This window comes from Malania oleifera, chromosome 3 (genome assembly GCF_029873635.1).
Source record: "Malania oleifera isolate guangnan ecotype guangnan chromosome 3, ASM2987363v1, whole genome shotgun sequence".
In the NCBI taxonomy this organism is placed as follows: Eukaryota; Viridiplantae; Streptophyta; class Magnoliopsida; order Santalales; family Ximeniaceae; genus Malania; species Malania oleifera.
The window spans coordinates 105,560,385-105,704,563 of NC_080419.1; the positions used below are offsets into that span (position 1 = coordinate 105,560,385).

Consider the following 144,179-nt stretch of genomic DNA (forward strand, 5'->3'; position numbering starts at 1 on the left):
TGTTTTCATGAAAAACATTTTTACTTAAAATGCTAAACTTACATAAAAGGTTTGAAATGGTTTTGAACTTAGCAAAAGGCAAAACTCAAATTTTCTTAAGGGTCAGTTGATCGGCATCATAGGCCCAGTCAACTGGAGTGTGCACTTGGCCAAAGCGTATTTTTACGAAGGACCCAATCGACCGGCCTTCCAAGCCTAGTCGACCGGATTGTGCAAAATGGTCAATTTACAAAGGCCCGACAGACTGAACTCTTGAAAGCCACTAAATCCTAGTCGATCAACCATCATACACTTGAAGCCTTGTCAACTGGATCATAGTGCTCGATAGACCGAAGTGTGATAAAATGGAAAATCACCTTGGGTTAGTCGACTGAATCCCTCGGGATTTTGAATTTTAGGGCATATAACGGTCAGATTTTTGAAAATTAAATAATATTATATTGCCCAACGGTCATATAACGATCATATTTTGTTTTTGCCTATATATATCAACCCTAAACACTTAGAGATGGTTGGGAAGAATATTGGGAGCATACTAGCTTATATTTTTTATTCTCATTTATTCTTCAAACCCTTTTTGTGTATCAAATGTTTATTTATCCTCTACTCCTCTTTTGACAAATATTTTTGGAGAAAATTTTTAGGGGTTTCTTGAAAGAGGCTTGAGCTTATATCATCTTTCATATATATAGCTTGAAAAGCCTTCTTATTGTTTTGAAGATCAAATTCTTATTTCTCCTATTTTTTTTGAAGATCGTTTTTTTGGATAAAACCTTTTTGGGGGTTTAATTTGAAAATGCTTGAGCTTGAGCTTATATCTTCCATATATATTGCTTGAAGGTCTTTTCTTTTATTTTTGTTGTATTTTTCAAAAGATCAAATTTCTCCTACACTCCTATTTTGAAAAATCTTTTTGGAGAAATCTTTTGAATAATTCAAAAAGGCTTGAGCATATATTTATTCTCATATCTATGTTACTTGAGAGCCTTCTTGTTATAAAGGTCAATCTTGAAGAAATATTTTTCTCCTACTCTTTATTTTGAAAAATCTTTGGAGAAAATATTTTGAGTTTTACAAGAAAACTTTGAGCATATATTTCACTCATATATAATTGCTTGAAAGGCTCCTTTTTCTTGAAAGTTTGAGTATAATTACACTCATATTTATTACATCAAAGCATTCTTTTCTAAGGTCAAATATTAAGAAAAATCATTTTTCATACTCTCAGTTTTTACTTGAAAAATATTTTGAGAGGAAAACCTATACTCTACCGAACTTTAATTTATAAATAATTTGAGAGTGCATTTAGATTTTTAAAGTGTACAAATCAGCTTTCATTAAAGCATTTTAATTGTACAAAAAATTATTTTTCGAAACAGTCCTTCACGGTTCATATTGTGAATTATGACCAAGTGAGGGTACATCACTTGAAAAGGTGGCTCAACCTAGAAGGAGTGGGTTGCGATGTGATCCGCACTGAGCGAGGGTACATCGCTCAGAGAGGTTAGTCTGCCTAGAAGGACTAGTGACTAAGCATGGGGTATAGTTTAGAGAGGGGGGCTCCACCTTATTTGAAGGAGTGTTGTAAATGGGGGGTTCCACCCTGTAAGGAGTGTAAACGGTTTGGGTCCGCCCGGATAAGGGAGCTGGTTAGTGAAATCCTTGGAGGGTTCACCCAAGGTGAGAACGTAAGCGGGTATAGCCGAATCTCGTTAAAATCTTTGTATCTCTCTCTCTCTCTCTCTCTCTTACTCTTAATATTTCCACACTTTAATTTCGGCACGGGTATGCCTATCATTTATGATTGTGATTATTTTGCACGCACATCTTTAATTTTAATTAGGATATGATTTGGTGAATCGGAAAATTTAATTAGTAAAAGTTTTAAAAGCTAATTCATCCCTCTTTTACACCATTCCTACAAAAGCATTTTATAGATGCTAATGAAATCAAAATATTTCTTTATAAGGTATGTGCAAAATTCATAATTACTAAATACTAATGTAAAGTACAATAAAATGTTTAGGTTAAAGAATAAACTAAAAAAAATACATTTAGCCATTAAGGAAATAAATCAAAGACAAAATTTTAGGCTCAAGTAAAATAATTAGCTAAGCAATTAACTGCAGAAGATTAAACTAGATCAATATTTAATGGCAGAACATGAGTCAAATCGAAAAACGGGTGTCCTTTTCCTTTACTTTGGGTGCGATCCAAAATATGGGATGATCAAAAAACTTGAGCCAGCTCGGATTATTGGATCCGAAATCCAACGCGTCCACATAGTTGCTCCAAGGGCTACCTAAGTAATAAATGCAATTTCCCTTGCATGGTCCTGTTGAACCCGCAAGTGAAACGGATACGGACTCGCTCCGATGACCCAAAAACAGAGCTTCATCCCCCAAACTCGTCACCCTGTCCCATGCACCATTCCCCAAATCCAACCTAAACACTTCAAAATCACGTTTCGCCGGCGTCGCCAGCACCAGCATGAAGTCGCCGGACGACGACTCTACCAAATACTTTTCGTCAAAGTGGAAATCCGGCGGGTCTGCAATATGGATAACGTCCGGATCACTCGACCCAAGCTGGAGCTTGAAGATGAAGACATTACCTTTGGCATCGACGAGATAAAATTGGCCCTTGTAGAACACGACGTCGCTGAACGGAAATTCAGGCGGAAAATAGACTCTCGTCCACCGATCATCCGCCGGATGACAAAACGCCAGGCAGCCCTGCCCAAGTAAATGTGAAAAAGTTACCAAAATCACGCAATTGGGGTCCGCCGGGGACGACGAGAAGGCGAATCTCTCGATTTTGGGCTCGAGTTCCGGCCGAAGCAGATTTTTTGGCGAAGGGAGGACGACGACGGATTTCGAGAAAGGATTAAAGAGTTGAACGTCGGAGCAGCGCCGCCAGTGATCGGTGCTGAGTAACCAACCGCCGGAGGAACAGCACAGCCAGCGTTGCCAGGTCTCACGGAGACACATTGGGTGTCGATTTTGGGATGAAAAATCTAAAATTTCGCTGGGAGAACGGTTGGCGCCATGAATCAAAAGCAGAGGAGGAAAAGTGGGGAGTAACTTGAGATGCGCTGCCGTTGCCGAAAAAAACCATGAAACGCAGACGGTTTTGCAGCGGCAAACGTCGACGAAACTCAGGTGGCTGAAGATGAGCTCGAGGAGCTCCGGCGGCAGGAAGGCCCAAGAAATAGCCGCCATAAGGGGAGAACTGGAGAAAAAGAAAACAGAGTGGAAGGAGCGAGGGGCTGTACCTCTTATAAAACCCTGGAATTTTAAATTTCTTTTGAATTATAAGTTACTAAACATTTTGTTATTTTTTAAAAATTAAAATAATATTTTTTGTGAATTTAAAACACAGCCGTTTAGAACGATTTATGGAAATCAATTTTTGAAAGAAAAAAAAATATTGAATTTGATTTGTAATTATAATAAATATTGAATTATAAAAATATTACAGGTACAACAATAACAATAATAAAAGGTGAATCAAATATAATAATAATTTTATATCAATTTATCTGATTAAGTGCATTTTCATTGACTAGTTTAAGAGCTATTAAATTTTTCTTGACTATTTTTTTTTTATTTTTTATTTTTAGGAGTAGAGAAATATGCTATGAGATTGATTACTTCTATCAACTTTGTAAGGACCTAATATTATCTAGGCCTTATAAATTTTGAATTTTAAATTTTAAAATTTTGAATTTTTAAAATAATTTTAAGAGGTTTTTCAAAATTTGTCAAATTTTTAATCAATGAACTTTTCCTTCATTTTTTGATATTTGGTAAAAATCAAAGCTGAAATTGGGATGCCCTCTAAGGCCTTCACCCTCTCACCTAGTCCTCTAATATTCCAACCTCCTTGGCTGAAAAATAAATTATATTTTTGCACCATATTACAAAAATTCAAAAGAAATTCAATTCAATACATTAACATTTCTCAAAAAAAGACAAAAAATGAAAATTTGAAAAAAGAAGAAGAAGATATATATATATATATATGCAAGAATTGAACAGAAATTACAACACTCCATTAATATTATATATTAATTGCTAATAAAGGAAATAACCTGAGCCGACTTCGCCCGCATTGAAGCGTTGCTGAGCATTCGACATTTTCGTTTCTTCTCTAGATAGTGATGTTAAACAGGAATTTGGATGGATAGGACTTCTTGAATACTAAATCGCTTGATTGAATTTGGGTAATGGTATGATGTGGGATTGCAGTGTGTGCGTATATATATTTTGGACATCGTCCGGATGTCCCCAGCCGACATCTACTAGATTACCCTGGGATGCATCACAGCTGAGACTAATCCCCAGACACGTGTCTGAGAGATATGGTGTGTGTGCATGTGTCAAGTTGGTGAAGGTGTTGAAAGTATGCATTCTTGCAGAAGACGAGGGCATTGTACTGATCCGAACATTATGCATCTTCAAGCGTCTAATTCATTTAAGTGATTATTCTTTACATATAAATTATATTTGAAGTTGACAACCTTTTTATGATAAAATATAGATTAAAAATTAAATAAATGTGTATATTATAAATATATATATCACTGCAAAGTTATACTCATATGCACTGCTACCGTTCTTGACACTCTCCATATTAAACACCCATACCTATATCTTGCGAAATTATATAGTGGATCCCCTCCACGTGTCTGTGTATCTATTTCTTTAATTATATACTTATTAAAAATGTGTCATCTATGATATTAATGAATGTAGGATCAATTTGTCTTATGTCTAACATTAAGGAAATAAGCATACAAACACGTGGAGGGATGGAGGCAGAGATCCCCTGTACAATTTCTCCAATATCTCTACATCTCTTTGTTCTCTTCCAATTACTCTCTCTCTCTCTCTCTCATCAGAAAACAAAAATGCATGCCAAAAAAAACCTTCTTTTTTTTTTTTCCCTTTAAAACCCTTATTTCATCTTGGGAACAAAGATTTTGTGTTTTAGATTTGGAATTGCGTAGATTCAAGTTCAACATTATTTTATATTATATTTTATCTAAAATAAAATAAACCCAAATCCATGGTTCAAATTCCAAGCTTCAAAACATGTATTAATCTAAAGAAATTGTTCTAATGGTTAGTGTCAGAGAGAGAGAGAGAGAGAGAGAGAGAGAGAGATCTTCTGGACCAAATGGCTGAGCCGGGGACTTGAAAAAAACAACATGCCTTGAAAACTGCAAGAAAAGAAGAAATAATAAACTTAGTTGCTGCAAAGCAACGACTATGTTATGAAGGATAATAATAAGAAATAACGCAAAAGCTACTAAATGAATATAGATCAGATGCAAAAAAAATAAAAACAAAAACAAAAGCAAAACAAAAAACATAAATTGAGGAAATTCCTTGAAAACAGCAAGAAATATATGACTAATAAAATCTGTCGTTGCAAAGCAATGGCAAAGTTTGAAGGATAATAATGGGAAATTTCACAAAAGCTACTAAACGAATATTGATGAGATGAAAAAACATAATAAATTGTGAAGATGATTTGGAAGCTGATGGGTGACACTGCAGGAGAGCATCATCCCTAAATAGATAAATGATCAACTACAGACCTACAAACTGTCAGCTATTTAAACAAACATTCAAACAGCAGTGCTATGTCAGAAGTTTGTAGGATATATATTCCAAAGGATATGTCCCACATGAATGATATGAGTTTCACATGAAGGATACATGTCCTGTATGATAAAGAATATTGAATGATTATTGATGAGTTAACTAAAAACTTAACTTAGAAATAAATAAGATTTTTATGACCGAAAGTTTGAAGGGTATTCCTATATTATATTAATTAGCAACTGTTATGGGGAGTAACTGTAAGGGCAAGCAAACATCAAGTTAAGTTAAGGATAAGAGAGGAAAAAAAAAAGTTAAACTCATAAGCTTTAAGGGTTAGCTGAATGGCGATGTTAGCTGCAAGGTAAAGGAAAGGAAAGAAGGAAGGCATATAGGAATAGTCATCTCGCTGCCTCTGCTCTCTAATCATCAGTCAATCCCATAAATCTGGTGAAGGAAAGAAAGAAATCGAGAAAAAGTAGGAGAAACGATTTCTACGGCTTCTTTGGATGTTCTTCTCGACCGATTTAATATGACTGATTTCGGTATGTAAAGCGAATGTTATGGTTTATTTATTTATTTTCCGCATTAAGGTAAATGATGTGAAGTTCATGATAGTTAAAGATAAATCATGTGAAATTCATAATAGTTGAAGATCTTGTTGGTTACAGAATATAAAATTTTCTTACATGTGGTATCAAAGCCACTACAAAAAATAAGGTTTTTAGTAAAAAATTTGAAATAGTCGTCATAACTGCGGTTACTAATTATTAGTGACGAATTTTAAAAATATCACTAATAATAGAGTATTAGTGACGGATCATGTCCGTCACTATAAATTCTACATTGGCACCACTCAAAATCGTCACTAATGCTTAAGTAGTAGTGACGATTTTCAAAACCGTCACTACTAGAAACTATTAGTGACGAATTTCAAACGCGTCACTAATAGTAGAGTAATAGTGACGAATTTATAAACCGTCACTAATAATAGGTTATTAGTGACGGTTTTGAAACTGTCACTAATAATTTAAAATTATTATTATTATTTTAATCATTAATTCCTGTAAAAATCTATAATTATATTTTTGCATACATAACATTAAATCATAATTACAAAAAAAAATTCATAAATTATTAAAAATTCTAATTCAATTTCAAAATTTAAATACAAATACAAATACATTATAAAAATTCAATTAAAATATAGAAATTCCATCTATTCAGATAATAAAAAAAAATTAAAAATCAAATTCAAATACGAATACATTATACAAATTATAAAATACAGAAATTCCTTCTGTTCAGATAACAAAAAAAATAAAATAAAATAAAAACTGCATCCGACTGTAGTGCATTATATCGTGCTGATATTATGACACCCGCAAACTCTACAAATTAATAATTATAAAAAGAAAAATAAGTTTACGATTTTTTAACATATATGTATACATACAATAAGTATCAATGATTTGATAACAAAATAATCAAACATTCAGGCATAGTTAAAAAAAGGATACAATTTTAAATAGTTAAGTTTTATCAATTTAGAAAAATTTTGGCAGCATTTCATCTATAAATAGGATATTTTCCATAGAGATATGTTCCAAACCTGGGTGTTTGTAATAAACAGTTCATAATAATCCAACTAGTAATGAATTTTATGAGTGCACCAGAACTTCATATAATAAGCATTAAATAATGTAATGTATTCATGCATCCCACAAAAAATCTGTATCAGAATATAGTTTTATGAAAAAATAGAATGTGATGTTCATGATTTACATGACTTCCTTAGGATATTTGTGTTTCTTGTCTTTCTTTTTTTATCCTTTATATACAGATCTTGGAATAATTGTTTGTGTGAGGGGTGGGAGAGCTTTAGGTTTATGAAGAGGTTGACATCTTTAAAGTTGGCCTTAAACAGATGGAATAGGGATTCCTTTGGTGATGTGTACATTTGAAAGTCTAATACCCAAAGAGAGACTTGAGGATATTGATAATGCAAAAGACGTGGGTAAATATCTCGATAGATTTAGTTAGTAGGATATTTTCTTTTAAGAATAATTTTAAGGCTTTGCTAATGAAGGAAGAGATAAGTTGGAAATAAACAATTGGCGTTCAACACAAACATGTATTCCAGTAGTTCAATCTACAATTCATATAACATAATACCATCCATCAAAAAGATTTAGTCATTCGGTGTATTATGGATAGTAATTTGCAATGATGTTCACATAAAGGACGAAGTTTAATATTCGTTTAACTTTCATTCATCCTTTCAAAAATATTTTAACATTCATTTTATCATAATTATTTTTATACATGGTTTTATTTTTGGAAAAATCTTAACAAAATTTTGGTAGTATGCCGTCTGTAAATTAGACATTTTCCCATAAAACCAGTACCTAAAACTTGGTTGTTTTCAGCAAATAAATCATTTCAAGCATGCAACAACCTAAATCCACTACCAGCATGCAATTCACAATATATTGCATCAATCATGCAGTTGGCGTTCAACATAAGCATGTATTCTAGTAATTGAATTTACAATTCATATAGCATAATACCATCAATCAAAAAGACTTAGTCCTTTAGTGCATTATGGATAGTAATTTGCAATGCTGTTGATATAAAGGATGAAGTTTAATATTCATTTAACTTTTACTTGTGGTGGTTTCCGATCGTTGAATCGAGCTAAATCTGAGCCAGATTTGTAAAAAATAGGTGGTAGGACCGAACCCTAGAGAGAGAACGAGAGGAGAAAGAAATTTCACAGAAGAAATGATCTAGGGTCACTTTATAACCTGGCCTTCGTTGACGAGTTTAAAAGGCTCATCGACAAAGCTAAGAAGAACATTCGTCGACGAAGTGTTTAAAAATCTAAATTTTCCCTGCTCTCAGTAATTTCTCGTCGACGAGACATGTGTACTCGTCGACGAAACCCAGAATGACCTTCATCCATGAGGAGATCAAATTCGACAATGAGTCTCTGCTTGATGCCCTTTTTAAATTTCTTTTCCCTTTCTTTTATTTTCCCTTTTCCCTTTTATTTATTTTCTTTTATTTTTCTAAGTTCGAGTTATTACATTGTGATAATTTTTCTATGTCTTATTATTGACTATGTTTTTTTAAGATCAATTTTTATGAAAATAAGTTTGAAACTATTGGATTGAAAAACTTCATGTAAAAATTGATAAGATCTTATAGTTTGCCAATTTGACATTGTTATCTTGTTAAGTTAATTATGTCACTAAATAATAAGGTTGATAATAATATCATGTTTATTTATTTGTAGTGTGTCTTTTGAGCTTATGTTTGTTTTATTTTTATTTTTTTAGTTTGTAAGGCAACCAGAAACTACTATCATAAATGAATTAAGTTTATATTGGTAGTTTCTAATGAATAATTTTTTCTTATACTATTTTGAACTTTTTAAAGCATTATTTATTAATTTAACATAATATACTAATTTTATTACCTAATTACTTATTTGTAGAGTCTTCATCGATACATGTGCTCAATGGTAGTGTGGTAAAATAGAGACTTATTGATGAACTCTTTATTTTATTTTTTTTATATTGTTTAATTAATACGTTTTTAATTCTTAAGGTTGTGGATATATTTGATTATGAAATTACATTATACTTGTTTATATGTATGTTTTTAGATGAATAAAGAAACATAAGAAGTATGGTTGTGAAAATTATAAATTTTATACAAAATTTTATAGGTACCTAGCTCTAAACTTCCGAAAAAAAAAAAAAAGAAACTAAAAGCTTATTAGTGACCCATGTCAAACTATCACAAATAACAGATATTAGGTCTAGCGATTAGTGATTCTTGGAATTTGTGACTAATAGTTAGTATTAGTGATGATATGCTTCCCTTTAAATCCCAGATAATTGTTTATCCATCACTAATGATGACTAATAGTGACAAATTTTGAAAATTGTCACAAATTAATTATTAATGACGTGTTTATTAGTGATCATTTTTTATGGACCAAAAATCATACCTAATAATTATTAGTAATAGATGTGTTTTATTTTATTTTTTTCTGAGATGAAGATAGATATATATATATATATATATATATATATTAGCACAAAAGGAGAAATGCAAAAGTGACAACACAAATAAAATGCCAAAAAAAAACTAAACTGTATAGAGAGCTTCCATGGAGTTTATGATTAACATTCAATAGAATTTTGTTTACTACCATTTGTACATTTATATTCTCTTTACCGTATAAAATATCATTTTGAACATTAATAAAATATATTGCAACATTCTAAAGAAATTTAATATTCAATCTTATAGAACATAGTGAGTGAAGATAATTTCTAATCCCAACTTGAGCCTATCCTCCAAGAAATTATTCCACAGCAAACGGGCGGAATATTAGACCTTATCCCATAATTTTAACTTTTCTAAAGTATTCAATCTACAAAGAACTGCAAGCACCAAGCGGTTTAATTAATTTAATTATTTATTATTATTTTATTTGTTTATTTATGTCCTTATTTGACATTATAATTCTATACATAGACATAAATTGGATTTTTTTTTTAGTCATACAAGGATAAAACTTCTTATGCGTTTCTAGGGGAGTATTGCTCACCGATCCCAATAAGTTGTCTATCAAATTATAGCAATTGATGTTCAATCCTGAATTTAAACTAGAGCATTTTGCACTAGCTCATCTCTTATTCCAAGTTGAATTAAAAGTAGAATTTTATTTAGAAGAAATCAGTCCTAGAATAGTGTCTTCTCTGTCAAAATTTGGGGTGTAAGAAATCAAGTTTTCTTTAGAAGAAATTTGCCAAAGAATAGGAGTGTCTTTTCTATCAGAGTTTGGTGTGTAGGAAATCAAGTTCTTGAAACTTTCAACCCTACTTGATGTTGAAAATTAAACTTGACTGGTTGCGGATGTGATGGTCGGCAGCCCACCTCTGTTGAATTTGTGCTGGAGTCAACAACAACCTCACCTACCAGCCCACCTCCATTGAAGTTAATTCTCACCCACTGTTCTAACAATTGCTACAAATAGATGTGTATGTGTGTAATGTAATATGTGTTGGAGAGAGGATGAATAACTCCAGTGAATGAGAGAAATTGTATTTTTGAGAAGTTCTCTATATTTTATTTTCATATTGAAATCAATCTAGTATTTTGTGTGCAAATTGTGTGTAATCCTCACTACGTTCAATCACAACCAGTGATTGAGTGAGTCCCCTTCACCCATCAGTAGTATCAGAGCGCCCAAGTTCGCTGAAATTCGCCAAACAGAGGCGAACAGAAAAAAATTCAAATTTTCTCTCAGATTTGAAGTTGTTCAAAATTAATTTTTGAGCATACCATTTTGAAATTCGCGTCGAGATGAGTCCACAGGTGGAAACCACATTTCCAATGGAGTCCGGATGACTATACATGTGCTCACACGCGCCACTAGCCAAATTTATGTCATCGGCACGTGTTGCACGCGCCAGCAAGGGTACTAACCGACGATGTCACACGCCTCACGCTCCCAAATGAGTTATCTACCCCCGACTGACGAGATTCGACTCGGAAACCCAATCCGCAACCCGGCTCAGTAACCAACAACCCGAATCTAGACCCGCGAGCACAACCCGACCTAGCTAACCGACCCACGTCCAGTCGCCAACACGTGGCACGCCTAGAAGCCTCCACGTGGCCTAATGGTAATCACTGTCTCCATTAATCTCCGTTAAGTCAAACCGACCTAGTCAAACCGGTCCATAATTGTTTTTTTAGTCGGTTTGGTGTTATTTTTACGGGTTCTTTAAAACCCAAAACCGATTCCTAAAGTTTTTCGACCTTTTAAACTCATTGGTGGCATCAGATTTGATAAAATCTATCCCCATCACTCTGTTTTTTTATATATTAAATTTGATGGTTAACGGTACTACACAAGCAGTTATTCTAAAGTTGACAAAGAAGAATTACGACAACTAGTGTATTCAAATAAGAGCCCTACTAGGTGCTCAGAATGTCATGGACATCATGGAAGATGCGTATAGAGAAGCCCCATCAAAAGAAACAGAAGCACCTATGCCTAATGCTCAAAGAACGATCTTGCGAGCTAATCAAAAGAACGATTGCAATGCGAAGTCCATAATCTACCAAGGCTTTGATGAGGCCACGTTCGAAATCATCGCCTCTGCCAAGACATCCAAAGAAGTTTAGGACTCTCTCCATCGAACACACAAAGGTGCAGACAAAGTGAAGAAAATTCGTCTTTAAACATTGTGAGGTGACTTCAAATCTTTAAGAATGAAATCTATATAATCTATTGCTGATTACCATACATGGGTTATGGTAGTATCAAATCAATTGAGAAGAAATGGAAAGACTCTCAAAGACGAGAGGATTTGTGAGAAAATTTTGTGATCTTTGGATCCAAAATTTGATTATATAGTTATGACCATGGAAGATACAAAAGATCTGGAAACCATGTCCATAGAAGAACTTGTGGGCTTACTCCAAGCCCATAAGCAAAAAGTCAACAGAAGAAGTGATGATAAAGCACTGGAGCAAGCCCTCCAAATGAAGTTGTCCCTCATTACAAATAGAAACGATAAAGGGGGGATGTCACAACGAGGAAGAGGACGAGGTTGAGGATCTTGTGGAAGAAATTCTGGAAATTTTGAATCTAGAGAAGGCGAAAGAGGTCCTGCTAGAGGAGGATGCAATCAACAAAATTATATCCCATGAGGCAGAGGACAAGGAAGAAGAGGGGGATACAATACCGCCCGAACGTAGACAAAAGAAATGTTCAGTGCTACAACTACCACAAGTACAAACACAATAACAACGAGTGTTGGGGGCGACAACAAGAAAATGTTAGCGAGGAGGCTAATATTGCTGAAGATGTAGCTAGAGAATCGTTGATGCTAATGACACACAGCTCAACCCAGGACCAAAGTGTTTCGTGCCTCAATTCTAGAGTCAGCAACCATATGACTAGCAGAAAGAATCTATTTATTGAACTTGATGAGAAAGTTCAGGGGGAGATCTTTTTTATGACAACTCTAAAGTCCCAGTCTGAGGGAGAGGAGATGTTCTAACCAAGAAGAAGTCCGAAGATCATGCTTACATCTCCAACGTCTATTATGTGTTAGACATGAAGACTAACATCTTGAGTCTCAAACAGCTTGTGGAGAAAAGCTACCGAATTAGCCTTAAAGATAAGCAGATGGTGATAATAGATGTTCGAGGTAAACTCGTTACTCGAATAAAAATGGCAAAGAATCGAACTTTTCCCCTTGCCATTCAACATGATACACCAAGGTGTTTAAGCACAATCATCAAAGACAAAGACTAGCTATGGCATCTCAAGTATGGACATCTGAACTTTGAAAGTTTGAAACAATTGGGAAGCAAGAAGATAATGAAAGACTTACCTAACATCCATCACTCAATTATGGTATGTGAAAGTTGTGTTCTGAGCAAGCAACACAAAAACAGCTTTGGAAAGCAAGTCGACTGGAGATCTACTATGCCGCTCCAGCTAGTACACACAGACGTGTGTGATCCATTGAGATCATTTTCAAATGGAGAGAATCGATACTTCCTCACTTTCATTGACGATTACAGCAGGAAGACTTAGGTTTACTTCCTGAAAAGGAAGTTAAAAGTGTTCGACAAGTTCAAAGAGTTCAAAACTCTTGTGGAGAAATAGAGTGGCTATCGCATCTAGTCACTCCGATCCGACCAAGGAGGAGAGTACAAGGACAAAGCTTTCCTGAAATTCCTTAGACAACAAGGGATTCAAAAATAATTCACACCATCATACACTCCCCAGTTGAACCGTGTAGTTGAGAGGAAGAACCGCACTATCCTTGACATGGTCAGGAGCATGTTAAAGGATAAGAATGTGCTTAAGAGTTTTTGGGCAGAAGCAGTGTCATGTGCAGTCTATCTGCTCAACCGGTGTCCTACGAAGAGTATTGATACAAAGACACCACATGAAGCCTGGAGTACTCACAAGCCCACTGTGAGTCATCTTAGAGTGTTTGACTCTATAGCCTACACAAGGATCCCAGAGGCGAGAAGGATAAAGTTGGAAGATAAAGGAGAGAAGTGTAACTTGTGTTTGACTCTATAGCCTACACAAGGATCCCAGAGGCGAGAAGGACAAAGTTGAAAGATAAAGGAGAGAAGTGTAACCTTATTGGATACGGCGACAGCACCATAGGATATCAACTCTACAATTTCATCAACAAGAAAATTATTCACAGTTGGGATGTCATTTTTAAAGAAAATGAATCCTAGAAGTGGGACCATACTGAATCTTCCAAAGATGCAGAATTAACACTTGAAGGAGAAGAACTCACACAGACAAGAGAAGTGGTTATTGAGTCACAAGTTCTCGAGCTGCAAACACCTCCACACGGTTTATCACAGAGGAATGAAGCTTCGTCACCAATTGAGCATGAAATCTCAGACATGAGGCCTAAAGAAGCCCGTAATCTAGCTGATTTGTATAACTATAGGATCTATAGAAGAGTATGTTACTATATACTATCTGTTGTTGACCAGCGACCTGGTTAACTTTGAGGAGGCTAACGAAGAAGACAAGTGGAGAAAAGTGATGGATAAGGAAATTCAATCCATTAAGAGGAACAAGAATTGGGAGTTGACAAATCTCCCGAAGGGTCGCAAAACTATTTGTATGAAATGAATCTACAAGACCAAAAAGAACGCTCAAGGAGAAGTTCAGAGATACAAAATAAGACTTGTCGTTTAGGGCTACAAGCAGAAATAAGGGATTGATTACGGAGAAATCTTTTCCCTAGTTGTCAGGTTTGAAACTATCAGATTATTAATTTTACTATCAGCACAAAATGGATAGAAAATTTATCAGCAGGACGTGAAATTAGCATTTTTGAACAGTTTTTTTGGAAGAATAGATCTATATCGATCAGCCACTTGGATATGTGAAGGAGAGTAAAGAAGATAGAATGTACAAACTGAATAAAACACTCTACGGTTTGAAGTAGACACCTCCTGCATGGAACATGAAGATTGATGACTATTTCTAGTCCCTACGAGCATGTGCTATACATGAAGATGGAGACAAACGGAAGCATGTTGATTGCCTCCCTGTATGTTGATGATCTAATCTTCACGAAAAATAATCCAGAGATGTTTGCTGCTTTCAAGAGGAGCATAGTCAAAGAATTCGAAATGACGGATATTCGCCGGATGGCTCATTTCCTTGACATTGAAGTCGTGCAAAGAGAAAAGGGAATCTTCATCTCCCAGAGCCACTATGCAAAAAAAATATTGAAGAAGTTTGGGATGGACAACTGCAATCCTTTGACAACTCCGGTTGAAACGAGATTGGAGTTGATAAAGAATGAGTAAGGAAATGTTGACCCCACATATTTCAAAAGTCTAGTTGGAAGCTTGAGGTATTTGACGTGCATTAGACCAGACATCCTTTATGGAGTTGGACTTGTTAATAGGTACATAGAGACTCTTGACTAGTCTCATCTGAATGCAGTGAAAATGATACTCTGCTATGTCAAGAGTACCATCACTGATGGTATGTTTTATTCATCAAGAGGTGATTGCAAACTTATTGGTTATTCAGATAGCGATTGGGGAAGAGATCTTAATAAAAGAAAAGGCATGACTGGATTCACGTTCTTTGTGGGAGATACAACGTTTACATAGTCATCAAAGAAGCAACCCATCGTAACGTTGTCATCATATGAAACTGAGTATGTTATTACCAGTTAAATTGTTTGTCATGATATATGGATCAGGAATGTACTGAAATATTTGATATTTCTTCAAGATAATCCCACAGAAGTCTACATTGATAATCGATCAGCGATTGCACTTTCAAAGAATCTAATTTATCATGAAAAAAATAAACATATTGATACTCGGTATCATTTTATCAGGGAGCATGTTAAGAAGAAAAAAGTGGTGCTGATATCTTGCAAAACGTATGATCAAATTGTTGATATTTTCATGAAGTCACTTGGACATGATATTTTTGCAAGACTAAAGACAATGTTTGGGATGACAAATCTTGGAGAGTCAAATTGAAAGGGGATGCAAAAAATTAAACTTGACTAGTTGCAGAAGAGATGGTCGGCAGCCCACCACTGTTGAATTTGCACTGGAGTCAGCAGCAACCTCACCAACTCCAGCCACCAAATTTTCACCTATCGTCCATCCTTTGCTATATATAGATGTGTGTGTGTGTGTGTGTTTGTGTAAAATGTAATGTGTGGTGTAAACATGATGAATAACCAGTGAGAGAAATTGTATTTTGAGTTGTCAATAACTTTTCATTATTGAAAGTTCTATGTATTTTCAGATTGAAATCAATTGAGTGTAAATTGTGAAATTCCTCATTGAGTTCTTGAGTGAATCCCTTCCATCCATCAAACAAACCATTTTACATACAACCTCTATTCACAAATCATTCAAACCAAACAAATATCAACCCATCAACTATAGAACCCTAGCCATATAAGTTGAAGATTTGATAGAAAAATTCTTGACATGAATCATAATAATGCGAGTCACATGATACTTTAATAATACTTTAATAAGTTCAAATATTAATATAATATCGTTTAATTATTCTATTTTAATATCCCAACAATTATTTCCAAATAAATTCATTTGACACCAAAAAAACAAAAAAAGTTATGAGACATTGCAGGTATGCAGGTATAAAATCAAACTTCTTTTAAAAAAAGTAAACAATAAAAAATATATTTATCATAATTAGAGAGTTCTATCCTGCGAGGCTCAAAAGCCGGCTCCAAATTAGCATCCACTAAGCTCCCCCACCCCAAATTCAGCATACTTCAATTTGTTATTTTGGTTGAATTTAGAAGGGTGTATTTTATTTTGATGCAATGCAGCATCTGCTTTGAAAAATTCATGAGAAAATTTTTTTTCACCCATCAAAATCTATTGCACAATAAAAAGATAATGATCTTCCACCTCAAACCTTTTCTTCTCGAGTCATAACATGGTTGAAACCCGAAACCTGAAACCTCAAGCATATAAAAATCCAAACTCAGAACTGTCCCGAAAGAGTCTAAAAACGGATTATACAATGAAAATACATAAAACAGAATAAAAATTAAATAAAAATATTATGAATCCTATTCCATTTTTTAAGGGGAAGTCAACCAAAGCTATCAATAATCAGAAATTATTAACGCATTACAACCACCCCCAACCTATACAGTAACAAACAGCTTCAAAGTAGATTTTGCGATAATCAAGCCCGATAACAACCAAAACTGCCCTCTTTAATGCTCCGTTTATATATTTTCGTAGAATATTGTACTTGTATCTTACAGTGTTACTATTGAAGGTGGTGATACCACAGAAAGGGGGATGGACAATACTGCTTGATCGGTAAAAACTTGAAAAACAAAGGTCCGAAAACACATATCCACATCCCAGAAAGTGCTAGGCCGAGACATCATCCACCTTGTACGAAAACTTGTCAGAGAGGTTTGCTATGACAAATCCTGCAAAAACCTGGATCAAACTGAACCAGTTAGTGAAGTTAAGGACCAGCAGAGTCATTTTTTTAAAAAAACCCAGATTGCCTATGCCGGTAAATGATTACCATATCCGGCTATTGCACTAATAAACATACACATACTACAAGCCTAGTCAGCAAAACGGCCCATGGGATCGGTAAGGTAAGATATCACATGTTGCTTCTGACAAAAGAGGAAATTCCCTACCCTCACCCAACATCATTGTGATTTTCCATCAAATTGCAACTGGAGTAAGGGGAAGAGGGTAGTTTGTGTGCAAAGTGCATTAACAGAGTCGATGTTGCAAGATACACATTTATTTCATGTATTTTTTCATGGAATTGATTGGGATGCATGGAATTCAGTATAGATATTGAAATAAAATCCATCAGATTTAACATAATGCGAGGAATGAACATGCCTGAATGCATCCAAAGATGTAGATTGCAGAGAAATGGCGGCGGTGGATTACAATGTCAGCTAACATGGCAAGGGGAATTGTAAGGGACATGCCCAATGTTGCGATCAATGGGGTTGTCCAAACCACAGAAACTGCCCTGTTCACTCTTCGTGTTAATTACTACTACTGCGAAAAAAAAGGTCGAACGAAGGAAAGAAAATTGTGGCCATAGACACTAGCTGCAGTTTGCAATTTTTATAACTAATTTTTCTCACCATTGTGGTGGGCCTTTCTTTTGTGATGGGGGAGGGTGGGGGGGTACGGACCCATTTTAGAGGCCAGATTTGTATCAAAAAATTATATAAGAATGCAAAAAATTGACATGGATGCTGCTATATATACCAAAAATAATCAGACAGAACACTCCCTACAAATCCATTTAGCAAAAAACTGACATGGATGCTGCTATACATACCAAAAATAATCAGACAGAACACTCCCTACAAATCCATTTAGCAACACAACTTCACCAACGGATTTTGAATGTGGAAACTCAAACTGTGGCTCTACTCCTAAGGCATTTAGTGGCCACACTGCATGGAACATGTAAACTCTGCTGTCAAACATCAATGTATTATTAATCCAGGAAAATGAAGGGAAGAAAAGAGATGGATGAAGCACACATACAAAGAAGAAAAAGAGAGAAAAAGAAAAAGAACAGGAGAAAAAACTGTCATTAAATACAGAAGATTAGGGAACACAATTAACAACAATGAAAAAGAAATATGGCCCATGTAACATAGCTTGAAACCTATTTTAATCCAATAAGGAGATGGTAAAACATGATATTTGTACGCCCAAGCGGATATGCAAGTAATCCAACCATAAAAATCAACCTACATAAAACCGGGTATTTATCCAACCTATTTTTTCCCTTGACCAGTGCATTTGAAATGAATTTGTCATTTTTCATGATGCCCAAAGGGACGGATCACATTCAACATGTTGGCTTTTTGAGTCCAATCTCCGTTTTGATGTTGACAAACACAATCGATTCTTATGTGTGCTTTTAAGTGCGTGAACAGGTATTATTCAGGTCACACATAAGATCAAGAAAACATGGAAGCCAAAGGAAGTCTTAAAGCTCAAATCTAGCGTATTTCATGGAGTCAAAGAATAAGGAAGAAGAAAACATATTTTAGTTGTATATGCATTTATTTTTCTATATGGTCTGTAATATATTGCATATGCATGCATGATATGTTTGGATGCTCAGTAATGCCGTAGGCAGACCTTCGGGCTGACTTCAGTCGACCGATGCCAGATTTTTTAGGGTAAATTAAAATGCCTAAATCATAATCTGACCCTAGGACCCTTAGCCCTTTGCACAAAATGTCATGACTTAATTCACACATGATTGAATAGGTTCAAGAGACCAAATAGGACATATTTGAGAGGTTTCGGGCGACCGAACCCAGGCAAGCCAAATTGCCTCGGTCAACCGAACCGCTGACCAATCAAAAGTTTGACTTGGTTCGAGTGACCGAACCAAATTGAACTGAGCGTCCCCAAGCGACCGAACCTTAGAGCGGTCACTTTTCACCTTCCCCCAGCGCCCGAACTCCACGTTCAAAATACCCTTGGGCAATAGAACTTGAGACCAGGTGACCAAATCTCGGACATTTTGAGAATCGCCTAGTTCAGCCACACGAATCATTTTTTAGGCATGCAAACTTCAAAATTGACTTTTTCTATTGTGTCTATGGCTTGGTCGACCGAAACTCTTGGATTGCAATTTTTTAACTAGGGTAATTAGGGTTAAAAAATTAATTAAACTTTTTTAATAATACCCAGCGTGTCCCCAATAGTCAAGAATTTCCCTGAGTCTATATATACCCCTTTCATAACTTAAATTAGCAACTTTGATTAGCTAATTTTTCTGTCAAATCTTTTTCCTGATCAAAGTTCCCCCACATACTATTTTACTTGAAAAATCATTTTGGGGGCCAAATTTTTTACTCTCCTACTCTCTCTATTGCTATTTGGAAAATCTTTTATAAAAGAGTATTTATTTTGTTTGGGCATCTATTTTGATTGAGTTTATTGCAAAAACAATTTTTGAGCATAACTCTTAATTTCTCCAAACACTTTTTATTGCTAATCTTTGTTGAAAAAATACTTATTTTATTTTGATCTTTGAAGCATGTGCATATTTCTCTCAACATCAAAGATCACACATCTTTGTTTTTCCAAAAATATTATTAAGATCAAAAACCCTAAGTTCTCCCATATTATTATTGAAATATATTTTTTGGAGAAAATTTCTTATTAGGGTTTAAATATATTTAAGCACTTTTACTCTACTGAACATAAATCATATCATATTGGAGAGCATATATTTGAGCTTTATTGTGTACATTTCTGCTTATATGTTTTAGAAACATTTTCATGTACAAAAATGTTTTCTATGTACTGGTTGGGTTCAGCCCGTTAATTGAACTGGGTAGTCTCAGTCCCGTAAGTGAGACCGATTGGATTTAGCCCGGAATTGAACTGGGGAGTCTCATCCCCGTAAGTGAGACTAGTTCAGCTCAGCCTAGTAATTGAGTTGGAGTTTTCCTCGCCCTGTAAGGAGAGGATGTAAACGGCTTCTACTCCACACGGTTAAGTGAGCAGGTATAGTAGAATCCTTGGGGGGTATGCCCAAGGCAAGGACATAGGCTGGTTTGGCCAAACCTCGATAACAAATATCATGTGTCGCTCTCTTTCTCTCTCTCTATCTCATTTAATTTCCACACTTTAATTTCATATGTGTATGTCTTTTCATTTATAGCTATAATCATTTGCTTGCACATTTATTTTAAATGAGATACACGTGTATGTCTGCACTGATAACTTAACTGTTTTACATACACGTTTTCAATATTGAATGGGATATGAACGGCGAAATGTTTTAAATTAACCAAAAAGTTTTAAATGTCCAATTCACCCCCCCCCCCCTCTCTTAGGATCACACCAAAGTCAAAAATTGGTATTAGAGCCTGATTACAATAAGCTTAACCGTTATTTGCATAAAGATTGCAATGACTCATATTTCGGTATATCCTTATTTTGAGATTTAAGCCCTTGCAAATCCTCCACTGTTTTATTGCATAGATTTTACTGTGTTAAATTTGAAAATATTTTTGTAAAATCAAATGATTGGTGGATTTGGAAAGGGTCTGTCAAAGTTTTTCATATCCCATTGAAAATGATTTTAAAAAGCATTATTTCCCAAAATTTGAAAATAAATTGAATTTGCATGACATGAGTTTTAATGCATATCATTTGAGTGTCATGCATACTTTTACTTTACCTTAGCTACTAATATTATTGAAAAGTTCATGTCTTGTAGTAGCGCTAAGATTTTTGGGAATATCTGAAAAAGATAGAAAAACTGAGAGAGAGGAGAAAGCCACCATGAGCTTAAACGACTAAGGAGTAAATCAAAAGGGTAAATCTTCCTCCTTCTACGTTATTTGATGCTTGATTCACATGCTGCATGTTTTATGTTTATTCTTACTATGTGAATCATATGAAAATTCTGTGATTATAACATGTCATCTTATGAGAAGCTAAATAGGAATATTTTTTAAATACTCAAAAGATTTTAGAAATTGTTGTTAATAGGGTTAGAATATCTTAAATGCTTAAATAGTGTATAATACTTAAAATTTTAAACCTTAATATACACTATTGTTATACTAAGAAACCTAAGAAAATCTAGCCAACATGTGAGTTTTAATGATCTTATCCAATCTAAGCTTAATATATATATATATATATATATATATATATATATAAAAAATTATGATTGGTTAATACATGATAATTTTGCCTAGTGCATGCTTATATCATTATCAGTTTTTGAATTAAACCTCATATGCATGTTTAAATAAATCCCCTTCAAATGGACAATGGTTTTAATTTGTGAAATGATGCTATATGTGTTGTAGTACAAATATTTTTAAATATAGCATACTATTTTGTCCATTACTCAGCAATGGGGTTTAGGAAATTTATCATAGTACTGCATATTATACAACCCTGAACTCATAATGCTCTTAAATGTTTAAATTTGAGAAATCCATAGGCTCATCCCCATATTAGAAAATATTGGTTATGCCAAATACTACTGATTGAATATAAAACTCTTTAGGTTCATAACAAAGGGGGAGCAGAAAATTTAAAACTCGTCCAATAAGCAATAAACTGTATCATACTTATTATATTTATTGGATGATTTGTTGGTACTAAATGTCACTATCTATTTCTTGCCTAATGATTATATATTCATATGGATAGTTCATATTTTATTTGATATATTGATTAAACTACTCAATGCATGTCTGTGTTGAATGCTTCCTGCATGGCAGATGCAGTGATGTGAATTGCATGCTGGTAGTAGATATAGGTTCTCGCATGCTTAAACTGAATTTTGAATTGTTTGCTTGAACCTATCAGGTATTAGGTACATGGTAAAAATGGGAAAATGTCCAATCTATAGATAGCATGCTGCCAAAATTTCGATAGAATTTTTCCCATAAATGAAACCATGTATTAGGATAATAATTTAATGCATGCTAAATTATTTTTGAAAGGATGAGTGAATCGTAGAAAAATATTAATTTTTCATCCTTAGTAGAAGATGCATGCATATGAACATATAGGAAAATACTGCACTGGTCATATGATAAAATGCTTTAATTGTTAACTAGTGTAGTTGCATTAAAAGGAGTGTTTATACTGTCTGGTATAGAGATAATTGTTAAATAGTATAAGCAACACAGTTCCTTTCCTAGGATGCACAGTAATTGCATAGGTTAGCACATGTAAAATCCAAAACGCTAGATATTTTGAAGACATGTACACAATTTGTGTCTTAGGATGAACTAGTTCATGGACACCGTTTGGTCTAAAATCTTTTGGTTATGAGCTTCATGTTGGACCTAAATGGTTAATAATCACGTCATAAATTTCAAATCCATGTAACTAGGGAAATTGCACGACTTAGAGGGAGTGTTTATGGCACACACACTCATTGTGAATTTTGAGTTGTGTCACTTTTTTTTGAACCCCTATTGCATTACGTTTGAGTATAGTCTTGATTGACTATCATGTATTATATTGAAATGCAATATGTCATGCGTATGTGTTGAATGATCAATATTTGCTGCATGCTGAAATCCTTTGGAAATGATGAAAATATGAGGAATGCTTTTAAATGACTTTGAATTAAATTGCAAGTACACGTGCATGCAAATATACAAGGGGAGCTTAAGCCCCACTCATAATAAAGATAAATAAGTACTTAATGTCAATAATCTCTTGCATGCTAAGTAATATTAAGAAGGATGAACATGTAATGAATGTGCTTAAATGAAATTCATCCTTGAGTGTAAATGCACTTATGTATGTCCGAGACTATACCGAGGAGTTTAAGCCCCATCCTTGAAAAGGATTAGAATCACCTGACCCATGGACTTACATTATTTCTATTATTTCTACTTTTTGTGTCCGAAGCTTTTCTGAATACCTTGAACATCATATCCTGTCTCTACTGAATATCTTTGATATGGATTGTTCCGGGTACACATGAACACCATGCTTGACTTACTATTTGACTTTTAGCGAATGTGTGTTCAGAGACATTTTACTAGTGAGATTAATTGGTCTAACATATATCTACTAAATCTGAAACGAGTACTTATATTGTTTGAACTCTAGAACTTTAAAAATTTGGTTCAAGTATAAGTAGCTAAAAGAATCTAAGCACGTATTCAAATTGATAGGGGGAGCATCTAAAATTATTTTTCTATCTTGTTGTGCTCACAACATTTCTAGCTTAGATTTGGTTTTTGAATTCATTGTGGCTTATGCTTAATTGTAATGTCTACATTGAATATTATAAATGAAAATATTTTGTTCGCCACAGTATCTTAGATTTTGCCATATGATCCCTGGTCGTAAATTTTGTATCTTTGGGATCTATGTGGTTAGCTTTTTCTGGTCATATTATGGATTGTACTTAAATGTCAAACCATAAAAACATTTTGCTTGCTTGAGTTTGAATTAAGTTTCTTTTTCAACAAGCTTATGCCCCCAGTTCTTATTGAAAATTTTATGGGGAAATATTTTTATACATACATACATATATATATATATATATATATTTAAATATATACATTTATAAATGCAATAATTGAACTTATATAGAATATTTCTTATCTTGCTTGTATGCTTTATGCTTCATGACTTGTGCTATCTTATTTTAAAATTAATTGTCATGAAATTTCTTTTAAGGGTGTTGCATAACTAGTTCATGGATTATTCATGAATTGCTTGTGAACTAGTTAGACGACTTTTATGCTCAAACCTACATTTGATATCATATGCCGTGTGCTTTAAATTCAAAATTTTCACGGGTCTTTTAATACGATTTAAATTGCTATAGTTTGAGGATATTTCTGGTCTAATTCTACTAACATGTCATTTTAATATTTTAAATGACCAGTTATATTCTTTTAGTGTGCTTCATTGCTATAATATTTAAAATAGTTATAAAATTTTTATGTCCAACTGTTATATCACATAGGGGAGAGTTTTTTAAAAATGGGGAGTTCTCTTTGCTAAGTTTGTTTTTAAATGATCAAACTTTTCTACTTTACTTAGCCTTTTTTGCTGATGCCAAAAAGGGGAGAATTTTTTTAGCAAAATGATAATGATCAAACAAGGGGAAGTTTTTGTTTACGGCAAAAACATAGGGGCAACTATTATAGGGACAATTATCAAAGCTTGCGCTTTAATGCAAAAATTTAAATGCATGATTTTGTAAATGTCTTCTTTTGTGATATGCCTGTGTTGTATTGTTTATACTTTTACATTGTGCATATTGTTAGGAGGAACCTTTTCAGGTTGTACACATTTTACTCTTATGTGTTTGTCATCATCAAAAAGGGAGAGATTGTTGGCTTTTTGAGTCCGATCTCCGTTTTGATGTTGACAAACACAATCAGTTCTTGTGTGTGCTTTTAAGTGTGTGAACAGGTATTATTTAGGTCACACATAAAATCAAGAAAACATAGAAGTCAAGGGAGGTCTTAAAGCTCAAATCTAGCGTATTTTATGGAGTCAAAGAGCAAAGAAGGAAGAAGAAGACATATTTCAGTTGTATATGCATTTATTTTTCTATATGGTCTATAATATATTGCACATGCATGCATGATATGTTTGGATGCTCAGTAATGTCGTAGGCAGACCTTAGGGCTGACTTCGGTCAACCGATGCCAGGTTTTTTAGGGTAAATTAAAATGCCTAGATCATAATCTGACCCTAGGACCCTTAGCTCTTTGTACAAAATGTCATAAATTATTCACAAATGGTTGAATAGGTTCAAGAGACCAAATAGGACATATTTGAGAGGTTTCAAGCGACCGAACCCAAGCAAGCCAAATTGCCTCGGTCGACCGAACCGCTGATCAGTCAAAAGTGTGACTTGGTTCGGGGGACCAAACCAAATTGAACTGAGTGTCCCCGGGCGACCGAACCTTAGAGCGGTCACTTTTCACCTTCCCCGGGCGCCCGAACTCCACATTCAAAATACCCTCGGGCGACCGAACTTGAGACCGAGCGACCGAATCTCGAACATTTTGAAAATCGCCTAATTCAGCCACCCGAATCATTTTTCAAGCACCCAACTTCAAAATTGACTTTTTCTATTATGTCTATTCGGGTGACCGAGCCACCGAAACTCTTGAGTTGCAATTTTTTAATTGGGGTAATTAGGGTTAAAAAATTAATTAAACTTTTTTAATAATACCCAGTGTGTCCCCAACGGTCAAAAATTTTCTTGAGTCTATATATACCCCTTTCATAACTCAAATTAGAAACTTTGATTAGCTAATTTTTCTCTCAAATCTTTTTCTTAATCAAAGTTCCCCCACATACTATTTTACTTGAAAAATCATTTTGGGGGTCAAATTTTTTACTCTCCTACTCTCTTTATTGCTATTTGGAAAATCTTTTGTAAAAGAGTATTTATTTTTTTTGGGCATCTATTTTGATTTGAGTTTATTGCAAAAATAATTTTTGAGCATAACTCTTAATTTCTCCAAATACTTTTTATTGCTAATCTTTGTTAGAGAAATACTTATTTTATTTTGATCTTTGAAACATGTGCATATTTTTCTCAACATCAAAGATCACACATTTTCGTTTTTGCAAAAATATTATTAAGACCAAAAACCTTAGGTTCTTCCATATTATTATTGAAATATATTTTTTGGAGTATTAGGGTTTAAATATATTTAAGCACCCTTACTCTACTAGGCTTAAATCATATCATATTGGAGTGCATATATTTGAGCTTTATTGTGTACATTTCTGCTTGTATGTTTTAGAAGCATTTTCATGTACAAAAATGTTTTCCATGTCTTGGTTGGGTTCAACCCGTTAATTGAACTGAGGGTCTCAGCCCCGTAAGTGAGACAGGTGAGGTTCAGCCCGGAATTGAACTGAAGAGTATCAGCCCGTAAGTGAGACTAGTTCGGCTCAGCCAAGTAATTAAACTAGAGTTTTCCTCGCCCCGTAAGGAGAGGATATAAACGGCTTCTGCTCCGTCCGGTTAAGCCTAGTAATTGAGTTCGGGTTTTCCTCACCCCGTAAGGAGAGGATGTAAATAGCTTCTGCTCCGCCCGGTTAAGTGAGCAGGTATAGTAGAATCCTTGGGAGGTATGCCCATGGCGGGGACGTAGGCTAATTTGACCAAACCTCGATAACAAATATCGTGTCTCTCTCTCTCTCATTTAATTTCGGCACTTTAATTTTATATATGTATGTCTTTTCATTTATAGTTATAATCATTTGCATGCACATTTCTTTTAAATGAGATACGCGTGTATGTCTGCACTGATAACTTAATTGTTTTACATACACACTTTCAATATTGAATGGGATATGAACTGTGGTGAATCGACAAAATGTTTTAAACTAGCCGAAAAGTTTTAAATGTCCAATTCACCCCCCTCCCTCTCTCGGGATCACACCAAAGTCAACACAACATTAAGTCTCCAGATGCATCAGTGTGCAAGTGAAGGGTGAGGATTTCTTTTTAGCCTTTTTCAAAAGAAATAGATAAATAATCATAACTTTTTTGCAAGGTAGGTAAAAGATGCAAGGCAAGTACACCAAAATTTAGTGAAGATAGAAGGGAATACAAAGAAATCAAGAGAGATATCCTCAATTAAAGACTATGGATGTGAAAAACAAAAAAAGTCTTCCGAGGTTCTACCATCCCTAAAAAAATCAACCACAGATTTGCCTGATCTTCGGTTATTATAAAAATGACTACCAAGGATAAAAAAAAAAGCTCCAAAACCAAACTACAGAACACGTGAGAACCTCAAGGTCTCCCTAAACAAAAGCATAACAAGAAATCCCACTTCAACATCAAGGTGAAACTACCCCTAAAATTCCATCCTTAAGACCATGAAAAAGAGGAACGAACTTTTGGCTTCAGAAACTTATTTTCCTCCATAACTTAATTTTGAGAAAGCAAAAAATCATTGAAGTTTAAATGATTTCTACATAAGGCCAAATTTTGATCTACCATGGATTCATAATAGAGGAACCATTAAAATTATAAGCACTGTGAAGAATAACTACCGGGAACCAAGAGGCAACACTAACAAACCTATGGGCCAGTGTTAGGAGGAGAGGGAGAGAGACTCCCTAAATAAGACAGCAACCCCAACGAAAAGTAGTGAACATAATTCATTCTCATATAGAACCCTGGGAAAAAAAACCTGTTGGCCTAAACACGGCTTACGACTCTTAATTTTGATGATAACAAAGTAAGGTTATTTAATTTGCTTCAAAGTTGTTGTGTTCCAAGGAAAACATATATTGAAGCCTAGCATACTTCACAAGGAATCATTTGAAAGCTTATATCAAATTCAGGTGACCAATATGGAAAACTCAAGGATAAATGAAGCTCAGAATTTAAAACAATAAAGATTTAAAAGCTCATATCAAATTCAATTTTGAAAGATCAAGGATCATTCAAGCTCAGAAACAAAGAGAACTCAAAGCAGCAATGAAGAGTCAAATGTGTCATTAGGAAATGCTTTGTAAGTACTTCAAGTATATTTCAAGTATGAAATTTTTATTGAAGCTCATTAGGCAAAAGAAACTTAGAGTGGAAAATATTTTTTAAAGAAAACAAATTAACATTCCAAGAAATGAAGAGCAAAGAGAGTTAGTTCAAGTATATTTTGAAAACCAAAATTTTGTCTTGACAGGAGCCTGACTAAACTTGTCAGTCGGCTGCCAACTTAAGGGTTTTTAAAATATACAAACAAAAGGTCGTCAAGCTACTGCCTAGAACTTGACAGGCGCCTGACGAGTTAATCTGAGAAGCCTGTCTAGGTTTCATCAGGCTACTATCACCCTACTGCCTATTTTTTTAAAACTAAGAATTTCAATGACAGACGACTACCACTCTACTGCCTGTGCAAAATAACTATGTATTTTATTGACAGGCGCCTGACCAAATTTCATCAGGCTACTACCACGCGGAAAATTTCAAATTTTATAACAGACAAATTTTTGAAAAATTAGATTGTTTGGGGCTCACACTGTTAAAACTTGGACACCACTCCAAGTAAACTTGGGGAACAAGTTAAATGATTTTCTACATCTATAAATAAGCCTCAAGACCAATGAATTCTATACAAAGAATCAAATTCAGTATTCAAACTCTCTCAATTGCTCTCAACACTCAAAGGCTCTCTCACTCTCATCTTGTGCACGAAATTTTCTGAGGCTTTGCTAATTCTAAATCACCAATCTTGTGCTACGATTCTGAATTCTTTCAATCATTGAAAGAACTATTCGGTGATACACTCTCTTGAGCTTCAATCTAAGTTTCATATTTGAATTACTTTAAAGTATATACATTGAATTTGTACTAATCAATTATTTTGAGAGCATCTCTTGTACACCTTCTTTTGAATCTTGTCTTGTAGATTGATTGATGGTTTAGGTGTTTGAATCGTTGGACGGAACGAGAGGATATTGTTTGAAGAGGTACACTCTAGCCTAATTGAAGGAGTGGTTGTAACGGTGTTGTTCCGCCCGAAAAAGAACTGATATAGTGGAATCCTTTGGTATTTGCCAAAGGCGAGGACGTAGGTTGAGGATAAGCCGAACCTCGTAAAAGCTTGGTGTTCTTCTCTACCCTACTCTTTAATTTCTGCACTATATTTATATTTGTGGATGCTAAGTGTAGGTTGTAGGGCTTAAACATTGAAATTCAAAGAAGACTCTTAATTTTAGAAAGTACGTTCCAATTAACCGTTTGCGGAAACCCACAAGGGAGTACGTTGGTTAATTTGTGGAAATCTTGATTAAGAGAACGCAATACAAACCAAATCAAAACAGGGCTTGCAATCATATTATAGGGTTGTTACCAAAAGCTAAAAGCAATTCAATAAGTTGCAATCTCTTGGTTGTTTTGGTTATTAGCATTGATCATTGTGTGGTTGGTTTGATTGTTTAAAATTTCAAGCAAATTGTTGTGTGTTTTGGTTTTTGATTGTTAGTTGATTGAGTTACTTAAGTTTTGGTTATAAAGTACTAAACAAATAAGTAAAGAATTTAAAAAGAACTTAAAACTTTTAAATAACCCAATTCACCCCCCCTCTTGGGAACACTATTCTACTTTCAATTGGTTTCATAGCCAAGTTGTAACAAATCCTAAACAGTAGTAACACAAAGATCTACATGCCAAACATAGGAATAGCTCCCTTTGGAGAGGGTCAATCATCAACCCGACCACCAATCTTTTGTGGGCTAAATTATACTTTCTGAAAATAATGTATGAAAATCTACCTTCAAACTATGGATTGAAAGGCTTGGAAGGTTGTCACGGATGGTGACTTAATTCCTACCAAGTTAGTAGATAGAGAACGAGTTCCTAAAGAAGAAAAAGAATTAACTGAACTTGATCATAAATTGCTTCAAACAAATGCAAGTGCAATTAATGCCTTATATTGTGAATTAGATATCAATGAATTTAATAGAGTCATGACTTGCAAAACCACTAAAGAAATTTGGGACAAGCTGAAAGTAACCTATAAAGGCACCGAAGATGTTAGAGATAATAGGATCGACATACTAACTAGTGAATACGAAACTTTCAAAATGAATCCGGATGAATCAATCACTAGTATGTATACTAGGTTCACCCACATAATAAATTCTCTCGGTGCATTAGGGAAAACATACTCTACCTATGAGATGATCCGTAAGATTCTTAGAGGTCTTCCACCCATATGGAAACCAAAGGCTATGGCCATAACTGAAGGAAGAAATCTTAAAACCACATCTCTAGATGAACTCATAGGATCTCTACTCACTTATGAAATGGCCTTAAAAAAAGAAATCCTGAAAATAAAAATAAGAAACCCATAGCTCTAAAAGCATCAAAAGAAAGCTCAAATGATGAAGATAGTGAGATAGTGAATTAAGTGACTTAGATCAAGATAAACTAGCTTTTATCACTAAAAGACTTGGAAAGTTTTATAAAAGAAACAAGAAATTCTCTAGAAAATTCAGACGTACAAAAACCAAAAAAGGTGAAACAAGTAAGAAAGGAAACAAAAACAAGATTGATCCACCTACTTGTTATCAGTACAAAAAGGTAGGACACATCAAGCCGGATTGTCCTCAGCTCAAGAAGGAGAAGAAGAAGAAGAAGAAACAGTAATGAAAGCCACATGGGATGACACGAGCTCAAGTGAATCAGATAACAAATTCAGCGAGCAAGAGATGGCGAACCTATGCTTCATGGCACACAATGAAGAGGTAAATTCCTATTACTCCTCAGAAGAATCAAGTAATGAGTCATGCAATGATTCTTCTGAAAGTATGTCATCTTACAAGGAACTTCAAGCTGAATTATTTGCACTTCATAAAAGATTTATAAAAGTTACTAAAAGGAACATAGCATTGAAGGAACAAAATGAAAACCTTAAGAGCCAACTAGAATCCTCTAAATCTATTGAAAAAGAGAAAGAATCCCACATTGAAAATCTAACGAAGAAAATAAATGTTATGTCACGAGAATTAGACAAGTTACAAGAAAATGATCAAAGCAAGAGAGATTTAGAAATAATTGACCTTAAAAAGACAATTGAAGATAAAGAGAAAATAATTTATAACTTTACTAAAGGTAAAAAAAATTTTGAAAAGATGGTTGGACAACAAAGAATGCATGGTAATAAAGAAGGAATTGGTTTCAATGGAATCACTGATAAAAGAAAGAAGAAATTGTTCATGGGGTACTTTATAAAAGAGGCAAAACACTATGTTAGTACATCCTCAACTAATATACATGAGCATACAACATGCTACTAGTGTAAAAACAAAGGACATACCATGTTTAATTGTCCTCTTAAAAAGAAGTATGCTAAAGTTAAAAATGAATGGAAAGTAAACAATGGAACTAGATATAATTTAAAGAAAGTTAAGAAAGTTTGGGTTCCAAAGAGTAACACCAATAATCCTTCATTGTAGATATGCTTTAGGACAACACCATCAAAGGAAAAGTGGTACTTGGACAATGGGTGTTCAAGACATATGACCGGAGATAAGTCCAAGTTCACTACATTAGTACAAAAGGATGGGGGATACGTCACCTTCGGCGACAATGCTAAAGGTAAAATTGTTAGAATTGGTAAAATAGGCAAAGAACCCTCACTCACAATTGATGATGTGTTGTTAGTAGATGACCTAAAACATAATCTTTTGAGCATAAGTCAACTTAGTGACAAAGGGTTTGACATAATCTTTAAGTAAGATAAATGTTTAGTTCAAAACCCAAATAAACAAGAAATTCTTTTTACAGCTTATAGGGTTAATAATGTGTATTTCATAAACCTTGACAACCTAGTTGATCAAAGTGTAACATGCTTGACTGCCATGAATGAAGCCAGTTGGCTTTGACATAGAAGACTAGGACATGCAAGCATGGAGTTACTATCCAAATTATCTAAAAAGAATTTGATCAAAGGACTACCTAATTCAAAATTCATAGAGGATAAAATTTGTTATGCGTGTCAACTAGGAAAGCAAATTAAAACAAGCTTTAAAAATAAGAAACATATCTCTTCAAGTAGATCCTTAGAATTCATTCATCTAGATTTATTTGGTCCCACTAGAACTCAAAGCTTAGGAGGTAAGCAATATGCCTTTGTAATAGTAGATGACTATTCTAGGTACACTTGGGTATTATTTTTAGCCTCCAAAGATGAAGTTTGTCACTTACATGTAAGAAACTTCAAAATAAAAAAGGATATAATGTATCAAACATAAGGAGTGATCAAGGTAGAGAATTCAACAATAAGGATGTTGAAAGATTTTGTAATGAAGATGGCATCAAGCATAATTTTTCAGCACCTAGAACTACACAACAAAATGGAGTTGTAGAAAAAAAGAACCGAACACTGGAAGAAATGGCTAGAACTATGTTAAACGAACATAATCTACCTAAATATTTTTGAGCTGAAGCAGTAAACACAACTTGCTATGTAATTAATAGGGTATCCATAAGATCAAAGCTAGATAAAACACCATATGAACTTTGGAAAGGTAGAAGGCCTAATATTTCATACTTTCATGTGCTTGGATGTAAATGTTTTGTACAACAACAACAAAACCAAGCCTTAATCCCACTAAGTGGGGTTGGCTATATGAATCCTTTTCCGCCAATTTATGCGATCATGAACCATTTCTTTTAATAGATTCAAGGATATTAAATCCTTACTCACTATCTCCTCCCAAGTTATTTTAGGTCTACCCTTACCCCTTCTACTACCCCCCACAGTAACTAAGTCACTCTTCCTCACAGGTGCACTATAAGGCCTAATATTTCATACTTTCATGTGCTCGGATGTAAATGCTTTGTATTGAACGATAAAGATGAGCTAGGTAAATTCGATGCAAAAGCTGATGAAGGAATATTTTTAAGGATGTTCATTAAAAAGTGAAGTCTTTAAGATATACAATAAAAGGACACTTACTACTGTTGAATCAATACATGTCACTTTCGATGAAGAAAATCCTTTCAACAAAACACCAAAAGCTGAAGAAGGACAACCCACTCAAAAATCAGAAGACTTAGAAATAGGAGAAGCAAAAGAAGAAGTAAAAGAAAAGGAAGAAATCATTGAAAAGACTCCAAATGATAAACCTATAGAAAATCCTGAATTACTAAAAGAATGGAAATATGTTAAGAATCATCCAAAAGATCAAATAATTGGAGAACCATCAAGAGGTATAGCTACTAGATCATCCTTGGAAAATTTATGCAATCATTATGCATTTTTATCTCAAGATGAACCTAAAAATGTAGAAGAAGCATTAAATGATGATTCATAGATTATGACTATGTAAGAAGAACTTAATCAGTTTGAAAGAAGTCAAGTATGGCAATTAGTACCCAAACCTAAAGATCATTCAATCATAGGAACTAAATGGGTCTTTAGAAATAAGAAGGATGAAAGAAACAAGGCTAGGCTAGTAACTCAAGGATATAATCAAGAAGAAGGTATCGATTATGATGAAACCTTTGCTCCCGTAGCAAGAATGGAAGCAATTAGAATGCATCTAACCTATGCAGCCTATAAGAATTCAAGTTATATCAAATGGATGTAAAAAGTGTTTTCTTAAATGGATATATAAATGAAGAAGTTTATGTAAAACAACCACCGGGCTTTGAAGACTTAAAGTATCCTGATCATGTATTTAGGTTGACTAAAGCTTTGTATGGTCTAAAACAAGCTCCTAGAGCTTGGTATGAAAGACTAAGTAATTTTTTACTTAAAAATGATTTTTCTAGAGGAAAGGTAGATAGCACATTATTCATAAAGACTAAAAACAAAGATATGCTAATAGTTCAAATATATGTAGATGATATCATATTTGGTGCTACAAATGAAAAACTATGTAAAGAATTTGTTAAATGTATGCAAGAAGAATTTGAAATGAGTATAATGGGAGAATTAAATTACTTCTTAGGGTTACAAATCAAACAAGTCAAAAATGAAACATTCATAATTCAATCAAAATATATTAGAGACATACTGAAAAAGTTTGACATAGAAGGAAGCAAACCTATATGAACCCCTATGAGCACCTCAACAAGCCTTGATAAGAATGAAAAGGGAAAATCAGTTGACACAAAACATTATCAAGGAATGATAAGAAGCTTATTGTATTTAACAGCTAGCAGACCCGATATTATGTTTAGTGTGTGCATGTGCACTAGATTTCAATCAGCACCTAAGGAATCTCATCAAGTTGCTGTCAAAAGAATTCTAAGATACTTGATAGGAACCCTTGATCTAGGATTGTGGTATCCCAAGGAAACTGATTTTGAAATGATTAGCTATTCAATTGCGGACTATGCCGGATGTAAAATAGATAGAAAGAGCACTAGAGGTACTTGTCACTTTCTAGGACACTCACTAGTCTCTTGGTTTTCTAAGAAGCAAAATTTCGTAGCATTATCCACAGCCGAAGTTGAATACATAGTAGCTGGGAGATGTTGTGCACAAACACTATATATGAAACAATAGCTAAAAGACTTCAATCTTGAATATCAAACAATCCCAATTAAGTGCGACAACACAAGTTCTATAAATATTTCAAAAAATCCTATCTCTCTCACTCAAGAACAAAACACATCGACATTAGACATCATTTCTTGAGAGATAATGTTCAAAAGGAGGAAATAACTCTTGAGTTTGTCAATACAAATGAATAATTAGCAGATATATTTACAAAACCACTTTCAGAAGACCAATTTGAATTTATTAGACGAGAATTAGGTATGTTGCACATTCAAGAAGTTAATTAGAAGAGGAAACAAACAATTTTGCAAGCAGCCTGCTTGGGAGGTGACTGCCAGCTAAGACGTAGGCGCCTGACAAGCTACTGCCTGTTGAAATATAACTCAACAGGCGCCTAACAAGCGGCGGTTCAATTTTAAAACACGCAAAAAACACCTCTTTTTAAACCTCAGCCACCTGTCTACTCTTCTCCACCTCTCCAAAAATATTTTCTCTCTTTCCTTCTACTCAATCCTCCTCCTCAAATCCTTTCCTTACTCATTCTCCACTTCACCACACCAAACCATAAACCTTCCTAACCTAGGGTTTTAGGATTCCAACCAACTTCTTAATATGCCGAGAACGAAAACAACCGCAAACAAGGACAAGGCTTCCTCCTCACATCAAGCAAGTAATGATGAAATCACGAAATGGCTGACCTCCTCGCACGCAAAATCATTGTATCAAAATCACATTTCAACCATCGATCCAAAATTCGGTAAAGTCCTAGATATCCTTTTCTTTGAATTCGATTTTCCTGAAATCTTAGCATTATTCAAAGACATTGGTTGGGATAAATTTATTCAACACCAAGCCAAGAGATACTATCCCGATTTGACAAAAATTTTCTACTCAAACTTGGTGAAGAAAGAAGTGGGCATTTCCACCGACCTCCTAGGACAAACAATTACCCTTGCACCTCAATCGTTGGGAAAATTACTTCACATAAAAAGCGGTGAATTTCAGTGCAATCCCAGAGGAAACAGACATGCCTACATGGTTCCTCCCTTTCTACCAGCACTATTCTAGCTTTAGCTCTGACATGAGAACTGGATTCACTTCCCTTCAGGACAAAATCACTACTATGGAAACTCAGTACTCTTCACTTGATCAGCGCCTTGAAAAGCTAGAACAGCATCTCACTAGCTCCTCCCAGGGTGCAGCCCCCATGGATATTAGTTCAGCGCCTCCTAGTGATGCTGAATTCGATGAAGAATCAAAGGAAAGTGATGAAGCTTCCAAAGAAAAATCTGATGAGAAGTCTAAAGATACTGTGAAAGAAGATGAAGCTTCTAAGAAAGGCTCCAAAGAAGAAGAAGATGATGAAGATAGTACTACTAGATCTGATGCTTGATTTTGATAGTCTATGATGTTTTGTAATCGTTAACACTATGACTTTTTGTTCACATTTAGCTGGATGTATGGTACACCTAGTCTTTGTATGTTTATTAAATGATTGAAATTCTCCTTTTTGAATGATGTCAAAAGGGGGAGTATGTTTATGAGCAAAAGATGGTATGAGGGAGTATGTTTATGTTTATGGTATCTTTTATGAAATGATGATTATGAATGAGCATGCATGATGTTTAATGATTATGAATGAGCATGATGTTTATGAAATAATGATTATGAATGAGTATGCATGATGAAATAATGAATTTATAAATATGCATGATGAGCATAATGACCTTTTGAGTTTGTGAAATGAATGCTATAATAAAATTATGAAGTATATGAAACTATGCTATAATGTTAACTTTGAAGTTTTATACTTATTGTAAAGGGAAGCCTTTCAAGGCTTACCTATTTTTGCTCCTTATTTATCATCATCAAAAAGGGGGAGATTGTTGGCCTAAACACGGCTTACAACTCTTAATTTTGATGATAACAAAGTAAGGTTATTTAATTTGCTTCAAAGTTGTGGTGTTTCAGGAAAAAACATATATTAAAGCCTAGCATACTTCACAAGGAATCCTTTGAAAGCTCATATCAAATTCAGGTGATCAATATGGAAAGCTCACGGATAAATGAAGCTCAGAATTTAAAACAATAAAGATTTGAAAGCTCATATCAAATTCAATATTGAAAGATCAAGGATCATTCAAGCTCAGAAACAAAGAGAACTCAAAGCAGCAATGAAGAGTCAAATGTGTCATTAGGAAATGCTTTGTAAGTACTTCAAGTATATTTCAAGCATGAAATTTTTGTTGAAGCTCATTAGGCAAAAGAGACTTAGAGACCTTATTGTCAACTTGGAAAATATTTTTTAAAGAAAACAAATTAACATTCCAAGAAATGAGGAGCAAAGAGAGTTAGTTCAAGTATATTTTGAAAACTAGAATTTTGTCTTGACAAGAGCCTGACTAAACTTGTCAGTCGACTGCCAACTTAAGGGTTCTTAAAATACACAAACAGAAGGTCGCCAAGCTACTGCTTGGACCTTGACAGGGGCCTGACGAGGTAATCTGAGAAGCCTGTCTGGGTTTCATCAGGCTACTATCACCCTACTGCCTGTTTTTTTAAAGCTGAGAATTTCAGTGACAGACGACTACCACTCTACTGCCTGTGAAAAATACCTGTGTATTTTATTGACAGACGCCTGACCAAATTTTATCAAGCTACTACAACGCGGCAAATTTCAAATTTTATAATGAACAAATTTTTGAAAAATTAGATTGCTTGGGGCTCACACTAAGTTAAAACTTGGACACCACTCCAAGTAAACTTGGGGAACAAGTTAAATGATTTTCTACATCTATAAATAAGCCTCAAGACCAATGAATTCTATACCAAGAATCAAATTCAGCATTCAAACTCTCTCAATTGCTCTCAACACTCAAAGGCTCTCTCACTCTCATCTTGTGCACAAAATTTTCTAAGGCTTTGATGATTCTAAATTACCAATCTTGTGCTACAATTCTGAATTCTTTCAATCATTGAAAGAACTATTCGGTGATACTCTCTTAAGCTTCAATCTAAGTTTCATATTTGAATTACTTTGAAGTATATAGATTGAATTTGTACTAATCAGGTCTTTTGAGAGCATCTCTTGCACACCTTCTTTTGAATCTTGTCTTGTAGATTGATTGACGGTTCAGGTGTTTGAAATGTTGGACTGAACGATAGGATATCATTTGGAGAGGTACACTCTAGCCTAATTGAAGGAGTGGTTGTAATGGTGTTGTTTCACTCGGAAAGGAACTGATATAGTGGAATCCTTTGGTATTTGCCAAAGGCGAGGACGTAGGCTAAGGATAAGCCAAACCTCGTAAAAACTTGGTGTTCTTTTCTACCCTACTCTTTAATTTCTGCACTTTATTTATATTTGTGGATGCTAAGTGCAGGTTGCAGGGCTTAAACATTGAAATTCAAAGACTCTTAATTTTCGAAAGTACATTTCAATTAACCGTTTGCAGAAACCCACAAGGGAGTACGTTGGTTAATTTGCGAAAATCTTGATTAAGAGAACGCATACAAACCAAATCAAAACAGGGCTTGCGTTTATATTACAGGGCTGTTATCAAAAAGCTTAAAGCAATTCAATAAGTTGTAACCTCTTGGTTATTTTGGTTATTAGCATTGATCATTGTGTGGTTGGTTTGATTGTTTAAATTTTCAAGCAAATTGTTGTGTGTTTTGGTTTTTGATTGTTAGTTGATTGAGTTACTTAAGTTTTGGTTATAAAGTACTAAACAAATAAGTAAAGGATTTAAAAAGAACTCAAAACTTTTAAATAACCCAATTCACCCCCCTTCTTGGGAACACTATTCTACTTTCAAAACCCCAACAAAAGAACCCGGGGAAAAAAAAAAAAAAATCATGGAAGTAGGTGCATGGTCCAAATCTCATATGTATGTGCACGCCTATGCCCAAAATGAAGCAGCAGTAAATCCCTCATTTTCTCCATGCATCAAAATAGGGGCGCGGATGATGATGAAATATTTTTTTTGGGCCCGGGGGGATGGAGAGAAGATAGAGAAGCTTAAGTTACAGAACTGGGCAAATGAGTTTCACATTGCTATCAGCACAAAGAAAGCAGACTGCACAGAGACTCTGCAACTGTGTGATTTATAATGGATGTTCCATGCATTGTAACCATGTCACAACCATTATGCCCACTTACAGCCATTTTTTCGTTTTATTGAAGATAAGCTTAACTGCTTAAGAAACAGAACTGTGCAAACGAGTTTCACGTTACTATAGGCACAATAAAGAAGGCAGAGTGCACAGAGAATCTGCAACCATGTGATTTATAATGGACGTGCCATGTATTGTAACCATGTCATAACCATTATGCCTGCTTTAATCCATTTTTTTTGTTTGATTGAAGCCCCAGATAGAAAATTATTCATTCAATTTAAATTTTACCTCCTAATAGCAGTACTTTTTAAATTAACAATCATCAATTAATGTTAAGACTTCACTTCTCAGTAATTAAAATATAATTTTACACACATAGAATAACAACTTGAAAAATCATTTAGACAAGGTGATTGATTCCAACCACCTTGATACATCATACATTAGTGTAGTAACATTGTAAGTTTTGAATGTGCTCTTCATCTAGCATTTTGCAGTGCAATGCTAGACAATTTACAATTGCTTCCAAACCCAACACAATTCATAAGTTGAGCTTATCTTCTTATAGAACACCAATCTAACACCCAAAATTTTCGTAATAAATTATTAAGTCTCCCATGAATCCATGAAAACCCACGGCATAACCTGAATTTGAGCCTAGTGTTTCTGTTCTGAGTAATAAATTTTGCAAAACATTATGGAAAGATATCACAGATTCAAGGTTTCCTTACCTAGCCACCAAAGACCAAGAAGGGTGAATAGACCAATGTACCCAAAGAACTTTTGCACATCAACCTTATCTCCATCTGATCCAGAAGATTTCTTGAGCAGCACTGCACCAAGTAAGCCAATACATTATTAATTGCCTTTGGAACAAAAAAAAATCTAATTGAATTGAAATTGATCACTATATTGTTAAAAAATTTAACCAAAAATATCACTTGGATGACAATTAGGACGACTTACCTGTAAATAAGCCATACAATACTGCTGAGAGAAGACCAAAAATGTCCCCAATGATGGAGTGCTTTCTAACCCTGGGTAAGATAAGAAGGGCACAGTTTCAGAGAAGCAAACATGATAAAATTTCATCTGATAGCAGGAGAAAATTTTTAATTCTTTGAAGTTAAGGGAGGAAAATATAAACAAAACATCTCCATATGCTCAATGGGATACAAAACAAAATTACAAAGGCTAGTAAGAAACCACCACCACCCCCCCCCCCCCCCCAAAAAATAAATAAATAAAATGTTTCTGTGAACTCTAGTAGAGAGAGGGAGAGAGAGAGAAAGATTACTGCATGACCAACTGGCAGTCAATTCAGAAGTAAAATTCAATTTTTTCACATTAAGAAGAAGCAAAATATATGTCATGTCAATGCCATGTTTATATACATATTTTTTATTGCAATAAGTATTGAAAATGAGGTTACATGCAAGTTGGCTTCTAAATTTGCACAATACATTCTTTTATACATATGCTAGAGAACCCATCAAGGCCATAACAAATGCTGGTCTATAGCTAAGCAGGTTCCTAGGAGCGGAGGTCAGGATAAGTTTATAATCCTCAGCACTTTTGCATAAAGCAACCAGTCAAAGAAGCAACTAGCAAGCCAATGTGAGATACTTAGGACATTTACCAGCTCTATAAAGAACCCATAGAAACCTTTTTTTTCTTTATAAGAATTACTACTAGAAAAAAAATTGAATTTATTATCTGGAGTAGTAGTCAAAAACTTGCAAAATATACATACCATCAATTTTCTCGTCTATCAACCAAGAGACTGATGACAAATCATAAATTTATAGAGGTTTTACAATAATCTAGTGATTATACCTTCAGCATTTAACAAGTTCACTGAACAAAATCAACACAAACTTTGGAACATGGTCAAATAGCTAAATCTTGCTTCAGCCAGCAAGCAACATTTAACTTACACTGAAATACTCCGCATTTCATCGGGTGCCCAAGTTTTCCCAACTGTGGTCATGGCAACACCAGCCATACTGACTAAAACTGCAGCCACTTTTGCAATATTTATGGAGTCCTGACCAAGAAGAGCTCCAAAGAGAAGTGTAAAGAGGCCTGATGTAGAGGTTAAGATAGTAGTACTTGAAACACTGGTATTTGCCAGAGCAGAATTCGATAAATACTGTTTCGGATCGATACAAGGAATAAAACTAGTCAGGTGCATGAATTAAAGAAAGAAGCCAAGTTAAAAATCCATAAAACCAGGGCAACTCGAGAAAACAAAAAATTCTCTACAATATCAGACTCTGCACATGTTACCAGCCATCACGACACCTATGGCAAATCTATGACAATATTGATAATAAAAGTATCGTCTTTACAGAAAACAGAAGCATCAGAGTGAAGAAGAAAGAAATGTCAATACATGCTTTGCCGTCAGAAATGTAACCAGTATCATATGTTAACATAGCCAATCCAAATTCAACACCAAAGTCAAAATTCTAGGACAAAATCATTGCAATAAAATTAATAAAGAATGAGTTGAATTATTATGGAATTGATTGAGAGTTGGATACATGATTCAATGTTGAGCAATTATCATCACATCAAACCATATTTTTCTCTCAATGGAGTTGCAAGCTCTCTAATAATGTTTTTAGGCATCAAGGGGTGATTATTTCTAATAAATGTTCATAACATAAATGAGGCACAAAATATTGATTTGTAAAGTAAAAGTATTTTTATAACTGATGAAAAAAAAATTAGTATTTTTGGGCTTCAGTGCCATTGCTCCCTATGCACTATTGAACACAAAATCAATAATATTCAGATTTTGAAGAATGGAGAGAGAATTCAAGCACTAACCTTCTTGCAAACAACTTGTGACCCACAAATAAGTTTGAATTGAGCAGCATTATGACTAAATATTTAAATGGATGACTTGATCGAAATCCTCAGGAATTGTTTCTGACTTTCAGAAAACAGCAATTATTTGCAATACACACACACACATATATATAGACATGCTTAACAACTAACCATACTAGATTTATTCCAATGGTCTCATTCTGAATGCTCCCTATGAACCCCAACACGCATGCACGCACACGCAGATATATACATGCATCTAGAAGAACAGGAGATTTAAAAAGTAATGTTTCACCTCCGACATAAACCATAAGGGAGTAAGATAAAAACTACACTTGGTAATTTCCCATGGAGCAAGTTCAGAGCTACTTCCAAGCAGGTCGGCCTCATCTTCCTCCTTGGCAATCAAAGGGCACCCCTCTTCCCTTTCACTGAGGTCTTTGTCACTAACCAGGTACTTCTTCAAATCTTTTTCAGGACTGTGGGGCACTCCATTGTTTCTTAGAGGTGTATGCAATCCAAGTGAAGAGCTCATGACAGTGATGCCATTGTGAAGGTTCTTATAAAAATTTGAGTCCAATAAACTGCAGCCAGAGTCTTTCAAAACTGCTATGGGTAGATGAACCACCATAAGAGACACCCCAAGGTAGGTGAGTGCGAATGGCTGTTTATACTCTCCAAAGATTCTCTGCAGCACATAAGGAGGAGCCTAAGCCTGAATTTTGAAATTTTAATCAATAAAAAGTCAATTCATATGTATGTCTGTATGTAATGTGTTTATATGTATGCATATAATTTAAAAGGGAAGTACCCAAAAATTCAAGGCAGAAAGAAGAGAGAGTAGGACTAAGATTTATTATAAGAAGATGAACTGAGAGAAGCATCAGATGCTAAAATGGTATCCCACTATCCCCTTAAGGTATTACACTGGAAATTCACATAATTTTCAGAAAAATAGTAGCTCTAATTTCCCATATTATTTGAGAATCTCAGAGAGTTAATATGTTTTGTACTCAATGAAGCATAGAAGTAAGCAATCCTCCCCTCCCTAATGACAATAATGAATGAAAATGTTGAGATGAGAAAAAAAGGAAAATGCTACTCAGAATTACAAACAGTAGATTTTGAGTAGGAAATAAAACTTCTTAGGGCTTCCTAACTGCTGTAAATATTCCCTTATGCATCTGGAGCAAATCGAAAAGGAAATAGAAAAAAAGGAACAGAAGTCAATGTGATTTGGCAATCTGCCTACAGCCACTCAACCACGACAAAAAAAAAACTATCAATGTGTGTGTGCATGTGCACATAATACTTTACGCTTGTGTAAAAACCCCAAGATACCCTTTTATAACAACAAAAGGATATCATGATCCCACTCAAAAATATCTTAACATACTCCAGGGGCATCCCCAACACACCATTGAGACTTCATATATATGGACACACATGCATATATATGCATGGGGGTATTCATGTGGAAGGGAGCCGAAGATTTGGACCACCCTTTTGAATGTGAGCCACAACTCTTAACACTAAACAAAAAAAAAAAAAGGTAAGATCCACTAACCCCTCTCGCGTCACCCCTTTTTGAATATGAGACACAACTCTTAACACTTCAAAAAAAAAAAAAGGTAAGATCCACTAACCCCTCTTGTGTCACCCCTTTTTGAATATGAGACACGACTCTTAACACTTAAAAAAATAAAGGGTAAGATCCACTAAACCCTCACCCTACACTCAAATGAGTTTTGAGAATGACCAAAGAACACCCTCTCAAATAGCCTCCATGAATAAATTGTTACTTCCTAGTTAAAAAGGCCTTATAATTATTGAACTTTTCATTCTATTACCAAAATATATTCCATTACCATAAATAATAGAGAGATGACACTCCAAAAATTATCATTGACACTTCCCTTTTATCTTTTAATACATAAAAAATGACCCCTTAATTTTCACTTTGCTCACAAATTCATTACTTAATTGAATGAGAAAAAATAATGGAGTGCCGATGAAGTGCCAATGGTGATTGGTGCCTCTCTAAATTAAAGCATAAATGTAGCTATAAGCAATGTTATTAAATTTGTCCAGGACATCAGCTTGGTGAAATGACTCAAACACAAGCTAGTGGTCCAAGAGTGGGTCAATGGTTAGACTGCTAGCTCAAATAATATTATAATTAAAAATTTTATAATATTTAACTCTTAACCTTTTAATTTTCATTGATTCATTTACATTTTGAGATTTTGACATTAACAATTTACTAATTTAGACATTTCTTACATTAAAAAATGCACAATTGAGTAGGAAAAGGTAGAGTTTGCCTAGGCTGCAAGATAAGTATTCATTAAAAAAATTACTCATTCAATTACCTACCAACTTAAAAAGGGGGGGCGGGGGAATGCACTTTACATTTGGACTATTCTACGACATTATTGATGCCCTAATCTACCTATAATTAAAAGAGACTTCGGTGATTCTGGGCATGCCACGTGCTTGTGTATTTTCCCCTTTTTTTTTCCTTTAGAAAAGAGTCCAATATACATTAAATGGAAAAGAAAAAAAAAGAACACAAATATTTGTTGTATGCATGGAAAAGTCAAAAAGCAATAAGAGAAAAAGATAAAACATTAAATACATCCAAAGCTCTGCCAATGGGTAGCTCCAATGCACAATTCTCTCTCCTCCTTTCTCTCTCACAATTAAATATATTAAACATTAGTAAATGAAAAAGGCCTACATGTGGCCGCCAGCCTTCATATTACATTCTAAAATAGACGCAATTTAGAGATTAATCCACTTCTTCCTATAAATATATAGAATGCAGCCATCATGCTAAGCCTTAAATCATTGTCAGTCACAGTCACACAATGAGCTGTTATAAATTCCATTTCTTCTTACTTATGGAATGAACCTTTCGTATTTCATTCATGCTCACAAAATACGACTATATGCATCTATGGTTGCACAAACATGGTTCAGTTTTATCGTAGTCAACCATACAAACATAGCGCATAATTTATGCTCTATTATGAACCAAATTATGAACAAATCTCATTTCATTTGATTACATTCGTCTTTCATTTCATGTATTTCCGTTCCCGCCACGTAGCGTGGGCAGGTAACTAGTTATCTTTTAAAAGTGACACTTAAAATCTCTCAAAATATCTACCTAGTTACCAAAGACTCCTATAAACAAGAACCTTAAATATAATGGATAAACATCATGTGCACGACACATGTTGCCCTTGTAAGCCCAAGGAAGATTATGGTTAATAAATTTTATCCTATCACCATGGTAGAGACTTGTTTTATTTTCTTTGCTTTTGTTTATGGAATAAACTAATCACCCACAAAAAAATTAAAGTAATTAAAAATTACTTATCATCTTGTCATACAAAAGTTAAATACAAAAAAGGAAAAACAAAAATATTACCCATCCTTAGATACTACCAACATAGAATGGAAGCACAAAATTCTATAAAAATATTAAGTTTTGATTGTTAACATAACAAAACTGAATGCAATTAGCATAAAAACAAAATAAAATTAACAACCAATAATTTCCCCACCAAGAATATTCATAAATAAATATTAAAAAGAAAAAAAATTCAAAAATATAACCAAACCTCAAAATTTTTGACAAAAAGTCTCCACATCCTGCACGTTTTTTAGTCAATTAAATTACAGGATATTTATATATTCCTTAGGCTTAGAAGGGCAATTTTTATTTTAAAAAATTATTAATTATAAATGTGTCATGCATATTAATCCATTAGATTGAACGGTTCTTGTTGATAGAAAGGGTCTTTTGCAACTAAACATTTCAATAGTTAAACACATTTATATTCACTCTTTAAAAGCTGAGGGCCATTTCTAACATGCAGATAGTTTTGCCAGCATAAGTGTATCTTTAGAAAAATGTTATTTTTCAGATGGGAGCTACTATTACCAACCACATAAATCATGAACTAACCTCTATTGTTATTACTAAAAAAAGTGTTAAGATTTAAAAAAAAAAAAAAAAAAAGCATCATAACTGAGTATTTTACTACCATAATGAATTAAGACCTAAGTATAAAAATAATACTCACTAAAAATACTATTGAAAAAATATATTACACCTGCATAATTCATTGAGAACAAAAATATTCTAAACACTGTTTTTGCTTGAGACTGAATTATCTACACCACACACATCATCCATGTGAGAAATTATATAGGAATCTGCCCTTCATCGATGTGCCTTTTTTTTGGTTGTGAAACATGTGTCAGTAAGTGCAGTGTCATTTTCACAAAAGTCAAGGGTGTTGGTGATTTTACCACAAATTAAATTCCAAACGTAAAGAAAGTAAAACAAAATCCTAAACAGAGCCTAACAAAATATAAAGAAACCAGAAAATAAGGATGATGATGATAATAATATCATTAAACTTTAGTAGATGAATAACAGCAACAGCTTTCAATAACATCAAAACAAAAATTTTCATGCACCTTACCCAAAAACCAAAACTGGGAATTCCCAACCTAACCCCACACCTAAAATGCAGATTGTCAGTCAAATAATAAATTCGCAGAGCATATCAACAAAGTGAATCAAATCAAAAACCACGATAGAGAGAAGAATGGGATTGAAATTAAAATGAACCTGAGTAACCTCGGCTGACGCGACCCAAATGAGGACGGCGGCGGCGATCAACCCTAAACCCGCCTTGTACCTCCAACCACCCATCACCCAGATGATCAAAGCCTATAATACCCAAAAGCAACCAATAATTAACCCGTCTGAGCTCGAATCAGAAAAGGAACAGCACGAACAACTCCATCTCCACTCATCTTCAAATATTTCTCTTGAAAATATCAAACCCTCAGCATCTGGTACCCTGCATTTGTCCCCTGGTGATGCAATGCCGGCAAGCAGATACGGGCGATTAATTTGGCGTCCATCTACGCATTTGCCCTGTGTCTGTCTGATCACACCGCGACGATTCAGAGAGACAGCAATAGCGACAAAAATTATCAGCTCTCCAGACATTGGAATCGGCGTGGTTCACTGGGAGAGACAAGTGGAAGAACATGCGGTACGTGGCGACTCCCAAGCTACGAAGCTGGCGTCCTTTCCTCCTTCCTTTTTTTCATTTTTAGTTTCTTTGATTTCTTTGCTTTTGCCTATTGGGTCGCCGCTTCTGTTTATTTTATTTTATTTTATTTTTAATTCAAAATGATTTATTAAATATTGTTGACTCGTACCAATTTTTTATGCATCCCTTATTTCTTTTTAAATTTTATATATTATTGCTATAGAGATGCAAGAAAATAAATAGAAATGAAACAGAAGTTTAGATAATTTAGTTTTGCTCTACGAGTGGATGTGATAAAAAACATCAATATTTTGATATAAATTATAAGATTTTTTCTGTCAATTTATGTGATCATAAGCCATTTCTTTTGATAAATTTAAGAATATTAAATTGTTACTATCTTCTCCCAAATTATTTTAGGTCTACTCATATCACTACTATTGCCCCTCTCCACAGTAACTAATTTACTCTTCCTTGCTGATGCATTATAGGGCCTACATTGCAAGTGTCTATATCATTTGAGTCATCTCTCCCTTATCTTATCTTTTATAAGAGTTCCACCTAACTTATCGCGAATATGTTCATTCCTTAATTTATCTTTCAATGTTATACAACTCATTCATCTAAACATTCTCATCTCGTCAACTTTTACTTTTTGGATATTATGTTTCTTCATCGCCCAACATTCTGATCCATATTGTAGCAACCCGAACCCGAAAAATAAAATAAAAATGAATAAAAGAAAAGGAAAATAAAAAAAGGAAAGGAAAAATAAGAAAAAGAAGAAGATAGTTTGGTTCAGCATCAAACCATCGACGGTTTGAGAATCTCTCAAAAAAACCATCAACGATTTTCTCTTCAGGGGGCATTTTAAGAAACAAACCGTTGACAATTTTCTCTTCAGGGGACATTTTAAGAAACAAATTGTCGACGGCTTTGTCAAGTGCAAGAAAACCATCGAAGGTTTTCTGTAGGGACAGAACACCTATAAATAGATCTTAGTTCATTTTTTTAGAAAAATTATTTTCCCCTTCGCTCTCTCTGCTAGGGTTTAGGGTCTTTGGGGCAGGCATTTATAAGCTTATTCGAGGGTTCGTGATCACTCCCGAACGTAAGGTTCGTGTTGTAGCTCATCGGTTTCCGTTCATCGGCAGGTTTGGAGCCTAGGTTTCGGGTTTCCTGTTTATTTTAAGCGGTTTCTTTAGAAAACAGGTAAGGGGAATTAATTATAGCAGGCCTTACTAAATTTGAACCGGTTAAATTTGATTATACAAATTTATATACATATGTATGACTTCCTGAATAGTTAGGCATCTAGAAAATAATAATTTTTTTATTATATTTTCAGATCCATCAGGTGATCGAGCTTAGAGCTTTGGGCAGGGTAGTATTTTTGGTAAATTTTGGGGTGGCTGTAAGAACAATTTATGTATAATTTATGTTTTAAATACTGGGATGTAATATAAACAAATGGATGCTGTTGTTTTATTTGGGATTTATAGATAAATTCTGGTATTTAAATTGAGGTTGTTTATTTATTTATACTGCATGATTGTAGTTTATGGTTTCAGAAATAGGTGAATGAAATACGTAACCTTTGGGCCCCACTTGGCGGGTTCAGGGTATTATGGATGGTATCAGAGCCTAACGGTTCTGCAGACTTTAAGGATGATTAATACTAGAGTATAGGTTCGAGTTAGGATAAGGATGAGAATGGGTAGGTTAGGTGGAATAGTGGTTTTGAAACTTGGAGGCGGAGATCCTTTGACGATCTTCTGTATTTTTCCAGGAATGACGATTTCTGGAAAACTACGGTAAATCCATTAATGGTTTCGTTTCTGAGTTGAGAGACTGAAACTTGGGCACATAAGTCAGAACGTTAGGTCAATTGAGTAGGTTTATCGTGTCAATGTTACGGTTTTTTTGTAAGACGATATAAATGAATCATAGATTGGAACTTCTATGTTGTAGTAGCTTTTCGTTTCAAACTTGTTTCAGTTATGATAAATGAGGAGATTCTAAGTTTGTTTCTATCCAATCTTCAGGATGGATCCTAGGAGGAAGGGCGTTGACATTGGAGGAGATAAACATGTGGATACCTCCAGTTAGGATGACGTTGATGCCTCGGCAGTGCAGCATAGCATAGCACGTCGGGCTAAGAAGGAAGCTCGGAGAGAGCAAGATCAACCACTAGCTGATAGGGGCTGCACTTTTCGGCAGTTCACCCGGACAAGTCCGCTAGCTTTTGAACGAGGTGCAGACCTGATCGTAGCTGAGGAATGGATTTAAGAGATGGAAGAACTCCTGATTGTTCTACATTGTACTGAGGAGCAGATGTTTTAATACGCTACCTTTAAACTTGTGGGGGAGGCCAAGCGGTGGTGGAGGGCAGTGAAGTTGGTAGAGGAGCAGCGACTAGGACCTGCAGTCTTCACCTAGAGTCGCTTTAGGGAGGTATGAGTTCTAGCATTTGACCTAGGGGCCCATGACTGTGCAACAGTATGCATCCAAATTTGTGGAGTTTTCACGCTTCGCTCCACACATGGTTCTGGACGAGCCGCTGAAAGCTTGGATGTTTGAAAGAAGACTAAGGCAGGGGATACGTGCTCGGGTTGTGGCATTGTTGACTTAGAGTTTCTCTAAACTAGTGGATAGGGTCATGGAAGTTGAGGCTAGTATATAAGAAAGTGAGGTAGAAGCAAATTAGAAGAAGAGATCTATACCTTCCAGCTCACATATTGATGTCCGATAGGATTCCTGTAGGGGAGATCGAGATACCGGGGGTCAGAAGTCAGATAGTACTAATCGAGATTATCGGGAGAATTCATCTCGCCCCCTTTGTGCCAGATGTAATCGGAGGCATTCCGAGGAATGTCGGGGTGGGAATATTGTGTGCTATAGGTGTGGCAGATATGGCCACATAGCTCGTGATTGTCGTGCTCCACCAATCAATGCACCCACTCCTGATTAGAATAGGAGGAACAACCCGGTACCTCGAGGCGGCAGCGGCGGCTCGTCACGTGTCTATATGCTTACCCCAACTGAGGGGGACAATGCTAGAGGCGCAAGTAGTATATTTACATTTGCATAAGCAATAGTCTTGTTTGATTTTAAATGAATCGATGGTTTATATGTTAGAATAAATTAAACTGTATGAATGTGATTAGTTAGCTTTTAAGTTGTGAAAAATGATGGAATAACGAATTTCGATGACGAAATTTTGTAAGGGGGGAAGAATGTTGTAACCCGAACCCGAAAAATAAAATAAAAATGAATTAAAAAAAAGGAAAATAATAAAGGAAAGGAAAAATAAGAAAAAGAAGAAAATGGTTTGGTTCAGTACCAAACTGTCGACAATTTGAGGATCTCTCAGAAAAATCGTCGACGATTTTCTCTTCAACGGGCATTTTAAGAACCAAACTGTCGATGGTTTTGTCAAGTGTAGGAAAATCGTCGACAGTTTTCTACGGGGACAGAACACCTATAAATAGATCCTAGTTCATGTTTTTAGAAAAATTCTTTTCTCCTTTACTCTCTCTGCTAGGGTTTCGGGTCTTTGAGGATTTTAGGGCATTTCAAGCATTTCTAAGCTTATTCGAGGGATCGTGATCGCTCCCGGATGTAAGGTTCATGTTGTAGCTCGTCGATTTCCGTTCGTTGGCAGGTTTGCAGCCTAGGGTTTCGAGTTTCCTATTTATTTCAGGCGGTTTCTTTAGAAAACAGGTAAGGGGAATTTATTATAGCAGGTTTTACTAAGTTTGAACCGGTTAAATTTGATTATAAAAATTTATATACGTATGTATGATTTCCTGAACAGTTAGGCATTTGGAAAATAATGATTTTTTTATTATATTTTCAGGTCCATGAGGTGATCGTGCTTAGAGTTCTGGGCAGGGTAGTATTTTTGGTAAATTTTGAGGTGACTGTAAGAACAGTTTATGTATAGTTTATGTTTTAAATACTGGGATGTAATATAAACAGATGGATGTTGTTGTTTTATTTGGGATTTATAGATAAACTTTGGTATTTAAATTGAGGTTGTTTATTTATTTCCGCTGCATGATTGTAGTTTATGGTATCAGAAATAGGTCAATGAAATAAGTAACCTCTAGGCCCCACTTGGCGGGTTCGGGGTGTTACACATATAGCATAGCTGGTCTTAAAGTTGTCCTATAAAACTTTCCTTTTAATTTTAAGGGTATTCTACGATCATAGAGCATACTTGAGGCACTTCTCTATTTTACTGAACCTATTTTAACTCTATGCATTACATCATCTTCAATTTCTCCTTCAGCTTGCCTAATAGATCCAAGGTATCGAAATCTACAAGTGCTATTTATTTTTTTATCATCAAGTTTAACTTTGTTACAATCTTCCTCTTATCATTACTAAAATTACATTTCATATATTCTGTCTTATTTCTACTTATGCTAAAGTCTCTAGATTCCAAAGCTTCTCTCCATAATTATAACTCAGCCTCTACTTCGTCCCTAGTTTCATCAGTTAATATAATATCATCTGCAAACAACATACACCATGAAACCTCCTTTTGAATACTCTTAGTTAGTTGACCCATCACTAAAGCAAAAAAAAATGAGAACTCAAAGTAGATCCTTGATATACACCTATGGTGATTGGAAATTCTATAGTTTCTCCATTTATAGTCCTTACACTAGTCATTACTTCATCATACACATCCTTAATGACATCAATATACCTATTACATACACCTTTTTTTTTTCTAAAACCCGTCATAGAACTTCCTTAGGTATCCTATCATATATTTTTTCAAGGTCAATGAACATCATATGCAAGTCTCTCTTCTTTTCCCTAAACTTTTTCATTAATCTTCTTAAAAGATATATACCTTCTATCGTAGATCTCCCAAGCATAAAACCAAATTGATTTTCTAAGACCTTCGTTTCTAAACTTAATCTTTGTTCAACTACCATTTCCCATAGTTTCATTGTATGACTCATAAGTTTAATTCCACAATAGTTATTACAATTTTGTATGTCTCCTTTATTTTTGTATATAGGTATTAAAGTGTTTTTCCTACATTCATCTGACATTTTCTTAGTTCTTATAATTGTATTAAATAAATTAGTTAACCATATAATTCAATTATCACCTAAGCATTTCCAAAATTCTATTGGGATGTTATCTGGTCCCATAACTTCCCATTTTTCATCTTTTTTTAGTACAAACTTAACTTCATTAACTCCAATTTAGTGAATAGATCTCATATTTTTAGTATTTTCCTCATTTGACAATTCTAAGTTTGAACCTTTCATTTGATTTTCATTAAACAATTTACTAAAGTAACTTTGACATCTTTCTTTAATGTCTTCGTCCTTAACCAAAGACAATATCATTCTCACTTTTTATACATTTTACATTTTCTCAGTCCTTATTCTTCCTTTCTCTAGCTCTAGCAAGTTTAAGTATATCTTTTTCCCCTTCTTTTGTATCTAATATATCATACAAACTATTAAACTATCTATATTTAGCTTTACTAACAATATTTTTTATCTTTTCTTGCCTCCTTATACTTTTCAAAGTTATCCTATTTCTACATTTTTGTCACATTTTATACCAAATTCCTTTTTTCTTTATGGCTTTTTGTACATCTTTATCTCACCACTAACTTTCTTTGTTATTCAAGAATCTTCCCCTTGATTCATCTAAAATCTCTTTTACTATCTTTTTAATAGAGTTAGTTAATATACTCCAAAGAGTATTTATATCTATCACATCCTTCATAGTCCAATCCTCATATTTGGGAAAGGTATAAGCATGTTACTAATTTTAGTTGTAATGTGTTTTCAACACATTTAATTAACTCGATTCATGCAATGTGACAAACAATTATGAATTTGGTCTTTGCGCCAATGTATCTCTCTATTTCTATCACTTATCATCTCTACTTCCCTAACTCTATCCCTTTCTCTCGCCCTCACCTTATCTCTTCTAATCTAGTTATGATGACTCCCTCATTTTCTTTTCCTTTTATATGATTTCTTCAACTTCTACAACTCTCTCACTATCCCTATCCTTACGTCTCTTATGGGGATTAACATAATGAGTCCATTCATTATCAATCCACCATCTCCCTATATCAATCATCACTTCAAAAGGTGCTTGATTTTTTGTCAAATAAAATCATTGTGTAATAAGTGTATGAGTGATATAAAATCTCTTGTAAATTATTTGTAGAGTTTCTCATTTTCAGCCTTCGTAAATTTAAGTTTTAAGTTCTAAATTCTAAATAAAACTTTACATTGTTTTATTACAATTAGTATTATTTATGTTATTTTTGTATATATAGTATGTTATGAATAAAGTTAATCTATTTTCAAAATTATATATATACAAGGTCGCAAAATGGATCAAGAGGTCAAGTTTGGATTAGGTCATCAAAGGATTATAGCAGTGTTTAGAGAGGTGAAGGAGATACTCCAAGCTTAAGGAGCAGGGCGCAAACAAAGAGCCCTCAAACTCCTTTAAGGGATAGCTCCTTGGTACAAGCTCCCTAGCATTCAAGAAGGCTTCAAACTCCTTTGAAACTCAGAGACTTGCTCTGGAGAGGCCAATCTTTTCAAATAACTCTCTAACCCATGGGGCAACTAAAGATGAAGTTATGATAGGCGCAAAAGAGGCAAGGATCAACTTTGTAATTAAATTCTTGAATATATCAATGAATGATACAAGTACACTCTTTTATATACATGCATTGTGAGCAAGTTTATTCTATGTTCGGTTACCTTATGGATGCACGTGTATGTGTCTAATAAAATGTTGCCATCATGGTTCACCTATTATGCTCATCCACACCGGCTTGATGAAGTAAACTTTGAGTTTCTTGTTTGGAGGAATCCATGACAAGTGTCGCCCAAGAGTCTAACAAGGTAGGCAAACTTAGTTTGTGCAAAATTGCCCTTCTTTGTAATGAACATTCAAAATGTAAAAAGATTTGAAGAAACAAGTATTTTTTTTTCCCTCATGAATGTCTCCACTCTTATTAAAACACTTTCAATAATGACATGTTGCCCTTTTTATATTAGTACTAAGGCATGACACAATTTTTTTTTTTTTTGGGGTACCAAGAAGACAATATCTATATCTTTCAAGCAAACCTAACTTTATGCATTTTATTTTGTTAGAATAATTCAGAAATTAGAGATGTTGGGCACCTATTAGTCTCATCTTTTTGATGAAAATTTTAATACCACTATGAGAAAGACTTGTACAAGATGATTCTTCTAGAGTTTAATGTTTACAACACAATCATTACCTTTTACGACCTACAATTGAAGGACAGTAGTTACCTTCTTAAACTACAATTAAAGGAAGTGGCATGCATGCAAAGACAGGAGGTAACTAAAGCACGAGTCCTTGTCTGATGGAAATAATAATTTTAAGAAATAATTTGTGTTCACAATCAGATCATCTTGAGACGAATAGCAAGAACAAATAGCCTGATTAGACAACCTGTTGCCTCCACAAATCCATCCATTCATTGCCAAAACACGGTATAGTCTTTCCTTTTGTACCTCTTTTATACAACTTCATTGCTCTGCTGCAGATATTTTCCTTACAGGAAGGGTCATTATTTGTATTGCAAAAATGAAAACAGGAAAACCAAAATGATACATTTCTTTTTCCCGCAGGACCGTCATATATAATGAGGCATTAAAATTGGGGGCAGAATGAAGCACATTCTTTGAAGATCCAAACCAAAATTGGATTCAAATGGTACAAGAGAGCTGGGGTACAAAGCTCCTTTGTCTAACCAGTGAATGGAGATCATGAACAATTTTAAACACAGCATCTGGTCTTGCCAGCCTCAATGCGTTTTGTGACATGGCCTTCAACTCATCTGCTTTTGGACCGAACCACTGTGCAACAATATTTGCTATCTCTTTTGGTGACTTTGAGAACTTCCCACATCCATTTTCCACCACGAATGGCACATTCCCAGCTTCCTGCAATTTATTAAGGAATTACAATTAGAAATGCACAAGCATTGGACAAGTTCTCTCGACATTTTTATGCAATCGAATCAATTCCTGCTTAATGCAGTATGAGACGGGCTAAGCTGTCTTATATTTCACTTAAAACATCACTTTGGTTCTAGTTTTAGCGTAGAAGTTTGCTTCAACTTGAAACTGGTAACCCATTGGACCTCCTTGTAGGAAAAGGAAAGATCAAAACCCGAGAGTTGTTATCCACAGACAAGTTAAGGAAGATGTGCATGTAGCTATATCCCGTCACCTAGGCCAGATGCATGTGCACATGCATGCAGGATTTCAAGCCCAAGCCATTGATAGTTGCAAACGCCAAACACCAAAGATGTACACATACAATAACTACATTTCAAGAATTCCTTATTTCATTTCACTTCTAATCCATTCCATTTCAGCGTGTATCAAACATTACACTGTCCATACATCAAATTGGTAAAAAGGACAACACCAGTCCACCAGCTCCTATCTTGAGCATATAAGGAGCATACCTAGAGCTTCTGTTGGAAGCATGTTACTTCTCCCCATATCTCCCCCTCACTTCTCTCCTCCACAACCCACGTCAGTTCCAAAGGGTCATATCTTCTACCAAGACATTCACTGCGGCAGCAAAAGCCCTTTTGAAAGAAGCTATTCAGGAACAGATAGAACATTTTCCGTTTCAGGAAAATGTATAAATTGAGCATGTTTAACTTTTTAACTTAATATATTTAATATAATATTAAATGAATACTATTTAAATAATAGTTAATAATATTAATTAAAATAATTTTAAGTATGTTTATATACATTATCCACCTCACACCCATCTGCACCTCCACCTTACCCCACCTTCCTCCCTCTCTGAGACTAGATTGGAAGGAAGGCGCTATGCTGAGAAACAAAGCCTATTAAATGAGCCACCTTAGATAGGAAGGAAGCCATTATGCTGAGAAACAAAGCCTATTGAAACAGCTACCCTAGCGAATGGAAGGCAGAACAACACCCCCCCCCCCACCTCTTTTCACACAAGCAGGGGGGAGAAAACCTTAAGTATTAAGAAAAACAAATAAAAACATGAATTCCCCTATAACTGCATGAAGCTATAGATGTCATAGGGAAGTATTTCACTATGCAGAGCATCACTTGACACACATCTCATGTGTACAGTAAGAATCCTCTATTTTCACAATTTCCCATAGAAACACAACTGAGAAAATTTGAACATATTTGGAACATGCTAGGGTAGCCCAAGCCAATTAAATCCTGATACTGACTTATACTCGATGGGAGTGCAAAAATAAAATTATATATTTACAAATATTATAAAATAATTAGCTAAAACATGATTTCTCATGTAAATCAAAACTCTAAACCAAAAATTACCTGCCCGGCAATGAAATCATTGAGAATTATAGGCAGCCCTCGAATCATGGCTTCTGCAATAGTTCCAGGGCCCGCCTGAAGAAAAAAGAAAGTTATTAGCAATATGGATGACAATGCAATAGAAATTATCATCAACATCAATGGAGATCTACCTTTGTAATAATGCAATCACATGAACCCATGCATTCTTCCATTTTAGTGACAAATCCCTTCACCTGTAAAATACATGCAACCTCATCTGTCAGTCATGGTAACTTCTATATTTGGATGTATATACTTTCTCACCCTTCAAACTAACCCCACAACGACCTCTCTCCCTCATTAACATTTGCCTCTACAGAATCCACAGAAAATTAACATACATGTGATCAATTACAAATTCATTTTGATCTGGATGGTCATTAGATGCTTAAACTTCCATCAGGCAGACCACAATAACAGATTCCTGCTTTAGACACATGTGATACAAATATTCAAGCCTGAATTCAGGAGTGTATTCATAAATAGAACAAATTCCAATGCATACTACGTCTGTGAACATTTGGCTGGAAATTAATTTCAAATGCAATGAAACACAAGCATACAAAATGGAAAAAAGCATATAAAATTTATGCACCTAAAATATAAGATCAGTTCATCAATATGAACTAGGTAAGATGGAAAGTCTAGATTAAAAGGTTCTCTATATTTTATTCCAGAACGACATGTGATCACAAACAATACATAAGAACAAGAAGCATCCAAATATGTGTCCCACCATAATTTCATTTTCTAAATGCAAAATATAATATGAACCTAGACAGATGCTTCCTAAACAGTTTTGTAATTCAGATGCTTAGGGATCATTTAAAACCATTTGTGTTTTTTTTTTTTCTTGTTTTCGCTCCAATTTATTTATTTTTTAAAAAAAGTTTAAAAATAATTTTAAAAACAAAAACAAAAATGCACCTGGTTCAACGAGTTGCACTTTTCTCTTTGTTGTTTTGAAAAAAGAGCCCAATATGAAACACAAGAGGAGGGCAATAAGCATATCTGTTTAAGAAGAATAAAACATAACAGCCGTTTCTGTTTCCAAGTTCTGTTAAGCAAAAGAAAGAAAGAAAGAAAGGAGAAAAAAAAAAAATTTCAAAGCAGTTCAAAACACTCCCTTAGATGTTACCTGGACAGGGACTTTCCAATTAATTGAACGCAATTTGTTTGCAAGCTTTTTGTTGTGGCCACATATCACAAGGATCTGACCTATGGGCTCCCCAAGATTCTCATCATATAATGCATTCCCAAGTGCCCTTGCTGTAGATTCAATGGGACCCATTCCTTCCCCTCCGCCCATCAATAACACAGCAGGAAGATCCTCATCCATTCCTAGTTCCTTCCTTAATTCATCCTAAGAATTGAAATAAAACAAGCCAATATTCATCAACATCATTTGCTCCAAATGACATGGATAATGACAAATTCAGTTAGAAATCCAAGTTGACCATTTATTCAGAAAAGCTTATAGCAGTCCCAGAAGCATATCACAAGGTAAATCAACTGCACCATGGGCATTTATATCAAATACAAAGAAACCTAAGGTAGCCCGTTAATTCAGGAAAAGCGACAGTATCCCATGAGGATAGCACAAGAAAAATACAAAAGCATACAGCACTTGCAACTCTACAGAAATTTTCACTAAAGAAGCAACAGTAACAGATAATCAGAAAAAAATTCACCTCCACATCCCCCCAACCCTAAAAGAATTCGAAAATAAAATTTCTCAAAGTGCAAAGCTTTTAATTTTTATTCTTTCTGGGAGGAAATAAAAACTCATTATATGTCCTACTGCCAGAAACTTTGCAGAAATCCACAATAGTTTGTATTTCCTCAGGCCTACCACTTCCACTCACCTACTAACAGAAACTCAGAACGCATTTTCTGCACTTGAATTTAAGCTACAAAATTTATGATGAATATTTCAAATGTTTAGGAGTTCATTATCAACAAGCTTTAAGCAACGGAAATGACTAGTCGTAACACACAAAAAATGCAAGATTTGCCTTTGGTGGGGGGGGGCGCTCATAATATTGTTTTCTATTACATACTTGAATTTCAAGATGCTGCTTCAAAAAGAGCAAATTAAAGTAATCTCATATTTTAGTAACTGTTTTACTAAAACCACCAATCAATATCCATTTCCTCAAAAAACTACTAATCATTAGACATGTTAAATTGTGGGTATTTATCACAGTGAGTTGGGTCAAAATGATTTAAGTAATGACCCATTTATGACCCTATCAATTTAATTGTAAAGCACACATAGGCAATTGTTCAAAATACCATGTCAAGATCACTACCTTGGTGCTTTAGCAGGTGCTTGCCACGAGGGCGTGCATGCCTAAGTTTGTACACGCTGAGAAGGTCAAGATAAAGATCTACAACTAGGATTCCAGATGTGCAGCAGCCAACAACCTCCAGATTGAAGCGATAAATGCAATCCTAAACTTGTAATAGTTTATCACCGTCGCCCACAGTGACAGAGTGGTGTCCAAGATTCTGCACTCTTGCCAGTCACAACCAGGATTTACTTGGGGCGAATTTTCGCAGCAGCAAGGAGGTCATCCACCACCCTGAACATCAATGTCCCCGCTTCCCATTAATTCTTAAGGGTTGTTTTGCGCCCCCCCATCCCCCCCGGGGCGCCCCCTCTGCACGGGAATACTGCTCTTGACAAGGTTCTTATCTCCTAACCCAAATCCTTAAGTACTCACTGCTTGAATTCAATTGCAGCATCCTTGAGCAGCTCAAATCTTCTAACTCTATCAATTCCTCCCACAAAATTATACTTACACATATTGATTCATATTTCAGAATATATATAATCAATTATTACTTAATTTTGATATATATATATCTACATACACATAATTTAAATACATAATATCAACACAATAATTACATACATAGATATATGCATACATACTACCTCGATATGGAGGACAGAAGTCTATCTATATACATAATTAATATATATCTTTATACTTATGTATAATTACATAATTGCATACAGAAATATCTATATACTTATGTACATACCTTAAGAATGCGGACATATGTATCTATATAGATAAATATGTAATTAATTACATATATTTAGAAATAGTTACATAATCGTGCAATTATGTACGTGCACACACACACTTGGATGTATGCACATACCTCGAGGATGCAAACTGCACACATATGTATCAACATACATAATAACCAATGATTAATTACACAATTACATAATTAATTACGTTCATGTAATTACGTATCTATATACATAATTTATATTTGCATGCATACCTCAAGGATGATGACATGTATATCTATATACATAAGTAAATAATTAATTACACATTAATTATGTCATTGATTCGTCATTTTGTTTCTATTCGAAGGTCAAGGAGATCTCAGGTCACTGACCTCATCTTTGCCGCCAAATCTACCATGATTTTATGGTTAACAACTGTCGAATAATTGGGTGAAATGGAAGACGTACTCACAATGATAAGTCTCTCCTTTTTATTATAATATGTCAAAGTACGTACAATGATCATAATGCCCTTACTAACTCTTGTTAACAAAACGCACACACTATCAATGCTAATGACTAATATAACCATCAACACCCCCCCCCCCTTTCAAGCTGGAGCAAATATATCATATGCTCCTAGCTTGTTACAAATGAATTTAACACGAGCACCCCCAAACACTTTAGTAAATAAATTTGCAAAGCAAATCAGACTTCACATGAATGGTGGTAATGAGTTTCTGGACAAGTTTCTGCTGAATAAAGTGACAATCAACTTCAATGTGTTTTGTTTGCTCATGGAAGACCGGGTTGAAAGCAATATGAATGGTAGCTTGATTCTCACATATCAGCTCCATAAACTGAGAATGTGGAAAATCCAGTTCTTCAACCAAACAAGTTTATATGTAGTGTGAGCCATGACCCTATACTCTGACTTAGCACTTGACCTGGCCACCACAGTTTTGTTTTTTACTCCTCCAAGAAACCAAATTTCCACCAACAAGGATACAGTACCAGCTATGTAGTGTGAGCCATGACCCTATACTCTGACTTAGCACTTGACTTGGCCACCACAGTTTTGTTTTTTACTCCTCCAAGAAACCAAATTTCCACCAACAAGGATACAATACCAGCTGTAGATCTTCTATTAGGAGGTGACCCAACACAATCTACATCAGTATATCCCGGAATATGAGTGTGACCTCAATCCTGATATAAGAGACCTCTCCCAAGGGCACCTTTGAGATATATCAAGATGCAAATTACTGCATTATAATGACTTGTTCTCGGTGAATCAAGGCATACTTGTTGTGAAAAATATATCTCGCCAAGTGACTGTGAGATAATTCAACTTTCTAACAAGTCTCCGATATCGTCTTGGGTTGGGCAACAAATCACCCATATCTAGCACTAGCTTAATGTTAGGATCCATAGGTGTATCAACGGGTTTGGATCCCAATAGTCTAGTCTCATAAAAAAGATTAGGAAAATACTTCCTCTGTGACAAGACAGTTCCAGTATGAGATCTCAATACTTCTATACCCAAAAAGTACTTCAATGGTCCCAAATCCATTGACTAAAACTTAGTCTACAAGAAATGCTTTAGGCTCTGAATGCCTTGATCATCATCACCAGTATCATCGACGTACACAATAAACAGAATCCTTCCAAATGGAGCATGATGACAAAATACAAAATGATCTACTGCACACCATTGAAGGTCAAACTCAAGTACTATAGCACTAAGGCGACCAAACCATGCCCTTGAAGACCATTTTAAAGCATATAGTGACTTCTTGAGCCAACACACTAAGCCTGACTCCCCCTGAACAACAAATCTAGGTGGTTGATCCAAACAGACCTTGCAAGAAAGCATTCTTCACGGTTAACTGATGTAGAGGCCAGCAATAGGTAGTGGCTAAGGTGATGAAAAACATACTAAGGCAAGTTTGGCTACAGGGGAGAATGTGTCCAAATAGTCCACACCATACACCTAAGTATATTGCTTAGCAACAATGTGGGCCTTCAATCGAGCCAAGGAACTATCTGGACTAATCTTCACAGTATACACCCAACGACAACCAACCACAAGCTTATCAGGAAGAAGAAATACCAAGTCCCAAGCATCATTATCCTGTAGAGCATGCATCTCTTCTATCATTGCATTCCTCCACCTAGAATGGGATAGAGCTTCAGAAATAGACTTGGAAAGAGCAATAGAAGACAGGGTACAAAAAAAACAATAGTATAAGGATGACAAGAAATCATAAAAAACAAAATTAGAGATTGGATGATGGGCATAAGTGCGTTTACCATTTCAATCGAAAATAGGAGGATGATCAACCACTTGGGGAAGAGGATCATCTGATGAAGAAATTGGAGGGGTAGAAGTGGGAGCTGGACGCTCTCCTCCCTTGAGTCGTCATGTGTACACTTGCAGATTGGGACGATCCAAGCAATGAGAAGGACTCAAACTAGACGAAGATGCAGGAGGACTAGACGAAGAAAATAAGTTAGGATTGAGAAGGCTAGGCAGAGGAAGAGACACATCAAGCTTGAAAGAACTCAAGGAATCAGAATAGTGTGATATAGACTCAAAAAAGGTGACATCAGCCGAGACAATAATCGATGTAAAGTGGGACTATAACATTGATATCCTTTATGAGTGTAGGAATACATTTAACAGCACAAGGATCCAATTTATCCCTTCTTGGATTTAATTGATGAATGAAGGACACAACCAAATATACAAGGAGGAAGGAAGAACAAAGGAGCCTTAAGGAAGATAATTGAATATGGGATTTTACAACCAAGGACAGAAGATGGCATTTTATTGATGAAAGAGCAAGCCGTGAGCACAACATCACTCCAAAAAAACTTTGGGAACATTCATTTGATACAAAAGGGCTCGAATGACTTCAAGAATATGTTTGTTTTTCCTCTCCACGACTCCATTTTGTAGTGGAGTGTGGGCACAAAATGACTAATGGATCATGCCACACTTTGTCATACAGGTAATGAGTTGAGTACTCAAGTACTCATTAGCATTATCACTACAAAGTATTCGGATTGGCATGTCAAATTGGCTTCAATGGATGAAAGATGGGAGCTGCAATCTGATGCGATTATGCAAGCCTTGATCTGGCTGTAATTCCCTTTGTAGCTGAAAACTTCACTGACTCTTACATGCTGAAGGAAAGACTGATGGACTTCACCTGTTTGAAGTCATTGCTCAAAAGGAAGAGAGCAATTAGGAAAAACAAAGAATTTTGAAGGGGGTACTTTGGAAGATGAAGCTAGTTTGCTTCATGGGCTTCAAAGATGAGGTTTATAGAGACTAAGATTATTGAAAGAAGAAAGTAAGAAGGCTAATGGTCAAGAAATCTGCTGGGGAGCCAAAAAGAAGTGATTCGAGGCACCTTTAGTGCTCTATAAATTATGAAGAGAGAAAGTGAGAGGTGGGGATGCTCATAGCAATATCAGTGTTTTGAGTGATTTTTGTAGCTAAATTTCCAAAGAAGATAAATCTAATTAATCTTAGGAGACTGAATGATAGAAGTAAAAGAGCAGTTTCTTTCTTTTTTTTTTTAAAGGAATGGAAGCTGGTTTTGTCTGTTTATAGGCAACCAAGCTGAACAAGTATGACAGTAGTACAGTCGGGTCACTTGGAATGGAGTAAATTGAAGCAAATAGCTCAGCTAGGAGAATATGGGTTTTGTAGAAAAGACATTCTTGAGAAATTAGAAGACATCAAAATTCAAAGGAGACTACAGCCACAAGCAAATTTAAATCCACAGCTTCAAGGAAAGTCTGGGTCTTCAGTGATGCGTACAGAAAAAGAGGAAGGAGTTTGTTAAAGACACATGCTATGGTAAGATTTAATTTCTGCGAGAGACATGAGGAGATCTCTGCGCCAATGCAGGATATTTTAACCTTGCCCTTCACCTGAGGGGAAAATGCAGTTGGTAGTTGGTTAAAGATGCCTGCAATGAATTTGAAGATTTGCTTAACTCAGAACTCAAAAAGATCTTCCTCTCCTCATGATGAGAGGTGGGGGAGCTCTCTTATTTGTTATTGTTTTTGAAGAATTGTCTTCCTTCTATTAAGACGGATAGTTGTTCTTCATCTTTATATTTTTTAGAGGTTTATTCTCACAAATATTTTTTCATCATTTGACTAGTGCTAAGATGTCCTTTCCACTCCATAAAAGTATTTGGAAGGCTAAAGTTCCCTCAAAAATCAAGTCTCTTATTTGGTTGGTTGTTCTTAATAGACTTAACACCAACGATAGGCTGCAGAGTTGGAGGCCTTCAAAGGAACTTTCTCCTAATGAGTGTTCTTTAGATTTTCATAGTTCAGAAACTAGCTTCTCATCTGCTTTATCATTGTTCTTGTTAAAGGTTATATATGTCTTTTAGTATTATTATTATTGAGTGTGTTAGTATGTTAATTAATGAGAGTTAGTAAGAGTATTATTGCCATTAGAATGTATTTAATTTGTGCTATAAATACAGGGAGAGACTTATCTTCAAGTTAGGTCATTCATTTTAATCAAATCTTAACAGTTCTTTTGCTTGGAAATTTTGGAATAAGCTGTTTGGTTTATAAGGGGAGCATTGGTTCTTTCCAGAGACGGTGGAGGATTTGTTGGAGGAAAGATGCAGCTGCATTGTGAAGGCATGCGGTTTTCACAGTGCAGCACAAATATGGTTGGAAAAGTATGCACACGCATATTTACAGGGAAAATTAACTCCCTCCTTATTTTTATTTTTTTTATGTAGAAGGAATTCTTATTCCTCTTATTGTACATTCTTTCTCTTCTAATGAAATTTTCTTCTTTAAAAAAAAAATGGAAGGTGATAGACATTCAGGATTTTTCCAGATAGGCAAATACACATGAAAGGTACAATTTCATTATATTGAGGTAGAAAATCAAACTTTTACGGAGAGGGAAGACAACAATTCTAAACATGATGGCCTGGATGTTGGTGCTCTTGGGCAAGATTGTAGATGGGCTGGAGATCCCCCACTGAGGCTGAAGAGGTAGTGAGTCTCATGGGAGTTTGAGGGAGATAATGGACACTGGCATCTTTTCAGCATCATTGTCCAACAGTGAAAGGAGGTGTGATGGAGGTTTTCAATTAGTATGAAACTGGAAAACTTGAACAGTCATAATGCTATTTGGATTGCAACCGCACCAAAGAGAAGTGAAGCTAAAGACATCAAAGCTAATAAATTTATTAGAATAGTGAGCAGTATTAACAAGACCAATAGCCAGATTATTATCAATCAACTCAATAAAATAATAGGCATACTGAGACCCAACAAACATGTTGTGAAAGTGAAGCAGATCCTAGATGCACCATTACTAGCTAATGAAATCAAGGCTATTAAAATCAGGATCCTGTGTAAGGTTACTAGGAGGGTTAGCAGGACCAGATCGAGGATCATAAGATTCTACTAACAACATAAAATAAATATAAGAATGCATTTGAATATTCTTTTTCCATTGTTTGGCTCCGAGTTTGAACAGAAAGAAGGGCCTGCATGCAGTAGAATCTTCATGCCAGGAGGAGATTCTTTGTTGCATGGTGGTGCAGATCACAACAATTCAACTGACGCTCTTGGAATATTTTCAGGAAGGATTGATATATGCAACCCAATAATGAAGGCAAGTAGGGGTGCCCATCTGATGCTGATGAGGAATTGCTACTAAACAAATTAAGGCTGTTTAAGGATTCTATTTGTCCTCATTGCTCCCAGCATCTTACCATGCTGATGCCAAACCCATTTTAGAAGAGAGAGATGCAATGTAGGGTAAAGAAAGAAAGTGGAATAATATCATGAATGCTCAGAGCACTGAGCAGAGAGTATACGCTGCTTTAATCACTTCTTCATTTGTTGAGAGTAACAGTATTGATTTTTTCAGGTGTGGCTGCAGATCACATAAAAAAATTGACCAGAAAGGTACCTTAATCCTCCTGTTGGGACACCCATGGTTAACTCTTCATCATTAATTCCCTACCCTTCTTACCACATGCGTAATTTTAACTGTGACTGAATTTTCAGGGGCTCGAAGACTGATATAGATAATGGTGAAGGCATTTTACCCGTGCCAGTTGATGGTAGCATTAGCTTGGGTTTACTGAACTGCCCGAGGATTTCAAGCTTAAATAATGACATCTGAACCACGGAACCTTTGAAAGATAAGGACACTTGAGACTTACAGGAGTTGCTAGATTGTTTGGGTTTAGCTTAGTTACTTTCACAGCTGTTGATGTTCCTGCAATGGCAACACGCAAAACTTGTGTTTAAAAATAATCAGGTTGAGAAGGAGTTTTAAAAACTTGCCAGTTGCCGCCTCTATTAATTATGGAGTTAAAGGTAGACAAGCGGTGGGTAACGAGGTATTAGAGGTTACTAACCTGGAATCTTGGGAACTAGAGGATCCTAAGAAACATTTGAAAATTGAACTTGTTATTCCTAGCTTCCTCCCCTCATTTAGTTATGCCTCAGGGATCTGAGAGTCATCCTAGGAATCTAGGCTCAAGGATTGAGCCACTGCCTACATGCGACTATCTGGGGCATACTCGTTATTTTGGAGACCGGGTGATGTAGGACGACAAACGGGTATTTGGATGAATCATCTCAACCCAATTTGGAGGCTTATGTCGAGGAATAGGGTCTACGATTTATTGGATCCTAAACCCAAATGCGCTTAGTTCGTTGTTTAATTATGTCTGTTTAGTTTGCTTGTATTAGGATTATGTATGTTGGAGGCTTGCTTGTACAATTCGTGTATTCTTGGAGTATGTTTGTAATGTAATGTAGTTTTTTTAGGGGTTTATATTTAATCTCATGCGTAGAGGCTTTCTTTTAAATAGTAAGTGGAAGCCATGTTGTAGGCAATTATTGTAAGAATTTGAGTTTGAGAAGTAAACATGAGTTCCCCTTGTATCTCCTCCCTCCCCCCTCCACCTTTCCCCTTCCTTTGCAATTTCTTGTAAATAGTGTGCGAAAGCCATGTTGTAGGCAGTTATTGTTGAATTTGAATTTGAGAAGTGAACGTGAGTTCCCCCTTGTATCTCCTCCCTCCTACCTCCGCCCTCCTCTCTTCTCCCTTCCCCTTCCTTCCTATGTAATTTCATGTTGAATTTGAATTTGAGAAGTGAACGTGAGTTTCCCTTTGTATCTCCTCCCGCTTCCCTTGTATCTCCTCCCTCCTCCCTCCTGTCTTCCCCTTCCCCTTCCCCTTCCCCTTCCTTCCTATGTAATTTCATGTTGAATTTGAATTTGAGAAGTAAACGTGAGTTCCCCCATGTATCTCCTCCCACCTCTCTTCCCCCTTCATTCTCTCTCTAATTCACCTTGCCCTAAAATTTCAGTTAGAAAAAAAAATAAAAAATATAAAAATATAAAAATAAAACTAAAAAATGATCCTACACAATTTCAAAAATTCAAATCGTGTCCCCTTGATTTTGAAAATCCTATTCTTGGAATGTTTTTCACAACATCTCCCACATCATGAAAATTAGGACCCCTTGAACCCTTTCCCTAAAATTTTGTCCAACCACAAGAAGGTCCCCACGTGCCAGTCAAAACCTTCTCTAGTCGGCCTTCCAGAAACCCTATTTTCATGTTCTTGTTTCTTCACACCACTACCACCATTGCAATCCCCACCCCATGGTCTACCCTTGCCTGAAAAATCATTGCTAGAAGACCCTCGTTGCAGACGCACACACCCCACATGTCGGTGCCTACGAGTGAGAGCCTGCCAAACTCTCCTGTTTCCAATCTCACAAGAAATTGCCCAGCCACAATATTTTGGGTTTTCTTCGCAATATTGTGGATACAACATGCTGCAAGCAAGCACAATAAATTGGCATAAACGCTAGAAATGGTCGCTGTCGGCACTGGAAATCAGATTCTATTGCTGCATTTGGAATTTTTTAGGTGAATTCATTTCATTTTTTGCATGTTACTCAAGATTAAAGGTGACTTGAAGATTGTTCTTAAATAACTGAGTGAAGTTTGTGGTCTGTATGAATAATTGAGGCTTGTTCGCAAATCAATTCAGAATCCTTGGTGATATATAATTGCATCATGGTGACCAATGTCGGATTGTCTGCAAAGATGGAATTGTTATCTGGCAGGGTACAAAGCATGGAAAATGCCTTGGAGACTATTATCAATGCTTTGAATATGCTTACAACCGAAGTTGCAGCCTTAGGTAAAAGGCCCAAGAATTTCCTACGAAACAAGATGGTGGAATAGCTGTTGTCCCTCATACTTATGAGTTGTGTGAAGGCCGAAACAATCTTTTGAGTGAGAGAATTAAACCAGAAGTCCCAAATTTTAATGGTGATGGTTCTCCTAACAAATTTGATGATTGGGTGTAGTCTCTGAAGTACTATTTTCAATGGTATGACATGAATGAGGCTAGAAAGTTGAATGAGGCTAGAAAATTGAAGGGAACTGCTCGAATTTGGTGGATTAAGCAGTGGGATATCTTCGGAAGGAGATTTGGTGAGATTACAACATAGGATGAATTGAAGCGAGCCATGCAGGAGCAACTTGTGCCTCCCAATTATCAACAAAGTGTTCTCCAGATCTTTGATTTGAAGCAAGAAGAAAAGATAGTTACGGAGTACACTAGTAGATTCTATCATTTAGCATCATTTAGCCACTTGTGCTGACACAGAATGGAAAGAGGATGTGATGATAGCTTTGTACGAAAAAGGGTTGAAGCCAGCTATTGCCTCCAAACTTGCTGCATTTGTCTCATCACAGTTGGAGATGCAATACAAGTTGCCACTCAGTTTGAAGAGGATATGCAACATAATCCTCCTAGAGCTACATTAGGCCTTCGATTTGAGAAGAATACTAGGGGAGCTGTGCAAGAGAAGATGGTTGAGCAATTGGGAAAAGGAGTTCAGACTAAACACCCCTTCGAAGACTCTCAAGCACTCTGGAGCAACTTCTAAGAGCCAACAATCACCTCAATGCTTTAAATGTCCAGATTTTGGGCATCATGCCGCACAATGTCCTAACAAAGTCATGGCTGTTGCATTAAAATATGATGATGATGGCATTCAAGTAGTAAAAGCTGAAATAGAAATCCCAAGTGACTTAGATGATGGTGGCAATGTGAAAATCTGTTCAGTGCTTCAACATATGCTCTCTTCAAACAAGATTGAAGAAAAATACGATTCGAGGCAGACCAACATCTTTCAAAGAAGTTAAATTTGGAAGTTGACCTCATCCCAAACCATACAATATTGCTTGGGTGAATAATACCAACTTAAAGGTCCATGATCATTGCTTACTCCTTCAAGATTGGTTCCATTGTGGAGATAATGCAATGTGATATCCTTCCTCCTCTCAAAATTTGTCATATCTTTTTGGGTTGTCCATGGTTATTTGATACGAAGGTTAGCCATAATGGATTCAAGAATTCTTATTCCCTCCGCATTGACAATAAGAAGTACAAGTTGATGCCAACACAAATTCTCCCACTCACCAAGTTGAAGCATACCTTTGGTTCCTTTCTTATGAAATGAGATAACTCTATTCATAGTGATGGGTTCTTCATACTTTCCAACTTGACAGGCCGAGTTCATTTCAAAAGGAAGGAATTAATGTACGATGAGAAGATGACTCTATTCATAGTCATGGGCTCCTTGGTACTTTCCCCAACTTGACGCGGTTGAGTTCATTTCGGAAGGAGGGAATTGATGTAGGATGAGTAGCGGATGTTTGGTTGGATGGATCATTTCAACCCTATTTAGTGGCCTATGTAGTAGAATAGGGTCAATGGCTTATTGGGCACCAAACCGACATGTTCTTTGTTAGTTAGTTGTTTAATTACGTGTATTTAGTTTACTTGTATTAGGATTATGTACGTTGGGGGCTTGTTCGTAGTATTTGTGTATTCTAGGGGTATGTTAATAATCTAATGCAGTTTTTTTAGGGATTTATATATAATTTCATGTGAAAAGGTTTTCTTATAAATAGAGTGTAAAAGCCATGTTGTAAGTAGTTATTGTTCCCCTTTGCATCTCCTCCCTTCCCCTCCCTTCCTCTCTTCAATTTCTTCTGATCTCTCGTACGGCTGCAGATCCTTGATGCTGCCCCTGCATCACTACGTTCACTACCAAGATTGAGCTCATGGGATCTTTTACCATATCAGTTCGTCTCAAGGTTGGGCTAGAGGCAACGGTGGTCCAAATCAATTTATGATCCTAGCTGTCTGAAGCTTCAGGGGTTTTCTCTGGGGAGTTGTCTGCAACTAATGATCTGTGTACATCAAATTGGTGCTTCGGTTGTGATTTTTAATGTCATTGGTTTCTCTTATAAGATGTTAGGAGGTTCCAGGGTTACTTCTAGCATGAGAGGCTTTGATGTCTGATCTGAGGGATATGTTAACCTGATTTGCTACTGGCTATGGCTGCTCAAGTTGATAGATTTTTTTGCACTTCAAATAGGGAGGATGCTTTCCCTAAATTGCCTGAAGAAGTGCTTTCAAGGATGGTGTTTAATCACTGTCCTGTTGCTACTGATTCAAACCCAATGACCGGCATTAAATATTTGACCCTGACCTAAATTTACGTCAAGAAAATTTCCAACAAAAAGTGTAGACAGATTAAACCTCATGATTCCAGATTCCTTATCAGTAGGACACAATCCTTAGTGATGTAGTAAATATTATTTAAAAACACCAACATGGCATATGACATTTCCATCATCTACTCCTGCAGAATTTAATGGATTGAACGGAAAAAGATACAAAAGTTTGATCTTTTTGCTATGAAAACCCAGATGTTGAGCATGTAAACTATTATAAAAACTTTCCTTTTTTCTCCTTTCTTTGGACTCCTACAGGAGCAATTCTGCAATTTCTCCTATCCTGTCGCCTGCACTATTAGTGTTTCTTTTCACCCAAAGTCTCTGAATGATTAAACCAAGAAGCTATGCAGCCTCGTAATACAGCTTATAAGTCAACGAGGCATGAATTTTTATATGTGATTCAGTATGGTAACCAACCTTCGGTCGAACAGGCTTAATAAATGAAGGCCGCACAGGAAGACCAAAAACTTTGATCTGGGCCGGTTGTAATCCAGCTTTGACTGCCCTCTTTGCTACATCTGTTGTTGGGCAATAGCACCTTGTTACAAGCTTATGAAACCTGATTTGTTTTATAAACAGAAAATTATATTAAAGGAAGGAAAAAGTGAATTAAGTGCAAGAAAAAAACAGGGAGAAACCTGATTACAAATAAAGAAAAAAGAAATCCAAACTAGCCATAAGGAATCAGAGCAAAACACTACGAGTGTGGGCATAAACACTACCATGTAGGATGGCAAGTGCATAAATCTGTGACCACCGTTGTAAATACGATCTTCTTCAGAAGACCTTTTGACCTCAATACACGGAGTGGTACATGTTGCATCAGAGGATGAACGCTGATAATTATATCTGGCTGGTATTTCATCAATCCTTTGGCAACCTCTCTGTATAGATGGAACTAGAAATCAAACTGCCATAATAATATAGTAAATTGTAAATTGCAGCTTTTAAGGACTTGGACCTGTTTACATGAACTGGAAACCAGAATGTAGTTTGTGTTTATATATATATATGTCCTTCACGCAACAAATTTGGCCACATTCTTCCTAGGCTGAGCATCTAGATGTTCACCTCATCGGTTTATAATGGGTGAGATAATAAAAGGGGAAGATAGTCAGAAACAAAATGTTTTCCCATAAAAGGTAGATGCTAAACTGGAAGAATCCAAAAAGAAAAGTTTTAGACTTCTAATTTTCTAAGTACCATCATCTGATCATCCTCTCTCTGCTAATGGAGTGCATCGCTGTATTATACAAATTTAAGAAAGCAAGGATAAATAGATTTTAAGTGTAAGAATGTACAATTAAAACAACAAGGGAATAGCTCCATGAAGCGTAGAAGTAAAAATTACGGTCTTAAAGAATTCTAATCATACACCAACAAAACAACTTACGCCTACATATGGTATATTGGGGTGACAAAAGCAGGAAAGTCAGCCTAGAATGAAAAGGACGCATAGAAACACATCCATGTGCACTAGAATTATGATGCTGAAGTTAAAACATAGAAAAAGAAGAAAAAAAAAACAATTTTTAAAATATAGGCCAAATATATAGAATTTCTTGAGATACCATCCCATATCTAGTGATTACATTTGTTTTATGGAAAACACAGACAAAAACAATCTCAAAATGAATTAAAGTATTAGGAATGACCAATAATCTCACATCTTCATTTTTTTTTTTTTTTTTTAAGAAGTATCATCGTTTGAGATACATCTCACACAAATTTTCATCAAATTTCCTACTAGTTTCAAAAGTGGGAAAATGGTAGACAAGATTTATTTCCTGGATCTAGGGCCCTACACATTATAAGAATTACCAAATATTGCAAATACAGTCAAAATATAGTGGGAGCCACCTCATACAATGAAAACTAGCTTAGAAAGAAAACTAAAAATTATGGCAAAAAACTACTTGTTTTTCAGATGGTTACTAGGAAACATCGTTCTAAGTGATAAACCCACCTGCCTCAAAACCAAGTTCAAATGCCATGGCAAAAATTATGGAAGTATTAACTCTTTGGAGAAACTAACAACACACAAGGGTAATTTGGTTTAAAGGATCTTTCAAGATTCTCAAGAATATGATGCCCAAAAAATCTCATCCCAAATTTGTTCTGGGACAAGAAAGTGACACGCTAGTAACCTCATATTCCTTGGAAATAAAAGATCCCCACAAAAGTACCAAGTACCCATGCTTACCCCATTGGTATCTTACATTCCCATAAGCATCCTATTTTTGGTTGCCTCTTTATTTTGGTTGATCAAAACATAAATGTCCCCGATATTGTGGTAAATTTTTATACAAAAAGAAGAGAAATCATTAAAGAAGAAAGTACAAAAAAGGAGAATAATACTGCTAGTGATTATTTAGTCATTTAGCATTATTATTATTATGTGTTTAAGAGTAATGTTAATAAGTGTGAGTAAGGGTATTATGATCATTGGTATTGTATTTGACATATATTATAAATAGACGGAGAGGCCTATCATTGAGGGAAGGTCTTCCATTTTACCTAATTATTCAACATGGTGTCAGAGCTAGTTACCAAGAGGTCCTAGGTTCAAGTCTTGTTGTCCGTGTCTATTGTGTGGTTTTTAAAAAATTATCTACCATGTGTTTATCTCTCCACGTGCTATCAGGCTGCACATGTGGAGGAGTGTTAAGGCTTGATACACATTGTTAGTCCACAACCTAATAGCTTAAGCTTTTAGGTGAAGTGGAGATCTAACAAATTCTATGTACTACATCTTCAATTTCCCCTTCTGCTTGCATAATAGATCCAAGATATTTAAATCTATTAGTGCTATTAATCTCTTGATTATCAAGTTTATTTTCTCCCCACTACTATTCCTCACATTATTGAAATTACGTTTCATATATTCTGTTTTATTCCTACTTATATTAAACCATTTAGACTCTAATGTGGCTCTTCAAAGTTCTAACTAAGATTCCACTTTGCTCCTACTATCATCAATAAACATGACATCATTTGCAGACAACATGCACCAAAGGATCTCATTTTGGATATTCCTAGTAAGTTCATCATCACTAAAGCAAAAAAGAGGACTCAAAGTAGAACCTTAATGTACACCTACTGTGATAGGAAAAACCTCTAATTTCCCCTCCTACAGTCCTAGCATTAGCGACTACCCTATACAAAGAATACATAGTTTAAAAAACATGCTTTAAAGAACATAGAAATTATTATAACTATTTTACTTAATTATTATATTTCAAAACTCACTTTTTAGTGCTAAAAGAACAATCTTGTTGTAAATGAAAATTGAAAAATAGTAAAAATATTTTTAAATGACTTTTTTTCCCAAATTTTTAGTATTGATATTTTCACTTTAATTATATATTTAAATTTACATCATCATTTTATTTAATTTAAATTAAATTTTATATATTAATGAATGATTTTAATTCACAACAGTTAATTTTGCAAATTAAAGTATCCTAACAGGCTGCCAAAACAACTAAAAATCACAGGGTTTGTTTAGAATCTTGTAAAAAATTATGAAAACGAAAACCAAAAATAAAAACTAAAACCAAAAACATAAACAAAAAACCTAAGGCCAGCAACTTGTTCATTTAATGTTTCTAAAAATAAAAATAATTCAAAATTTGATTAAACAAATGCTCATTTTTGTTATTGAATCAAATAATAATTTTAAAAAAAAATGATTAAAATGACTACAAATTAAAAATAGTATAATAAAAATGAACTATAAAGAATTTTTTTAATTATTATATTTCTTAATTCATTTTACAAAAACAATCTTATTGTAATGACAATTAAAAAATAGCGAATATACTTCTAAATGGATTAAATTGTTTTTTTGGATTAAATCATTCATTTTATACACACTTTTTAATTAAATTAAAATAAAATGATTTTATGAATGTAAATAAAATTAAAATAAAAATATCCATAAATTTCAAAAAAATTTAAAAATAATAAGCCAATTACAAAATATTTTTACTATTTTTCAATTTTCATGTGCAATAAGATTGTTATTTTAAAGTATATTTTGAAAATATAACAATTAAGCAAAATAATTATAATAATTTTTATTTTTAGTATAGTATTTTTTTAATTTGTATAATTTTGCACTTTTTTTATTTAAATCACATTTTTTTTAAAATATTATTTGATTTAAAAACGAAAATGAGCATTTTTTAATTAAATTTTTAATTTGTTTTTGCTTTACAAATGTTAGCCAAACAGGGTGATGGTTTCTGGCTTTTAGTTTCTGTTTCTAGTTTTTAGTTTTCGTTTCTGGTTTTCATTTTCATAATTTTTGATAGTGATGCCGAACAGCCCCGAAGATACCCATAAATTTTGGTCTTCAGTTTTTTTAAGAACAGCTAAAAACCAACAGCAAAAATAGAACATCGGAAGGGTAAACAAACACATTGTCACAAACTGTTTTTTAACTATACAAAAATGAAAAAGAAAAATTACCAAAACTAAAAAAGGGAAAAAAAAAATCAGAAATCAGACCTTTAAACCTCTCCTATTTTCCTTTTGAGTTATATTCCATAAAAGAACGCATTTGAGTGCTCTTCATAAATTGTAAAACATTCCTTGTCTCATGATTGTGGATTGAGAACCTAAGAAGAGTTTGTAGAAGTTGGTAATAGAGGCCATGCATCCCATGGTGCTCACAATGCAAATTGTATTTTATCACTTGTCTTGGAATCGCAAGTTGAGAATCAAACAAGGTTGTAAGAGTTGGTGTTAAGGATCAAGCACCCCATGGTGCAAATAGTTGATAGTGAAAAGCCTGAGATGAGCTCTTTGAGGAGTGGAGGTAGACCAGTTGAGGCCAAACCATCATATCTTATTTGTCACTCTAAACAATATCCTCTTTGATTTTCTACTTGCTTATATTTTGATGTGTGCTACACATTTATGAATTAAATTGCACAGAATGTTTTAAAATATCTGAACACCCAAGTCCTAACCCCCCACCACCTCCACACCCTCCTTGGGTAACCTCTGGACCAACAACTTGACATGCAAATACAAATTTTAAAGTGTGTAAAGATTTCTAAATGGACTCTAAGAGGGAGTCGTTCAACTACAACAGCAGAAACTAAATAACCTGTCAAAAACCAATAAAAGACCATCTATAAACCCTGCAACTGAATCAGAATCTCTACAAGAAGTGGATATCCAAAAAGGCAAAATAGAAAACCACCTTCCCTTCACCTTTTCAAAGCTACTCTTTTTCTTCAAATGCTCTAGCATTCCTCTCTCTCCATATGATTCAAAACATAGCATGAGATACTGCATCCCACAAATCTGTCTCTATTTCTGCATTTAGAATTCCTCCAGGCCCGCAACTCAGATTTCAGACTATCGGATATCATCCCCTTGATACCCTATGTCGTGTAAATCATAATCCAATAATCACTCACCCATCTATAATGTAAAAGAAGGTAATTGACACTTTCTCCTTGTTCCTTGCACACAAAAAATATCTATTCACTGTATAAACTTCCTCTTATCATCAAACAATCAACAGCAAAAACATTAAAAACAAATGTTCCAAAGTTCCTTCCAAATGAAAAGGCTAAGTTGGGTGGAATCTTGGATTTCCTAACAACTTTCTTTGTACAACCTGTATTCCCCTATATTTTTTGCAAGAAAGAAAAAATATAGAAAACTTTCTAGTCTTTGAATGGACCCATACCCTCTCCCTTCCCCTGTCATTTCTCATAAAGGGCCTTCATCAGGCTGAAACACTCCTGCACTCTGCCTCATTCTCCGGAGGCAAACTCCCATTTGTCCTGACACCCTTTTCTCGCAATACAATTTTAACAAATTCTTCCTTGTTAATATCCAGCCAAAATGGTATTTTTTTACTGGAAAGAGAACGTCAAAGAACTTTCTCTGGGATAGAATGCGGTATTTGAGTTCTCTTTCGGCTTATAGTGCAGGCTGCTGCTTTCAGGATGCTAATTGAGACTGGATGGCTTTGTTAAGATGATGCTGGTTTTTGTTTTTCTCAAGTTCTTTTGTTTGAGGACTTCTTGTTCTCTTTATCTGTATTTTTTTCTCCCTCCTAATCTTCATAAAGCTTCTTGTCCTATCAAAAAAAAAAATAGCCACCCAAAAAGGTCTTGAAAACTAAGGGGATTGTGCCACACCAGTTATCAAGCCAGAAGAAGCAATCATCCCATATAAATTTCAAAAGTCAATCCTGAGAATAAATCTTCCCAACCGTCCCTAATTTGCTTCTACAGACCACCCCCAAGAGGATTCTTATTCTGTCCCACTGCCTAACTGTTGCAACTATCCCCATATATAATACCAGTCACCACACACTAAAAATTAGCCGTCCCTAGTGCCATCCTCCAGACCAATTCACCAAGAAAAACCATGTTCATTATTTGCAAATCTAGCACTCCAAGCCTTCAACTTGGACAGGAAGATTCACAACCCAGTCTAACCTGAACCCAACTTCACCACCTCCCTTGGGTATACTTTCAATCTTCTTAGCAATTAAAACCATGGATGGGGAAAACAAATATAAGTTAAGACAAAATACTTTCAAAGGATATATCCACCTCCATTCAGACTTCCCCTTCAACTGCCAATTTCTTCTCAAACTTTTCTAAGACTGCATTCCAAATTCTCCTTTCTTAAATATAGCCCCCAAAGACAACCCCACGTAAGAAAGAGTCATAGAATCCACCCTGCACCCTAAAATCTCAGCCTTTTGATCATATTGCTCTCCACCCATGAAATGATGGCGCTTTTTCCAAGGTTCAACTTCAAGCAAGGAGCAACTTCAAATGCAGATAGAATGCATGAGGTTTAAGATTTGCTCCTCCATGGCGTCAGCCAAAAAAATAATGGTGTAATCTGCAAATAATAGAAGGGAAATTCTAACAACTTCCCATCTTGAATTTTCCACCTAAACTCCCTTCAAGTAAACCATCGATTTCAGCTCTTTTCTGAATTTTGCTAAGCCTTTCAATCACCAAAATAAAAAGCAGATGGGAAAGAAGATCCCCTTGCCACACTGAAAGAGAAGCCAGCTGATGACCCAGTCACTACCATAAAGAACTTCACTGTAGAGATCCACTTCAAAATTCAAGATCCCTATTTCCACCCAAATCTGATCCTCCCTAAAAGCATACACCAGGAACTTCCAATTAACTTTCATACACTACAAATCACCACAGGAAGTACTTTTATCTTGCATCCAGCACTTCATTTGCAAGCAGCACTACATCCAAGATCTGTCTCGCTCTAAAGTTTCTGCCAATTACTTTGTCACTTGTTAAATCTACTGGCAAGCACCTTGGCTTACAAGACACCTACCACCAAACTGATAGATCAATAATCCATAATGTCTTTGCCACCAACTTTTCTACAGAATCAGAACCATAAAAGCAGCATTCAGAGTATTCAAAATTTGGCTGCATTGTAGAAATCTTCAAACATGGCCCTCACATCGCCCCTAATGGATCCAAATTTTGTTGAAATAAAGCCATGGAAAACACATTAGTTCCTGGAGCTTTGTCTCCAGTCAGTTATTTTAAATCCCTGACAAACTCTTCCTCCTTAAATGGAATCTCCAAGCTGCTGGACCACTGACTGTCAATAGCCTCCACCTCCAAGCCATCCAGCTTGGGTCAGAAATTTGCATCTTCTGCAAAAAATATTTCATTATTTCTTGATGACTTCCTTAATATAATCCTCCTTTGAAAATAATCTCCCATTATCCACCACTAAGACAATAAAGTTGAATCTCCTGTGCATGTTTGCATCTCTAGGGAAAAATTTAGTGTTCTCTTGACTTCCTTGAAACATAGAGCTTTTGATTTGCCTCCGCAAAATTGCCTTCAATTCCAAAACCCTGAGCCAGCTCATGCTCAGCTTTTAATCTCCCTTTCCTTTCTCCTCCTGAAGACTATATTTAATCACACTGTTATTCACCCCATCATAAAACTACAAATTAGAAACCTGTCAAGCCTCAACAAAAAAGGCCTTTCCCTAAGTCATGCTGCAGATTCTTAGTAAATGTATTTAGCTTACTTCGTGGGGGGAATCAAAAATAATGCATCCATACGCTCAATTGTACTTACAGATTAAAAGATGGGAAATGGTTGAATAAAAAATCGGTGATGGTAAAACAGAAATCTCACCCACGTAACACCATTAAAAACTCCAACTTTCTAATACATTTTCAAATAAAAAGTATCTGAAACTCACTCCCAAATTCAAATATTTGATTTGGCTTTGTCAAAGTCGGATCATGCAGTACAATGAAAAAAATCTCACCGAGCTACTATTGCTGAAGATGCAGCAAAGTTGGTATGATGAACCACACGAGGTGCAGTTCCATAATACGTCATTTTCCACAGTGTTCCATGTTTCACCAAGAAGTTGTAGCTCCTCGGCAATTGATTAAATGGCCAAGGGGTATGTTCCGTCCACAGGTCAGTAACAGATACCTGCTACGCACACTCTTTGATACACAGAAAATGATGAAAAAAAAAAAGTACAAACACATTCCCAATTCAGTTGAATTGCAATTGGGAAGACAAATTTAATCTAAAAATTTGAAATTGGGTGAGCTTGGACAAAAAATCATATTAACTAAATAGAAATTTTAACCAAATTCACCTAATTTCAAATTGATAGTTCCGAATTCGTGCTCCCCAACGCTGCATAATACTATTTTCACCTCCCAAGTAATTAAAATCAAGTCATACTTGAGACCATCAAAACTGACCTTATACTTATCTCCGAACTCTTCATTAAAGGCTGCCTTAATCGCTTCCGCAGAAGCTCGGTGACCACCACCAGTGTCGGTCATCAAAATGAGGACTCTCTTCGGGTTCTCAGACTCAACAGCATTCAAAGTCGACCCCTCATCCTCCAAAACACCATATCCATTTTCTCTGAGCCCGTTATTTTCACCCGTACCAAGCTGAATCGAAGCAAACCCAATTGGGATTCTGTCACAATGAAACCTAATAGCCGTATTGAAGTCGCTGAAAATTCTCCCAATACTCGAAGCACTTCCACGACTCGAACGCAATGAGCCAACCACCTTGGGCTTCTTCAAACCCCCAAATCCAACAGAGAACATGGAATTCGACAAGGAGGAGGAGCACCCATCGGAACCCAAGTAATGCAAACTGGAACCAAAATCAAAATTACCCAATCTAAACCCAAGATCGAAGACATTACTGAGTTCTTGAGCTACCCCAGGAGGTTGCCTGGTTTTCTGCGTTGAGGAGGTGATGAGAACTGGATTCATCAGTTCATGGAAGTGTTCATCACAGAAGAATAAGAAATAGTTCTCCCAACAAACCAGAAATACAGGAGAGAAGAGGAACAAGAGAGAACAAGCTACAAATACAAGCGCCGGTTTAGTGTTTGTGATTGTGACTGAGTGAGAGCAAGTTTCAGAATTCAGAGAGAAAACTGCGAGGGGCTGAAATGGTTGAAAACATGAGATGAAGGAGAAAGAAAATCTCAGGGAGGGCTCCGCAATCCCACACACAGAAGGAAAAAGGAAGAGAGAGAGAGAGAGAGGAAGATTCGGGGTTTAGACAGAAATATACCGTTTGGGGGAGGGGGGATCTTGCAGCGTCGCCAGGCAGGCGGCGACTTAAGAGAAAAGATATTTGGTCCGTAGCGACAGAAATAACTTGAAAAATGAAACGGCCCATTGATTCTGCTGTGGAACTTTAAAAAGCCAAACAAATGAACCATATGTTCCTTGTCTACTTCTGCAGGGGAAGTCACTGATGTTTCAAATAAAATAGTATTTCCAACATTTTTTTGGGATAAAAGCAGTTACACTTTCCTACCTTCAAATATGATAAAAAATATAAAAATATATTTTATAGTTTTAAAAATTTTACGGACTTTTATATACACGAACTTGAAATTTAAAAAAAAATTTGCAAACTTGTCACGAGTTTTAATTTTCAGTCATTAAACTTGACAAAAAATTAATTAAGAGAGTATAAGTCTTTCCAAAATTAACGGTCTATAGAGATTCGTGTGTTTTCTGATAACTTAGATAAGGTCTGCAGTTTTTTACTTGATTATATGAATGGTCCATATAAGTTTTAAAACCATAAAGTAAGTATGTATATTTTTGCTAAACCTCTAAAAAATTATTCTTATATATATTAATCATAGGGTATTTGTTTCATTTGAATAGCCTTTAAGAGGCTACATCTAAACTAGTTTATTAAATAAGTAAACCAATTAGGCATCACAATGTTTGTTGGTAATTTTGAATTTTCTTACTTTAATAAAATCATACATGAAAACATGTTTGATTCAAATTTAGAGATTTATTTTCCAATTATATCCCTTATAAAAAATGAAAATAACAAAAACTTAATATCCAAGTGACTAAATTTAAAATAATATTTTTTTTACACAATAATAAATTATATTACTTTTTATTTATAATTATTAATTAAATATATTACAAAAAAATTATTTATGTTAAATTAAAAGCTTTAGTTTATGTAATTGTTCATTAATTTTATTAAATATTTATACGTTTAAGCATTAAGAAGGTTAAAATTGAAAAATAACACATATTTAGATATTAGATACCAAACAATTAAAATAATTCAGATTTTTTATTTAGTGTCTCGATCAAATTTATTCAAAATTAGTTCAAAAAATTATATTCAAATTTAATGTTCAACAATTAACACTTAATTTAACCATACGTCCCCCTAGCCTCCGAGACTCTATGCAATAGTGAGAATAATTTAGATAACTTGGTGATAAAAGTGAGTTCATAATTTAAACTTCTAGAATTTAACTTTTTACAAATTGAAAATAAAATAGATATATTCATTGAGGGTGTTTTTGAAATAAACAATTAATTCATGACTTAAGTCTTCCATTAATTACCAAAAGAAAAATAAAAGATAGTTAATCTCTAATCTTCAAATAGACATGTGACAACTTGCACATAGGCTACTAGTAGTGTCTAGATAAGGTGATAATTGTACTTTTAGAATATGTATATGTTTATGTGAAATATTTCATAGAGCTTTAAAACTTCTTAAAAAACTTTCAGAAGGACAAACTTTTTGAGAAAAATTTAAGTAATAAGCACAAGTTTGACATAAATACTATTGGCTTCTTTTCTTTTTTTTTTCTTTTTTTTGGTTGCATTCAAGTTTACTGTCTCTTAACAAATATAGTAGGCATCCTAGTGTCTTTTAACTTAGGTTCATGCTAGGTTTTCTTGGGTTTGCATCTAGATCGTAGTAAGGATGAGCCAAGTGAAGACCAAATTTGAAAAGTTCAATGGTAAAAGGAACTTCAATATTATTCGACATTGTTTAGCATATTTTTTCGTGTTTGATTTGATAGAGACGAAAACTACCAAAGGTCCATGGACGAAATTAGAGACCTTATATATGTTGAAAAGCATTCCTAACAAATTGTTGTTGAAGAAGTCATTGTTGTTTCTTCATATATTCAAGGGTGGGATCTGAATCACCATATAAATAAGTTCAATTAGATTCTCAGCGATTTGCTCAAAGTAGATGTGAGAATTGAATATGAAGATAAAGCGTTAATGTTGTCATTTTTTCTTCCTTCTTCATGTGAACACTTGGCTATGATACTACTCGATGGGAAATCTACTTTAAGTTATGAAGAGGTTTCTAGGATTCTTATCTCAAACGAGGCTACAAGGAAACTCAAAAAAGAATTAAGATCATGAACTAGAGGGCTTGGTTGCCAAAGCCAAGCATACGAGGGAGAGATCTAAGGAGAAGTATAAGGAGAGGGGCAAATCAAAGTTTGATCAAATGCCAAAAATGTTGAATGCTTCAAGTGCAAACAAAATTGGTGCTATAAGCGGGATTATCCTCTTTGGAAGAAATTGGAAGACAAGAAGGACCGACCATCAAGCTCTATATATAATTGCGGCGATAGATAGTTTAGACGATAAAGATTTTTTACCGGTGACGTGACGTCCCGAACTCGCCCAGAGACCACTCTAGCAAAAATGGGTGCTGCTGCGAACTGGGAAAAGATGGATGTGTATTTTGAAAAAGATATTTTCGTGGAAAACATGGTGTATGGAGTTGCCACTAACCTTTTGAAGTACAGTTAGAACACTTAATTGCTACCCCGTTAGGGGTAGCATCGGTCTGCGCTACTAGAGTTGGGCTCGGGAGTACAGTCACTCAAGGAGAAGGTATTAACGTCCCCTACGCACCTGTTCTTACAAACGATACTAGATTAATCGAAAATTATCCCAAAGTAAATTTAATAAGCCTTTCAAAATTACTCCCTTCCAAAAATCAAATAAAATGCACAAAATAGATACTATATAGGTATTTAAGAAAAATAGTATTCCGAGAGGTTTTTGGACTTTGTTCAGGATGAAAATAATTTTATGGGCCCTACAAACATTTTTGTGATTTTTCCTAAGTGTGAAAACATTTTTTTTTTTTTTTTGTGATTTTTCCCGAACTTCAAAATAGTACAAAATAAAAATCATGGAAATCAAAGTATGAAAATATTTTTGGGATTTTTTGAGAATTTTTTGATTTTTGTGAATTTTATGGATATCTAAATAATAATCAAGTGAAATGGAGAAACCGGCGCGAGCCGGTTTCGGGGAAGAGCCGGTTGAGCACTGATTGGTCCGGAGGAAAACTAGTTTAAGGTCTTGTTTGAGACCATGAGTCAACACGCGTTGCCTTACGCGTGGATTGTGTGTGTTCGGGTGTGTGTATGAATGAGTACGTGCATGAATGTGTGTGCATGCATGAATGTGCACGTGCATGAATGTATGTGCATGCATGATTGGGTACGTGCGTACGAATGTGTGTGCATGCACGGATGAGCATGTGCATGCATGACTGGGTTCGTGCACGAATGTGTGTGCATGCATGGATGTGCACGTGTATGAATGTGTGTGCACGCATGGATATGCACGTGCATGAATGTGTGTGCATATATGGATGAGCACGTGCATGAATGTGTGTGTGAATGAGCATATGCACGTGCCTACGTGCATGAATGAATAATGACACCGACGCATGAATATGCATATGCATGTGCGTGGTGTGTGACTACATGCATACATGCACGGGTATATGAATGGGTGTATATGAGTGGAATTGCATGCATGCGTATGCATGGATGTGAATATGTGTGTATGTGGTGAAATGGCATGCATGTAAATGCATGAGCGTGTGAATGTGTGCATTTATGTATGCATGTGCATGTAAATGTGTATGAATCCATGCATGTGTGTGACTATGTGAAATTACATGCATGTATATACATGTGCGTGGACGTGAGTGTATGTGAATGCATGCGTGCATATGTATGCATGAATGGGAATGTGTGCGTAATTGCATACGTGTGCATAGGTGTTAGTGTGCATGGAGTGGGCACGTGCATGAGTGGGAGTAAATTAGTGTTGTCTAGGTGATTTTAAATTAGTGTGTGTGTGGAGTGTGAGTGCTTTTTAAGTTTGTGTGTAAGTTGTGAGTGATTTTAAATTTGTGTCTGAGTGGAGTGTGTTGGTGTTTTTAAATTAGTGGGTTAGTGGGGTGTGTGTCAGTGTGTGTAGGTAGGTGTAATAGTGTGTGTGCAGGTAGGTGTAACAGTCTGTGTGCAGGTAGGTGCGTGAGTTTTTTGTGAAACAGTGTGTGTTTTAGTGTATGGAATAGGGTGTGTAACAGTGTGGCAGTAGGTGTAGTGTAGTGACCTAGGGAAATTATGGTATTTAAATAATGAAAGAAGGGGGAAAAGGAAATTGTAATTTTAATATTTAAATAGGCCTCATCGATGAACACCGGGAGTTCGTCGACGAGTACACATGAGGGGCTCGTCGACGAGAAAATACCGAGAGGCTATTTTCCCATCTCGAAATTTCGTTGATAAGAAACAAATGTCCGTTCGACGAACTTTCTTCATGACCTCATTGACGAGGTGACGTGGCTCATCGACGAAAGCTAGTGTATAAATAGCTCTAATCCGAATTTCAAAGCAGATTTTTAACCCAAAACAAATTTTCTCTCTCCCCACTTCGGTTTCCACCCCTTCTCTCTAAGTTTCTGGGTCGGATTTTCGCCGATTCGACAATCTGAGGCCACCACAACACTCCTAGGAGAGTTCTCTTCAAATCTGCTGGAGTGGATCGTTGGTGGGGCTAGTTTGAATTCCATCCCAGATTTTGGGTAAGGCTTTCTATTCGGTATTTGACTTTCCAACAGTTGTGGAAAATGTAGTAGTCGAAAAAATACTGAATTTCTGTTCTGGGAGATGTTGATTTCAGGGTGTTGAACGGGAAACCTTGCGGGTGCAAGACTGGTTGTCATAGAGGCTTTTCAAAAGTCAGGTAAGGGGATAAACTAAATTAGTTGTTTTATGAAAATATATGTGTAGTTTTATAGCATTTAATTTCAGGAAAATAAATAAATATATATATATATATATATTAGCATTATGTTTGGGAAAAAACTGTTGTAAATGATGATATGTTTTAAATATGTGTAATACACATTTTGTGTGACATGAGTAGAATTTATTATGAATTAATGTTTTCTGGGAAAATGTTAAATTATACAAAGTTTTACTATGATATACCGGCGTACGGGCAGAGAGTTTTTATATGGCATATTGGCGTACGGGCCGAAAGTTTTTATATGATATATCGGCGTACGGGCCGAGGATGTCCTCACGTGATATGTCGGCGTAAGGGCCGAGCCTTTTATATGATATGTCGGCGTATGGGCCGAGCCTTTAATTTTATATATGATACGGCGTATGGGCCATGAGTAATAAAATACGAAATGCCGATGTAAGGGTCGAAGATTTTCATAATATGCTATGAAATGTAATATGATGATATTGATTTGACAATTATTATTATGGAATAGCAACGTATCACAATTATAAATATGTTATATGTTATCAAAACCTAATTGGCTTGGTTTAAGCTTACACAAGCACGGTACCATAGCTATGTGATCATGATCATTATGATGTTAGTGTTAATCGCTGTCAAATGGGGCAACGTGAGGATGAATAGTCAATGTGGTTTATGGTAGTGTTGGCATCCCTGGTGTACGAACCAGGTCTGGCAGACCCATCGTACTTACAGACTTTTCTTTTGACTTGGCAGTGGTCGGCCAGCCATTGTCAGGTTTCGCCTTTAGGCCACACAACCCAGTCATATGGGGGTAAGACATGACACTAGCCAGCTAACCTTCTAAGGTTGTTTTTGTATTATTATCATATAAGATGAATTATGTTTATGGAAATCTAGTATGTTCTATCATGATATGATTATATATGTTTTCCCAGATATGATACAAACAGTTTCACTAAATATGTTATGTATAGTTTTATGTATAACACGGAAATACTCATGTTGCCGCATATTGGTATTAGTTTATTTTCCCTTACTGAGAGGTGTCTTACCCAAAATTATATGAACATTTCAGAAGCCCCAAATAGGAGAGCGGATAAAGCTCCGAAGCGCTAGAGTTCGTTAGTCCTACCTTATCTGAAGGGTAAGTCTTTTGTTAGGGTTAGATGGATTTTTGGGTGACGACCCTAGGACTAGTTTTGATTGTTTTGGGATGTATACGATGAATGTAGTAAACTCTAGTTAGGGTCAGAAGGATTTTTGGGTGACGACCCTAGGACTGGTTTTGATTGTTTTGGGATGTATACTATGAATGTAGTAAACTCTGGTATTGTATTGAATAATAAAATAAGATGTATATGATTTTATGTTTCCTGCTACTTAGGCTTTCATGTTGTATTTCCGATGTATCCTTAGTACCCACGGGTTCAAGTTGTTTATAGTCTGTTAGGTTTATTATATCGATTTTTATTATCATGGAAAAAAAATGATAAAATAAGGAGGTCGTTACAGTTTGGTATCAGAGCCTAGGTTGTTAGGTTTTGTAAACTTTAGAGTACAGCGGAAATGATACCAGAGTATAGGAAAATGATTTAAGGTTTTGTTCTATAGTCTAGAGGTAGAACTTTCGTGGTGGTTTCTGTGTTTTTCCTGCGGTGACCATTCAGGAAAACCATAGTAAACTATTGTCGAGTTGTGTTCCTAGAATGTAGGACTGAAGTTAGGAACGAGTTAAGAAAGTTAGGATAAGGAACTATGTTAGGCATGTAAATTATAAGTATAGGGTTCCTAAGTTACGTTAATTGTTTTTCAGGATGGATCCAGGAGGAGGTAGTGCCCATGCAAGTGGCAATGATGGAACAGAGCCCTCCCTTCAAATATGACAAAGAATATAAAAATATATTTTATAGTTTTAAAAATTTTACGGACTTTTATATACGTGAACTTGAAATTTTAAAAAAATTGCAAATTTGTCACTAGTTTTGATTTCCAGTCATTAAACTTAATAAAAAATTAATTAAAAGAGTATAAGTCTCTCCAAAATTAACGGTCTATAGAGATTGGTGTGCTTTCTAAGAACTTAGATAAGGTCCGTAGTTTTTTACTCAACTATATGAATGGTCCATGTAATTTTTAAAACCTTAAAGTAAGTGTGTGTATTTTTGCTAAACCTCTAAAAAGTTATTCTTCTGAATAGCCTCTAAGAGGACAAAAACTAGTTAGGCATCACAATGTTTGGTGGTAATTTTGAATTTTCTTACTTTAATAAAATCATACATTTAAACATGTTTGATTCAAATTTAGAGATTCATTTTCCAATTATATCCCTTATAAAAAATGAAAATAACAAAAAAATTTAATATTCAAGTGATTAAATTTAAAATAATATTTTTTTACACAATAATAAATTATATTATTTTTTATTTATAATTATTAATTAAATATTTGACAAAAAAATTTATTTATGTTAAATTAAAAGCTTTAGTTTATGTAATCGTTCATTAATTTTATTAAATTTTTATATGTTTAAGTATTAAGAAGGTTAAAATTGAAAAATAACACATATTTAGATATTAGATACCAAACAATTAAAATAATTCAAATTTTTAATTTAGTGTCTCGATCAAATTTAATTCAAAATTGGTTCACAAAATTATATTCAAATTCAATGTTCAACAATTAACACTTAATTTAACCATACATCCCCCTAGCCTCCAGACTCTATGCAATAGTGAGAATAATTTAGATAACTAGGGTGATAAAAGTGAGTTCTTAATTTAAACTTCTCGAATTTAACTTTTTACAAATTGAACATAAAATGGATATATTCATTGAGGGTATTTTTGAAATAAACAATTAATTCATGACTTAAGTGTTCCATCAATTACCAAAAGAAAAATAAAAGATAGTTAATCTCTAATCTTGAAATAGACATGTGACATGTAACACCCCGACCCCGAGGGGCCTGGGATATTAACTTTTTACTACTGATTTACAGCGGAAGCAAATAAACTCGATTCTTTATTAAACCAGAGCACTAATATTCCATATTACAATCATTTATTTCAAAAGAAGGAAAATTACACAAACATAAATATCTGAAACCATACTAATATTTTTAATCAATCTTTATTTTTCTAATCCCCACCCGCATGCTTGCTAAGCCTGATTCCCGACATGTCCTTCAGAGTTATCTGAAATAAAATATGATTGGGATGAGACGACGCTCAGTAAGTAAATAAGATTATTATTAGTGTGTGGCCAAAATGAGTTTTTAAAGAATTTCGTAAAACAATAATGAATACTATAACTTCAAGATTTCTTTTAGAATAAACATAAATTTAACAATTTCTACATAAAACTTTTGTCATCAATTTCAACAGTAAATTTTTAAATCATATACTATAACTGCTAATTAAACTTTTAACTTAAAACTGTAAAAATATTTAATGATAAACATACATATACTTTTCCTTATACGTTTTCCTTAGATCGTCATATAAGCACCAAAATAATCCTTTTCACGTAAACTTACACTTTTCCTTCAAATTATCAGTAACTTTGTACACGTAATTAAATATGTATAAACATATATCGTAAAAATCACCCTTAGGCCTGTTTGCCGTAAGTCATGTTTACCCCCATGACTGGGTTGTGCGGTCCGAAGACTGGACTTAGCTGGCTGGCCGACCAAACTAAATCAACGTACGTAAACTTTAAGTGAGATTTTCCTTATTAAGTCCTGGACTTAAACCAGGTGTGCACTCAGGAGAAATCCACTAACATAAATAACCACTCTGTAAACAGTGTGGGTGCACTCTGATCCGTATAAACTTTAAGCTGCGGTACCGAGCATCTGTAACTTTGAACTTTCGTTGCCATAAGGGGTTTGAAAATCATCTTATTATAATTTATGCAATTTAAAATAATACCGTGAAAATCTCATCTTTACTCATATTTACATAAAAAAAATGTAACGTAGAAATAAACTCATGCCACACAATTTTTGTGTTAAAAATATATATAATTTTATTTTTGAATAGAAAGAAATGCTGAAAATTTACCCGAGGGGATTGGAACATTTCTTAATCCAAAAATAGATGCAAGTATACTAAAGATAGAACTGGTATAATTAAATATGCGTAAAAAATAAACTCATAGAAATTTTGTGAAACTAAGTAACATAATTAAAATTTACGTACAAAATAAACTCGGGTATGAATTTAAAATAAAAAGAAACTAACATAATCAAAATTTACTTACCTTCTTCTTTTACCGTGTGCTACGAACACAATAATTATCTTTAAGAAATGAGATCGGAAAAAGTGGGTGATTAAGAATTTATTCAAAAATTATCTCTCCACCACAAATTCTTTCACTCACTAATCCTTCTCTTCCTTGGAAAATTGTTGTGAAAAATGAAGGTTGAGAGCTCCCTATTTATAGGAAAATTTTGGGGAAGAAATAGAATTTATAAAAGTGTGGGGAGATAGCTGAAATTATAATTTTAAAAATTAAAGAATGGGCAAGGTATGGGTTGAGTGGAGGCTATTTGGGAGTGCTTGCCACCATTCCCACTAAATAAATTTTTAATTAATTACTTTCCTAATTAATTAATCCATTACCTAACTAATTATTTTATTATTTTATTATTTTTCTTAATCATTATTATCATTATTATTATCATTGTTATTAATTTTAAACTTGAGTGGAGGCCATTTGGGAGTGCTTGCCACCATTCTCACTAAATAAATTTTTAATTAATTACTTACCTTATTAATTAATCCATTACCTAACTAATTATTTTATTATTTTATTATTTTTCTTAATCATTATTATTATCATTGTTATTAATTTTAAACTATATTTAGTATTTATTTTATTTTATTTTATTTTTGAACAAGAATTAAATTTAAATTTTAAAAACTCATGTGGACCCCACATGGTCTTGTGGGCCCCATGTAGTCTTGTGGGCCCCACACAATTTCGAGACCCAAATGGATCGTACGTAATTCCAATAACTCTTATACGATTTTATGCATCCTGCATAGTTTTGAGACTTGCGAGAACCTTCATACGGTTTCGGGACTCATGTGGGCCCCACACAGTCTTGTGGGCCCCGCATAGGATACCTATATTATTATTATTTTATCATATATCTCTACAAATTATATCAGTTAAAACATTATTTTATGTACTTATTTACGTATATAAACAGTGTCTTGTGGCTCCGGGACTCATGTGGACCCCACATAGTATTGTGGGCCCCACATATGATACCTATATTATTATTATCTTATTATGTATTTCGACAAATTATGTCTGTCAAAACACTATTTTATGTATATATACTTATTTACGTGTACAAATAGTGTCTATCCTGTTTATCCTATGAAATTCCATTTTGACCAGGCCGACCTCCAGGGAGCGACTGAGCCGCAATGGTCTCTGAGCACTCGCTAAGACAAGGTCTTTCTTAGGCATCAAACATGGAATCAAGGATCCTACAGAAAAACACTTCTGTATTGATATTAACTTAATGACTATTTTTATTATTTTATTATTATTGTACTTTAATCATATATATATATTTTTGGGTCATCACATGACAACTTGCATATAGGCTACTAGTAGTGTCTAGATAAGGTGATAACTGTACTTTTAGAATATGTATATGTTTATGTGAAATATTTCAAAGAGAGCTTTAAAACTTCTTAAATAACTTTCATGAGGACAAACTTTTTGAGAAAAATTTAAGCAATAAGCACAAGTTTGACATAAATACTCTTGGCTTCTTTCCTTTTTTTTTTTTGGTGTTTTGGTTGCTTTCAAGTTTACTATCTCTTAACAAATATAGTAGGCCTCCTAGTGCCTTTTAATCTAGGTTCATGCTAGGTTTTCTTGGGTTTGCATCTAGATCGTAGTAAGGATGAGCCTAGTGAAGACCAGATTTGAAAAGCTCAATGGTAAAAGGAACTTCAATATTATTCGACATTGTTTAGCATATTTTTTCGTGTTTGATTTGATGGAGAAGAAAACTACCAAGGGTCTATGGACGAATTAGAGACCCTATACATGTTGAAAAGCAATACTAACAAATTGCTCTTGAAGAAGTCATTGTTGTTTCTTCATATATCCAAGGGTAGGATCTGAATCACCATATAAATAAGTTCAATTAGATTCTTAGCGATTTGCTCAAAGTGGATGTGAGGATTAAATATGAAGATAAAGCGTTAATGTTGTCATTTTTTCTTCCTTCTTCATGTGAACACTTGGCTATGATACTACTCAATGGGAAATCTACTTTAAGTTATGAAGAGGTTTCTAGGATTCTTATCTCAAATGAGGCTACAAGGAAACTCAAAAAAGAATTAAGATCATAAACCAGAGGGCTTGGTTGCCAAGACCAAGCATACAAGGGAGAGATCTAAGGAGAAGTATAAGGAGAGGGGCAAATCAAAGTTTGATCAAATTCCAAAAATGTTGAATGCTTCAAGTGTAAACAAAATTGGTGCTATAAGCGGGATTATCCTCTTTGGAAGAAATTGGAAGACAAGAAGGACCAACCATCAAGCTCTATATATAAGTGTGGTGGTAGGTAGTTTAGACGATAAAGACCTTTTACTCGTCGCTTCATGTAACAATTATTTTTAGGTTACTTAAGCTACAGATTCTAGTTTGCATTTCATTATTGTCCATATAAGGAGTTGTTTGACACTTACAAGGAATGTGACGGGGGTCAATAGTTATTGGGGATGATCATCTATGTCTTGCAATTGGTGTTGGAATTGTGAAAGTTAGAATGCTTGATGACATTGATAGAATAATACAAAATGTTACATGTTTGAAAATTATATAAAAACCTACTTTCTCTAGGTTATTCAGAAAAAGACTTTGCATGGGCTTTTAGCAACTCTCAGAATTGGAATCCTAAATGTGTAAGAGGGTTCTATGGTTGTTATGAAGGGTAAACAAGTTAATAATTATTTGTATCAATTAGTTGGCAATACAGTTGTGGGTAGTGTAGTAGTAGCTTTATTTGATACTAAAACAGTTGACACTATGCTCTAGCATATGCGCATAGGACATGTGAGTGAGTGGGTCAGATATGATGGAACTCCATAAAAGAAAATTTTTGAAAAGGTTAAAGGAGCGTAGAGTTGATTTTTGCCAGTATTGTGTTTTAGGTAAACAGTGTTAGCCCTTCATTAATCTGGTTTAAATGATATAATCTATTGTGTACTAATTGTTTTGTGTTTAAATTGTTTCTAAAAGAACTAAGCCATTGAAGTTAAAGAATATAGAGAAGATGTTGAAGACTTTAATTTATTTATTTATATTTTTATTTTCTAAATTGTATTATGATTTAACTTGTGAAACTTTAAGAATATATAAAGCAGAACAAAATTGAATTAAAATTGGGGAATTGGAAACAAAGGAAGACCAAACCGACCTTGGAGCTAAGGAGCTGTCAACTGACCTATAGGGGGTTGTTGACTGGTATGACAAAACTTGTCTGTAATGGTCATTTCTTTCTCTCTAATGCCTAGTAATAGGTCGATAGGGCTCAATAAGTGATCAACCGGCCTGACCTAAAAAAAAAAGTTTCTAATGGACTGAAAACAACTAGTTTTTCTCCAATCTTTGTATATATGTCTTCTAAAGTCTTCAGAATGTTAGAGAACATACATGTACTAAATTTCCAAGTGCTTTAAGTTTCAATTCTATTTTAATCTCTATCAATCTCTCTTTATGCTCTAAATTGTTCATTTTAAAAGAAAGTCTAGAAAACTATTACGTCATATTTTGATTATTCTTTGAAAATGTTTTTTTGTTAGATTAAATTTGTATACCCTTCATTGTAAGAAATTTTCTATTGTAAAGCTTTTTTTATAATTGTTTCCTTGGTCTCTGATAAACAAGGGTTGTTTTAGTTGCTTTATCTCTGTACAAAACTAAGAATGTAACTTGGTTTCCTTGGTCTTTGTTAAACAAGGGGAATTAGTGGAACCTCAAGGTGGTTTGCCTTGAGAAAGTGGATGCAGGTCAGTTGCCTAACCACTTCAAAAAGAGTTTGCGATTTCTGTTCTCAATTTAAATTGCCTTAATTTTATGTGATTTTCTTGGTTTGTTTAATTTACTTTAAATTTTGTATCAAACATTAATTTAATGAAATTTATCCAATTCACTTCCTTTTTGGGTTGCCACTTGGGTCAACAAACAGTATATAGTAAAATTCAAGTTATCTTCACAAAAGAACAAAGACATTCTAGATTATGTTCACAATGATGTTTATAGGCCTACAAGGGTACAAGCTAGGAATAGAGCTTAATATTTATTTGCTTCATTAGTGGTTACTTTATAAAGCTCCAAGTTTACTTCATGAAGTAAAATTTGGAAGTGTTTTCCAAATTCAAGCAATGAAAGGCAAAGTTTGAAAAATAAACAAGAAAGATAGTGAAGTGTCTCAAGCTAGATTGTAGATTGAAGTACAAGTCTGATGAGTCTATGAACTTTTGTAGGTCTGAGGGAATCGTGTAGTAACCCGGATAATTATAGGAATTAAATAATTAAAAAAGAGAGAGAGAGAAGAAAAATTTTTCAAGGGGGTTCAGCAGGACCTCGCCGACAAACGCAAAGCGTTCGTCAATGAACAGTCTTCTTGGGATCGTCGACGTGGGCATGTGTCTCGTCGACGAGAGGTTACCGAGAGGCTGTTTCCAGGGCTTGAATTTTGTCGACGAGGTATAAGTGCTCGTCGACGAAACTCCTTCTATACTCGTCAATGAGGTGACGTGGCTGATCGACAAGGCCACGTGGACAGCACTCTTTATATAGCCCCAAAACCAATTTTAGTGGAAAAAATTTCATTTTTATCAGTTTTGAAATTAGAATAGTGTTCCTAAGAGGGGGGTGAATTGGATTAATTAACAAATTTAATTTCTTTTTCAACTTCTTATTTGTTTTAATGCAACAACAAGAATGGAAGTAAATCAATCAACTTATGATTACAACCAAATCACACCATAAAATGCTAAAAATTTAAAAACACAATCCAATCAACCAAAAAATGAAAATCAATCAATCTTTCAAGAATTTTATGCTTTTTGGTAGCAGCCCTGTATTTATTTGCAAACCCTACTTTGGATGGAATTTTATTGTGTTTCTATTGATTAAGATTTTCAAAAATTAACTAATGTACTCTCTTGTGGATTTCCACAAACGGTTAATTGAAACGTACTTTCTAAAATCAAGAGTCTTCTTTGAATTTTGATTTTAAGCTCTGCAACCTGCACTCAGCATACACAATAATATATAGTGCAGAAAATAAAAAGAGTAGGGATGAGAAAAACACCAAGATTTACGAAAGGTTCGGCTTATCCCCAACCTACGTCCTCGCCTTCGATCAATTCCACCAAAGGATTCCACTAAGAATGCTCATTTCCGAGCGGAGCAAGACTTTTACAATATTTCTTCTTTTTCAGGAAGAGAAACCTCGCCAAGCGATCAACCCCCACTTGGTACAGCGATCCAAATCTGCTTTGAACCGTCAATAATACAACGAGAAGGCTACTAGAATCTGAGTACAATGAAACTCTCAAAACAGAGTAGAGTTGTACAAGTTAGAGCACAGAATATACTTTAATCAAATTATAATAATAAAGAAAGTATGAAACTCAAGTATAGTGATCACCAAAGGTTCATTAAGTGATTGAGAAAACTCAGTGTAAGAACCGTAGTTTGATGATTCATCAACGATTTCAAAAGTTATCTCCCAGATGGAGTGTGAGCAATAGAGAGCTTTGAGAGAGATTGTAAACTTAAATGCAAGAGTGTTGTGTGATTACTTGATAATTAAATTCTTGGGTTTAAAGGAGTATTTATAAGCATTTTAGGAGTAGTTTCCTTGTTCCCCAAGTGACTTGGAGTGTCCTCCAAGTTTTGATAACGTTCATATTTCAAAAACTAATTTTTATAAAGTTTCCGTTAAGTTCAAAAAATTGAAATCCCGTGGAGTCAGTTGACTGGACAGGCGACTGGGTAGTATATATTTCCACAGGGTCAGTCGGCTGGATAGTCGGCTGACACCCTTCTGTCTTCCAGAAATTAATCTTGAATAATTATCAGTAGGCTGGCTCGACATAGTTCAAATTGGGTCAGTCGGCTGGGCACTGTCAGTCAGTTGAGTGATTTCAGTTCATTGTGTCAGTTGGATGGGCAGTTAACTTAGATATTGATTTTCTATTAGTCGGCTGATTAAACCTAGTGTTTTTCTGGTCAGTCGGCTGACCAGTCCTCTTTCTGGTTTTTTTTTTTTTTCAATTTTCAAATTTAGTTTTTCTCTCTTGCTTTGATCTTTCATAAAATATTTTCCAGGGTTTTAAAATAGGTCTCTAAGTCCATGTATCTCCTAAAGAGTTTCATATTTCTAAATTAGATTTGATTTGAAGTACTTACAAACAACTTTACTGAATATGACTTTTAAGTACTAAGTCTTCAAGTCTCTTGATGTTCATCTTGACTTCGAGTCCCTCTAGGTCTTTAAGCTTTTTCATTTATCTTTTAATGCTTAAATACTCGGTGAAGCTTTCACTTGATTTGGCTTTGATTTCCAGCTTGCTTCCATGACAAACATGAGAGTAAAGTTATGTAATCCTAAAATGAAGTCACTCAACAACACATGTTAAAATATCTTCATTTGTTATCATCAAAACAAGATTGAAAAGCCTAGTTAGGCCAACAAGTTTCTCTCTCTCTCTCTCTCTCTCTCTCTCTCTCTCTCTACATAGTTTCTCTCACTTCTCTCTAGATTTTCGGCTCTGATTCTCCCTGGTTCGACGATCAGAAGTTACCGCGGTGATCCTAGGGAGATTCTCTATAACATAGCCGGAGCAAAATGTTGATTTGAGAAGTTTGAGAACCATCCCAAAACCAGGGTAAGTAGATTATTTGGGTATTTTCAGTATTACCAGGTTTATTTGAGCCTAGATTTTGTATTATATGAGAATATACAAGAGTTTTGTGAAGTAAAATCAGGCTATTATATTTTCAAGGATAGAGTATTTTGGGACACTGCAGGCATGGGTTGAGGACCCTAGTGGGTGATATTTCTGGAACTTAGGTAAAATGATAAATGGTTTATAGTCTAGAAATTGTGCATATGTGGCTTTGGGGAGAATATGTATGTGATAATTATCTAGGTGAATTCATTTGTTTCATTGGAAAATTATATGTGTGTAATCTTAGGATGTTGAAATTATGAACGCCGCATGCATGAGATTGTAAATTGCATTTAGTGCTCAGATAGTCAGGTAAGGGAAATATACTATACTAGCAAATTCAAGATTTTTTATCAGTATCAATTATAATATTTGAATATGGGTACTGGGTGTAATTTGAATATGTTAGAATATAGATTTATACAGATTTTAATACATGAGCTTTTATTTAGTTGTGTGGCATGAGTTAGTATTGAATTAGTACAATATTTATATAGTTTTTAGATATCATGATTTACAGTGTCTTAGCAGAAAATATTGTTATACAAAATTTATACGAATTTCAGAATATCATGATGTACGACATTTATACATGCATAAATATCTATAGATAGAAAGATATTTTCAAATTTTACATAATCATAATTTATGGAATATATTCAGAAAAATATACAAAACAACATTTTCAGTATACCATGATTTGTAGATTTCAAAACCATAACATTTCAGATATTCAGTATTTAAATCTTTAGATATTCAGTATTCAGATATACAGATATTCAGATTGTACAGCACATTCAGATCAGTTATTTCATGTTATGGTTATTTCAGTTATATTAGAATCATGGTAAAACAATAATATAGAAATATCAGTTACATATATATATATATATATAGTATCAGACTCTGATGGAGCAGATCAGTTCAGAGCATGGTATCGTAGTTATTTTCAATTCAGAGTGCAACCACATAACTTAGATAATATGTGGATTTTCAGTAGTCAATCGTACCTATGTTGTGGACAGGCTCCCCGTCAGTTAGGGTTGAGGAGGTTGATCTGACTTTCGGAGTTCAGTTGACTTATCCTAGTTGACCACGCAGTGATAGGTCCCGCTTCCAGGCCGCACAACCCTGTCATGAGGGGTTAAATCATGACCTTCAGTTATCCATCCAGGGAGGTTTTTTTCAATTATTATTACGTATCTGCACTTTACAAAAATAGCAGTCATACCTATAGATACTAAAATTATTTTGAATAAAGCATTTAGATACAGTTTATGTTAAGCAATATAAGTGTGAGTTATATTGTGTGTCGTTTATATGTGTTCTATTAGTTTTAGTTATTTATAGTACTTTTAAATCAAGTATTACAGTTATGCGAACTCATTTGCCACACACTGGTATTAGCATATTTCACCTTACTGAGAGTTGTCTCATCTAGTAATTTACCACTTTTCAAGTGATCTACGTAGGTGTGTAGATCAAGCACCGAGATAGAGGGGACTTTGTATTGCCCTGTTTGGAGGGTAAGTATTTTTGGAAGTCACTTATTAAGTAGTCCCTAGGTCTAGGTGAGGGCATTTTGGGAATGGTTAAGTATGTATATTTTGGAGAGATACTGACTCTCTGGTATTGTATATGTAATGATCCGAAGAATAATGGTATTTAAATAATAAAGAGGAAGGAAAATGGAAATAGTAACAGAAAGAGGCAGCCGACTTTGTCAACGAACGCTTTGCGTTCGTCAATGACGTTGCACTTTGGATGTAATAATCCCAAGAAATTTTCCAAACCTCGTCAACGAACACAAGGGATTCGTCGACGAGGGTTCTTCAGGATCTCGTCGACGAGGTCCCGTCTCATCGACAAAAACATATCGAGAGAGGATTTTTGGGAAATCTAAAACTCGTCGACGAGGGTGCAAGTTCATCAATACATGACTCATCGACAAGGTGACGTGTCTCGTCGACGAATCTAGCTCTATAAATAGCTGAAAGTTGGATTTTTACGAAGAAAATTCACAGAATTCACTCCCTCTCTCTCTTTTACGGCTCCACCTCCATCTCTCTTCGATTTTGGCCCCGTCGTTCACCGGATCGACGATCTGAGGCCACCACGACGCTCCTGGGGAAGTTCTCTCCAAGTCTGCTGGAGCGGATCGTCGGTGGGACGAAGTTGGATTTCATCCCAAATTCAGGGTAAGGCCTTTTAAGCAATATTTGACTTTCCAGCTGTTGTAGAAAATGTACTAGACGTAGAAATAATGATGTTTTGTTCTGGGATATATGGTTTTCAGGGTGTTGAGTGGAGAACCCAACGGGTGTAAGACCCGTTACTGTGAGGGGTTTTTAACAGGAATTAGGTAAGGGAAATATACTATGCTAGGCTATACGAGTATGATTTCAGCATAAAATTATATATATATTCTACCAGATTATTATTCACAGTAGGCATTTATGCAGTTTTTTTATTATGTTTAATATGTTTAAAATTACTGTATGGCTTGAGAATATTGATATAGTACATAAACATGTTTTACAGTATTTTCCAGAGTTATGTTTTACTGAATATACAAACAGTGGATATGTTTTATAGTAATTACAAAATACCATGATTATACAGTTGATACAGATACAGTTTACAATACCATGACATACAGTTTTACAGTTCATTTCAGAAATACAATTGATATAGATACAGTTTATCGCAGTGTCATGGTTTATACAGTTATTACAAAATCATGGTAAAACAGATAGTTGTATATAGAGATGTATTATATAGTATCATACCCTGATGAACATTACAGATACAGTTTACAGAGCACGGTACCGTTTTTACATACAGTATAGAGTGCAACCACCTATTCAAATAATACATGGTATGAAAGTTGATCATATAGAGCCCACGAGTGGACAGGCTCCCCATTAGATATGGGTTGAGGAGGGCTGATCAGACTGATGGAGTATAGTGGTTTATCCTAATCAGCCAGCCAGGGTAGATCCCGCCTTCGGGCCGCACAACCCTGACATGAGGGGTTAAATTATGACTTACAGTTATCCACAAGGAAGTTTTCAGCTATTAGATGTATATACAGCTTTACACTAACGGTGGGGGTACTTGTGTATAGTAGAAGTATTATGAATGGAAAACTTATAAAAACATATATGTTAAGCAACATAGGTAAAGGTGGTGGTTGTATATGTTATTTGTACGTATATTCTCATATTCAGTTATACATGATTATTTAGAAACAGATCTTTAAAGTATTGAAACTCATTTTCCACACACTAGCAATAGCATATTTCGTCTTACTAAGCGTTGGCTCATCCCATTACTTTAACATTTTTTTTAGGTGATCCAGGTAGGCGAGCAAACCAGGCTCGCAAATAGAGGGGCTTCAGTACTACCCTGTTAGTAGAGTGAGTATTTTTGGGAGTATTTATGTATAATCCTTGCCCAGTTGAAGGTATTTTAGGAAACAATCATATATGTATATTTTGGGAACATTTTAGCACTCTGGTATTTTATATATTTATATATGGTTGTGTTTATATGAATTCTGCTTCTCGCTGCTTAGGTTAAGGGTTTGGTCTAATCCAGTTTGGTATCAGAGCATTATGAATTTTACAGCGTTATAAAAAAAATATTTAGAACTGGATAATAAATAAGGAGGTCGTTACAGTATATATTTGATGTGGATATTTGCTTTCTACTTTTCACTGCATAGGTAGTTTATGGTTATATAGGTTCCACGGTCCTTACCTGGTCCGTGATGATGTTATGGTTTATACTAGAAGGTATCAAAACGGTGAAATTTTACAGTTTATATATGTGGAAAAAAAAATTTGCATAAAAATCAGGTCGTCACAAATTGTCAAAAAATTTATAGTTTGTTGGTCTCCACAACAAAATGGGGTGGCTAAAAAGATAAATAGGACACTACTTGAGAAAGCTAGGATTATAAAACCGCATGGAGAATTGCTCAAGAATTTCTAGGCAAATGTAGCCAACATAACTTATTATATTATTAACAAGTCACCTTTTGCAAAGCTCGATGGTAAAGTGGTCAAGGAATTTTGGATAGGTCAAAAGGTTGACTACTCGACATTGAGGGTCTTCGGTTGTCCAACACATGCTCACATTCCTAGTGAGCTTTGATCCAAACTAGACCCTAAATCTAATAGGTTCATTTTCATTGGCTATGGAAAGCAGGTTAAAGGGTTTAAGTTGTGGGATATAAAGGATAAGAAGGTATTTATATGTAAAGATATGGTGTTCGATGAGATATCAATGCTAAGGTATAAAGAAGATGAACAAGACAATAAAATTGGCAATAAGGAGTTAGAGGTGCAGGTGGATTTGGTAAAGTTCAAGATCAACAACCAAAGGTACCCTCTGTAGTAACTTGGATAATTATGGGAATTAAATAATAAAGAAAAGAGAGGGAAAATTTTTTTTAAAGGGGGACGCAGCATGGCCTCGTCGACGAACAGTCTTCATGGGCTCGTGGACGTGGACACATGTCTTGTTGACGAGAGTTTACTAAGGGGTTGTTTTCAGGGCCTGAAACTTGTTGACGAGGGTTAGATGCTCGTCAACGAACGACCTTCTTCAGCTTGTCGACAAGGTAACATGGCTCATCGACGAGGCCACGTGGCAAAAGGTCTATAAATAGCAGAAAATGACAATTCAACGAGGAAATTTGTTTTCTCTCAGCTCTCTCTCTCTCTCTCTCTCTCTCTCTCTCTCTCTCACTCTCTCTTTCTCTCTCTCCTGCTAGGCCCTCCCTCCTTCTCTCTACGTTTATGCCTCCATTTCTCCCCATTTTGATGATCAAAAGTCGCCACGTCGATCCTGGGAAGATTGTCTACAAGTTTGCTGGAATATATTGTTGGTTTGAGCAATTTGGGCATCATCCCAAGATCAAGGTAAGTAGATTATTTAGGCATTTTTAGTATTAGCAGACTTATTTGAGTCCAGATTGTGTATTATATGAGAATCTAGTGAAGATTTGTAGAATAAAATTAAGGTATTATATTTTCAGAGATAGGGTGTTTTGGGACCCTGCAGGCATGGTTTGAGGACCTCAGTGGATATTTTTCCAAGAGTTTAGGTAAGTTATAGTTTGAAAAATTACGAGTATGAAGGTTCGGGAAATTTTGTTGATTTATTGAAAATAAGATTATATGCATTATTTCGGGATTTTGGGGATAGAACGTCATGAGCGTGAGAATAGAGTTGGAGGCGAGCCTTCCAGCCAGTCAAGTATGGAAAATATGCTATGCTAGGAATGTTAGAATATTTATTAATAAATTATATGCTGCCCAGATTATTATTCAAATCAAAAATTATTTGTATATCAGAAAATATAATATCAGCATATGAGATATTTATTTATGTAGTCGTGTGGCATGAAACAGTATTAGATTAGTCTATGAAATATACAGTTTCCAAATTATTATGTTTATAGTACCTAAATAGAGATATGTGTTACGAGACTTTAACAGATCAGTACATGAATAATATAGTTTTCAGATTGATATGATTTATATTATTATGCAGAGATATTTTTATCAGATTTTACAAGAGTATGAATTTCAGTGGTTATACAGATAGTTATTTTTCAGCATATGTAGATTACCATGATTTTCCAAAATCATAAAACCATAACACTATGTTAATATAGTTTATACAACTCAGATGATACAACATTTTCAGACCAGTTTCCGGTGTTATGGTTATTTTCCATAATACCATGGTATTACAGTTTACACAATACAAATATTACATTATAATCAGGATTAGCTTTCAATGTTATGGTTATTTTGGAATCATGATGAAGCAGCAAGATAATTATGTATATCAGTACTATGTAGTATCAGACCCTAATAAATCAGTTCAGTAAATATTCAGTTGTCAAAGCACGCTATCGTTGCTATTACAAGATCAGAGTGCAACCACACATCTTAGATAGTGTGTGGGAGGTTTCTGTCAATCGTGCCTGGAGGGATTGCAAACTCCCCAGAAGACTGAGTTGAGGTGGCCGTTTTAACGAGGTAGTTACTAGATCCGTGCCTAGGAGAGGTTGCAATTTGGTTGGACTGAGGATTGGTAGAGTTACAGTTGACTTACCTGGTAGGCCAACCATGATTAAGTCTCGCCTATGGGCCGCACAACCCTGTCATGAGGGGTTAAATCATGACGTATAGTTTTCCAGGGTAAACATCTCAGTTATGTATATGTACACAGATTTACAAAGTATCTACAGATATAGTATGTTACTAGAAGTATAAAAAGTAGAAAACTCAGATAATACAGTTGTACTTTAAACTATGATAGATGCAAGTTATATTGTATATCGTTTTATCAGTGTACACAGTTTCAGATATTGTCAGTATAGTAATAATGAAACTCAGTTGCCACACACTAGTAATAGCATATTTCCTTTTACTGAGTGTTGTATTATCCTAGTGATTTAATATTTTCCAGGTGATCCAGTTAGGCGAGCGGATCAGGCTCGTAGATCGAAGAGGCGAGTACATTGCCCTATTTTCTAGGTAAGTGTATACAGGAGATAACATTTTTGAGTAGATGATACTGAAGCAATGTGTATATATATGTGCATGGTTGGGAAGATTACTAAAATTCTTGTATTGTTTATATGGATGGATAGTTTTATGTTTTTTCACCGCATAGGTATATAATATAAATAGGTTTCCTCAGTGTTCACTTGGGCCTAAGATGTTAAATCAAATATTATCAGGAGTATCAGAGTTTATTATTTTGTAGTATATTTTATGAAAAAAAAATGATATGAAATTTCAAGTCGTTACAGTCTGGTATCAGATCCTATGTTGCTAGGTTGTGTAGACTCTAGAGTATAGCGGAAAACAATACCAGAATATAGGAATGGAATTTTAAGGAGAGTGGAACAGGATATCAGTGAGTTGATGTTAGGAATTAGGATGAGAATTTAGGGTGCTATTATGCGGTCTGGAGGTAGAAATTCGGGGTGGTTTCTATGATTTTCTTGGGGTGACGATTTTAGGAAAATCATAGTAAACTATTGTCGATTTTTATTTTCATATGGTAGGACTAGACCTTAAATTAGTGATAGGAAGTGTGGGGTATTTTAGATAGAATAGCATTATAAGGTTTGAATTCTTAAGATAATTTGATGTTATTGCAGGATGGATCCCAGAGGTAGTAGCGCCCATGCTAGTGGCGACGATGGAATAGGGCCTTTTGGTGCAAGAGGTGGGGACTCAAATGCTATTTTACGCAGCGTAACTCAGAAGGTCATGGCTGAGATTGCCCAGAGCTCCAGGGAGCAAGGAGGTTCATCTACAGTTCAGGCATACACGATAGAGAAGTTCACAAAGATGAATCCTCTAATGTTTTTAGGAGGACATTATCTTGTAGCTTCTAAGAACTAGATGCAGGAGATTGAAAAAAATACTTACGGTGCTCTAGTGCACCGATGAGCAGCGGGTTCTTTACGCCTTGTACAAGCTAATAGGCGAGGCTGAGAGATCGTGAGTAGCTACGAAGTTGTTGGAGGAACAGAGGCCTATGCCCATGGATATGATCTGGAGCAAATTTAAGGAGATATTTTTCGATAGATATTTTCCCACAACAGTCAGAGAGGTTAAAGTATAGGAATTTCTGAGGCTGTCCTAGGGATCGATGACGGTCCAGCAGTACGCGGTGAGATTCATTAAGTTGTCATGTTTCTGCCCTTATATCATTCCAAATGAGGCTAAGAAGGCTAGGATGTTCAGAAGAATTTGAGGTGAGATATATACAAATAGGTGGCAATATTAAAGATACAGGATTTTTCTAAGCTGGCTGACAAAGCCACAGTAGCGGAGGAGAGTGCGTGGAGAGATGTAGGAGGATCGAGCCAAAGGAAGAGGTCAACGCCTCCGAATTTTCAAATGGGGTCTAGTCGGGGTCCATGGAGAGGAGGTAGTACTGATGGGGGTCAAAAGAAGACGACAGCACACAGTGGATATTAGGAAGGGCAGATTTATCCTACCTGCCCCAGGTGTGGACGGAGACATTCGGGCGAGTGCCGGTTGGGTGAGAATGTCTATTACCGATGTGGAAGACCTACTCATATGGCTCGATCATGTCGGGGACCACCGATCTATGCACCAGCTCCTAGATCGGGTGTGGGTGGACGATAGTAGGTGCCTCGTGGAGGCCAGTAGAGGAACACTACACTGGCGAGAGTCTATGCATTAATGCTGGGAGATGCTGAGATTGCTAGAGACGTTGTCACAAGTATACTTATTATTTTTCCATATAAAGTTGTTGTTTTTTTTGACACATGATTCTTTTGTATCGTCGGGGTATGTTAAAGTGGCTAGGATAGAAGCACAATTGTTAGATGTTGATATCCACGCCAACTGGATCTATTGTGAGGTGTAGAAGGGTACTTAGAAATTTTCCAGTGGCTATTAAGGAGAAAGTGCTACCAACTGATCTTGTGATACTAGATATGCAGGGATTTGATGTAATATTGAGTATGGATTGGTTGAAAGCTAATCACGCCAGCATAGACTACTATCAGAAAGAAGTGATCTTCAGACCTCCAGGTGAGCAAGAATATAGATTCGTGGGTTCATATATGCGTGACTCACCATAATTTGTTTCAGCTATTCAGGTGAAGAGATTGATTCAGGGTGGATGCTAGGGATATGTAGCTTACATAAAAAAGTTGCCAAAGGAAGAACTGAAGTAGGCCAACATTTCAGTAGTTAGAGAATTTCCAGATGTCTTCCCATAAGAGTTACTAGCTTACCACCAGACCGAGAGATTGAATTTACAATGCATCTACTACAAGGGTCGGCACCAGTGTCTAAAGCACCATATCGTATGGCTTCAATCGAATTGAAAGAATTGAAACATCAGTTGCAAGAATTGTTGGATAAAGGGTTTATCAAACCTAGCGTGTCGTCTTGGGGAGCACCAGTCTTGTTTGTGAAAAAGAAATATGGGACTATGAGGATGTGTATAGATTATAGGGAGATAAACAAATTGATAGTCAAGAATTAATATCCTCTTCCTAGGATGGATGACTTATTTAATCAGCTCCAGGGAACTCGGGTCTACTCTAAAATTAACCTTAGGTTAGGTTATCACCAGGTGAAAGTCAAGGCAGAGGACATATCAAAGATAGCATTGCAAACCAGATACAAGCACTACGAGTTTTTAGGAATGTCATTCGAGTTGACGAATGCACCAATAGTATTTATGGATCTTATGAATCGGATATTCAACCAATATTTGGACCAGTTTTTTGTGGTTTTTATAGATGATATACTAGTCTACTCGAGGAATTTTGAGGAGCACAAGCATAATTTGAGGTTGGTATTGCAGGTATTAAAGGAAAAGAAGCTTTACGCGAAGTTGAAGAAATGTGAATTTTAGTTGAGGCAGGTTACTTTCCTCGGGCATGTGATCTCCGAGGATGGTATATCAGTTGACCTGAGTAAGATTGAGGTAGTGGTGAGTTGGGTAAGGCCAGGAAATGTTCAAGAGATCAGAAGCTTCCTAGGTCTAGCAGAGTACTACCTGCGTTTTGTGGATGGCTTCTCCAGATTATCAAGTCCACTGACACAAGTCATGAGAAAGAATGTGAAATTTGATTGGATCGATGAACGTGAACAAAGCTTTTAGGAGTTAAAGCAACGGTTGATCTCTACACCGGTACTATCTATTCTGTCAGGGGAGGATGGATTTGTGATATACAGTGATGCATCTTTGAAGGTACTCATGTGTGTTAATGCAGCATGAGAGAGTCATTGCTTATGCATCTAGACAACTTAAAGAATATGAAAATAATTACCCTGTGTACAACCTAGAGTTAGCCGCAATGGTGTATGCACTGAAGATTTGGAGGCATTACCGTTATGGTGGGAAATGCAAGATTTTCACTGATCATAAAATCTTAAAGTGTTTCTTCACGTAGAAAGATTTGAATATGTGGTGGAGAAGATGGTTGGAGCTAATCAAAGACAATGATTGTACTATCAGCTACTACTCAGGGAAAGCAAATGTGTTGGCTAATGCACTAAGCAGGAAAACAGCAGGAGTAGCGGTGTCAGTAATGGAGATTCAAAACCCTATCTAGGTGGATTTGGAGAGGTTAGGCATGGAGGTGATATAAGGTGATCACCAGACATTTATTGCCAACTTGGTGTTACAGCCTACATTGCAAGAAAGGATTAAAGCCACCCAGAGAACTGATCTAGAACTAGTAGAGTTGATAGAGAAAGTGCAAGACGGGCAGGAAGAGGAGTTCAGTATATCAGATGACGGAGCTCTGCAGTTTCATACTAAATTATGTGTTCCTGCAGATGCCCAGATTAGGAGAGTTATCTTGGAGGAGACACATAGATCCCTATATACCGTGCATCGATGTAGTACTAAAATGTATCGGAATCTACGAAAATCCTTTTAGTGGAGCGACATGAAGAAGGAGATTGCTGAATTCATAAAGCAGTGCTTGACGTCCCAGTAGGTAAAGGCTGAGCACTAGAAACTCGCGGGGCAGTTGCAGCCACTCTACATCCTTGAGTGGAAATGTGATCACGTCTCTATGGATTTTGTAATAAGGCTACTGCCAGCGCAGTAGGGACAAAATGCTATTTGTATGGTTGTAGATCGATTAACAAAGATCACTCACTTCATCCCTATCAAAGTCAACTATCCTATGGATAGACTGACAGAGTTATACATTCAGGAGATAGTGCACTCACATGGTGTGTCAGTGTCTATAGTCTCAAACAGAGACCCCCGATTTACTTCACAATTTTGGAGGAGTTTTCAGGAGGCTATGAGGTCACAATTAGCATTCAACACCACTTTTCATCCTCATACAAATGAACATATAGTGAAGACAATACAAATACTTGAGGATATGCTACGTGCATGTGTGCTGGATTTTAGGGGTGGTTGGACCCAGTATTTGCCCTGTTCGAGTTTGCGTACAATAATAGCTATCAGGCCAACATTGGGATGGAACCATACAAGACTTTATATGGTAGGAGGTGCCATTCTCCATTATACTGGGATGAAATGGGAGAAAGCCGAGTATTGGGATCAGAGTTGGTGCAGAAAGTGTACGATAAGGTCCGGCTTATTAAAGACAGAATTAGTGTAGCTCAAAGTCGGCAGAAAAGTTATGCTGATACTCGCCCCCGAGAGTTAGAATTTGACGTGAGAGATCGAGTATTTTTGAAGGTAGCTCCATTGAGAGGAGTTATGAGATTTGGAAAGAAAGGTAAGCTGAGCCCTAGGTACATCGGTCCATTTGAGATACTTGAAAGAGTGGGGTCAGTTGCCTACAAGGTAACTTTACCACCAGCTTTATCTAGAATACACGGCGTATTTCATGTTTTCATGTTGAGAAAATATGTCCCAGACCGATCCCACATGATCAGTTATGCAGAAATAGAGAGCTTAGGGATTCAATGACATATGAGGAAGCACCGGTGCATATTTTAGACAAGAAGGAACAGGAATTGCGCACTAAGAAGTTAGTGAAAGTTTTGTGGAGAAATCATGCCATAAAAGAAGTTTTGTAGTGATCCAAAAATAAAAATAAAAATAAAAATAAATAATAATTAAATAATTAAATTTAAATTAATTAAATAATTATTATTATTTAAATTATATAATATAGTATACTAATATAATATATTATATTATATTATAAGATTATATATATATGGTTTAATAACTTTGAAGCTTCAGGAAGAAGAATGTTTTTTTTTTCTTCAGAGAAGGAGAACTGCGCCCCCGCGTCTCTCCTCCGTTTCTGTTTCTCTCTCCCCTCATTTCTCGACGAATATTTGGCCGATCGGGAAATGAAAGGTACCGTTGGGTTCCTAACTCCGCCACCGACATTTCTACTGAAGCGGATTTATCGTGGGAGCGGCGTAGGCACCATTCTTGGGGTAAGGCAACTTTTCCTTAATTTCTCAATTTCTTTTTAAATCTGTCGTTAAATCGACAATCAGGTACCATTACGTGGTCCTAGTCGCAATTGTCGTCATATTGGCTGGAGTAAATTTCCAATTTGGGTTTCCCAAGCCCCACTCCAAAGCGAGAGTGGGATTTGGGGAAATAAGTAAATTGGCAATATTTGAGGGTATAATTAATTATTTGGAATTTAAGGGTCTCGAAAATATTAAAATGGAATTTTATTTAAGGTTAATTTAATGGAATTATGATTTTTATTTCAGGGTCCGGGTGAGCGCCGCAGGCATCTTTTCGGGATCCCTGTTGGCGTAGTTCAAAAAATCAGATAAGGGGAAAAATATATATATTAAACCAAAATTTTTATGAATTTAATGAAAAATAAATTGTGTTATATATACGTGTATATGTTTCTGTATGGGTTTAAAATGTCAACCATTTAAATTATATTTTACTGAGTTTAGGGTTGTTTATTAGATGTGTATATGCGAAAATAAACTAATGAAAGTGGAAAATATTTTCAGAATAATTATATAAGAAATGAAAATTATATTTTCAGTATTTAAATGCTAAATGTGGGTTGGCTTATCTTAGAAGGAATATGTATGAATTTTATTGCTAAATTGTGTGGCATGAGTAAATGTAAGTTCTGTGCGAATATATGTTAAATGTATAAGATGCAGACTAAGTAAGTAAAGCATTAAGAATGAAATATGATATGAAATATGTTGCATGTGAGTATTAATGCAACCATGTAAAACAGCTAAAAGATGTGAGGTAAAACAACTGAAAGATGTTAGGTACAATAGCTGAAAAATGTTGCGTAAAACAGTTAAAAAATGTTGGGTAAAACAACTGAAAGATGTTCGGTAAAACAGCTGAAAAATGTTGGGTATGTAATGAAATGAAATGAAAATGGAAATGAATGAAACGAAAATGAAGTGTGAAATGTGAACAATGTAAAATGGGAAAGAGTCACTTAAAGTGAAATGAAATGAAATGTTAAAGTTATGAACATGAACATATGTGAATGGTTGAACAATGACAGAAAGAACAATGTATTATGATACTAGAAGTATCTATGCTCGTAGAACATGTTACGATTGGGCGGGGCGTACTCTTCGCCTGAGGACTTATTAAGAAAGGCGAGTGCACTAGTAGTATCAGATGTAGCAGTAGGGTGCATAACGCACTAGGGCAGAGGGAACCTACTTGTATGGGCAGGTAGATTTCCCTATCCTTGGGGTCTTCATTGGTAAACCATTGTTTGAACTGTGTGAGTACGAGATCAATCTAACACTAGAGGGCTTACTAAGTAAGGTGAGTGCCCTGATATGCTTCAATAGTGACCTTCAAGTTGCCAAATGTATCAGAGTAGAGGGGTGTTACTTGTATGGGCGGGTAATCACCCCTATCCTTGGGTAATCTAGTAGGTTAAATTTTTTGCATGTGATTGATTAGGTTCAGAGAATGATTTCAGAAATTATGTTAATAATTTTCAAATGTTAAATATTATGTTGTTATATAAACTCATGTTAGCCACACGCTGTTTTAATATATTGTTTCTTCTTTTACTGAGATGTGTCTCACCCGAATATGAATTTATCTTTTTCAGGATTTCCTTGAGATCGATCTTAGAGAGCTCGAGGTTTTATAGGAATTTTGGGAAATAGAAAGAGAAAAGAGTATATTTTTTTGTTAATTTTGAGATGTATAAATTTATGTTTTATGTTCTATGTTTTAAGTTTTTTGAGATATGGATGGTTGAGAATATTAGTATTTGGGGATTATGTTTTGGAGACATGTATATATGTGATTACATATGGTGAATAGTTAATTTGGATTATGGATAGGAATAGTAAACTCTGGTATTATATTTGTGGAGATTATATTTATGTTTTCCGCTGCTAACATGATATTAGTATGTGCATTATCAAGTAAATAGATGGATTAGTAGCACTCCAGGCCCACATAGGGGGTCGGGGCATTACAAGCTTCGTGGGAGCTTAAGGAGGAGATCAGACGGAAATTCCCACACCTGTTTAGTGGGATACAGTAATGGTTAGTGTTGTTTAGGTAACAATAATTCTATTTTATTCAGTACGAAGTGATGAATGTATAGTAGTATTTTAGATTATAGGGTAGGTAGTGTTTTGGTTTTGGGAGAAATTTTCTTTTATAAGTGTATTTGTAATCTCACAGAACCCTGAATGTAACCACGGTATTCCTCTGCCATAAGTGAGGGTAAGTAATAAAACAAGTAGCCTATTTTCCTCAATGGATGGTGTTGTTCAATACAAGTAGCAAATTTCAAGGACTAAATTTTATAAGGAGAGGATAATGTAGTAACCCGGATAATTATAGGAATTAAATAATAAAGAAAAGAGAGGGAACAAATCTTTAAAGGGGAACGCAGCAGGGCCTCGTCGACGAACAATCTTCTTAGGCTTGTTGACGTGGATGCATGTCTTGTTGACGAGAGTTTATCGAGGGGCTGTTTTCGGGGCCTGAAACTCATCGACGAGGCTTAGGTGCTCGTCGATGAACTACCTTCTTGAACTTGTCAACAAGGTAACGTGGCTTGTCGATGAGGCCACGTGGCAAAAGGTCTATAAATAGCAGAAAATGAAGGTTCAATGAGGAAATTTGTTTTCTCTCAGCTCTCTCTCTCTCTCCTGCTCGGCCCTCCCTCCTTCTCTCTACATTTCTGGCTCCATTTCTCCCTGTTTCGACGATCAAAAGCAGCCACGTCGATCTTGGGGAGATTCTCTACAAGTCTGCTCGAATATATTATTGGTTTAAGCAATTTGGGCACCATCCCAAAATCAGGGTAAGTAGATTATTTAGGCATTTTCAGTATTAGCAGACGTATTTGAGTCCAGATTGTGTATTATATGAGAATCTACTGGAGATTTGTGGAATAAAACTAGGGTATTATATTTTCAGGGATAGGGTATTTTGTGACCCTGCAAGCATGGTTTGAGGACCCCAGTGGATATTTTTCCAAGAGTTCAGGTAAGTTATAGTTTGGAAAATTACGAGTATGAAGGTTCGGGAAATTTAGTTGATTTATTGAAAATAGGATTATATGCATTATTTCAAGATTTTGGGGATAGTATGTCGTGAGCGTGAGAATAGAGTTGGAGGCGAGCCTCCCAGCCAGTTAGGTAAGAGAAATATGCTATGTTAGGAATGTTAGAATATTTATTAATAAATTATATGTTTCCCAGATTATTATTTAGTTCATAAATTATTTGTATATCAGAAAATACAATATCAGCATATGAGATATTTATTTATGTAGTCGTGTGGCATGTGACAGTATTAAATTAGTATATGAAATATATAGTTTCCAGATTATTATGTTTATAGTACCTAAATAGAGATTTGTGTTACGAAACTTTAACATATCAGTAAAGGAATAATATAGTTTTAGATTGATATGATTTATATTATTATGCAGAGATATGTTTTATCAGATTTTACAAGAGTAGAATTTTAGTAGTTATACAAAAAGTTATTTTTCAGCATATGTAGATTACCATGATTTTCCAAAATCCTACAACCATAACACTATGTTAATATAGTTTATACAACTCAGATGATACAACATTTTCAGACCAGTTTTCAATGTTATGGTTATTTTCCATAACACTATGGTATTACAGTTTACACAGTACAAATATTACAGTATAATCAGGATTAGCTTTCAGTGTTATAGTTATTTTGGAATCATGATGAAACAATAAGATAATTATGTATATCAGTACTATATAGTATCAGACCTTGATGAATCAGTTCAGTAAATATTCAGTTGTCAGAGACGGTACCATTGCTATTACAAGATTAGAGTGCAACCACACATCTTAGATAGTGTGTGAGAGGTTTCTGTCAACTGTGCTTGGAGGGATTGGAGACTCCCCAGAAGACTTGGTTGAGGTGGCTGGTTTGATGAGGTAGTTACCAGTTCTATGCCTAGGAGAGGTTGCAGTTTGGTCGAGCTGAGGATTGGTAGAGTTATAGTTGACTTACCTGGTAGGCCAACCAAGATTAAGTCCCGTCTACGGGCCGCACAACCTTGTTATGAGGGGTTAAATCATAACGTACAGTTTTCCAAGGTAAACATCTTAGTTATGTATATGTACACTGATTTACAGAGTATCTGCAGATATAGTATGTTACTAGAAATATGAAAAGTAAAAAACTCAGATAATACAGTTATACTTCAAACTATGATAGATGCAAGTTATATTATATATCATTTTATCAATTTATACAGTTTTAGATATTGTCAGTATAGTAATCATAAAACTCAGTTGCCACACTCTAGTAATAGCATATTTCCTCTTACTGAGTGTTGTCTCATCCCAGTGATTTAATATTTTTCAGGTGATCCAGTTAGGCGAGCGAATGGAGCTCGCAGATAGAGGAGGCAAGTACACTACCCTATTTGCTGGGTAAGTGTATACAGAAGATAACATTTTTGAGTAGTAACATTTTTGAGTAGATGATGCTGGAGGGATGTGCATATATGTGTGCATGGTTGGGAAGAATACTAAATTCTAGTATTGTTTATATGGATGGATAGTTTTATGTTTTTTCGCTGCATAAGTATGTAATATAAACAGGTTTCCTCAGTGCTCACTTGGGGCTGAGATGTTAAAGCAGATTTTATCTGGAGTATCAGAGTTTATTATTTTGCAGTATATTTTATGAAAAAAAAATGATATGAAATTTTGGGTCATTACACCCTCAGTTGGGTAGTATGATTAGTAGTAATCAAATGACAAGGGTGTAGCTACAAATGGACCTAAATGCATTACCCCTGCATCACAAAGATATAATTTTGATAATATGGTCTCCTTTGTTTTAGTTGGTGATAGTGGAGATCCATATTCCTTTCAGGATGCAGTTTCTAGCTTAGAAATTTAGTGGATGGAAGCTATGGTAGAAAAGGTGGAGTCTTCCTATAAAAATCAAACTTGGGAATTAGTGGAACTTCCTTTGGGAAGGAAAGTAGTAGGATGCAAATGGGTGTTCAGGTTGAAAGATGACATTTTTGAAAGAGATAGTAAAGAGTTCGAAATTATACTAGTGGCAAAAGGATACTATCAAAGGGTAGGGATAGACAATTATCGGGTATTTTCTTCGTTTGTCCAACATACCTCCATTCAAGATTTATTGGCCATAACTTAATTTGCAGCTGGATTTCAAAACAATATTTCTTGCTCACCTGGAGGTCTGAAGATTAAGGAAATAATTATATGGTCTGAAACAATCATCAAGGCAATGGTACAAGTACTTTGATTCATATATGATGAGTATCAAATATACCCACCGAAAGTATAACTGTTGTGTTTACTTTAGAAGTCTATCTAATGGTTCATTTATCTTTATACTATTGTATGTTGGTGATATGTTGATTCTTGCAAAGAATATCCATGACGTAAGTGGTTTAAAATCCTTATTAAGAAAGGAATTTGAGATAAACGGATCTTAGTGTTGCAAATAAGATCCTTGGGATCGAAATGCGAAGAGATAGGAAACATTAGAAGCTTTGTGTCTCTTAAAAGGCTTATACATAAAAGGTATTGAAGAGATTTAGTATAAACAATGCTAAGTCGGTGTCTACCCCATTGGCAAACAATTTCAAACTATCTTCAACACAATATCTACAATCAGAGGAGGATATAAAGGAGATGTCAGGGCACCATATGCAAATTCAATGGGTTGCTTGATGTATGTCATGGTTTGTACTTGTCAAGATCTTGCACGCACAGTTAGTATGGTAAGTAAGTTTATGACAAATATAGGCAATGAACATTATAGTGTCTTGAAGTGGGTTGTTTGGTACTTAGAAGGCACTACAAATTGTGGAATTAAATTTAGTGCAAGATAGGATTCTACTTTAGTACAAGGATTTTTTGATGCATATTATGCAAGAGATTTGAATGACAGAAGGTTCACCATAGGTTGTGTATTCACTGTGACAAGTGGACCTATTTTTTGAAAATCCACACCACAATCAATGGTTGTGTTATCTACCACTGAGGCAGAGTACATGGTAGTGATAGAGGTTGCAAAGGAGGCTATATGGTTTAAGGGATTGGTAATTGAACTTGGAATATAGCAATAGGCTATTCATTTGCATTGTGACAGTCAAGGTGTTATTTACTTAGCAATGAATCAGCCCGTCATGCTATAACAAAACACCTTATAGTCAGATATGAAAAGATACGAGAGTTAATTAGGTATTATGGCTACACAAGAAAATGCAATTGATGATGTGACGAACATTGCTACTAAGGAGAACTCTTTGTGTTGCTTAAACATATTCCATATTACTACTTGTTGAATCGGTGAAGTGCAACTTAAGGTGAAGGTATAAGTCTGAAAGCTCCAAGGGGGTGAATATTCTCCAATGTGGAAATTATTGAGTTATAACTCATATTCATAAGGGTTATACACTTGAAACATGTTACTATCTCAGAGTTCGTAGGGTCCCTAAGTCTTCCACGCACAAAACCTCCTGGTCTACTTAAACTAGGTGTAGCAAGGTGCGTTGTGGGGGTATGGTATGATATAGTATGTTTGAATTAGAGTGTGATGCAATTGCATTATCATATGAGAGTATTTTAGGATATTTCACATGCGGCTGTACATACATATTGCAGCCAAAGGTTGAAACCCTAAGACAATTATCATTTGATAACAGTGAAAATTGAGCGAACTTTTCGTGGATGTAAGCACATTATCGAACCATGTAAATTCGTTGATTCTCTTCTCCCTTTCGACTCTCTATTTTTTAGTAATTGTTGTGTGTGTGCATGACTTTAAGCATGATTTCATAACACACATGTATTTTATACATTTGACACTACCTAAATCTCAAGTCTTTATTTCTCTAATTCTAATAAGTCTAAATATGTTTATGTTCCCTTCGTTTGTATCTAGTTTAATATGTGATATTATCTATGTTAGCTTCACTAATAAAATTTTTCACTTTTTTTTTTTTCCTTTTCAAACTTTTCTATGTTTCATATTAATTTTTATATTTTTTTTTCATGTCTTAAAGCACCTTTTTTTTTTTTTTTTAATAAATGAATTTTTTTGGTGTCTTTATCCCATCACTAACTCACTTTATTAGTCAAGCACCTTCCTCTACATTCATCTAAATTTTTTTTCCCTTTCTCTAATAGAACTCACTATATCCTACTCCAAAAGTGTTTTTAAATACATTATTTCCTATTATTCAACTACCACCTTTTATTATTTTATTTTTAATATTTACGACAAAAGATATTGACCTTCTTTGAGATTTGGAAAAAAGACAAGAGTCTCCCTCGAGGTATATTTCATTGACCTCTTATAAGGTTTTAAAAATACCATAAACTTTTCATCAGGTTTGCTAAAAAGGCACAAACCTCCTGAAAAGATTTGTTGTTTTACGACATATAAGGTGCAATTTGTATTTTTTTGACGAATTTAAAGAGAAGTTCTAGAATTCTTTAAATTCCAAGAGAGTTCTTTGAAATTTTCGAAACATCAGGATGGGGTTAGTATTTTTTTTTTTTATCAAACCTCAAGCGAGTTCAACTTCTTTTACCCTAATGTTTATTATATTTTCTTCGTTTGAGTCTTGCTAACTTTTTTTGCATCTATCAAAGCATACTCTCCTTTCTTTTCTATTTTTGTGCATGAATATCCCATTTGCTTTTTTTAATAATTTTGTGCAAGTATAAAGCACTTAATAGTAATATGAAATGGTTTTTTAAAGTCCATTTGTTAATTGAAATAAATTTAATTTTTATATACATTTTAGAACTCAACGAGATTTAAAAAAAAAAAAATACGCGTTAGAATATGATACCAAGCTTTAGGTATGAACTTATATTGATATTTTTAAATGAAAGTATAGAAAACAAAAATTTTTAGGTGTGTGCACCGACTAATTTATGAAAAAAATTTATTTTATTCCATAAGTAGTCAATTTTTGTAATTTAATGAATCGTAAATTAAAAAAAAATAAAAACTAATTCAATCTGTTGATGGGATTTAATTACTTAAGTAAGCATAACATGTCATTATATATGTTGGAATAATACAAGGTGGATGATGAAGACTTAAATGTTATTTTTTATAGCAATACTTCCACGTGATTTGCATTGTTTGAACATACATAACTTTTATTCTTTTAACATTGTTCTCTAGGCTTAGGAATTTTGATAAATTGACACTTTACGACTATTTGGTATTATTGTAAAAAATTAAAAATACGAAAATCAAAAATTAAAAGTAAAAATTAAAAATTAGATATTAGCAACTAGTTTAATCAAAATTTATAAAATTAATACAAATTAAAAGTTTAATTAAAAAATACCCATTTTCATCTTTAAATCAAATAATATTATGGAAACATGACTAAAATAATAAAATTAAAAATAATACACAATGAAAAAATTACTATAATAAAAATAAAATTTATTAGAATTATTTATTAATTGTTCTTCTTTCAAGTTTTATTTTACAATAAAAATTATATTGGACATGACAATTGAAAAATAGGGAAAGTATTTTGTAATTGAATTTATTATTATGTTTTGAAATTTATGTATATTTTTATTTTATTTATATCTAAATTCATACAATAATTTAATTTTAATTTCAATTGAAAAGTGTATAAAATGAACAATTTAATCTAAATAAACGATTTTTGAATATTAAAATTTTTAGTAATAGGTTGTCAAAACGTTTGAAAATCATAAAATCTAATTTTTAATTTTTTGACAAATAACTAAAAACCTACAACTGAAACACAAAACTGTTAAAATAAACAAATACGTTTTTATAATCTATTTTTTCATTGTGAAGAAAAAAAAAACAGAAACAGTAACGATATCAAATAGAGTCATAGTTTCCCTTGACCTTTTTTTTCAATGCATAAAAGAAAATATATAAAGTCATGCATTTTTTTGAACTATATATACTACATACATACATATATATATATATATATATATATATATATATGGGTAAAAATGACATAAGTCTCCCTTAAATTTTTTAAAAAGATAAAAACTTTTACTGAAAAAATTTATCTTTTGCAAAATATAAGGAGAGATTTGTGCAGTTTTGGCAAACCTCATAAGATTATAATTTTTGAAATCTCATAAAAGGTTTCTAAAATTTTTGAAATTTTATGAGAGGTTAGTATCTTTCGTGTATATATATATTGTTAATACCGAAAGAGTCCATAGGTGTAGTTGATACATATGGATAAGCACCAACTTGACCTAAAAGTTTAAGCTTATTGGGTCTTGGGCTACACCATATATATAAGCACCCATAAAATACTAACTTTTTTCAATGTGGGACAAACTTTACGAGTGGAATTTTCAATAATCTCTCTCTCACTTGTGATTTCCAATTGCTCCCCCTTGAACGGAAGTTCCACCACTCGTGAGTTCCAACTATCCCCCCTTGAACGGAAGTCATCTTCTCCCTCATGGGACTAATTATCCAACAGTTTGCTCAAGTGAGTCTTACCACTGTATCTTACGAGTCTTGGATTGTATTCCAAATAGCGTATCCAAACCAATCCTACCTGTCACGTCTTGACCCTATTTAAATCCATCTTGACAGTTTAGATGATCCTTCTTTAACCTCAGTCACACTCTCCCACTTTCAGAGTTATGAACCGTCGGCTCTCATACCACTTGTTAGTACCGGAGGAGTACATAGGTGTATTTGATACACATGGGTGAACACCAATTTGACCCAAAAACTTAAACCTATAAGATCTTAGGTTACATCATGTATATAAGCACCTATCAAATACTTATCTTTTCCAATGCAGGACAAACTTTCCAAGTGAAATTCTCAACATATATATATATATATATATATATATATATATATATATAGGATTTTAATTTAAATAAAAGAATATTATAATTTCAGAAAAATATGTTTAAAAAAATTGTACTTGGGTCTAATTGAATGTGTTGACATAATCAAATTTAATATCCTTTTTAGCACAAAATTTTGTCTTAGTCAATTATGGATCTTGAAAAATTCTCCTCCCCACCCCTTTCATAAAACGGTACGTTTAGGTTCCAAGGCACCCAATATTCCACAAGGATAATAAGTCCATGCCTCCTAACACTTAAAAAAATTTCATTTTCAAACTTTTATTGAGCATATCGAAAAATTTCACATGCATGCAAAAATTATTTTAGCTCACTCTATGTTTTATTTTACCATTTATTCCAAGTTTTACTCCTTTTATTTATTCAAGATTTCTACCTTGATTCTCATAGATTTTTCAGAAGTCAATTTTGGATCATTTTTTCTATTTTCTTGATCTTAATAATCTTAATTATGATTCTAGGCCTCTAATTTGTGGTTATTTTCTCTTAAATCACACATATAAAAAATCTTATGAGATATCTTACTTAAATTATTTACGAAGAAATTTTTTAAATGCGACGACGACTAATGTAATCCCAAACTCTCTCTCTGCTTGATAATCATATTTTTTTATACTTAGATTATTAAGAAAAGTAAAAAAATAGTTAAATAATAAATAAAATTTTAATTTGCAAATCAACATGTGATTTTAAATTTTTCATCAAATTAGGGTAAATTCTTATTTTTACTAGTATTAATATAAAAGTATATAAAATATATATATATTTTATTTTTTCTCTTTTTTTTTTTGTATAAAATTCTTTACCTCAATGTGTTGATTGATGCATCTCATTTGTTAACACTTGACAAATTTGACAAGTTAATAATAATAATAATAATAAAAGGAACATGTGATTTTTATGCTTTTTAGGAAAAAAAATTGTTAAAATAACCATCAGATTTTTTTTTATTTCCCCAAAAAAAAAACAAAAAAAAAAAAGGAAAAGTTAAAGGCAACTTTGGTTACAGCCATGGGAGCTACACACATAGCATTTGTACCTATATCACGCATTTGTACCTATATCACCATTTTATATTTTCATAGTCGCTTTTTAAAAGTAAAGCATTAAATAATTTAGATTTAATGTTACATTTCGCAAATGCCTATCTTTTAAAATAGTTGGATTAATTTTTTTGAAAGCAAAATTTTAAGAGTGCTTGGATCGTTTGTAACGGCGAGACCTAGATTTTAAAAGTGGTCTCCCGAGTACTTACGGTGACTTACAATAGTGGAGCCCACATCCAAAAAATATATTAGATGAAATAATAAAGAAAATTTACTATTGTTATTCTTAAATTTTTTATTGTATCGTATCTATTAGGAAATTGAATGGGTAGGAACATTATCATACAACTAAAATAAGAAATGAGAAAATAGGAATTGACACCAAGATTTACGTGAAAAACTCTCAAATAAATTGAGGGAAAAACCACGGGTAAGAGTAGAAGGAATCCACTATGAAAAATAATGATACAACTTCTCTCTAATTATAAGAGGAAAACAATGATATCTCTCGAATTAAGAGTACACAAATCTCACTAGAAACAACAGGCTACAACTAGGACACTTTTTTAGGAGAGTACTTGATTTCTCTCTCTTTTAAGCTAGAGTTAGAGATGCTTGGGATGGATTGGAACTCCTAGTAGGCATCTCTATTTATACTAGAGAGTACTGTCCACCTTTGTTGAATTCTCCTTTCCGCAGCACACCTCTGTAAACTTCTGCAGCCACCTTTGTAGACTTGTGCAGCCACCAAATGAATAGTGCAGCCACCATATAAATAGTACAACCACCATATGAATAATATAACCTCTATGTTGGACTTTAAATGCTAGAAATGACTTTAACATTCTCCTACTTAAAATCATTTTCAAACCTTTATTTTTTTCAACATTTCTAGTCTTGCCAGTTCCATGCCACTTACGTTTTTGTTAGGCCATAAGAGGATCTACACCATATAAACTTATCAACGTTGATTGGTTTTGTCATAACATCTGCTAGGTTCTCTTTGATATGAATCTTTTACATGTCCACACTTTCTTCTTCCACAACTTCTCGAACGAAGTGATACAGTATTTCGATGTGTTTTGTCTTAGAATGAAAAACTGGATTCCTTGTAATAAGCAAGACACTTTGACTGTCACAATATAGAGAAATTTTCTCTTGATTGTGCCCGAGTTATTCCAATAGTCTTTTAATCCAGATTGCCTCCTTGTAAGCCTACATAGGTGCCATGTATCTAGTTTTAGTCGTAGACAATGTCACAAAAGTCTGCAACTTTGATACCCAGCTTACTACTCCTCCTGCAAGAGTAAACACATAACCTGTGGTGGATTTTCTTTTGTCAAGATCACCTGCAAAATCTGAGTCAACATATCCCCTGACAATGAATTCTGATCTTCCGTAACATAATGCAGCATCTGAGGTCCTTTTGATGTATCTTAGGACCCTCTTCACAACATTCCAATGCTCTCTACCAGGATTCGCCATGAGTCGACTGACTATAACAACTACTTGAGCAATATTTGGTTTTGTACAAATCATAGCGTACATTAGGCTCCCTATTTCCGATGCATACGACACTCAAGACAATTTCATCCTCTCTACTTCATTGCTAGGACACATACTTGAGGATAATTTATAATTGACGGGAAGTGGGGTAGAAATTGGCTTACAATCTTGCATGTTGAAGCATCACAAGACTTTCTTCAAATAATTCTTTTGAGTAAGCCAAATCTTCTTGTCTTTTCTGTCTCGGTTAATTTGCATCCCTAAAATCTTGTTTGCAGGTCCAAAATCCTTCATATCAAACTCCTTAGCCAATTGTGATTTCAATTCTTGGACTTCTTCATTGTTGGGACCTACAACCAACATATAATCCACATACAACAATGAAATAATAAAATCATTATTATCAAACCTCTTATAGTACGTACAATGGTTTGCACTGAGTCTGTTGTATCTGAGGCTAATTATGAAGGAATTAAATCTCGTGTACCAATATCTTAGCGCCTACTTTAAGCCGTACATAGATTTGGTTAACCTGCAAACCAAGTTTTCTTTTCCTTTTTCTTCAAAACCTTCTGGTTGGGGCATATAAATCTCTTCTTCAAGTTCTCTATGAAGAAAAGTAATTTAACATCTAACTGCTCTAGATATAAATCAAACACAGTACATATAGCCAATACAGTTCTGATAGTGGTAAGTCTAACAATTGGAGAAAATATCTCATTAAAATCAATACCTTTTTTCTGAGCATACCCTTTCACTACCAGTCTTGCATGATAGCGTTCCACCTGATCGTTGTCATCTCGCTTGATCTTGTAGACCCATTTATTTCCAATGGCTTTATGTTCGTGTGGTAATGGAACAAGCTCCCATGTATTATTTCTGTACAAGGCTTCAATTTCTTCCTGCATTGTTGTCATCCACAAAGAAACATCAGCGCTACTAATAGCCTCATGGAAAGTTGATGGCTCTCCATCTTCTGTTAGAAAACAATATGTAGTATTGCTTGTCATGACATAATCTGAGTGTCATGATGGTTTCCTTGTTTCACATACTGAACGTCAAACTTCTGTATCATTGGCCTCATTTGGTTCTTATTTCTCATGCTTTGGTGCAGTTTCAGAAGAATATTTATTTTATTCTATCATAACAGTAGTAGTCGTTTCCAAAGTGATGTTGTTTTCTTTATTTTATAGTTCGTTTTCTGCAAATGTCACATCCCTATTGACTATGACCTTGCGGGCAGTGGGATCCCATAGGCAATACCCCTTGACTCCATCAGCATAACCCAAGAATACACATTTCCTGGACTTTGGGTCCAGTTTAGTTCTTTCTTGGGCATTACACATTACATATTTAGGACATCCAAATATGTGAAGAGAAGAATACTAGGCTGGCTTACCAATCCACATCTCCATCGGTGTCTTCAAACCAATTGTTGTTGACGATGATCGATTTATCACATAACAAGCGGTTCTGACTACTTCAGTCAAAATGACTGGGCTAGATCTGCAATTTTCAACATGGCTCTGGTCCTTTCCAATATGGTTCTATTCATCCACTCTACTACGCCATTTTGCTGAGGTGTATGCACAATAGTGAACTGCCTTTGAATACCCTCTTGCTTGCAAAATGAAATAAAATTGTCGTCTTTATATTCTCCTCCATTTCTGTCCTTAAACACTTGATTCTTTTTCCAGATTCAAGTTCCACCTACGCTTTGAATTCTTTGAAAACTAGAAACACATCTAACTTCCTCTTGATTGGATACACCCATAATCTCCTAGAGTAGTCCTCAATAAATGATACAAAATAATGTACTCCTCCTAGGGATGGAATTGGTGATTCTCATACATAAGAATGAATCAAGTCTAGAATGTGTTTGCTTTTGGCAGTAGATCTTTCAAATTTTAATCTATGTTGCTTACTTGTAACACAGTGCTCATAGGAAGGTAGTGTTGAATTTTTGGTTCGTCTCCTGTTTTGATTATGAAAAACCACAGTATCTCATCTGTGTGCTTTGAGTATTTAAACAGGTTTACTTTTATAAGCATGGATGATAGATGAGAAATGGATGCCGAGAAGCATTTAAACGAGGCATTCTATCGGCGAAATCCATGGAATTACCGAGGAGCAGAGCATGAAGCCTTCGCTTATTTTAAGTTGTATTTTTATTCGGGTCTATAATAATAATAATAATAATCTATCGGTCTTTAATAATTAATGCATAACATGCATGGTAGGGACTATAAGCTTAAGACCATAGATTGACCTTAGTTTCGGTCGATCGACATCGGATTTTTAGGGTTAACTCTCAAAAGACCATAGACTGACTATAGGTCCCAAATTATTTCATGAAAAAGCCCCATATAACTTAGCATTAACAAATATGTGTTTAGGGGTGTCTTTACAAGGGTGTTAGAAATCGAATGGACAAAGTTGGTGTGTTCGGTCGACCACATAAAAACACTTCGGTTGACCGAACCTCCCTAGGGTCAATGGTTTGACCCTTCAGTCGACCAACCTCAAAATAAGTACTAACACCCTGGTCGACCGAACTGACACATGGGAAATCCCAATGACTTGGTCGACTGAACTTTTAGTAGAAAATTGACTTGGTCAACCAAACGTCCAAGTTCGGTGAACCAAGCTCAATCTGGTCGACCGAACCTCAGAGGTTCAAAAATCGCCTCAAGTCTAGTCGACCATCTCCTCAGTTCAAAAACACCCTAGTCGACCAAATTGAGTAACCCGGTCGACTGAATCTTAAAAATGGTTAACTGAACCTCTCGGGTTGCTCGAATTTTATCGAGGTTAAACTGGGTTATTTTTAATTAAACTCAATTAATCTTTTTCCAAAATACCCAGCGTGTCCCCAATGGCTAAAATTTTTCTCATCTCTCTATATAGGTCCTCATTTGTAAAAATTAAAGATAAGATTAGGGATTTAATTAGCTAATATTTTCTCTGTATTTTTTAGAGACCTTTTTCAAAACATAAAGCCCATACACTCTTATACTACTATTTCTTTACTAAATCAATCCTTGTGAGAGTACCTTGAGTGATTATACATTATTCTCATTTGCTAGAAACCCTCATTTGTTTATTATATATTTGATTTTCGGATTGAGGGATGAGCATAGTTTTTCCCCCGATTTAATTTAAAAAATTTGTGGTGTGGGAAAAACTTAGGGCTTGTGGGTCTTGGCATTCGAATTGGAAGACACCTTAGCTTGTATTTTTGAGTGTGTAAAAATCTTTTCACAAACTCAATTTTTGAATATCTTTTGTACTTAAATATTGAGAAAATACTTTTAAAGATATTTTAATTACTCTTTGTGAAAATTCTTGAAATTCTAAATCGTTATTGAGATTTACATCTATACATTGTTTCAAAGATTAGCTTGTTGATACACTCTTGTGTGTGATTGACTATTGACATTAGGTTGAGTGTGATTACACTTTGTTGCACTGAGCTTATAGTTCCCATTTTTTTGAGGTGCATTGATTAATGTATGTGTGTATCAATACAAAATCTGCTTGTGTTTAGAAGCATTAAATTTGTACATAATTTCAATTGTCTATTGTATTCCAGACGTGGCCTGAGGGGGTTTGATCTAGCCCATAAGGGTCAGTAGGGCCTTCTACGCCCCGCAAGAAAAGTTTGTAAAGTTTGAGGTGAACCTTGGGAATTTGACCTGGTTGTAATTGGTGTCGCTCCACTGGTTAAGTGAGCAATTAGTGGAATCCTCGGGCTTATGAGCTGAGGCAGGGACGTAGGCAATATTGGCCAAACCCCGATAACATATTTGGTGCAACTAATATTTTTTCGCACTTTTAATTTCAGCACACATATGTTTTATGTTTGAATTATTATATGCAGTACATGTGTTTAAGTGTTTGAATATTTGATTGGGTTTATGATTATATAGAAAGATCCTAAGCTTGTGTAATACTGTTTGTGGAATTTTAATTGACCTAGGAGAAAAGTTTTAGATACCCAATTCACCCCCCCCTCTTAGGAATACACCAATTCCAATAGGTAGACTTAATGATTTGAGTCCAGGAAGAAGACTACATTCTGAAAGAATCTTGAGACCACGTTCAGACATGTGGCCAAGTTTGCGACGCGACATTATTGTTGATTCTTCTTGGATTGATGCAACTGATGCGTCTCCCTGTTGTATAGTATTTACAGCAGCGTGTATAGATTTGCCATGATCTTTTCTGCCTTCATCAATACAAGCACGCCTTTGACAACCTTCAAGATCCCATTTTTAATAAGGGTCTTATAGCTGAGGTCATCTAACTGTCCAAGAGACAGTAATTTTTTCTTCAAGCCCTTCACATGTCATACCCCTTGAATAGTGCGAATCACCATCGTTCATCTTTAGTTTGATATTATCAACACCAGCGATTTCTAAGGCATGATTATTACCCATGAATATAGATCTGCCTAAAATAGGTTCATAAGAGTAGAATCAGTCTCGGTGAGAGGTCATGTGCCAGGTTGCTCTTGAATCCATGATCCATACATCAATGAGTTTCTTACTACCGTAGAGATAGTTTCCGCTTTGTTGTACAAGATTTCACCACCAGTGGAAGTACTTGCAGTGCATCCTTGAGAAGTGTTCTCCTCATAAGTTTTCCCTGCATTCTTTTTCTCATGTCAACAATCCTTCAATATGTGCCCCCTTTTGCCACAATTGTAGCATTTAAAATTCTTCTTACTCCTTAACTTTGATCTACCATGATTGTGACTCCCACTAGAGTTACGTTTTGTTGATCTTCCTCTCATCATCGGTAGTGCCTCAACTTAGTGAGAACTAGACAATCTGTCTTCCTTGTTTTTGCGCCTGGATTCCTCTTCCAAAACAGCAGCAGCAACATCATCGAAGACTAGATTATTTGACTGAATATTATTTGTAATGTTGATGATGAGTTGATCATACGAATCTTGCAGACTTTGGAGAAGAAGCTCTGCTCGTTCGCTTGGCTCAATCTTATGGCCTAATGTTGTTAGTTGGGAGGACAATGTATTAAGATTGTTGATATGGTCCGTAACCGATGTGGACTCACTTATTCGAAGAGTGTAGAGCCGCCTCTTTAAGAAGATCTTATTGTGAAGTGACTTTACCTCATAGAGCTTTGTTAGCACATCCCAAATTTCTTTTGATGACTTTTTCTCCGCAATGCTTGATAACACCGAATTTGCTAATATTAGATAAAGATTAGCCACAACATTGTCATCCATCCCATTCCATTTTTCATTAGTTATCCCTGTTGGTTTGTCTCTAATTGCTGCTAAGCAATTGTCCTTTCTCAAGACTGCCTTCATCTTTAATTTCCAAAGGGAGAAATTACCCCCATTGAACTTCTCAATTTCGTACTTTGTTGCCATTGTAGTAGATAAGATATGCTCCTCCACTAAATCGGCTCCCACTTTTTCACCGTGATCAATATTGTATATGTAAATAGTATCGTAAATGAATGGAATTGTATACTCAAACAAATCTTGTATACATTCACAATACTGTAAAAGTATCTAGTGACACGTGGGAATAGTAACCGTGAATAGTAATCCCAACCCAAAGGCCGTAACCCAAGGCTCTGATACCACTGTTAGGAAATTGAATAAGTAGGAACAATATCACACAACTAAAATAAGAAATGAGAAAATATGAATTGACACCAAGATTTATATGGAAAACCCCCAAACAAATCGAGGGAAAAACCACAGCTAAGAATAGAAGAAATCCACTATGAAAAATAATGATACAACTTCTTTCTAATTACAAGAGAAGAACAATGATACCTCTCTCTTGAATTAAGAGTACACAAATCTCACTAGAAATAATAGACTACAACAAGGACACTTTTTTAGGAGAGTACTTGATTTCTTTCTCTTTTAGGTTGGAGTTGGAGATGCTTGGGATGGATTGGAACTCCTAGTAGGCATCTCAATTTATATTAGAGAATATTGCCCACCTTTGTTGAATTCTCCTTTCCGCAGCACATCTTTGTAGACTTAGGCAACCACGTTTGTAGACTTGTGCAGCCACCAAATGAATAGTGCAGTCACCATATAAATAGTACAGCTACCATATGAATAGTATAGCCCCTATGTTGGACTTTGAATGTTAGAAATGACTTTACAATTCAACATCTTATTCATATGAGTAGCTATTTTATGAACCAAGCATAACATAAATGAAGTTTTGTTTGTTTGATTTCTTATGCCTTCTTTTTTTTTTTTCTTTTCCTTGACAGAAAGATCTCTATAACCTTTTGAAAAATCTCCTCTTTTTTTTTTTTTTTGAAATTTTAAGTTTTAGGTTTTTAATTTGAGTATCTAAAAAACTTATTTTATATCGAAAGTAATAGATTTAATATTAATTAGAATTTTAATTTCATTAACTTTTCTTAAAACAATTTAGTTTGTAATAACAAATTTTCACTTATCACATGTAACCAAAAAAATAAAATTTAAGAAACTGCCATGACCACTAAGGTCCTTTCCAAGAATGGGATATTTGGAGTGGAAACTATACCTCTCAAGTAGAGGTGTAATTGGTTTATTATGGTTCGGTTATGTGACAACTCGAAAATCGAATTGAACCTTGTAATTTTTAGTATTCCCAAACCAAAATCGAAACTGAACAAAATTTATTATTCCTTGGAGAACCAAATATTGAGTGGTTCGGTTACGATTTTTTTGGTTTTTAACCGATTTTCTAAATATTCAATAATTTCTTTTCACAAGGGTTATTGAGAATCTATTGGGCATTTTGATTTCTAAATATTAAATGGACCAATCATGTATTAACATACTAATTACTTAATTATTTTAATTTTTATATATAATTTAAATTTAAATAGTTTTTTCTAATTTTATTGTGCTTTGATGATATTAACCTATATGTGGTTCCTAGTGTTTTCCTATCTTTGCAGATTATGTTTAGTATAGATACTTGTACATGAAGCACTAGATCGAAGGCAAAGATTGGACCGAGTACATGTCAAGAAGGAAAGATCAAATGGACACGTACTCGGAAGAACCCAAGCACAACCAAAGGAAGCTTAATTGTAGAATTATTTGTAATAAGAGTTGTGTGTGTGGTAGGAACTTCTTGAAACTCTTGCATTTTTTTTCTTACATGATTTCTGAGCAAGAGTTTAGCAAAATTGCATATGCATATTTGGACACTTGAGTTTATAGGTTTTCACTTAAGTCACAAACTCACATTTATAGTTATCAAATATAAAACAAAGAGTTTGTCAAACGATCCCTAAACTCAATTCTGTTTTTCAAAGGGACAAGTTTTAAACATCTTGATTTCATAATCATTTTCAGACTTGGTCCCAATTTTATCAAAATGAATCTTATTTCTTAAAGGTTTAGAAAAAAAAAAGTATATTTTCAATAAAGGACATACAAGTATATAAGACATCAAAATGATTTTCCAAATGTGTTTTTATTAACAAGATATCTTATATTCAAGGGGAAATTCATTTGGACAAGTATTAAACTTTATTAGACTTAATATATTTCATATAATTTTGTCCAAGAATATTTTATGTCATCAAAAGGCTTTTTGACAAGGAAAAACCGAGCAATCATCGTCTAACGTAGTGTAACCTTGAGTCCTGAACACATTTCTGTATTTGGGGTATAACATTTTCTATAAAAGTCCAAATAGGACGATCTTGGTTTCTATAGAAGGCTAAGAAAAAATCACACAACTTTTATGTTGATGACATTTTCTGATTTTGGATAATCGTCGACGTATGTAGGAAATCGTCAACGATTTCAGAGAGCCCAAAAAAACCGTCGACGGTTTGGGACGATGATAGAACACCAATGGCTAGCTAGTTTTACTTGGGAGTTGCTCCCAACGGCTAGTTAGCAGCTATTAGGGATTTGTGGCTATATATAGAAGTCCATAGACTTGTTTAGTATAGTTTTTGATTATTATTAATCATATTTGTGAAAAATATCTTTGAATCCAAAACTTAACACTTTGCACTTGCATTTTAGTTATTCATTCACAAAGTGTTCAATCCTCTCTTGCTCATTGATCTTGTGTGAATCATTCATTGAGAGATAAGAGTGAGGATTTGATTGTATTTCATATCAGCTCATTTTAGGAGTGTTTCTTTGTATATCATCTTCGTTGTAATAGGTTCTTTGTGAACTGCTTGGTGAAGGTTCTGTGTGAACCGAAGTGAAAGCTCCTTGTGAGCATGTAGGGATTTGTTCCCGAGTGTAGGGTTGTGTACCCGAGTTGTAAGGCTTGCTTCGTCAGGGAAGGAGCATTTATAGTGGATTGTGAAATCCTTGGCTTGGTACTAAGGCGTGGACGTAGGCTTGGTGTTGAACCACGTTAAAACTCGGTGTTAAGCTTTTCTCTCCCTACTCTTTATTTACTCGTTAAACTATTAAAGTCTCTTAGATAAAAATTAAAAGAACGAGATAAGAACTTAGAATTTTTTTTCTTTCATATTAACAATCATCAAAAAGAGCAAAAATCTCCCAAAATGAGTATTTGCCTTTTTTTAATTTCAAATGGGTAAATTTAGAAAATACAGTAATTTATGTAATTTGGCTAAAAGATTTTGAGGTTTTATAAGAATCTTCCATATATGTTTCATTAATAAAGCATCAATAAAATAACTAATTTCATGAATTTCCAATTCCCTTAGGGACGTTGGAGTACAGTGATTCTCTTATTTCATAAAATGAGTTTTCATTTCCCTTTTCGAGTTTCTACCTCACCAAAAATTTCTATTTAAATCATTCACCATCTTGCATATTGGATTCGGGAACTTAAAAGCACTCATAGAGTAAAAGGGATAACATATTTGAATAGGACAGTACTACCACCTTGGGAAATAAATCTACTCCACTAGTCTTCGATATTTCTTCATCTCCCATTAGAATTTCGAATCTAGCACTTTGTCCCTTTCAAAATTTATGCAAGCTTTCGAGTATTTTATCAAATCATAAATTTTTATAATTTTTGATCTTTTTTTATTTGAATTTTATGGATTTGGACAAAATGCAATACAAATTTATATTGTGTTTCTTCTAAATCCACACAAATTCAAATTCAAAGTTTAAAATTCATGCTTTCAGATAGTATGTTGGCTTTTTGAGTCTGATCCCTATTTTGATACTAACAAAGCACAAAGATCTTATGTTTGTAGGTAGCATGTGAACGAGTTTACAGTTCAACACACACATAAGGAAACTGAAAATGGAAGCCAGAAAGGATGTAAAGCTCACATCATCCTGGCATATTCCATGAAGATTTGAAGAGAAAGAGAAGAAGAAGACATCTAATTTCATTTGTATTTGCATTTAGTTTTTTATCTTTGGTCTGTAATAATGCATGCGTCTGCATGATATGGATTGAGTGCTTAGATGACCGTAGATTGACCTTAGGGCACCTACACTTCATACAAAACCTTTTCATAAAAAGATAAAATCTTACAAAAGTTTTAATATAACTTTAGGGTCAATTTAGGGCTTACAAAGACTTTGATCCGTCGACATGAGATTTTTAGGCTTAATTTAAAATCCCGATTGACCGAACCCTTCCAGTATTAATTAGCTCAGCCAACCGAATAGACCCTAGGCCATAGTATGACCATAGGGACCAATACCCTTAAGCTTAAAGGACATATGTTTGATCACATAGGGTTGTTAAAGTATAGAGACCAAAATAAGACTTAAAAGCACAAATTTATGGTCTCAGTCTATTGAACCCTTGGCGGTATAAATGCCTCGGTCGATCGAACTAGTCAGAAGTCAACATGTTGACTTCTCTCAATCAACCGTTTTGTTTTGAACACACTGTCCTAAGTCAATTGAACCGTAAAGTGTCTGACACCCCAACTATTTGGTCGACCAAACCTTGTAATTCAAATTAGCCTTGGTTGATCGAACCTAGATGAGTAACCAACCAAACTTTGCGTTGGTCAACCGAACCCACGAAGGGTTCAAAATCGCCTTAAGACGGTCAACCAAACCTGTAGTTGAAATTTGCCTTGGTCAACCGAACCTCTCGGGTTGGCCAATTTTTGCCGAGGTTAAATAGGGGTTAATTTTTATTAAACTTAATTAAACTTTTCCAAAATCTCCAATATGTCCCCAACGGTCATAATTTCCTGAAAAACTATAAATACCCCTTCATTTGCTTTGATTAGTAACTTTGATTAACCAACTTTTCTCTCAAATTGTTTTCTTAATCAAAGTTCCTCCACTTACATTTTCAATTGCAAAATCACTTTGGGGTAAAATTTTACACTCTCAAACTCTTTTTATTACTTTTTGGAAAATCTTTTGAAAGAGAACATTTTATTTTGTTTGGGCATTTATTTTGATTGTGTTTATTGCAAAAACAACTTTTGAGCATTAATCCTAATTTCTCCAATACTTTTTATTGCTAATCTTTGATTGGATAAATACTTATTTTATTTTGATCTTTGAGACATGCATTACATATTTCTCTCAACATCAAAGATCACATATATTTGTTTTTGCAAAAATATTATTAAGACCAAAAGCCCTAGGTTCTCCGGTTCGTCTTTGAAAATTATTTTAGGGAGAGTATTTTATTAGGGTTCAAATCTTTAAAGCATTTTATCAAATATATTTTTTTCAAAGATTGGAATATTTGTTTTGAAAAACACTCTTTCTCTACTGAGCATAACTCATATCATATTAGAGTGTGTGTATTTGAACTTTAATGTGTACAATTTTGCTTGTATTTAGAAGCATGTTTATATGTACGAAAAATGTTTTTCATATACCGATTGGGTTTAGCTCGTAAATTAAACTGGGGAGTCTCAGCCCTGTAAGTGAGATTGGTTGGGTTCAGCTCGGTAATTGAACTGGGAGTCTTAGCCCCATAAAGGAGACCAGTTGGGCTTAACTTGGTAATTGAGCTGGGGTTTACCTTGCCCCATAAGGAGAGGTTGTAATGGCTTATGCTTTGCCCGTTTAAGTGAGTAAGGATAGTGAAATCCTTAGGGGGGTATGCCCAAGGCGGGGACATAGGCTGGTTAGGCCAAACCTCGATAACAAATATCATGTGTCACTCTCTCTCTATCTCATTTAATTACTGCACTTTTTTTTCCATATGTGAATGTGTAGAAACCTGAACTTGAAAAACAAGGAAATAAATAAAGAAAAGGAAAAAGGGAAAAATATTCAAAGGCAAGCAGCAGTTTGTCGACAAATGCTTTTCTGTGGTTCGTCGACAAAGTTCAGGTGTCATCAACGAAGAAATATCGAGAGGAATTTATGGCATAAGGTTCATCGACGAACCGCTTCTTTTGTCGACGAATGTGCTTATGCAATTTGTTGACGAAGACTTAATTTCATTAATGAATTGTGCAGGGGTCAACGGTCTATAAATAGAGTTTTAGTTACTTCATAGTTAAGAAATAAAAAATCTCTTTCTCTCTCTCTCTCTCTCTCTCTCTCTCTCTTCTCTCTCTCTCTCTCTCTCTCTCTCTCTCTCTATCTCTCTATAAACTACACCCCATCCCTTCTCTCTCCATGATTTCTTGTTGTACGTCGCCCGAATCAACGATCGGAAGTTACCACGAGGATCTAGGGGCATTTCTCTACAAGTCTAGCGGAGTGGATCTTTGAATTGGGTCTTTCCAGGCATCACCCCAAAGTTGAGGTAAGGGTAGAAATAGGCTATTTGTCTAACATTTAACTGTTTAAATGGGGTGTATGGGTCTAGGGGTGTTTAATGATTATTATTCTGGGGTGGAGTGATTTGAACTGGGGAAATGTGTTTTCAGGGTTTTGGGCTCTATATCACCGTAGGGTGGGCTTTAGGAGCGTCGTAGGAACTCTTTCAATAAATAGGTAAGGGAATTAAATTAAGTCAGGATTTTTATTAAAGTTGAACCGATCATATTGCCTCGTATGTATGTATATTTATGTTTTCAGTTGTTATTTCAAAAACCAACCATTCAAAATGGACTTTTCAAATGTAGGATATATGATATGGTATTTTGAATAATATGGAAAGTGAACGGCTATTTATTAATTAAATATATTATAAGGTACTGAATGTGTAACGCCCCAGAAAATGATATGTTTGGGAATGTAAAAGATAAAAATAAAAATAAAAAATAAAAATAAATAAATAAATAAATAAATTATTAATTAATAATAATAAATTAATTAGTTAATTGATTAATTAAATAAATTAATAAAATTAATTAATTAAGGATAATAACAATTAAATAAATAAAATGATTACTCTTATATATATATATATATATATATATATATATAATATTACATAATACTTTAAACTCCTTCAGGATACTTCTTCCTAAAGGAGATGTCTCCTTTGAAATCCAGAGAGAGAGAGTTGCTCTCTCTCTCTCTCTCTCTCTCTCTCTCTCTCTCTCTCTCTCTCTCTCACGTTTCTCGTTTCCTCCGACTCTCTCCCCCACTCTCTTCAATTTCTCGATGGATATTCGGCTGATCGGGAAACGGAAGGTGCCGTTGGATTTCTAGCTCCGGTACTGACATTTCTATTGAAGCAGATCTGTTGTGAGAGCAGCATAGGTACCATTCTTAGGGTAAGGTAATTTTTACCTATTTTCTCAATTTCTTCTTAGATCTTTAGCCAAATCGACGATCAAGTACCACCATGGGGTCCTAGTCACGATTGTCGTCATTTTGGCGTGAGTAAATTTTCAATTTGGGTTTTCTAGGCCCCACTCCAAAGTAAGAGTGAGATTTGGGGAATTAGGTAAATTAGTTATATTTGAGGCTATAATTATTTATTTGAAATTTATGGGCCTAAGAAATATTAAAATAGTATTTTATTTAGGATTGATTTAATGGAATTAATATTTTTAATTCAGGGTCAGGGTGAGCGCCGTAGGCATTAGTTTGGGATTCCTGTTGGCATAGTTCAAGAAACCAGGTAAGGGAATAAATTAAGTCAAAATTTTCATGGAAATACTTATTATTCTACAACATTTTATTTCAGAAATTATGTATGGTATAAAATTATGTTTGGAAAAATTACTGCATTTTATAGGGAATGTTTATATATATATTATCAGTGAAAATGGTTTAATTTGTGTGGCATGGGTATAAAATCTTATGATTTATGTGATGGCAAAATGTTATGTTTTTAGAACCTTCATACTATTATTGTTTTCGGGAAATGATTAAAACAGTACAAGAATTATATTTTTCGTAATTTATGTGAAAAAACGTAAGGGCCGTAATTTATAAAAATGGCGCAAGACTCATAATTTATGAAACGGCACAAGGGCCATAATTTATGTGAAATGGCGCAAGGACCATAGTTTATATAAAATGGCGTAAGGGCCATTAATTTATATGATATGATTTGAAATGTCGACACAAGGGTCGTAATGAAAGATACGTTATTTTTATGAAAATATTATTATGTTAGATATTATGATGAAACGGTTATATTCAACATATGAAATACAGTATATGATATCAGTACCTGGATGGCTTAGTTTAGTTAAGTTCAGCAGCATGGTGCCGTAGCTATATATGTATTCAGATATGTTAGTGCTACCACATGCCGCAAGGGGCTGTGGGAGATTGACAATTGATGTGACTTCAGTACAGAGTTGTAGACGTCCCCCTAGCAGTCCGGAGCAGGTTGGGGCGGGCCCATCGTACTTATAGACTTATATTGATCTAGCATGGTTGGCCAGCTAGTGCTAGGTCCCGCCTTTGGGCCGCACAACCCAGTTATGTGGGGGTAATACATGGCATCAACTAGCTATCCATCCTGGGATTTATTTCACGTATTATATAGTGATATAAAATGTTTTACATGTACCAATATATAGCATGACATGTATGCTACTTTCAAATATGTTTATTCAGTATTTATTAGACAGATTTCTCAGATATGATTTATGTACAGTATATGCTTATGACACGTGAAATGCCTATATTGTCACACACTGATATTAGTTTATTTCCCTTACTAAGAGGTGTCTCGCCCCAGTTTTAAAATATTTCAAGGAATCCAAGTAGAGGAGCGAATATAGCTCCGCAGCGATAGTGGTCGCCTGATTTACCTTGCCAGAAGGGTAAGTCGTTCCACGAGGGTCAGATGGATTTTGGGGTAGTGATCCTATGGAACTTTATGTTCATGTTGGGATGTGTGTATTTGAATATGATAGATTTTTGTATAACTCTGGTATTGTGTTTGTTGGACTATTTGATATGTATATGTAGCCTTTTGCTGCTAAGGTGTCAAGTTCATATGACGAGCGGTACAAGATAGACTGATGCGCCCTCCTTGTCCCAGATGCTATAGGAGACACCTGAAAGAGTGCCAAGTGAGGGAGGTTGTCTGTTATCGGTGCTATCAGCTTGGACATATTTTGAGATACTGTCAAGCACCTCTAGCGATAGCGGCTGCTCTTCAACCATATAAGGGAGACTATTAGGCACCTCAAGGTGGACAACAAATGAATACTGTTCTAGCGCAAGTTTATGCACTGACGACGAGAGATACTGAGGCGGCAGGAGATATGGTGACATGTAGTAAAGTTATAATTTCAGTTAAAGTTATTGTTTTATGTGATTTAGAAGCAATGTGTTCATTTATTTCTTGGGAATATATCAGACTGTGTAAGATGGGAAATTAATTGTTAGACATCAAATTATTTGTAGCCACATCAATAGGAACAATGGTAAAATGTAGAATGGTGTTTAAGGATGGTCCAGTGGATATTTAGGGAAGGATATTGTCTGCTAGTCTTGTAGTGCTTTATAGGCACTAGTTTATTTTGATCTTGGCAATGGATTGGCTAGCTATCAGTTAGACCAATATTAACTATTATCAGAGAGAGGTAGTGTTCAGACCTCCAAGAGGACAAGAGTATAGATTTGTGGGGCCATGTGTGCACGCCCCACCATAGTTATTATCCACCATTTAGGTGAGGAGGTTGTTGTTGGAGGGTTGTCAGGGATTTGTGGATTGTGTGAAGGAGGTACCAGAAGGAGAGTTGAGATTAGAGGATATCCTGATAGCAAGGGATTTTTCTGATGTATTTCCTGAGGATTTTTCGAGACTACCTCCTGAACGTGAGGTAGAATTTGCTATTGATATGGTTCTGGGGACAGCGCCGATTTCGAAGGCGCCGTACAGAATGGCACTAGCAAAGATGACAAAAAAAATGAAAGAACAATTGCAGAAACTGTTAGATAAGGGGTTTATTGGGCCTAGCGTGTCACCCTAGGGAGCGCTAGTATTGTTTATGAGGAAGGAAGATGGGTCAATGAAAGTGTACATTGACTACATATTTTCATATTTTCATAAGTCGGCCAAAATAGTGAGGACAGTGTAATCCTAAAATTAAGATGTCATAAGAATGTAAGCTACTAAGTGGGCAACAATTTGACTTCTATGTTCTGTGGAAATTCTTTATTCCCTGGTAAGTGATGTTATCACCATAACCTAAAAAAAAAAACCTGAGAATAAGATGTCATAAGCATCACATTGCCAAGTAACCTGAAGGATCTTGTGAATCAAATAACACCTAACCGAATCATCTTTAGCAACTTACCTAAAAGAAAAATCATAATGATAATTGGACCTTAGCAATCTACCATCCAAAAGGAAAACCATACATGTTAGGACCTGAAGCTTTATCTTTTTGCTCTATCCTATGCAAATCTTACTTGGCAATGGGATATCAATTTAACCTCTTAGGCATCGGCTCGATTGGGATTTGATTTGTATACAACCTAATGTGGAGTCTTCTGTTGTTGTCCATAATTGATTGTGGCTTTTGAAGCCATCCTCAAAATCTGATCTTTCTACCATTAGCAACTCTCTGGTACAAGTAAATGTCACCCTTTCCTTTCTGCTCCATTGCTATCAGACAATATTCAATCAATGATCATAGTTGACTAAACAACTTCATTAGTATTGTACTCGGTACCAAACACCAAGACACGTGTTTATTACATATTTGGCCAGTCACTGGAGCAAGATTAGTGTTGGCTTGAGTCAGTATATCAGGACTTAAACTTGCCATAATTGCAATCCTTGTTTTTCATTGAGGATATTTTCTAACTATATTTTGAAATTCAACATTTTCCAGCATAGGCTAGAAGTGGAATCTTAAAACTATTGGAAGTAAGAAAAATTTAGAAACCAATCTGGTAGAAAAATGATACTTTATCTTGATTTAAAAGTATAAGCCTATGCATTAGATTGACATTGAAAAGAAATTGGGTGATTAGAATTCCAGGGAATATTTGGAAGTTCATATAATTTTTACTCAAATGAATTACAAAGTTATGATGAGAGTTTGAAGTGCCTTTTATAAATTTGATAAGACAGGTTAATGATTACACATCCTAGTCTGGGATGTCCCAGCTAGTATGTTCCTTGATTAGTGTGAGTCATTATTGCAAGTTATCTGGTTAAAGATGAGGCTTACCATTGGTGGTCATCTATTGATCATACACCTAGTTGTTTGTTTTTAAAAGAAAATAGTATTTAGAAATCCAAATGGAGTAAGGGTTTGCTTTCTAACTAATAAGCTTTCACACTTGACGTCTTGAGTGATTAGGGAAGGATAGAATTTGGGCACATGTTTTGGGTTTGTAGTAGTAATGAAAGAAACATATGAGTTAACGAATCCCTAACTTCTTTACCCATAGGTGATGAATTTTTAGTTATTATTCATAGATGACTTATCGGGGCTACCTTTAAGAGGAGATTGAATTTAATATTGATTTTGTGCTAGGAGTGGAGCCTATGTCGATTACTTCCTATAGAATGACATCAACTGAACTAAGGCAACTTAAGGTGCAACTAGAAGATTTCCTTAACAAGGAATCTATTCGACCTAGTATATCATTATAGGTTGCACCTGTGTTATTCATTAAGAGACGTAATGGGGCCTTGGGGTTTTGCATTAATCATTGGAAGTTGAATTACATTACAGAATTGGTATCGACTTCTAGGGATTGGTGGATTATTTGATTAATTGGTAAAATCCCAAAATTTTTTAAGATTGATTTGCAATTAAATTATCACTAATTGGAAATTATACACCCCAAAGACAAAATTGAGTACATAGTAAGATCGCTATAAGTTTCTGGTGTTACCAATTGAGGGTTATCAATGCACCTTACATTTCCATAGATATAATGAATCAAGTTATTAAATCATACTTGGATCAATTCCTTATAATTTTTATGGATGATTTTTGGGATATTCAAAGACCCAAGAAGAGCATGAACAACATTTGTGGTTAATTTCACAAATATTATGAGAGCATAAATTATATGCTAAACAGGAAATGTTGGTGTTAGATCTTTGGAAGGTTAGAGATAGGAATTGAAGTTGTTGAGTGTTGGTGTTGAAGTAAGGTGTATTAGGACATGATGTATAATCCATCGATTTAAGTTAAATATCAGTTCTAATAGAATTGTTATAAAGGTTAACTCAGAACTTGTTAAGTTAATGATGAATTTTATTTTGGTTGTATTCAACAAATTTTGAGGACGAAATTTTTATAAGAAAGGGAGAATGTAACGTCCTAGAAAATGATATGCTTGGGAAGGTAAAAAATAAAAATAAAAATAAATAAATAATAATAATAAATTAATTAGTTAATTGATTAATTAAATAAATTAATAAAATTAATTAATTAATGATAATAACAATTTAATAAAAAAAATGATTACTCTTATATATATATATATATATATATATATATATATAATATTACATAATACTTTAAACTCCTTCAGGATACTTCCTGAAGGAGATGTCTCCTCTGAAATCCAGAGGGAGAGTTGCGCTCTCTCTCTCTCTCTCTCTCTCTCTCTCTCTCTCTCTCTCTCTCTCTCTCTCTCACGTCTCTCGTTTCCTCTGTCTCTCTCTCCCACTCTCTTCAATTTCTCGACAAATATTCGGTTGATCAGAAAATGAAAGGTGTTGTTGGATTCCTATCTCTGCCACCAATATTTCTATTGGAGCGGATTTATTATGGGAGGGGCATAGGCACCATTCTAGGGGTAAAGTAATTTTTCTCTATTTTCTCAATTTCTTCTTAGATCTTCAGTCAAATCGATGATTAGGTACTACCATGGGGTCCTAGTCGCGATTGTCGTCACTTTAGCGTGAGTAAATTTTCAATTTGGGTTTTCTAGGCCCCACTTCAAAGCGAGAGTGAGATTTGGGGAATTAGGTAAATTAGTTATATTTGAGGGTATAATTATTTATTTGGAATTTATGAGTTTAGGAAATATTAAAATAGTATTTTATTTATGATTGATTTAATGGAATTAGGATTTTTTGATTCAGGGTCCGGGTGAACGCTGCAGGCATTAATTTGGGATTCCTATGGGTGTAGTTCAAGAAAGTAGGTAAGGGAATAAATTAAGTCAGAAATTTCATGGAAATACTTATTATTCTACCGCATTTTATTTCAGAAATTATGTATGATATAGAATTATGTTTGGAAAAAACTACTGTTGTTTATAGGGAATGTTTATATATATATTATCAAGGAAATGGTTTAATTTGTGTGGCATGGGTATAAAATATTATGATTTATGTGATGGCAAAATGTTATGTTTTCATAACCTTTATGCCATTATTGTTTTCGATAAATGGTTAAAACAGTACAGGAATTATATTTTTCGTATTTTATGTGAAACGGCGCAAGGACCATAATTTATAAAAACGACACAAAGGCCGTAATTTATGTAAAATGGCGCAAGGGCCATACTTTATATAAAATGGCATAAGGGCCATTAATTTATATGATATGATATGAAATGTCGGCGCAAGGGCTATAATGAAAGATATGTTATTTTTATGAAAATATTAATATGTTAGATATTATGGTGAAACGGTTATATTCAACATATGAAATAAAGTATATGATATCAGTACCTGGATGACTTAGTTTAGTTTAGTTCAGCAGCACGGTATCGTAGTTATATATGTATTCAGATTATGTTAGTGCTACCACATGCTGCAAGGGGCTGTGGGAGATTACTAGTTGCTGTGATTTCAGTGCAAAGTTGTAGACGTCCTCCTGGAAATCTGGACCAGGGTGGGGTGGGCCCATCATACTTACAAACTTATATTGATCAAGCATGATCGGTCAGCTAGTGTTAGGTCCCGCCTTCGAACCACACAATCCAGTCACGTGGGGGTAATATATGACATCAACTAGCTATCCATCCTGGGATTTATTTCACGTATTATACAGTGATATAAGATATTTTACATGTACTAATATATAGCATGACATGTATGCTACTTTCAAATGTATTTATTCAGTATTTATCAGACAGATTTCTCATATATGATTTATGTACAGTATATGCTTATGACACGTGAAATACCCATGTTGCCACACACTGATATTAGTTTATTTCATTTACAAAGAGGTGTCTCACCCCAGTTTTAAAATATTTCATGAAATCTAGGTAGGGGAGCGAATAGAGCTCCGCAGCGGTAGTGGTCGCCTGATCTACCCTGCTAGAAGGGTAAGTCGTTCCACTAGGGTTAGATTGATTTTGGAGTAGTGATCCTAGGGAACTTTATGTTCATGTTAGTATGTTTGTATTTAAATATGATAGATTTTTGTATAACTCTGGTATCGTGTTTGTTGAACTATTTGATATGTATATGTTGTAGCCTTCCGCTGCTAGGGTGTTAGGTTCATATGACATGTTTATTTCCTAGCACCCAAAGGTCTGGGTGGATTTTGTATGTGATAGTTATGATTATTGGCGGGCTAATATGTGGAACATATATATATGTATATGTGGAAATTAGATAGGTCGTTACATGTTGATTATTTATGGACTACATTTAAATACTGAAATCGTGTGGCAGGTGAATATTATTTTGGGAGTTATGGTATAACCGAGTTTGTGAATGTTAAATACTGTAACTATTTGTGAAAAATATATAGGGATTTGATATAATGGTTGTAGGCCGAGTTTTATGTGACGATTGGGGGCTGGGATTTGTTTAGCGGTTGTGAGCCGAGTTTTATATGACGACGGGGGGCCAGGATTTCGTTTAGTGGCTTTGAGTCGAGTTGTATATGACGAACAGGGGCCAGGATTTATAAGATACAGGTTTTATAAGAATTAAGTTTGAGTTACAGTTTTTATTACTTAAATTGCATGATATGCTTTAGGAACCCTGAGGACCAGTTGTATTATGAGCACGGTATTGTTGCTAGAGATTCAGTAGTTGAGCATGTGCACCCACACTTTTTTGGATAGAAGTGGAGGGTGGTTTCAACCGATTAGCCTACGGAGAGGAGGTAACTTCTTTGGAAGTCTGGATTAGGAAGTGGTAAGACAATCGGACCTGCGACTAGGTTGCAGATGCCTGTAGGTGTATTAGCAGGCGAATGATTTGACTTAGTCTGGGTTGATCCCCCAGGGCTTAGTCCAGCCTTTGGGCCGCACAACCCGTACCATGAGGGAAGTAAATGGTATTTAGTCTCAGGGAGTGTCTTTTATACATATCTGTAGATTTATGTAAATGATGTTACTTATTTACTAAACTGTTTATACTATGGAAACGAGACGAGTATTTTCAACTGTGTAAAGTGAGTACAATGTGAAATAGCTATTCTCGATTAAATAGAGGATGAATGTTTTCTACAAACACTAAATGCATGCTGACCACACACTGATGTTAGTTTAATCTTCCTTACTGAGAAGTGTCTCACCCCAATATACAATTCATCTTTTCAAGATACACCAGGGATCATGCATAGCCGACTAAAGAGGCTGAGCTAGAAGTATAGTGTATGTACGTGGGATGTATGGACTGAGTTGTTTTTGTTTGTACTATTTTAATGGGTTGTAATATGGATAATTGACGGCTATTGTGTATAAAGGTATTTTAGAATTCTGGTATCAGGTACACAGATGTTACTAAAGTAGCACCTTGGACCCACGTGGCGGGTTGGGGCGTTACAGTATGCTTGCTTATGTACTGTTATAATTATTCGCATGCACACATTTAATTTAAATAAGAATATGTTGCACGTGTATGTCTGCACTGATAGCTTAATCGTTTTACATACACGTTTTCAATTGAATGGAATATGAACTGTGTTGAATCGGAAAATATTTAAATTAGTCAAAAAGTTTTAAAACACAATTCACCCCCTCTTTGGATCACACCAATTCCAACATACTATCTAAGAATATTCGGAGTATTTGCACTAAAATGACAAGTTGATTTGGGAAAATTATTATGAAGGCCAACAATCTTTTAAATATACTAAAAACATTTCCTTTAGAGTGTAAACATTGTTGAAATCTACCTTACATTGTCGTGGCATTCCCAAACACGAACTGGACAAGGTGGTTTTAATAAGTATTTTTGTGGAAAAACATGGTGCAATGGAGTCGCTACTAACCTTTTAGTATGGTTAGAACACTTGATTATTACCCAATTAAGGGTGGAATCGGTCTGAGTTAACGGAGTTAGGATTAGGAGTTCGGTTACGCAAGGGGAAGGTATGAGCACCCCCTACACACCCATTCTTATGAATGGTACCTAATTAATCGAAAATTGTCCCACAAATTAAATTTAATAAGCCTTTGAAACCCTTTCAAAAATTGTAAAGAAATGCACAATAAAAATACTATATAAGTATTCTCTCAAAACCAGGGCATATCGTACTCCGAAGAGCTCATGCCTCCCTTTTAAAATCATCGGGATTGGAAAATTGAGAAAGTATGATGCAAAATACACTCTTGGGGTTTTTGAAATTTGTAAGATTTTTCTAAGTATGAAAATACTATTTTGGGAGGTTTTTGAATTTATTCGGGATGAAAAAGTGAGCAAAAACATTTTTTCTTAGCTCAATACACTTTTTAAAAAAATTTTCATGATTTTTTTGAATTTTTATGTGATTTTTTTTATGTACAAGAACATTTTTTAATATTTTTTGCAAATTTTTTAAATAACACAAATACAATTAAGGGAAATAATGAGTGTGAATAAATATTTTAAGATTTTTCTTTTATTTCTCTGAATTTCCTATGACTTTCTGGAAAAACATTTTTATGATTTTTCCAAGCACAAAAGCAATTTCCTAACCTAAAAATATTTTTTTTAGAATTTTTTATAGCTTTTCTGATTTTATGATTTTTTTCAGGGGCAAAAATAATTTTCTCACCTCAAAATAATTTTTTTTGAATCTTTCTGTAATTTATTTGAATTTTTGTGATTTTTTTGAATTTCTATTATATTTTTTTTTTTCGAATTTTTATAAGTTATTGATTGACTGAATAAAGGTATAATAAATGAATCAAACTGAACAAGCTCCATACTGGTTTCAAAGACCAAAACTGGTTCGGGGAATGAACCAGTTAAGGGAGGGTCTGATCAACCTATTTTAGGCCCGGTCAAGGTCACATGTCAGCGTTTAATTGGCGGGTCAATGATGACTCAGATAGGCTATGTGGCACCATCATAGCCACTAACATAAGGAAGATCTGACGGCTATAGGACAAGCACGCGTCCCTCTACATGCTTGGGGAAAACGTAACCTACGTGTCACCTGGCGGGTGGAGGGGCAGAGCTCAAAGAGTCACCTGTCCTGGGGCAATCTGGGCCGTTCGGAGAAAATCTGATTGTGCAGTAAGAAACAGAGCTCACACGGATTGCTAATGCGGTAAAATCCTCACCGTACCTAAGAGAAACAGATCCTACGGTTGAGATTCACTTGGCTTGGCTCTATGACGTGGCGAAATCTCGTCCTTTCATGAGAAGCACAAATTGTGCGGTTGTCAAAAGAACATATAGGACTTTGCGTGTATGGATAGGATCATGCCATGTGTTGAAATCTGGTGGCTCCGAGATTCCTCATACTTAAACCAAAAAATTTTTGTTTTCCCATTTTCGTTCCATCTCTCTCGAAGCAGCCCTTCCTCCCTCTCTCTTCTCTCCTCTCATCTCCTACGAAGCCCTAGCCTGCACCTCTCCTTCTTTCTCAATCCTTCTTCTCTCTTCTCTTCTATCTCTCTGTGTCTGTGAAATGAAACCCTAAGGTTTCTTTCTTCTGTAAATTCCCAACTCTGCAACTTCAATCTTCAGAAGACCCACAAGCCCCTCTCTCTTTCTTCTCTTATATTCAAACTCTCTAAAACCTTTCTTCATTGAATAGGTAAGCCTAAAAATCCCTTCCCCTTGATTCTCTCTAACTCTCTATATCTGAACCCTCCGAGGCTATCTCCACAACCTGCAACTAGCCTCCTTGCAATTTTTCTTAACTTTTCGGACTCCGTTTCAATCTTCTTTTCACATATAGCCCAAAACCCTAGATCTTCTTTCTTCATTCCCTGTACTTTTCTAAAGAGAACCTACCTTCAGCTAGATCCTCATTTAAGCTCTTGTGGTCAGATCCGAATGACCTCTGAGTCTCTTAGGGGAACTAAGGTGATTGTCGAACGCCTTGTGCATGCCCCTCGGGGAAATCCCTTCAAATGTTCAAAGTTATTATTATTATTATTATTATTATTATTATTATTATTATTTGTTTGAACTACTGTTTGAATGTTGGCATCGGTCTGGTGTGGGTATTATGAATATTGAGCTTCTAGTTTTTAGCGACGATCTGATTAAACGCTATTTTGCCTGTGCTTTTAAGGTTAGGGTTTCTTGAGGGCTAGATTTTGGTTGGTTGGTGTTTTTGGTTTTAGGTTGAAGTTTAGGGGATGAATACGAGTCACCTTGTCTCAACTCAGCGAGTGATGAACAGGGTTCACTCGTGTGAGTCAGTCCGTGAGGATCTGTGTCAACTCAGGTGGACTCGAGTGAGTTAGTGGGCACATGATGGGAAACCAGGCACGTGTGGGACTTGATTTTTAAATGGGCCTAGGTCAATTTTTTTGTGTTTGGGCTTGGGGTATTTTTTGAAATGGGATTGTTCGGATTTTTTTTTTTTTTTAATAAAAAAAATAGGGAATTGGGCCTTAGGATTGATTTGAAAACAAGCTCGGGGCATTTAAAAAAATAGGAGGTTGGGTCGGGGTATTTAAAAAAAAAAAAAAAAAACAAATGGGCTGGTTGGTTTAAACAACAGATGGGCTTTGGTTTATGGGTTCAACTTGGACCAGAAGATCTGAACCCTAACTCGGATTAGAGGTTTGGATCGAGGGGATTTAGATATTGGTTCGAGTATGGGTGGTTCAGGTCTCGAGTTTGGGCTTAGGTTCAAATTAGTGGGTCCGAACCCCAATTCAATTCGAGGTAAGCTCAGGTTTAAATTTGAACCTAAGGCTTGGGGGATGGACACCTACACTCACACACAGTCATAATATGGATTGAACAAGATAAAAAAAAAAATAGATTTAGATGTTACCTCCCCTTCTTCTCTCCTCTTGTCTTTTCTTCTTCTTCTCTGTATCTGTCTAGTATTTGGGATTCTGAATCAACTCCTCTGCCCTGCTTCTTGGGCTCTGAATGAGAGGTTTTGAACCTCTGCTTCAGGTTCTCTACTTCTGTGCTTCTACTTCTGCTTCTACTTCTCTAATAGTTGTTAATTTGCAGACAGAACCTCTCTTCTCTAATTCTTTCCTCTCTTGATTTCTATAGGGGTTTTTTTTTGTTTTTTTTGTGCTTTTCTTATGGTCCCCGAGCTACAGTGCGAGCCTCCCTATTTATAGGGAGGCTCTTGGGTGATTTGGCGCCAAAATTGCCTAACAGAATTCCTTCTAACAAACCTGGCAGGGAATTATTCCCTTCTTTCTCACACATGCAACTTCCTTTTTATTTTATTTTATGAATTTGGGGCTAACTAACTGATTGCCCCATTTTCTTGGGTGCAGGTGACTTTGAGGAATGTCTCCAATTTGGTCAGATGGCAATCGAGGCGTGGAGGGTTTTGGAAATTTGGTTATATT

At 34.9% G+C, this 144,179-nt stretch overlaps 3 protein-coding genes and 1 long non-coding RNA gene across 6 annotated transcripts in view; 1 reads left to right on the plus strand and 3 right to left on the minus strand.

Moving 5' to 3' along the window:
* Window positions 1-2,168: 2,168 nt before the first annotated feature.
* LOC131151462 (F-box/kelch-repeat protein At1g57790-like) lies at window positions 2,169-3,221 on the minus strand. Its single transcript, XM_058102707.1, has one exon. It carries the CDS (start codon window positions 3,219-3,221, stop codon window positions 2,169-2,171), a length of 1,053 nt encoding a protein of 350 aa, XP_057958690.1.
* Window positions 3,222-16,913: 13,692 nt separating this feature from the next.
* On the minus strand, window positions 16,914-46,353 carry LOC131150680 (thiamine-repressible mitochondrial transport protein THI74-like). Of its 2 annotated transcripts, XM_058101546.1 has the most exons (8): window positions 45,837-46,353; window positions 41,484-41,876; window positions 40,288-40,502; window positions 39,317-39,387; window positions 39,082-39,183; window positions 18,037-18,154; window positions 17,583-17,718; window positions 16,914-17,156 (listed from the first exon to the last, which is right to left on the minus strand). In XM_058101546.1, the coding sequence occupies exons 1-8, from the start codon at window positions 45,918-45,920 to the stop codon at window positions 17,085-17,087; spliced, it is 1,191 nt and encodes a 396-aa protein (XP_057957529.1). In that variant the 5' UTR covers window positions 45,921-46,353; the 3' UTR covers window positions 16,914-17,084. The 2 variants fall into 2 exon arrangements, with proteins under 2 accessions (XP_057957529.1, XP_057957530.1); XM_058101547.1 differs by lacking the exon at window positions 17,583-17,718 and having other exon boundaries at window positions 45,837-46,327.
* A 7,410-nt stretch (window positions 46,354-53,763) lies between these two features.
* LOC131150440 (monogalactosyldiacylglycerol synthase, chloroplastic) lies at window positions 53,764-79,046 on the minus strand. 2 transcript variants are annotated; one of them, XM_058101155.1, is made up of 9 exons: window positions 78,098-79,046; window positions 77,644-77,816; window positions 70,059-70,220; window positions 69,754-69,895; window positions 56,818-57,042; window positions 56,607-56,690; window positions 55,811-55,873; window positions 55,659-55,733; window positions 53,764-54,254 (listed from the first exon to the last, which is right to left on the minus strand). In XM_058101155.1, the coding sequence occupies exons 1-9, from the start codon at window positions 78,626-78,628 to the stop codon at window positions 54,018-54,020; spliced, it is 1,692 nt and encodes a 563-aa protein (XP_057957138.1). In that variant the 5' UTR covers window positions 78,629-79,046; the 3' UTR covers window positions 53,764-54,017. The 2 variants fall into 2 exon arrangements, with proteins under 2 accessions (XP_057957138.1, XP_057957139.1); XM_058101156.1 differs by lacking the exon at window positions 56,607-56,690.
* A 63,119-nt stretch (window positions 79,047-142,165) lies between these two features.
* The window catches only part of LOC131150987 (uncharacterized), a 2,261-nt gene continuing 247 nt past the window's right edge, over window positions 142,166-144,179 (plus strand). The window contains exons 1-2 of the long non-coding RNA XR_009135649.1: window positions 142,166-142,713; window positions 144,105-144,179. The exon at window positions 144,105-144,179 is cut by the window's right edge and continues 247 nt beyond it. This is a non-coding gene — a long non-coding RNA (uncharacterized LOC131150987). The remainder of the gene's footprint in view (window positions 142,714-144,104) is intronic.

Bases quoted from the DNA above. Each gene is read 5' to 3' on its own strand.
- LOC131151462 (XM_058102707.1), bottom strand. From the start codon at position 3,221: ATGGCGGCTATTTCTTGGGCCTTCCTGCCGCCGGAGCTCCTCGAGCTC.
- LOC131150680 (XM_058101546.1), bottom strand. From the start codon at position 45,920: ATGGGTGGTTGGAGGTACAAGGCGGGTTTAGGGTTGATCGCCGCCGCC. The intron at 18,155-39,081 runs GTAAGGAAACCT...TGTTCCATGCAG, and splicing joins TCTTGGTCTTTGGTGGCTAG to TGTGGCCACTAAATGCCTTA. The intron at 17,157-17,582 runs GCATGTTCATTC...AGTTTGATCCAG, and splicing joins ACATCTTTGGATGCATTCAG to GTTTTTGCAGGATTTGTCAT.
- LOC131150440 (XM_058101155.1), bottom strand. From the start codon at position 78,628: ATGAATCCAGTTCTCATCACCTCCTCAACGCAGAAAACCAGGCAACCT. The intron at 70,221-77,643 runs GTGAGATTTTTT...CCATCTATACAG, and splicing joins TCTTCAGCAATAGTAGCTCG to AGAGGTTGCCAAAGGATTGA. The intron at 56,691-56,817 runs GTAACATCTAAG...CTTCTTAAACAG, and splicing joins ATTGGAAAGTCCCTGTCCAG to ATATGCTTATTGCCCTCCTC.